General features: G+C 41.0%; 1 protein-coding gene and 1 non-coding gene across 3 annotated transcripts; both read right to left on the reverse strand.

The window, feature by feature from the left end:
* Nucleotides 1-28,758: 28,758 nt before the first annotated feature.
* On the reverse strand, nt 28,759-93,855 carry acsf3 (acyl-CoA synthetase family member 3). Of its 2 annotated transcripts, none has more exons than XM_058382099.1 (10): nt 93,748-93,855; nt 92,462-93,231; nt 87,937-88,092; nt 77,571-77,725; nt 74,849-74,994; nt 67,332-67,429; nt 67,125-67,251; nt 37,424-37,558; nt 37,144-37,255; nt 28,759-30,199 (listed from the first exon to the last, which is right to left on the reverse strand). In XM_058382099.1, exons 2-10 carry the CDS (start codon nt 93,164-93,166, stop codon nt 30,082-30,084), a joined length of 1,752 nt encoding a protein of 583 aa, XP_058238082.1. In that variant the 5' UTR covers nt 93,167-93,231; nt 93,748-93,855; the 3' UTR covers nt 28,759-30,081. The 2 variants fall into 2 exon arrangements, with proteins under 2 accessions (XP_058238082.1, XP_058238081.1); XM_058382098.1 differs by lacking the exon at nt 93,748-93,855 and adding an exon at nt 93,325-93,715.
* A 21,215-nt stretch (nt 93,856-115,070) lies between these two features.
* Nucleotides 115,071-115,153, reverse strand: trnal-cag (transfer RNA leucine (anticodon CAG)). The gene has a single exon. It is a non-coding gene; the product is annotated as a tRNA-Leu (tRNA).
* Nucleotides 115,154-144,179: the final 29,026 nt, after the last annotated feature.

Genomic DNA, 144,179 nt, shown 5'->3' on the forward strand with positions numbered 1-144,179 from the left:
ACTTGCTCACTCTCTCACCCACTCTCTAACTTACTCTCTTACTCACTCACTCACTCACTCACCCACTCTCTTACTTGCTCACTCTCTCACCCACTCTCTAACTTACTCTCTTACTCACTCACTCACTCACTCACCCACTCTCTAACTTACTCTCTTACTCACTCACTCACTCACTCACTCACTCACTCTCTAACTTACTCTCTTACTCACTCACTCACTCACTCACTCACCCACTCTCTAACTTACTCTCTTACTCACTCACTCACTCACTCACTCACTCACTCACTCACTCACTCACCCACTCTCTTACTCACTCACTCACTCACTCACCCACTCTCTAACTTACTCTCTTACTCACTCACTCACTCACTCACCCACTCTCTAACTTACTCTCTTACTCACTCACTCACTCACCCACTCTCTAACTTACTCTCTTACTCACTCACTCACTCACTCACTCACTCACCCACTCTCTTACTTGCTCACTCTCTCACCCACTCTCTAACTTACTCTCTTACTCACTCACTCACTCACTCACTCACTCACTCACCCACTCTCTAACTTACTCTCTTACTCACTCACTCACTCACTCACTCACTCACTCACCCACTCTCTTACTCACTCACTCACTCACTCACTCACCCACTCTCTTACTCACTCACTCACTCACTCACTCACTCACCCACTCTCTTACTTGCTCACTCACTCACTCACTCACTCACTCACTCTCTTACTTACTCTCTTACTCACTCACTCTCTTACTTGCTCACTCTCTCACCCACTCTCTAACTTACTCTCTTACTCACTCACTCACTCAATCACTCACCCACTCTCTTACTTGCTCACTCTCTTACTCACTCACCCACTCTCTTACTTGCTCACTCTCTTACTCACTCTCTAACTTACTCTCTTACTCACTCACTCACTCACTCACCCACTCTCTTACTTGCTCACTGTCTTACTCACTCACCCACTCTCTTACTTGCTCACTCTCTCACCCACTCTCTAACTTACTCTCTTACTCACTCACTCACTCACTCACCCACTCTCTTACTTGCTCACTCTCTTACTCACTCTGTAACTTACTCTCTTACTCACTCACTCACTCACTCACTCACTCACTCACTCACTCACTCACTCACTCACCCACTCTCTTACTTGCTCACTCTCTCACCCACTCTCTAACTCACTCTCTTACTCACTCACTCACTCACTCACTAACTCACCCACTCTCTAACTCACTCACTCACTCACTCACTCACCCTTACTCTCACTCACTCACCCTTACTCTCACTCACTCACTCACTCACTCACTCACTAACTCACCCACTCTCTAACTCACCCACTCACTCACCCTTACTCTCACTCACTCACTCACTAACTCACTCTCTCACTCACTCACCTACTCTCTAACTCACACTCTAACTTACTCACTCACTCACTCACTCACTCATGCCTGCATGAGAACAAGCAGAACAGACCCTGAGAGACATGTGCACCGGCTCTGCTGCCATTCCACAGCAGATGAAATAAATGAGTGGTCTATTACGCTGTCACATCGACAATATCAGGTACACATTAATGTAAATTAAATTGCAATCAAATATCACATGAGTGGAAAAACTGAAAGGGGCACATGCTCACTGGGTCTGTGTACGCATGACGCCCCAGACATCCTGCCTGCTCCAAAAACCCACATCTGTGGAGAATTGGTTCAGAAATAGATGAAAATGAGAGCTCAATAAAAATCTAGCCTTTAGTGTCAGTCATGCACAGTTCCAGTGTGATGAGCACACCAGGACTCTGATCAACGTCTGCCTTTTTCAAAAGCTCCCCATCCACACTTCTCTTCTCTCCTCCTTTTCTTCTGCTTTTACTTTTGTTCTTTTTGTTTTCCTCCATGTCTCTACTGCTCTTTACTGCTGCTGGATGCATCCTTATTACCTTTTCCCCCCTTCATCCTTTCCTTATCTTCCTTTATCTTTTTCCGATTTCACTTACTTCAGTATCTGTTTTCCTTCCATCTCCATCACTCCTCATTCCCTCCACTTTCACTCCCACTTTTCTTTCTTTTATCACTTTCTCCTTTACCTTTTTACTCACACACTGACACACTGACACACACACACACACACACACACACTCCTCATAGACACCACAAACAAAAAAAAGCAGTAAAAGTAAAGTCATACATATCTGTGTCTGTTTCTCTCAGTGAGCTGTTTTAGGAGTATTTCTCCTCAGGCTCTGCATCTTTACTGCATAAAATGTGTGTGTGTGTGTGTGTGTGTAAAAACAGGTTGAGAGAACTTTCTGGAAGAATGTGTTTTTCCTCGTGTAGGCGTGTGCTGCAGAGTCCATGGATATGTTTATGTGCGTTTAAAAAAGGGATAAAAACCCTGACAAAGGTATTATATCTTGCTCTTTGGGTGTGTGTGTGTGTGTGTGTGTGAGAGAGAGAGAGAGAGAGAGAGAGAGAGGGAGGACAGTGGAGGTGGAGTGACCACACTTTGCCAATTAAAGTGAACATGATGACACAATGGTGAGTGTTTCGCCTGAATGCTACAGTGACACATGTGTGGAGCGAGATAATGGTGTGTATGTATGTGTGTGTGCGTGTTTATGTGTGTGTGTGAGACTCAATCGATGGCACTCGGTCCCCTAGTGCACAGCACAGACATACAACCGCAAGAGTCACTAAAATGTCAGAGCGCACACACACACACACACACACACACACACATACATAAAACAGCTCACTAAACAACACTCATTAAGAATCACAGAGACATGCAGACACAAAGCAGGCACTCTCTCAACCACACACACACACACGCATTAAATTTATACACAGACATGAAATTACACGATATATACATCAGTGACACTTTGATCCTCTTGCTGAATGATTTGTTTGTGCTTAAATATTTCACTGTGTCTCCAACACACAGCCTATTAGTCATAAATATTCATAAATGCAGTCCCCTACGTTCATTAATATTCATAAGTTGACATGCAAGTTACAAAATATGTCTAGCTTGTTTGACAGAATATGAAGAGGTGTCAAATTTATCTTACTTTCATTTAGTTTTTTATTTTCTCAGCATTTATTTTCTTAACACCTCACCTGAATTAGATTTTCATACTAAAGGGCCTTCAAGTTCAAATAACATACAGTGATACACACTATGCTGTGACACACACTATGCTGTGATACACACTATGCTGTGACACACACTATGCTTTGATACACACTATGCTGTGACACACACTATATGCTGTGACACATACTTTGCTGTGACACACACTATATGCTGTGACACACACTATATGCTGTGACACACACTATGCTGTGACACACACTATATGCTGTGACACACACTATGCTGTGACACACACTATATGCTGTGACACATACTTTGCTGTGACACACACTATATGCTGTGACACATACTATGCTGTGACACACACTATATGCTGTGACACACACTATATGCTGTGACACATACTTTGCTGTGACACACACTATATGCTGTGACACATACTATGCTGTGACACACACTATATGCTGTGACACACACTATGCTGTGATACACACTATATGCTGTGACACTATGCTGTGACACACACTATGCTGTGACACATACTATGCTGTGATACACACTATATGCTGTGACACATACTATGCTGTGACACACACTATGCTGTGACACATACTATGCTGTGACACACACTATATGCTGTGACACACACTATGCTGTGATACACACTATATGCTGTGACACACACTATATGCTGTGACACACACTATGCTGTGACACATACTATGCTGTGACACATACTATGCTGTGACACACACTATATGCTGTGACACACACTATGCTGTGACACATACTATGCTGTGACACACACTATGCTGTGATACACACTATATGCTGTGACACATACTATGCTGTGACACACACTATGCTGTGACACACACTATGCTGTGATACACACTATGCTGTGACACACACTATGCTGTGACACACTATATGCTGTGACACACACTATGCTGTGACACACACTATGCTGTGACACACACTATGCTGTGATACACACTATGCTGTGACACACACTATGCTGTAACACACACTATGCTGTGACACATACTATGCTGTGACACACACTATGCTGTGACACACACTATGCTTTGATACACACTATGCTGTGACACACACTATGCTGTGATACACACTATGCTGTGACACACACTATATGCTGTTACACATACTATGCTGTGACACACACTATATGCTGTTACACATACTATGCTGTGACACACACTATATGCTGTGATACACACTATGCTGTGACACACACTATGCTTTGATACACACTATGCTGTGACACACACTATGCTGTGATACACACTATGCTGTGACACACACTATGCTTTGATACACACTATGCTGTGACACACACTATATGCTGTGACACACACTATATGCTGTGACACATACTTTGCTGTGACACACACTATATGCTGTGACACATACTATGCTGTGACACACACTATATGCTGTGACACACACTATGCTGTGATACACACTATATGCTGTGACACATACTATGCTGTGACACACACTATGCTGTGACACACACTATGCTGTGACACACACTATGCTGTGATACACACTATGCTGTGACACACACTATGCTTTGATACACACTATGCTGTGACACACACTATATGCTGTGACACACACTATATGCTGTGACACATACTTTGCTGTGACACATACTATATGCTGTGACACACACTATGCTGTGATACACACTATATGCTGTGACACATACTATGCTGTGACACACACTATGCTGTGACACATACTATGCTGTGACACACACTATATGCTGTGACACACACTATGCTGTGATACACACTATATGCTGTGACACACACTATATGCTGTGACACACACTATGCTGTGACACATACTATGCTGTGACACACACTATATGCTGTGACACACACTATGCTGTGACACATACTATGCTGTGACACACACTATGCTGTGATACACACTATATGCTGTGACACATACTATGCTGTGACACACACTATGCTGTGACACACACTATGCTGTGATACACACTATGCTGTGACACACACTATATGCTGTGACACACACTATGCTGTGACACATACTATGCTGTGACACACACTATGCTGTGACACACACTATATGCTGTGATACACACTATGCTGTGACACACACTATGCTGTAACACACACTATGCTGTGACACATACTATGCTGTGACACACACTATGCTGTGATACACAATATATGCTGTGACACACACTATGCTGTGACACACACTATGCTGTGACACACACTGCTGTGACACACACTATATGCTGTGACACACACTATATGCTGTGACACATACTATGCTGTGACACACACTATATGCTGTGACACACACTATGCTGTGACACACACTATATGCTGTGACACACACTATATGCTGTGATACACACTATGCTGTGACACACACTATATGCTGTTACACATACTATGCTGTGACACACACTATATGCTGTGACACACACTATGCTGTGACACACACTATGCTGTGACACACACTATATGCTGTGACACACACTATATGCTGTGACACATACTATGCTGTGACACATACTATATGCTGTAACACACTATGCTGTGATACACACTATGCTGTGATACACACTATGCTGTGACACACACTATATGCTGAGACACATACTATGCTGTGATACACACTATGCTGTGACACACACTATATGCTGTGACACATACTATGCTGTGATACACACTATGCTGTGACACACTATGCTGTGACACACTATGCTGTGACACACTATGCTGTGACACACACTATGCTGTGACACATACTATATGCTGTGACACACTATGCTGTGACACACACTATGCTGTGACACATACTATGCTGTGATACACACTATGCTGTGACACACTATGCTGTGACACACTATGCTGTGACACATACTATGCTGTGATACACACTATGCTGTGATACACACTATGCTGTGACACACTATGCTGTGACACACTATGCTGTGACACATACTATGCTGTGATACACACTATGCTGTGATACACACTATGCTGTGACACACACTATGCTGTGATACACACTATATGCTGTGACACACTATGCTGTGACACACTATGCTGTGACACATACTATGCTGTGATACACACTATATGCTGTGACACATACTATGCTGTGATACACACTATGCTGTGATACACACTATGCTGTGACACACACTATGCTGTGATACACACTATGCTGTGACACACACTATGCTGTGATACACACTATATGCTGTGACACATACTATGCTGTGATACACACTATGCTGTGACACACTATGCTGTGACACATACTATGCTGTGATACACACTATGCTGTGATACACACTATGCTGTGACACACACTATGCTGTGATACACACTATATGCTGTGACACATACTATGCTGTGATACACACTATGCTGTGACACATACTATGCTGTGATACACACTATGCTGTGACACACACTATGCTGTGATACACACTATGCTGTGACACATACTATGCTGTGATACACACTATGCTGTGACACACTATGCTGTGACACATACTATGCTGTGATACACACTATGCTGTGATACACACTATGCTGTGACACACACTATGCTGTGATACACACTATATGCTGTGACACATACTATGCTGTGATACACACTATGCTGTGACACATACTATGCTGTGACACACTATGCTGTGACACATACTATATGCTGTGACACACTATGCTGTGACACACACTATGCTGTGATACACACTATGCTGTGACACACACTATGCTGTGATACACACTATGCTGTGATACACACTATGCTGTGATACACACTATGCTGTGACACACACTATGCTGTGATACACACTATATGCTGTGACACACACTATGCTGTGATACACACTATGCTGTGACACACACTATGCTGTGATACACACTATATGCTGTGACACACACTATGCTGTGATACACACTATATGCTGTGACACACACTATGCTGTGATACACACTATGCTGTGATACACACTATGCTGTGATACACACTATGCTGTGACACACACTATGCTGTGATACACACTATATGCTGTGACACACACTATGCTGTGACACACACTATATGCTGTGACACACACTATGCTGTGACACATACTATATGCTGTGACACACACTATGCTGTGACACACACTATGCTGTGACACATACTATATGCTGTGACACACACTATGCTGTGACACATACTATATGCTGTGACACACACTATGCTGTGACACACACTATGAGGTGACACATACTATATGCTGTGACACACACTATGCTGTGACACACACTATGCTGTGACACATACTATATGCTGTGACACATACTATATGCTGTGACACACACTATGCTGTGACACACACTATGCTGTGACACATACTATATGCTGTGACACACACTATGCTGTGACACACACTATGCTGTGACACACTATGCTGTGACACATACTATATGCTGTGACACATACTATATGCTGTGACACACACTATGCTGTGACACACACTATATGCTGTGACACACACTATGCTGTGACACATACTATATGCTGTGACACATACTATATGCTGTGACACACACTATGCTGTGACACACACTATGCTGTGACACATACTATATGCTGTGACACACACTATGCTGTGACACACACTATGCTGTGACACACTATGCTGTGACACATACTATATGCTGTGACACATACTATATGCTGTGACACATACTATATGCTGTGACACACACTATGCTGTGACACACACTATATGCTGTGACACACACTATGCTGTGACACATACTATATGCTGTGACACACACTATGCTGTGACACACACTATGCTGTGACACATACTATATGCTGTGACACACACTATGCTGTGACACACACTATATGCTGTGACACATACTATATGCTGTGACACACACTATGCTGTGACACACACTATGCTGTGACACATACTATATGCTGTGACACATACTATATGCTGTGACACACACTATATGCTGTGACACACACTATGCTGTGACACATACTATATGCTGTGACACACACTATATGCTGTGACACACACTATGCTGTGATACACACTATGCTGTGACACACACTATGCTGTGACACACACTATGCTGTGATACACACTATGCTGTGACACACACTATGCTGTGACACACACTATGCTGTGACACACTATATGCTGTGACACACTATGCTGTGACACACTATGCTGTGACACACACTATATGCTGACACACACTATATGCTGTGACACACACTATGCTGTGACACACACTATGCTGTGACACACACTATGCTGTGACACACTATGCTGTGACACACACTATATGCTGTGACACACACTATGCTGTGACACACACTATGCTGTGACACACACTATGCTGTGACACACACTATGCTGTGACACACTATGCTGTGACACACACTATATGCTGTGACACATACTATGCTGTGATACACACTATGCTGTGATACACACTATGCTGTGATACACACTATGCTGTGACACACTATGCTGTGACACACACTATATGCTGTGACACATACTATGCTGTGATACACACTATGCTGTGATACACACTATGCTGTGACACACACTATATGCTGTGACACACACTATATGCTGTGACACACACTATATGCTGTGACACACACTATGCTGTGACACACTATATGCTGTGACACACACTATATGCTGTGACACACACTATGCTGTGACACACACTATGCTGTGACACACACTATGCTGTGACACACTATGCTGTGACACACACTATATGCTGTGACACATACTATGCTGTGATACACACTATGCTGTGATACACACTATGCTGTGACACACACTATGCTGTGACACACACTATGCTGTGACACACACTATATGCTGTGACACACACTATGCTGTGACACACACTATGCTGTGACACACACTATGCTGGAGGATTAGCTGCCTGGTGTAGAGCAGATCTGGTGTCGTGCGCTCAGCACAACGTCTCCATAGTGTCTCCATGGAGGTGTGTGTTACTCAGAGACTCTCCACAAACACACCTGCTGCCTGCGGTCAGTGGTGTGTTGCGCACGGCTGGCACATGGTGCGGATTAGCTGTGTCCTGATGAGACAGGAAGAGGAAGATTCCAGGCCATTATATTATCTTCCTACTTGTACACACACACACACACACACACACACACATGGATCTACACACATAGATAGATAGATAGATAGATAGATAGATAGATAGATAGATAGATAGATAGATAGATAGATAGATAGATAGATAGATAGATAGATAGATAGATAGATAGATAGATAGATAGGCAGATACTTTATTCATCCCAATTTACTATGATGCTGAAACTGAAATAGAGTAGAGGTGTGTGATATACAGTCACACTTGCACATGAAAAAAGCCTTGTTTAGGCTGTCACAACCAATTACATACGAGTCTTGTTTATAAAAGTGTGTGTGTGTGTGTGTGTGTGAGAGAGAGAGAGTGTGTAAAGAACAGAGGACAGTGAGGGGGCACTTGGTTGTGCTGTGCTGGAGGAGTGATGATGGGGTGCTGGGGGACTGACAGTTGTCAGCCAGGGTGAAGCTAATCTTCTCCATCGGCTGTCAGTGCAGCGGACATCAAGAAACACACACACACACGCACACGCACACACACACACACACACAGCTCTGCTCACTCCACCGGCAATGTCAGCTTGTCAGGCCACATATGTTCGTCGGCTTCAGAGGAGAAGCGAGGACACGGGCAGACTCCGTCTTTTTCCTGTCTCTCTTCTCACACGTATCTTCACCCGCCCACCCCAACATCCTCCCTCCCTCTCCCCCTCCCTCCCTCTCTCGTTCCATCCATCCTCCCCTCTCTCCCTCCCCATTACTATTTCTTTCTCTCTCATTTTTCTCCTTTACTCAATACCTCAGCTTTCTTGAAAATCTATAACTGTGTATTTTGTCCTCTGTGCATCCTGCAAGACATCTTTGTGTGTGTGTGTGTCAGAGGAGGGCCTTTTGTCCTCATTCTATTGTGGATCAATACATCTTTCTTTGTCTTTTTCCAGATACGAGCACTTCATGAGAAAGCAGCGTCTTCCTGCTTTGCTGTTATTCACAGAGCCACTCATAACACTTTCCCTCACAAAACCACTGTAGAGTGCTTCGCTGTTAACATAGCTGCCATTACAATGTCCTGTTATATCAGTGCTGTGATTCTCTCTTGAGTGTGACAGTGAGCAAAATGTGGTATAAAGTAGACACCAGTTTTGGTGCTTCAAACAGGTGATTTCTGCTCTGGCTAAAGGGACTGAATCACCACTAAACTTTACACTTGGCACAGTGAGGTCAGGCAAGTACCGTTCTCCTGGCAATCACTAAACCCAGACTCGTCCGTTGGATTGCAAGACAGAGAATCGTGATTGGTCACCCCATTCTCACGTCTTTTAAATATCTATGGGCTCACTGAATTATATATTAGAATTGAAGTATAAATGTTGACCATGTTTAAAACCAGTGTCTGGTTTCATTTAAATGTTTAATTAAACCAGATAATTTAGATTTCAGATAATTTATCAATTTTATCATGTTCAAGATTTAGTAATGTAATCCTGGATAACAGTTGACCCTGTAATGGGTTAGCAGCCTGGGATTGGCTCCAGGTTCCCAGTGACCCTGCATACAGAAATTAGATAAATGGATGTATGGTTGGATGGACGGACAGCTGGATGGATGGACGGATGGATGGATGGATGGTCACTCCGGAGAACACGTCTCTGTTGCTCTAGAGTCCAGTGTCAGCGTGCTTTACACCACTACGTCCGACACAAAGTTTGGAGGTTTGAAGCTATTGACTTTGCAGAAGTTCTGCCCACTGGGTGCCTCAGCATGCACTGATCCCGCTCTGTGATTTTAATGGCCTACCACTTCATCTCTGTTGACCGTGGAATATTTAGTAGTGAGGAAATTTCACAAATGGACTTATTGCACAGATGGCAACCTATCACAGCTTGAATTCACTGAGAATTCATCTCCTGAGGGTGACCCATTCTTTCACAAATGTTTGTAGACACAGTTTGCATGCCTAGGTGCTCGATTTTATACATCAGTGGGGTGTCCCAAAACCTTTGGCTATATAGTATATAAATAATTATAAAATACTGTATGTACCTGTTTGGTCTATATTAAGTTTGTCATCTTCTATACAACCACAATAGTTTTTTTTAAAACCTCTTGGAAGAAACCTATCTGAATATCTCACTCTGACGGAAATCTTTCCATTCCATTAACATAGGCCGAAGATGTCTTTAACCCTTTTCAGACTGGATTCTTTTTAAATGGGGATGTGGAATAATGCAGTTAATAACCCTGTATCTCTGGGAATTTAGTCCCGGCCGAGTCCTTCATGTCAGTCATTTTTATAGAGTGTGCATTTCCATGCCTGACATCACTCCATCTTTTAGCTAGTTTCTATTATATTTTATTAGGAAAGACATTTTGTGCTCCAGGAAGCGCTCTTTATTGTCTGAAAAGAAACAATTCTAGGGAATTAGGTACGTTGTTGTATTTCCAGCATAGATATAGCCTACATGCGGTATAAGTTATGGGACTATAACTTGCATAGCCACAAGCTCTAGTTGCAAGCAGTTAGAATAAAGGTCAACATAATCAGTACACTTTAAAGACTTGAAGCGTATGCAGTACACATAGAACTTTTGGTGTAAAGACCACGCATACATCATAAACCCACTCCCAAGATCGTTTTATCCCAGGCCACGTGCCAGAAATAAGTATTACAGAGGTTTTCTGACAAGCATCCTGGAATCTTATCTCATCTCTCATGTCTTTTAAATATCTTTGTGCTCACTGAATAATGTCTTAGAATTGAAGTATAAATGTTGACCAGTGTCTGGTTTTATTTAAAAGGATAATTAAATTCAGATTTCAGATAATTTGTCAATTTGATCATGTTTTTAATTTTATTATACACTATATTGCCAAAAGTATTCGCTCACCCATCCAAATAATCAGAATCAGGTGTTCCAATCACTTCCATGGCCACAGGTGTATAAATTCAAGCACCTAGGCATGCAGACTGTTTTTACAAACATTTGTGAAAGAATGGGTCGCTCTCAGGAGCTCAGTGAATTCCAGCGTGGAACTGTGATAGGATGCCACCTGTGCAACAAATCCAGTCGTGAAATTTACTCGCTCCTAAATATTCCACATTCAACTGTCAGCTGTATTATAAGAACGTGGAAGTGTTTGGGAACGACAGCAACTCAGCCACGAAGTGGTAGGCCACGTAAACTGACGGAGCGGGGTCAGCGGATGCTGAGGCGCATAGTGCGAAGAGGTCGCCAACTTTCTGCAGAGTCAATCGCTACAGACCTCCAAACTTCATGTGGCCTTCAGATTAGCTCAAGAACAGTGCGCAGAGAGCTTCATGGAATGGGTTTCCATGTCATCCAAGCCATACATCACCAAGTGCAATGCAAAGCGTCGGATGCAGTGCTGTAAAGCACGCCGCCACTGGACTCTAGAGCAGTGGAGACGCGTTCTCTGGAGTGACGAATCGTGCTTCTCCATCTGGCAATCTGATGGACGAGTCTGGGTTTGGCGGTTGCCAGGAGAACGGTACTTGTCTGACTGCATTGTGCCAAGTGTAAAGTTTGGTGGAGGGGGGATTATGGTGTGGGGTTGTTTTTCAGGAGCTGGGCTTGGCCCCTTAGCTCCAGTGAAAGGAACTCTGAATGCTTCAGCATACCAAGACATTTTGGACAATTCCATGCTCCCAACTTTGTGGGAACAGTTTGGAGCTGGCCCCTTCCTCTTCCAACATGACTGTGCACCAGTGCACAAAGCAAGGTCCATAAAGACATGGATGACAGAGTCTGGTGTGGATGAACTTGACTGGCCTGCACAGAGTCCTGACCTCAACCCGATAGAACACCTTTGGGATGAATTAGAGCGGAGACTGAGAGCCAGGCCTTCTCATCCAACATCAGTGTGTGACCTCACAAATGCGCTTCTGGAAGAATGGTCAAAAATTCCCATAAACACACTCCTAAACCTTGTGGACAGCCTTCCCAGAAGAGTTGAAGCTGTTATAGCTGCAAAGGGTGGACCGACGTCATATTGAACCCTATGGATTATGAATGGGATGTCACTTAAGTTCATATGCGAGTCAAGGCAGGTGAGTGAATACTTTTGGCAATATAGCGTATATATTTAAATTTTAATATACTGTTTTGATGTAATCCTGTATAACCATTGGCACTGTGATGGGTTGGCAGCCAGTCCAAGGTGTACCCCATGTCCCCTGGGATAGGCTCCAGGTTCCCATGTGTATGGAAATTAGATGGATGGATGGCTGGATGGGTGGATGGATGAGTGGATGGATGGATGGATGGAAATTCTACCCATCAGTATACTGACCAGCAGTGCAGTGTTCCCATCTTTCTGCTTTGACTTCATGTCCAGTTATTCTGGGTTGGCAGTCCACTTTCTATACTGAATATAGACAACACATCAAGTCAACAGTCATTTTCTTACTGGAGGAAAACCTGCCCTTTCAGTCAATGGTGTCCAGATTGAGTGGAGGGCTTCACACAGTATGATCACAAAGTTTATGCATGACACTGTACTGAGAGCTAAAGCAGTGACTCACTTCAGCACATCTGATCTTTCTCTCTTTCTCTGTATACATGGATTTTGGTCCACAAGTGAGAATTCTGCCTCTATATAAGCATGATATTCCTCTTCTCTTTTCCGCTCTGATTGGCCCGGCTCGGTTTTATCTCCCTCTGTGCAGTTTGGAAACAACAAAAAGAAAAGCGATGTGTCTTGTTCAGGCACTAAATAGCTGTCTCGTTTGGCCCCCCTGAGGTGGCTGCACATCACTGGCCACCTCATTCATCAGCCTTGGCACTGCCGCCTGGCCCACTGAGCTCGCACTCCACGAATGGAATGATAAAATACTTCACCAGGCCACAGACCACAGAGAGAGAGAGACTGAGAGAGAGAGAGAGAGAGAGAGAGAGAGAGAGAGACAGAGAGACAGAGAGAGTGTGTTCTATTCCTTATTCTGTATGGAGGAAAGGAAAACCAAAACATTTTTAAAATCACACAATCACACCTGCCGCTTTCCATAACCCCCCAAATCCCTTCTCTCCAGGGTTTGATTACAAACCCACATGTACACACACACACACACACACACATACACATACATGCACACACACACACAAACACACACGCACACACACATTCCCACTGCAGTGACTGAGCCAATAGGCTGCTCTGACCGCTATAGACAAACAGCAATCTTACGTGAACTGAAACGATTTAAACAGCCTAAACACAGGAGATTGAACTGTCCAAATAGCAGCTGCTTGCGGTCACGGCACACTGAAGCCAAACAAACACAAAAACACACATGATTGTAATGACCAAGTCTTGACCAGAGGGCTTCACATCATGGCTTCTTGGATACCCTGGTGGTACATTCCATCAGGCCTCCATCCTGTGGGCTTTTGTGTAGATAAAGTCTTTGTTTTTTAGTTCTTTCCTCAATCTCATCAAGTTAACCCGAGCTATAGATCAAATATATCTGAGGTGCACCCAGAAAACATACGTATCATGGATGTAAGTGTTAACGTTACTACTAACGTTATAGCAGTCATGCTACAGGAGCTGGGATGCTAGTTTGTGAGCCGTTAGCACTAACATCACCTTGAATCACTAACTAAATCTAATAATTTTGTAGAGGAAAATATTATCACAAGCTGAGTGAGTCTAGTCTTAGATTGATGTCAAGCCTGATTTCTAGCTATCACTCTAAAGCGTTGTCCATTTTAGCAGTAAACATATCCAAGAATCATTTACTTACACAGAACATCCAGTTAACTCATTTTATTGCAACAGTTGGCAACAAAATGTGTCCTTTGTTTATGTGAACCAACCTGGAATACAATAATACGATGGTTGGGAAATGCTGGGTAGGTAAAATCTAAACTTTTAAATGCTGGATGCTGTGAATCTTACAGAAGTAGCAGAAATTATTTTTCCTTACTGGGGTTTAATTGCACTACAATATTAAATGGGGGTGCTAACTTTACAGTAGACCACAGGGGTACAGCCAGGGGAATAGAGGGGTTCATTTGTCAAACTGTGAGTTTAATGTTGGTCTCAGCCTCTGAGACTCCATGGGCTGTAACATTTTACTGGCCACAAGCGTTCATAATGTGCACTGGTTTCCGAATGGTAAACACACTTTTGAAGCTTTTCAGGATTGATAGTTAGAAAACATGATACTCTTGTGAGCTTGCTTAGCTAATAAATCATATTCTATATGCTATGCTCAAGGCACTAAAACCTACTAAAGTTAATGTGAGGAACTGAAACCAGATACTTTCCTAAGCACTTCAATTTCAACTTTTTTTTTGCTTTCCAGAAACCACTAGAACCAGTCGAACTAGCTTGTGCTTTTGTGATGTTAAGTTCAAGCCTTGTTTCCTGTGCTACTGTGTATTTGCTGGTTTTGAACCTACACCCGGCTCACAGTCTCCGCTCTAATTCATCCAAAAGGTGTTCTATCAGGTTGAGGTCAGGACTCTGTGCAGGCCAGTCAAGTTCCTCCACACCAAACTCTCTCATCCATGTCTTTATGGACCTTGCTTTGTGCACTGGTTTGCAGTCATGTTGGAAAAGGAAGGGGTCATCCCCAAACTGTTCCCACAAAGTTGGGAGAATGAAATTGTCCAAAATGTCTTGGTATGCTGAAGCATTAAGAGTTCCTTTCACTGGAACTAAGTGGTCAAGTCCAACTCCTGAAACACAACACCTGAATTCAATGATTTGGAGGGGTGTCCCAAAACTTTTGGCAATATAGTGTATCTCTTATTACTTGTCTCTGATTATGAAATACTCCACATTAAGTCTGAGCTCTGATTTTGATTCTTGGATTCACCCAAATAACAGCATTATGCACGTTTCCTACCACACTTTCTAATCTCCACATATAACTTTAATATGATTAACATGATCAATATTTTAGGTGTGTTATGGGTTAGTTCTGACTAAAGACAAAAGACAGCTCTTGTCCCTGTTCATGAACCTTACACGCACTGGTGTAATCCTGTGCCTATTTCTTTCTCTCAGAAGCTTGTTGTTATCAGTGACAGAACTTGAACAATTATGATTGGTGTGACAAGCTAATGGTCCTATATATATATATACACTATATTGCCAAAAGTATTCGCTCACCTGCCTTGACTCGCATATGAACTTAAGTGACATCCCATTCCTAATCCATAGGGTTCAATATGACGTCGGTCCACCCTTTGCAGCTACAACAGCTTCAACTCTTCTGGGAAGGCTGTCCACAAGGTTTAGGAGTGTGTTTATGGGAATTTTTGACCATTCTTCCAGAAGCGCATTTGTGAGGTCACACACTGATGTTGGACGAGAAGGCCTGGCTCTCAGTCTCCGCTCTAATTCATCCCAAAGGTGTTCTATCGGGTTGAGGTCAGGACTCTGTGCAGGCCAGTCAAGTTCATCCACACCAGACTCTGTCATCCATGTCTTTATGGACCTTGCTTTGTGCACTGGTGCACAGTCATGTTGGAAGAGGAAGGGGCCAGCTCCAAACTGTTCCCACAAAGTTGGGAGCATGGAATTGTCCAAAATGTCTTGGTATGCTGAAGCATTCAGAGTTCCTTTCACTGGAACTAAGGGGCCAAGCCCAGCTCCTGAAAAACAACCCCACACCATAAACCCCCCTCCACCAAACTTTACACTTGGCACAATGCAGTCAGACAAGTACTGTTCTCCTGGCAACCGCCAAACCCAGACTCGTCCATCAGATTGCCAGATGGAGAAGCGTGATTCGTCACTCCAGAGAACGCGTCTCCACTGCTCTAGAGTCCAGTGGTGGCGTGCTTTACACCACTGCATCCGACGCTTTGCATTGCACTTGTTGTATGGCTTGGATGCAGCTGCTCGGCCATGGAAACCCATTCCATGAAGCTCTCTGCGCACTGTTCTTGAGCTAATCTGAAGGCCACATGAAGTTTGGAGGTCTGTAGCGATTGACTGCAGAAAGTTGGCGACCTCTTCGCACTATGCGCCTCAGCATCCGCTGACCCCGCTCCGTCAGTTTACGTGGCCTACCACTTCGTGGCTGAGTTGCTGTCGTTCCCAAACACTTCCACGTTCTTATAATACAGCTGACAGTTGAATGTGGAATATTTAGGAGCGAGTAAATTTCACGACTGGATTTGTTGCACAGGTGGCATCCTATCACAGTTCCACGCTGGAATTCACTGAGCTCCTGAGAGCGACCCATTCTTTCACAAATGTTTGTAAAAACAGTCTGCATGCCTAGGTGCTTGATTTTATACACCTGTGGCCATGGAAGTGATTGGAACACCTGATTCTGATTTGGATGGGTGAGCGAATACTTTTGGCAATATAGTGTATATATATATATATATATATATATATATATATATATATATATATATATATATATATATATATATATATATATATACACTACTGCTCAAAAGTTTGGGATCACTTGCATATTTCAGCTTGATTTTAGCTATGGAGGAAGACTCCATCAGCCAATCCGTCTTGTGGGAGATGCTCCAGGAAGCATGGGGTGAATGAATGCCCAGGCTGTAATTGTTGCAAAAGGTGTTTTTTTTTGATGAAGACAAAGATTGAAGAAAACATTCATCATTTCCATCAAAATAATTATTTCTATTATTATTATTATTATTATTATTATTATTATTATTTTCTATTCAGACTAATTTCGTGAAAACAATACAATTTTTGAGTGAGCCCAAACTTTTGAGCGGTAGTGTACATCAAACAAACAAAAGTAAAAGGGTTAGGATATATAACACTATTTTATTTCATCTCAAGAAACAATACAGTGACAACAAGAACAAGATAAACACTAAACTAGCATACTTTTGTGTCATTAGGGGTGCAGCAGTACAGCAATGCCAGGTACATTAATGGATCTTATAACAACAAAGTAATGTATGTATGTGAGAGAAAACATATCCAGGGCTTGTTTCTGCTCGGCCACACTGATCCTTCAAGTCCTGTGCGACTATAACACTGCATGGCAGGGGCTTCCTCCAACAGATGTTCCCTGCCACTGGCATCCTACTGCAGAATGTGTGTATGTGTGTGTGTGTGTGTATAGAGGGAGAAATAAATCAAGTCGTAGCCATTTAGTAGGCCAGGCTGCTGGGATGTCATTAGGAATCCTGTCACAAGGGGAAGAGGTTTACATGGAAACACCACGGCCATGCAGGGGAATTTTAATTCTCCCGCATTAAACATGAGTCAGGGGTTGATGGATGGGGTGAGAGGAACATGGTGATGGGCTGATATGCATTCAGAGAGCCAGAATCTCATACACACACACACACACACACACACACATATACAGAGTAAAAGAGGTTGCAGATAAAAATGATACTGCGTAGGTGTGTGTGTGTGTTAGTGTGTGAGTGTGTGTGGAGACGGCAGGGTCGGTAATGACCTTGGACATGTCGTACATCGGCGTATATTTCTCCACCCAGCTGCCACTTTAATGAGCAGCTAAAATGGCCTTCGCTGAATAATTAATACTCCAGCCCATTAAGGAGGCATTAGAATGCATGCTACCTCTTATCGATCCTCTCCACCCCACATCTCTTCCTTTTTTTTTTCTCAGCATTAACTCTGGTGTTGGAAATGTGTGTGTTACTGGGCTGAAGTGAAACATGGACAGTCTGGCTGAAATGTCAGTTGTGTAATTACATGTGCTGGAAGTCGCTGGCTGAGTTATGAGACACACTGACACATTACGCAGGGTGTAGAAATGATAAAGCAGACCTCAATAGACCTACTACATTTTTACATGCTTTATATCGGCTTTGGTTACTTTCCTGGATCTGTAGTTTTAATACTGTACATACAGACTATTATATTGTTGGTCTGAACATAATGGCCTGAACATTATAATGTTACGGGCATTCTAATCATTTGGGACTGGTTTACTAACAAGATTTCCATGGCGCGCCTGCAGGAATGGTACCACAACAAGGTAAAATAAAAAAACTCAGGCATTTCCTATTATCTGTGATGCAAAACAGTTACCGTTACTGTGAAATTGATTATTTTCCAATAAAAGCATGCCCTACAAGCATGTTGTACTTTTCATCTAATTTGTTGTTGTTTTCACTTTTATAAAAGCAGCTTTGTCTTAAATTTAATAAAACAAAAAAGGCAGCTTGTCATGTTACTAAGAAATAACTCTAAGCTTCAGCGTTACGTCTGATTCTTACAGCATCCACTGGAGACTAGAAGAATGGCAAATATACGTTTCCTCACAGGTTAAATCTGTTTATGTGAAAATCATGTATAAGTTGTAGTTTACTATAGAAACAATAATGTTTTAGAACATTAATAAAGACCTTGGATTTGCCTTGGGACTACAATCAGTCAGCATCCAGAATATAACCATATTCAATTAAACAGCAATTAAAGAAAATAGAAAAACATATGTCCAGAAAAAAAAACCTAACTCTTTATGTTTAAGGAATTATTAATTGGTCACATTTAGATCCTAATAAACCTCTAAGTGTTGTTTTATTAAGGCACAGTGCACCTGGAGGGTAAACCATATGTTAGATGCTTGAGGTGATCAAAATCAAAGCCTTTTCTCATTAGATCTAAATGGTTTCTAATAAAATAAAGACACAAACCCTTCTCAGGACACCTATTCCTGTTCCCTGTTTAGTGTACATGTTTGAATCTTTTAGTTGAGAGTGGAGTATGATGCGATGATACTAAAATACTAATCTAAGAGCATTGGACAGGAAGAATATACGGGTGAGAATTCTCCAAACAAGGAGCAAAGTTAGTGAGAGGAAAGAACAAAGAATCTCTCTCTCTCTCTCTCTCTCTCTCTCTCTCTCTCACACACACACACACATTAAGCGAGATGTCAGTTAGAATGATTTTGATTAGTTGCAGCATTAGTTGCGATAGTTATGATTAGTTGCAGTTGAAAACAAGTGAACTCAAATAGGTGTGTCCTAAATGCTTGTGTTCTTTTAGACATTAAAAAGATCTTGTGTTTTTGGATTTTTTTTACATACATACGTATATATATATATATATATATATATATACGTATGTATGTAAAAAAAAATCCAAAAACACAAGCTCTTTTTAATGTATATATATATATACACATACACATATACACATATATATATACATATATATATATATATATATATATATATATATATATATATATATATATATATATATATATACTTACATACATATCTTGCAGAAATGCCAATAGAAATGAGAAAAGCATGAAAGCTATCAGTCATACTGTAGAAATAGCAGTCATGTAGGAGGAGTCATGTGGTAGGAGACATATAGGAGGAGTCATGTGGGAGGAGACATATAGGAGGAGTCATGTGGGAGGAGTCATATAGGCGGAGCCATGTTGGAAAAAGTTATGTAGGAGGAGTCATGTTAGAGGAGTCATGTGTTGGGGTCATATAGGAGGAGTCATGTGGGAGGAGTCATATAGGTGGAGCCATGTTGGAAAAAGTTATGTAGGAGGAGTCATGTTAGAGTAGTCATGTGGGAGGAGTCATGTTAGATGAGTTGTGTTGGAGAAGTCATGTGGTGGGAGACATAAAGTAGGAGTCATGTGGGCAGAGTCATGTTGAAGAAGTCATGTTGGACAAAGTTATGTAGGAAGAGTCATGTTGGATGAGTCATGTGGTAGGAGGCATACAGAAAGAGTCAAGTAGTAGGAGTCATGTGGGAGGAGTCACATGGAAGGAGTCATATGGTGGGAGACATAGGAGGAGTCATGTAGAAGGAGTCATGTTGGAGGAGTCATGTGACGGAAAGACATAGGAGGAGTCATGTGGGAGAAGTCATATGAAAGGAGTCATATGGTGGGAGACATGGGAGGAGTCATGTAGAAGGAGTCGTGTTGGAGGAGTCAAATGAAAGGAGTCATATGGTGGGAGACACAGGAGTCATGTAAAAGGAGTCATGTTGGAGGAGTCATGTTGGAGGCATGGCTTTCAGATTTTCAATATTTAATGGAAAAATTATGTGGTTCTGAATTCACTATTTTATATGAACCATTTGTAATAAACACTGATCCAAAAGGCACCTTTTGAAGCGTGAGTGTAAGATTTTCAACACAGCCATGAAACTTCATGCTTCACTTGCTGCATTCATTTTAAAGCAAATATGACTTGCCTGGATTTAAAACCCATCATACACGTTAAGATACACTCTAACTCACACAAGTGGGCTTAACGTGACTGTGAGGAAGGAGATTTTTGATCAATAGATAGATTAGAGCTAACAACACAAGAGCCTCATGAATGAGAATCATGAATAAAATCAGAGATGTTATGATACACTGGTTTGTCTTTTGCTGTGTGTAACTGCAAGCTAAATGTACTTTTACACCATGACATTTTCCATTTGATTCTAAAATTTATTTAAAAGTAACCAAAGATGTCATGTACACTCAAAAGTGTTCAATCTTTAATAGACTAGATTTTTAACTAGATTTCAATAGTGGTATATCTACCAGAAGTAGATAATCAGAATAAACCTGTCTCATGCCAGTTTTGCTGTAATAATAGCTGCCCAGCTTTGGCTAAAATACACACAGGATTGTATGTATGGAGCATCTGCATACATATTGTCCAGTGGTATATTGACCCATTCAGTCTCCCTGCATAGTAACACATTGATCAGAGACTGCAACACACTGTAACACACATTTGTGATTTTTTTGTGTATTAAAAAGCAAAATATTGAACTTTTTTTTTGTTTGCAAAACTCAAAAATCTCATTTTCCACTTATATTGTGATGCAGATGGTGCAGTGTACAGAAACAGAACAGTGCTATTTGTTCTCACTGCAGGGGTGTGTGTATATGTGTGTGTATGTATCTCTGCAATAGAGTCATGTAGGAGCAGGTTGCTGCGATCCGTCGCACACACGCTGAGTGTCTCGATCAATCCCTGTTTAGATGGATGAGGATGTGTATAGCGATCGATGCACAGATATTGACACACATATGCGTGAAGAGAGGCGACAACACACTCCACGGTGAGCTGAGACGAGTGTGAGTGTGAGGATCCAGTGCTGAGTAAGAGAGCAGAAAGTGCGTGTGAGAGATGAGGCAGATAGATAGAAGCAGCTTCTGTTGTCCAGAGGGTCAATAATCAATAGGAGTTATTACAGGATGAAGCAGATGCCTACTGATTCTCACGCTCACCTGCATGTCTTACTGTTCATCACACTCCATTTCCACTCCATATTGCCGAACACACTCCACACACACCTAAAAGTACGCACAATATATTTCTAAATTGTAAATATGATACAGAGACACACCAGTGAGTGAGGTTTCATGCCAGAACCTAGCTAAGTGTCCAGCTGTTTCACAGCAGGATTAAAGATATGGTTGAGAAACAGCAGATGATCCGCTAGAAATTACTCCTCATACCTTCATCCCCCACATGTTGGTGTATACGTATGCTCACAGCATGGGCGTTTACAGGTGAGAGCTTTAGGGCTCATTTATAGGGTGATTTCTCCAGCCGGGAGCCATTTGTGTCTGATTCCACACTTAAAAATATGCAACAAAGGGGAAAATACATGTTAAATTTAGATAAATATCCTTCACAACAGCCTGTGCCTGTCCCAAGCCACTACAGCTACACTTTAACTTAAAATATAATCATTAAACACTTTAAAAAGTCTCGGAATTTCATTAACAGTTATATATTCCATTATATGTGGCATATTCCACATGTCCATATGTTCAACAAGAAGTCACATCACCAGGTCTTTGGAAAATTATGGCAAGAGAAGGTACGTTTCTCTTCATTTGTCTATTTTTAAAGGTTTTGTACTATAGTCTGACAAACTACAATCCAGTTACCCGAATTATAGCTAGAAAGATTTATTAAATATTTATAAATGAATGGTAAACATAAGAAGGTTATTAATGTCCTGGTGACATCTGCTGACAAGCATTGTTTCCTGAAATGAAGAAGCACATTTTGCTGCTTAACCAAAAAAGAAGAAAAAAGAAAGTTGCAAAGACAAAAAGGAACTCCAAGCACCCAGAAATGTGACACTTTTACTACATAAACTAGATCCAAATCATTCTAACAAACACTATTGCTTGTTACTGATTAGCTTTGGGTGACTGATCAAGTCAATTATCAAGTCAATTTAGTAGTGTTGGTAGTGATGGTAGTTTTGGAAGTGATGGTAGTGTTGGTAGTGATGGCTGTGACAGTAATGTTGGTAGTGTTGGTAGTGATGGCAGTGTTGGTAGTGTCGGTAGGGAGGGTAGGGATAGTAGTGTTGGTAGTGATGGTTGTGACAGTAATGTTGGTAGTGATGGCAGTGTTGGTGGTAGTGTCGGTAGGGATGGTAGGGATGGTTGTGACGGTAATGTTGGTAGTGTTGGTAGTGTTACCACATCACAGCTCCAGGTTTCACAGTTTGATCTTTTGTTTCATGCCCAAGACAAGCCTAAGACCAGGACTAGCTAAGATTGTATAAAGAACAAGTCTTACGATGGTTTGATTACATTAAAAAGTTCAACTAGTTGGCTCCATTCATGCATTGTGTTAATGATTAGGCTATAATTTTTAGAAGTTGGATTTTTTTTTGCAAACTTTCTTTCAAAGTCAATATTTAGTGAGACCAATGTCCAAGACTGAGGAAAGTCCAGGTACATTTGCCAATAATATCCAAGACAAGACCAAATCAATACAGAAAATATCTTGATTCCAAGACTGGAGTCAAGTCCAATAGCTCTGCCTTTCCCCAGCCAAAAACATGCCAGTAGTTGGACTGACTAAGATAAATTGCTCCTGGGTATGAATAAGTGTTTATGTGTGTGTGTGTACGTGTGTGTGTGTGTGTGTGTGTGCATGGTGGTCTGGCACTTCCTGTCCAGCGTGTATTCCCACCGTGTGCACAGTGTTCCTGGGACCGGCTCTGTATCCACTCTGACCCTGACTAGAATAAAGCGCTTACTGAAGATGAATGAATGAGTGAATGCATGTCTTTCAGTTAAATGATGCTCATTTAACCAGGTTTAATGGACTTGGACAGACACAAATGGCTTCTAGATTAGATCAACATGTTTAGCATTACCACAATGCAATGCTATCTATCAACTGAGTGACACTGATTAAACCCCCACTTTCTTATGCAGAGATCATCCAATACATTTGTAAATGATAATTGTGTACATTTTAGGCTTTATTACTCCATCTTACCTATAGGATGTGGTGCGTAGGGTACACTGGGGTGTGTATGTGCCATGGATGGGCCGCCCTCTCTGGATTGATGGCCAGGTGTTTTATAGTATTTGTGGCTGTGATCATCCATCAGAGCGATCGATCGCGCTCCGAGCCGCATTTATTAATGGCGCTGTCAGCGGGTGAAGCTCCAGGGTGTCGGAGCTCGTCTGGGATGATGGATCATTAGCCACTCTGCCTGCTATTTATTCTCCCATGACCCTGTCTCTGTCTATTGTCTAGCGCACCGAGTTATGAGTGCTGGGACATGATAATTTAATATTGATCATCGTGGCAGTGAGGAGTTTAGTGCAATAGCCTTGGCCCATCAATAAAAATAGATCACAGCAATCACGACAACAGAGATGAGAGGTGACATGCAAATGAGTGCATAAGGATCATACTAATAAAAGTGCAATAAATAATGCTGCTCGCTGGATTCAGCTTTCAAATATGTTTCCTTTCCAACTGTTTTAAATGATAGTTTAGAGTCTAGACTCAATATTACATAATAGCAAGAAACTGAGAGGGTTTATAAGCGTTGATAAACGTCTAATAAACGTTTCTGAGAGCATCACAAGGATCATTAACACTTTAAAAAGCACACTAATCATCTAATAACTATATATTATTACTCATCCAATCACCAAGTAGCTACTATATGTAGTTTATACCAACTGTTTCTTTTTTCTGATATTTTAATTAAAACCAATATCAGAGTGTTTTGAATAAGGTTCATCTATTTTGCTAGGATTTTGTAAGAAAACCTAAATACTGTGATCCACATTGAGAAAATCCTACAGTTTGAGAATAAACAGTGAATAAACGTTTGAATTAAAAATGCAGTACTATTAAGCAGCTGCTAGGTCATTTCAGCAAAATGTACAGTAGCTAATACGTGCTTGAAAAGTTTTGGCAAACTCTTTACACAAAATATCCCAAAATATAGCCAATCAGCTTCATCAGCATGTGCAAAATTTGCAAAGCTATAGTAGGTAACAAGTAATGGAAGCTTGTGCTTATGCTTCAGATTAGCGCTGTGCATCTTGTCTGGCTAATTTATCACAGTTACTTCAAAAGACAGCCGATTCTTGCTTAAAGATGTCTGCTATAGTTTAAGCTCTGTGATGCCTTTAATGCTAATTCCAGTGTGTCATAACAGAAACCACACAAATGAATCCATTTCAAATGACTTTACAGAGGTTTAGGCAAAGGTTAGACAAACATGCAGTATTATCACTTGCCAATATTGTGTACCGCATTACAGAGACACTATATGGTCAGAAGTATGTAGACACCTGACCAATCACACCCATATGTGTTTTTAGATAGATAGATAGATAGATAGATAGATAGATAGATAGATAGATAGATAGATAGATAGATAGATAGATAGATAGATAGATACTTTTTGATCCCGAAGGAAATTCCAGATATCCAGCAGCAATAGTAACACAAAGACAGGTTGTAGACTGAACTCTGTATATCAGTATAATAAGCTCCACTTTTCTGGGAAGAAGAGGTTTTAGAGCTTGGCTATAGAAATTCAGCAACAAGAGCATTACTGAGGTCATGTGCAGGTCTGGCACACAGTGCTACAGTTTATCCCAAAGGTGTTCAGTGGGGTTGAGGTCAGGACTCTGTGCAGGTCACACAAGTTCTTCATAAACTATGCCATAACAGGTTTGGGGCTCTTGGATCCAGTGATGGGAAATTATAACACTGCAATGTTGTGTCTGAATACATCCTTTACAATTGTAGGCTTCTAACTTTGTGTGTATGTTGAGAAAGCGAGACAAATGAGAGAACAAAAAGAAAAAATGGGGCATATAAAGACGTAAAAAAAGGGAAAGTGGCTTTTAGCCGGAAAGCACTGAGGCCCCTGAAAAGGCAAGTTGTTGCCTCTGAGGCAGTGTACTTTCTGAGCGCTGTCACATCACACACCTCTCTCAGAGTCCCTCAAGCTACAGCAGTATACTTTTACACTTTTTGTGTTCTGTAATTGCACGTGTGTGTTCACTGTGTGTTCCGAGGCGATTTCTTCTTCTCTCTGTTCGTCCTTAACTGCTCTTACATTCTGTTCCTTTGCTCCAGCCTTGTCTTCATGTCACACATTCACTTCAAAAGTTCAAAGACACTCTGATATACACCGCTCTCTGGATCACTCAGAGCAAGTCGCTTTCATGTGACATGGAACTGAGACGGAGGAAGTCTACAAGAGACTGCGGGGAAGGGGGGGGTAGTTTGCTGAGGGGGATGAGGGCACCTTGAACAGAAGTGTGGAGTTAAAACACTGATCACTCAGCCAACACACTGCTGAATTAATAGCACACGGCCACTTTCCACTCAACCGCATGTCAGCACTCACAGCCAATCAGCTTCAGAGCGTGCTGGCATTTGCCTGAGTTTTTGAATTGTGTGTGTGTTGGACAAGTCCGGTATAACATTTGCCCTTCTCTCCACAGGACCCTGGGGCCCAATAAGCGTCCATCTGCAGACAGATTCACACACGCTTCAATGGGCAGGCAGGCGAGGCAGTGTGTGTGTGTTTGTGTGGGTGGGTGTGTTTGTGCCAGGAGTGTCTGTCTGACGCTGCACACACTCCATCATCTCAGAACCCTGGGGAGTAAAGCCCCAAACCACACACACACATGCAAGCACATGCACACACTCACACAAACACACACATCCTCATTACCACCGAACCTGCCGGAAGATGTGGGAGCAGGAGTGGGTGGAGTGTTGGAGGCAGGTTTTGCAGAAGATGAAGGTTTGGGAATAAGAGGAAGTTGGGCAGGTGGAGGCTTGGGGGAAGTCAGAAGTTTTCAGTTTGGAGGCAAGTTTAGGGAGAAATGATTCATGGTTCATGGTTGCATGTGGAGGCTTGGGGGCTGGACGTGGATGGTCAAAGGTAGGTTCAGGACAGGTGTGGGAAATGTTAGGGGCAGGTTTGGTATGCAGGGGCAGGTAGGAGAAGGGTTTGGGGGAAAATGGAGGGTCAAGTGTGGGCACAGGAGGACACACAGAGGTTTGAGGCAAGTTGAGGCAGAAGGTTGGCTGCAGTAGAGGTTTAGACAAGCAAGTACAAGTTTGAGGAGGGTATCAGAGCAAGTGGTTTGGGGAATAGTGGCTTTTTGGTTTTGAGCATGTCCGGGCAGATAATAGACATGTTTTTGGACAGGTTTGAGGGCAGATGGAGGGCAGTGGGTGGGTTCGGAAAATCACTTGGAATTTCAAAGAGAGATTTAGGTATTGGAAGTTTGTGGGCAAGTGGAGGGTTGAGGGACTTCTACCTGCCTGCCCAAACCTGTCCACAAACCTCCACGCCTCAGCACACCTCAGCCTTTCACACCATACTGAAATCGATAGCCCTTCTCTCTTAATCAGCTCTCTTGTGACTGCAGCCAGGGGAAAGAGACACAGAGAGGCCGGGAGAAAAACAGATAACCACTGTCTTCTGCATGACTGGGTCTGTTCACTCACTCCCTGTTGTAGTTCACCAGCGTAATGTCCCTGGTGCCACTCTGTGCTGCCAATCGTACCATCACTTACAACATAACAACTCATTACAACATAAACTATACACTGTACAGTGCAGCAGCGTGGAACCGTAAAGCTGTTAGAACTAAAACGGAATGCTGATGATACACCGACCTATGATTTTATGGTGATATTGACTTATTTTACTCTAGCTAAATAGCTGAAATGACACATGAACTCCCGGCTTCATTTCCCAGAGGAACTATTTTTTTTTTTTAAGTGAGAACTCTATTTTGTGTTAAAAAAAAGAATGTCAGAGTGGTCACATTGGCAAAATAGGGATAAAAGACAGTAAAATGTGCCACACACACACACATACACACACACACACAGATCTGACCTGAGGAACTAACATTCAGGCTGCTTGAACGTCTCCAGAGAAAGACTGAACACTGAACTGAAGTTTCTCTGAAAAGGCCCTGGAGATGTCCTTTATTCGTCTTTTAGGAATAGAGAACAGCACCGTCCCTCAATAGACAGAGCAGAAGTGAAGCTATTATCCTTTTACTGTTATGTAACTTCATAAAAATGAGGAAGGTTCACATTAACTGCTTTGCGGATATTTTCCATTATTATAATTTTTGCTCATTGGCTTGGTTGGTTAGTTTTGGGGGAGACGTGTGTGACATGACACTGAAATATTTTTTTTTTGCCAAAATAATTTTTATTAAACAATTTATTTCACATAAAATGAAAAAAAACAAAAACACCTGTAATTACTAATAATTGCCATTTTGATCACATCACCAAACATGAGCTATAGTCAGTGGGAAACTTTCCAAAGTGAAATATTCAGTACCTGATAAATTGGTAAATTAATAAAAGTTTATAAAACTTATTCAAGTTTTCAAATCTATCATTTCTCTCCCTTATTTATTTATATTTATATAATGGAATTTAAACATTATTGAACAATTCATTACAACCTTTTCTTTTTATTTGACATACAGTACATGTGTATATAAATACATATTCCCATTTCTTATACACTGCTTCTTTCATTTTTTTCACCCAGATTCCCAAATTTGTACGTCTTCCCTTAGAGCAAAGCATTCTGGGTAGGCGTAGTTCACCTTAGATGTGCATGAAGCCTAACAGGACATCACTGGTCCACATTATGACCGGTATTACAAAGGACAGCTGGTGTGTGTCACTGCCACAATACATCAGTACTAGTAGAAACAATATCACAATAACAATTAAAGAGTAAATAATGCCTTTTTTCAGAGCCACAGCTGCAACAGTATCTTCTCTCTCTCTCTCTCTCTCTCTCTCTCTCTCTCACACACACACCTTAATGAGTTGCCTTATGATCTACTCACCTGGTTGGCTAATGCCGCTAGGCAACAAACAATATTACGCAATTCATTTAATGTTTAAAAGATGCAATATTAAAAATTCAAAAGAAATGATGACTTAATAATTACTAAAACAAACTGAGAGAAATTAGAGACGCTGGAAAATACTCTTTAAACCCGTCACTCATGTTAATACAGAAAAATCCGTCCTTCCAGGAGCTGAGAGCCGAGAGCGCTGCTGTAAAGCAGTGAGAGACAGAATCACACAGACGTACAGGTGATAAGAGTGTGTGAGCAGGTGAGACAGACAGACGAACAGGCAGACAGCAAGACAGGCAGGCAGGCAGACAGACAGACAAGCAGAAAGAGAGACAGATGGACAGACAGGCAGGCAGGCAGACGGATGGAGAGACAGACACAGAGACAGGCAGGCAAGCAGATAGAAAGACAGATGGACAGAGAGACAGCCAGGCAGACGAATGGAGAGAAAGACAGACAGATGGGCAGGCAGAATTACAAAGATGTACAGGTGATGAGAGTGTGTGAGCAGGTTTCCTTCTGATCTTTAGGGTGAACTGGGAGTGTCACAGTGTCTGCTGATGTTCCTGTTCATGAGCTGATCCTGGCCTTTACACACACCGGCGCACTGAAGCCAGGTCAGCGGGCAGAGTGAAGAGCCGAGGAGACGGTCAGTGGGGGAAGAACTGGTGCAGCAGATCTTTCTTATTCACTTTCCCCATCTGATTCCTAGGCATGTCCTCCACCACTATCAGCCCAGTGGGGATGGTGTATGGAGCCATGTGCTCTCTGAAAGATTATACAAAAAAAACACAAACTCATTATACATAATTTTTGTCCGTTCAATAAAATCTATTACATGTGATCTACATGTGATAGCTTTCCTTTAGTTACTGAGGCTAATGTTTGGGTGAAAGCACAGCTATAATGATCTGCATTAATAATTAGGTCAGGGTAAGATCCTCACAACATGAGAGGGTGGGGGGTGGAGGGGGCAGGGGTTTGGGATTGGAGTGTATTTATAATGTCTAATGGATGCATAGACAGACAGACAGGCTGGCAGGCAGGCAAACAGACAGGCAGACAGACAGAGAACTAGACAGGCAGGCAGACAGACAGACAAGCAGGCAGACAGAAAGACAGACTGACAGGCAAGCAAATAGAGTTACAGATGGGCAGACAGACAGGCAGACGGATGGAGAGACAGACAGACATACAGGCGAGCAGATAGAGAGAGAGATGGACAGACAGACAGGCAGGCAGACATACAGGCAAGCAGATGTATGGAAAGACAGACAGACAGGCAAGCGGGCAGACAAAGACAGACTGACAGGCAGGCAGACAGACAGGCAAGCAGATAGAGACAGATGGACAGACAGACAGACAGGCAAGTGGATGGACAGACAGACAGGCAGACAGATAAGCAGACAGGCAGGCAGAGAGACAGGCAGACAGAGAGAGAGACAGACAGACAGGCAGGCAGGCAGACGAACAAACAGGGAGGCAGACAGAGAGACAGGCAGAAACACAGAGAGAAAGACAGGCAAGAAGGCAGACAGAAAGACAGACTGACAGAGAGGCAGGCAGACAGACAAGACAGGCAAGGAGATAGAGAGACAGATGGACAGACAGGCAGGCAGGCAGGCCGGCAGACGAACAAACAGGGAGGCAGACAGGTAGACAGACAGACAGGCAGATAGACAGACGTCGATGCTGGAGAACAGTAGCTTATCTGCCCAAAACTAATATGAAGTAAGAGTGTATTCTCTGCACATCCCCATATCTTTACAGCCAGCTTTAACATGCTGTGTTTCAGATTGCTTCGAGACATGTACAATTCAATTAATTCCATAAACAGTAAAATTAGCATGAAAAGAAAATAAGAAAAAATAAAACCCTGAGCCGAGCGCCGAGTTAATTAAATGTGTAGACTTTGTGAAGGCATGGTTGTTATGGTAAGTCCTGGGGCCTGGAGTTTTTATTTTTTTTTTTAAACATCTCACAGTTTTTGTAGAGATTTTGTTGTGTTTTGTTTCTTCAGCACACGTCCCTTCCAGCGTAGCGTCTGTCTGCTTTTCTGTTTAGTCTCTTCTGTTCTCTACGCACACAATCAATTTACCTTTCACACACGTTACACTCACTGTCTGTTCTCTTGTTGTACTTCATGTGTGTGTCTCAGGGTGTTTCTCTGTGTGTGTGTGTGTGTATTGGGACTCATATCATATCTTGTCTCTCTGTTGGCAAATACCATATAAAGACTGACAAATATGGAGAATGACAGCTGAAGCCGGGGCACTGAGGAATGAGCATTCTGTGTGCATGTGCAAAGAATAAAAAAAAAGAGAAATAAATAAGATATCTTCAGGACTTTTCATGTGGAGAACACTCACGTGGACTACATGTAGGCATAAGTATGTAGGCATAAGAGCATATGCACAGCAGTTTTGTTACAGTAATGAAGACATTGTAAGCAGATGTTGGAAAGCAGAACTCTGATTCAAAGCAACGCAACACCAAAAAAAAGGTACAGTGTTTCATGTGTTGTGTTGTGTTGTGTGTGTGTGTGGGTTGGGATAGGGTGGTGGTGGTGTGGTGTTATGGAAATTTACCAGATGTACTGGGTGCTATGGTAAAAAAAAAAAAAAGAAAGAAAAGAGAAAAGAAAAGAAAAGAAACTCTTACAACCAGTCATTTACTCACACAATAAAAAAAAAAAAAAAATCAATTTTTGGTTCTTTATTGTGGGAGGTTTTCTGATTCAGAATATAAAACCTCAGAATCAATCTTTCCGTTCTTCTTTCCTTTTTCTTTCCTTTCCCTTCCCTCCTTCCTTCCCTTTCCTCCCTCCCTCCCTTCCTTCCTTCCTTCCTTCCTTCCTTCCCTTTCCTCCCTCCCTTCCTTCCTTACTTCCTTCCTTCTACCCCTTCACTTCCCTTTCTTCCCCTTCCTCCCTTTCCTTTCATTTCCTTCCCACCTTCCTTTCCTTTCCATTCATTTCCTTCCCACCTTCCTTTCCTTTCCATTCATTTCTCCCCTTCCCTTCCCTTCCCTTCCCTTCCCTTCCCTTCCCTTTCCTTTCCTTTCCTTTCCTTTCTTTCCACCCCTTTCTTCCCTTTCTTTCCTCCCCTTTCTTCCCTTTCCCTTCCCTACACCATCCCACTGCTGCTCCTCCACTGGCTTCTAGTAGCTGCATGCATCAGATTCAAAACACTGATGCTTGCCTACAAAGCCAAGAATGGACCAGCATCCTCTTTCCACTCCTCGCACTGCACCTCACTCCCTCAGATCCACTAGCACTGCTCGACTGGTCCCACCATCTCCACTGAAGTGGAGGAATGAACTTTCCCTAGATATCCGTACAGCTGAGTCACTGACTGTCTTCAAATGACGGATAAAGACCTGAAACACTTAAACTAGCTCTTATTTTATGTATTGTTGTATGTTGACACAGGATTTAGGCTGATGGTATCTAAAGTCTGTGACCTCTTGAACCAGTGTTAATGAAGCTTAGTGAAGCTTCACCTCAGTCCTTTCTATCCCCTGTCTGTGACTCCACCCACTCTCACTCCACTCAGATATCTACAGTTAATACACTTTATTACTAATTCATGCATTCCATTCTTATAATGTTAAATAATTTCAGCTACATGTTAAGGATTCACGAGCACCCTGCATACAGCTGCAGTAACACACAAAGCAGGAATAGTAACGCACTGAAGGGTGTGTGTGTGTGTGTGTGTAATGCACTACTGCAGGCTGTGCTGGCAGGAGCAAGGACAGGTCAACACCACAGCTTCTCAAGCATGTACACTCAAGCAAACAAATAAGTACACAACATACACACACACGCACACACACACACACACACCACATATAACCAACAAAAAACACACTAACACCCCACACCATATGGAGCTTTTTTAGCATTCAGAGGCACTGAAATGTGTAAGAAAAAAATAAAATGAAGAGAGAGAGAGAAAGACTGAGAGACAGAGAGAAAGACAGTGGAAGAAAGACAACATGAGTGAGTAAGGAAATGGAGAGAGAGAGAGAGAGAGAGAGAGAGAGAAAGGGGGAGAAAGACAGTGAAAGAAAGATGAAGTGAGTGAGTGAGGAAATGGAGAAAGGAAGAGAGAGGAAGAGAGAGAGAGAGAGAGAGTGAAAGAGAGAGCAGGGAGAAGGTGAGTGACAGAGGGCAGAGAAAGAAAGAGAGAGAGAGAAAGGGGGAGAGAGTTCTAGAGTTCTCCTAATAGTTCTGTATTGAGGTCACAAACAAAAAAAACAGAGACTCAAAATGTAATTAAAAAATCAGAAGGACCCTGTCCAGTGTTTCCAGACCTCACTACATGAAGTGTGCACTATGTAGGGTATAAATATCACCTCGTGCTCTATGTAGTGTTTGTGAACACAGAGCATCTCTTCATTCATCGCTGGACGACGCTCTCAGCTCACAGCTGCTTAGACTCATACCCGTAGCTGTGGATGTGTGAGTGGAAAAAAGTGTTCTCACTCAAAAAGCTGTGTTCTTCTACATCCACATCGATTTGGCAGTGGCCCGGAGGGACCGTCAGCCTGCTGCGTGATTCAACACACTCCACGCTCTGACGCAAGCCCGCGTGCCTCAGCACACACACTCACTACATAACACACTCCACACGCTGCTTTAACTCAGTGCTGCGTGTGTCGGAATAAACACGTTTCATCATGGCTGTGTTTCATCAGCTGACAGATTGAAATTGAGGATTTGGAGCATGAGAAAGAAAGTTAACTAATGTGTACAGCTCAGAGAACTTCCCAGAGAGAAGACGCTTCAGGAGGAGTGTGGACCTACAACTGGCTCCAACACTGAAGATCAAAGCTGAATCTGTCGCAGATGAACCATGAAACAATGACTAGATCTCTCTCTCACACACACACACACACACACACACACACTCTCTCTCTCTCACACACACACACTCTCACACACACACTCTTTCTCTTACACAAACACAAACACTCACACACACACTCTTTCTCTTACACAAACACAAACACTCACACACACACACTCTTACACACACACACACACACACACACTCTCTCTTACACAAACACTCACACACACACTTTTACACACACACACACACATGCTCACTTGCTCTAGCGCTCTCTCTCTCGTACACACACACTTGCTTACCCTCTCTCTTACACAAACACACACTCTCTCTCTGTCTCTCTCTCTCACCCACAACCACTTGCTCACTCTTACTCACACACAAACACACACGCTCATACACTCACTCACTCGCGCACACACAAACCCAGACAGACACACACGCACTCGCTCGTGCTCTCTGTCTCACTCAAACACATACTCGCTCTTACTCACACACACACACACACGTTATCTCACACACACACATGCACACACACACGCACACGCACACAAGCTCACACAAACAGGCTCACTGCTAGTACCTGCACCAAGTCACGTCCTTTGCATCAAGTCTCAACTCACATCACTGGACACAAACACGTCTAGTCACCAACTTTCAATGTCCAACTGAAAAGAAATGATCTCTGGTCACTGTGTCACTGTGTGTCGTTGCATGTGTGTGAACACAGAATTAAACTGCTTTATGACCCAACTCGAGAAGCAACTAAAAAAAAAAAAGGGCTAGTTTCACATGACTGGGTGGAGCCATGTTAGCCATCTCATCTTCACCCTCACAACTTATTATAATCATAATATATACATTAATATCACAAGAAATAAAATGGAGAGAGAGAGAGAGAGAAGAGGGAGGGAGGGAGAGAGAGAGAGATGGAGGGAGGAAGGGAGGGAGAGAGGGAGGGGGGGAGACAAAGTGAATGATTGAGGAAATGGAAAGAGAGAGAGAGAGAGAGAAAGAGAGAGAGGGAGCAGGGGAGATAGGCAGTTGAAGTGAGAGAAAGCAAGAGAAAAACAATGTGACTGATGGAATGGAGAGAGAGAGAGAGAGAGAGAGAGAGAGAGAGAGAAACTACACAAACAAACAGAGGGTTAAACAAAAGAACCCTGACCAGTGTTTCACTTTGTTTGATATAGAGGACTGTCAGCTCCTGGCTGACAAATGACCACAATTTCAGAGGGAAATAAAGCGGAATTTATTACAGGATGATGTTTTCAATCAATCTATAGTCATAAAACTTGCATAAGAATTAATAATAAACTGTTATAGAAAGTGATTTTTTCCCCCTTTGCTTCTACGAATAATTCTATTTCTACTTTTACTGTAACTTTTTCTTCTTCTATTTATTCCCATGATATTTCCTACACATGGTCCAGCGTGTATGTGAAAAATTAAATCTGAACCTGATACGACTCTGAGCTCTTAGTGTAGTCCTGCCTCGAACCCCAGAAATGCTGTAACTCCTACACAACACATCCGTACCTTCATTCCTATCTATAATCAGATATTCCACAGAGCATTCACTACATCCGCATGGAAATCTAAATAATTCTCTGTGTTTAAACAAAAGCCAGAGAGAAAAGAGGCGCACTTCATTTTGAATGCTATAGAAAGTAATATTTTTTGCATCTTGCTCAAGATACATTAATGCTTGCTTGTTTTTCTCTTCACTCACTCTATTTTTTCCACTATTAATGAACTGTAGCTAGACTGAGAGCAGCAACATCCCCTGGATAAACTTGGCTTAAAATACAGTGTGAAAAGTATATTTAATTCATATAGTTAATTATTTAGACAATACAGTTGAGGTTATGAACTCATATCAAAGTCTAGATAGAAAGCTATCTAGTGTTTGATCGTATACACAATCATACTGGATTGCCAAAAGACTATATTGCCAAAAGTTTTGGGACACCCCTCCAAATCATTCAATTCAGGTGTTGTATTTCAGGGGTTGGACTCGGCCCCTTAGTTCCAGTGAAAGGAACTCTTAATGCTTCAGCATACCAAGACATTTTGGACAATTTCATGCTTTGTGGGAGTTTGGGGATGACCCCTTCCTGTTCCAACATGACTGCACACCAGTACACACAGAAAGCTCCATAAAGACATGGATGAGTGAGTTTGGTGTGGAGGAACTTGACTGGCCTGCACAGAGTCCTGACCTCAACCTGATAGAACACCTTTGGGATGAATTAGAGCGGAGACTGTGAGCCAGGCCTTCTCATCCAACATCAGTGCCTTACCTCACAAATGCTCTTCTAGAGGAATGGTCAAAAATTCCCATAAACACACTCCTAAACCTTGTGGAAATCCTTCCCAGAAGAGTTGAAGTTGTTATAGCTGCAAAGGGCGGACCAACTCCATATTACATTCATGTGCATGTAAAGGCAGACGTCCCAGTTTTGCTCAGGCCTCTGTGCAGCCAAGTCAAGCTCCAAAATGTCTTGGTATGCTGAAGCATTAAGAATTCCTTTCACTGGAACTAAGGGGCCAAGCCCAACCCCTGAATTCAATGATTTGAAGGGGTGTCCCAAAACGTTTGGAAATATAGTGTATCTTAAGTAATTCTTTGAAATTAATTTGAAGTAATCTCAAAGAATGGAAAAAGTAGATGCTACTTTTACAACTGAGATGATATTTGTGTTTTATTTTAACTCAAGAAATGGCATCCAGTAGCATTTCCCATGTCCTTATATTACCAAAGATATAACAACATTAATGATGCATCTGATACTACCATGAAGCCGAACAGGGTGTGGTCAGTAAGGAGAAGGTGACGTTTCAGTAAGGAGTTACCTGGCCCAGGCCTTCAGCTCAGGAAGAGTGATAGTTTTCCCCTTCTTCATCTGGACAACCGCGACAACCTTCTGCCCCCAGGTGGAGTCCCGCGCCCCGATTACAGCCACATCTTACAAACAGATAAAGAAAACCCATATGATTTAATGTGCACTTGTGATTTCGGTTACTGGCTGCTTTAAATGATCCAGGTTATGTGATAGTTTCACTCCCTTGAGCCCAGAACCGACCCAATCTCACGTTACATCTCACCTCCTGGAAATGCATTACAGTCATGTACCTGTGATGTCAGGGTGGGCCAGCAGGTGGCGCTCCACATCCAGAGCGCTGATCTTGTAGCCGCCGCTCTTTATGATGTCGACAGAAGTTCGTCCCATGATCCAGTAGACTCCGTCTTTGTAGACCGCAGTGTCTCCTGAAAAAAAAAGAAGACAAAAATCCAACTTTAATTGCCACATATTATGATTAACAGCGTCCATTGTACACTCACTGTCCACTTCATGCAGATATCTAATCAGCCAATCATGTGGCAGCAACACAATGCAAAAAAATAAAAAATAAAGGCATGTTGGTGGTGTCAGGTGGATTTCAGAAACTGCTGCTCTCCTGGGATTCTCACACACAACAGTCTCTGGAGTTTACACAGAGTGGAGGAAAAGACAAAAGATCACTGAGTGACTGACAGTTCTGTTGGTCTTTTTGATACGATACACTGTCACACATACATTACAGCACAGTGGAATTCTTTTCTTCGCGTATCCCAGCTGAGGAAGGTGGGGTCAGAGCACAGGGGCAGCTATGCATACAGCACTCTTAGAGCAGAGAGGGTTAAGGACTTTGTTCAATTGCCCAACAGTGAAGCTGGGTGGTGCTGGGGCTTGAACCCAGATCCTCTGATCAGCAACCCAGAGCCTTAACCACTTGAGCCACCACTGCCCATCACATATAATTCATATAATCACTCTTTACAACTGTGGTGAGCAGAAAAGCATCTCATCATCCACAACACATCACACCTTGAGGTAGACAGACTACAAGAACAACAACAAGACCACATCAGGTTCCACTCATTTCAGTCAAGAACAGACAACTCAGGCTTCTCATCATGTCTAAACTCTAGAGAAAATCATAGCAGATCAACAGTTTCTAAAAAAATCTCAAACCAACCAATCCGGTACCAACAACCATGCCATAGTTAAAGTCAGAGATATCACACTGGTTCTTCATTCAGATGTTTGGTGTGATCATTAACTTAAGCTCATAATCTGTATCTAGATCATTTCATTTGCACTGCTGCCACATGACTGGCTGATTGGAAAACTTCATGAGTGTGTAAGTATAGGTGTTCCTAATAAAGTGTACATTTACTATATGTACCTATCCAAGGTCTGTAGTAAGAGCAATCACTCTAATCCAGTTTACACCATTTTATTATACACTCTTTTACTATTACTACCACCATAACTAATAGTAATAAATATATCAGGCATAACTTTTTGACCCCCTGCCTAATATTGTGTCGGTCCCCCTTTTGCTGCCAAAACAGCCCTGATCCATCGAGGCATGGACTCCACTAGATTCCTGAAGGTGCATCTGGTATCTGGCACCAAGATGTGAGCAGCAGATCCTTTAAGTCGCGTGGTGGGGCTTCCATAAGGACTACGGGACTTAAAGGATACTTTTGATAGATACTGACCACTGCAGACCGGGAACACCCCACAAGAGCTGCAGTTTTGGAGATGCTCTGATTTTTTTGTCCATTTTTCCTGCTTCTAACACATCAACTTTGAGGACAAAATATTCACTTGCTGTCTAATATATCCCACCCACTAACAGGTGCCATGATGAGGAGATCATCAGTGTCATTCTCTTCACCTGTCAGTGGTCATAATGTTATGCCTGATCAGTGTATACAGAATTTAAAATAAAAGTGTACAAAGTGTGGCTGTGGGACTGCAATGGAATTAATGCAAACAAAAAAGAAAGATGATAGTTAAAACAAATGTGGTGCTTATTTAATGTAAAAATATCTTTTCTATTAAGCTTTTATTTATTTCCTAAGAATAAATTCACCTGAGTTTAGAATTAAGCTAATCAACAAAGCTGTTTTTTTTCCCCCATTTGCTTCAACTTTCCAAAGGGTGCCAATAATTCTGGCTCTGACTCCAGGTCGATAAACGTACACGTACAAAATGACCTCTATAAAAATCAATATGAAGGAAATCCTTTGGGGTGCCGTTAATAAGATTTGTAGAAAATCCTGAACCAGTTTGGATCATACAGAGCTGGTCAACTGGAAACTCCTTAATTATTCTCTTTTACACACACACACACACACTATTGTAAGGCTGGCAAAAAGAGGCACTCAGCCAGCAGAAAACTCATCACACACTAATGAAAGAAAGTGTAACACCTATTTCCTCTCCTTTCACTGTGCACAGGACTGCAGTAAGAGAGAGAGAGAGAGAGAGAGACAGGTGAGAAGAGCACTCACTGAATGATGAGGGGGCTCAGGTGGGACAGAGCAATGATGAGAAAAGAAAATGGGTCACTGTGGAGAGAAAAGAGAGAGAGAGAGAGAAGAAGAGAGAAGAGGAGAGGAGAGGAGAGGAGAGGAGAGGAGAGGAAAGGAAAGTGAGAACAGTGGAGGAAGAGCGAATAAACAAGAGAGAGGAAAAAACAGAAAGCTATGTGGAAGTAGAGGGTGTGAGGGAAAGAGAAAAATGAGGGCTATATCAAGAGAGGGAAAGTGGAAAAAGGGAGACAGATAGAAAGAAAGAAAACAATGGAGGAAAAGAGAAAAAAGGAAGAGAGATGAAAGAAAGGAAGTGAGAGAGAGGTGCTGAGAGTAGAGGAGATCATTACAAGCTGCAGGCACCAGCTGTGGTGAAGTGAGTGAGTGAGTGAGAGTCTCCCTCTCTCTCACTTTCTGTGTGTGTGTGTGTGTGTGTGTGTGTGTGACTGGCAGGTGGTGACTGGTTAGAGATGCTCAGTAGGCGATGAGTCACAGCGCTCATAAAGCATCACCAAACAGCCTGAAGCATCTACACACACACACACACACATACACACACACACACACAGGAAAAGTCACTTCAGCCAATCAGCTCACACCTGCTGCAGCTCAGAGCTGCCTGCAGTTAAGAGATCAGCTGTGTGAGGGACAAAAGTGTCCACACAAACCCGAGCTTGTTAACTAAGACTCCAGTCCCAGTCTTAGAGCTGTGTCGCTGCCTGTCAGAACAAATATTAACAAAGAAAAAGAAAAGCACCACACCCCAATATTACTTAAGATATTTAAAGTGCCGAGGTTTCCACTTGAGCCTCAAATAATTGTTGAATTACATTTTATAAAAGTTTTTCTAGCCTTCTGACCCATAAAGTAGGAAAATCTATGTGAAACAAATTTTTATTATTTTGCTCATTACGAACAAAGCATGTGTGATATCAGCATGTGGTCTATAATTTCTGTGGCTCACTATCAAACTCTGCTGATATAGCACACAGTCCTGGGTTTAGAATAATATTATGCATGTGGATGTAGTGAACTGACAGGCTAAGAGGTCACACGTCCTGTATCATGACTGACAGGCTAAGAGGTCACATGTCCTGTATCATGACTGACAGGCTCAGAGGTCACATGTCCTGTATCATGACTGACAAGCTCAAAGGCCACGCCTCCTGTATCATGACTGACAGACTAAGAGGTAATACCTCCTGTATCATGACTGACAGGCTCAGAGGTCACATGTCCTGTATCATGACTGACAAGCTCAAAGGCCACGCCTCCTGTATCATGACTGACAGACTAAGAGGTAATACCTCCTGTATCATGACTGACAGGCTCAGAGGTCACACCTCCTGTATCGTGACTGACAGGCTCAGAGGTCACACGTCCTGTATCATGACTGACAGGCTCAGAGGTCACACCTCCTGTATCGTGACTGACAGGCTCAGAGGTCACATGTCCTGTATCATGACTGACAAGCTCAAAGGCCACGCCTTCTCTATCATGACTGACAGGCTAAGAGGTCATACCTCCTGTATCATGACTAACAGGGTCAGAGGTCATACCTCCTGTATCATGACTGACAGGCTAAGAGGTCATACCTCCTGTATCATGACTAACAGGGTCAGAGGTCATACCTCCTGTATCATGACTGACAGGCTAAGAGGTCACACGTCCTGTATCATGACTGACAGGCTAAGAGGTCATACCTCCTGTATCATGACTGACAGGCTAAGAGGTCATACCTCCTGTATCATGACTGACAGGCTAAGAGGTCATACCTCCTGTATCATGACTGACAGGCTAAGAGGTCACACCTCCTGTATCATGACTGACAGGCTCAGAGGTCACACGTCCTATATCATGACTGACAGGCTCAGAGGTCACGCCTCCTGTATCATGACTGACAGGCTCAGAGGTCACACGTCCTGTATCATGACTGACAGGCTCAGAGGTCACACGTCCTGTATCATGACTGACAGGCTCAGAGGTCACACGTCCTGTATCATGACTGACAGGCTCAGAGGTCACACGTCCTGTATCATGACTGACAGGCTAAGAGGTCACACGTCCTGTATCATGACTGACAGGCTCAGAGGTCACACGTCCTGTATCATGACTGACAGGCTCAGAGGTCACACGTCCTGTATCATGACTGACAGGCTCAGAGGTCACACGTCCTGTATCATGACTGACAGGCTCAGAGGTCACACGTCCTGTATCATGACTGACAGGCTCAGAGGTCACACGTCCTGTATCATGACTGACAGGCTCAGAGGTCACACGTCCTGTATCATGACTGACAGGCTCAGAGGTCACACGTCCTGTATCATGACTGACAGGCTCAGAGGTCACACGTCCTGTATCATGACTGACAGGCTCAGAGGTCACACGTCCTGTATCATGACTGACAGGCTCAAAGGCCACGCCTCCTGTATCATGACTGACAGGCTCAAAGGCCACGCCTCCTGTATCATGACTGACAGGCTCAAAGGCCACGCCTCCTGTATCATGATTGATAGGCTTAGAAGCCACACCTCCTGTATCATGGCTGACAGGATAAGAAGCCACGCTTCTGTATCATGACTGACAGGCCCAGAGGCCACACCTCTTGTACTGGGATTGACAGGCTCAAAGGCCACACCTCCTGTACTAGGACTGACAGGCTCAGAGGCCACACCTCCTGTACTGGGACTGACAGGCCACGCCTCCTCAGCTCAGGTGAATGAAACAGAAAGGTAGCTGTCTCAGGTCATGCAGTGAAATATGTATACTTTTCCTGTTTTTTCTCATCAGTGAGGGCTGACATACTGTACTAACACTTCAGAAAGACCTCCACTGCATCAATCACACTGAACGGCCCGTGTCTCTACAGCATGATCACTTCAGCCCCTCCTACTACATCCATCTTCCCACTGTCTACTACTGCTCACCTTTTCTATCCTTTTTTCCCCTCCACATTCATATTTCTCCTGCTCTTTTTTTTCTTTTCCTCCTCTAGCTCATATTCGATAAACTGTCCCTCTCTCCTTCCTCCCTCCTTCCCCCGTGCTCTCTTCCTCTCTGCTGAGAAGCCTGGCGTCAATAGAGGGCCCATCTGTTCCCATACATCATGCTCTTCATTTCAGTTTATTAGCCGGGATAAATCATAAATATTTCATTATACATCACGGGCGGCTGTCGCCGCGCCGACACAATTTATCACGGCCGGCCCTCTCGCCGCTCTACGCGCAGCAATAAGCTTTCCAGTCTATTAAACAAGATTGATACAGTGTGTAAATTTAGATATTGGGAATTTCTTCACACACCGCTGCTCCTCTCTGATAGGCTTGCAGGGGGCGGGGGTGGAGGTGGGGGCGTGTGGATGATTGTGTGTGTGTGTATGTGTGTGTGTGTAAAAATAGAGATCAAGCAAAAAGGAGTGAGAGAGCAACAGAATCAAGACAGACACAGGCAGAGGCAGATGAATGAAAAAAAAAATACAGAGAACGAAAGACACATAAAATAGAAAAGGCGAAGCTAAGAAGAAAAGAAAACAGAGTCAGAGGGGAAAATGGGAGACAAGAAAGAGAGACAGAGGGTGACAGGAAGACAGAGGAAAGTATAAGCGGAAGAGAGACAGGTACAAAGTCAAGAAGAAGACAGAAAGAGATTCAAGAAAGATTAAGTGAAGGAGGAAAAAAAAAAGATACAGGGAAAGAGGGAGAAATGAAGCCTGGAAAAGAAAGACAGAAAAGTGAAAGAAACAAATACAGAGAGAGAGAGATAGAGGGAGAGACACAGGAGAAAGATGGACATTGCTAATTGAGAGAAAATGAGATGGAACAGAGAGAGAGAGAGAGAGAAAGAGAGAGATAGGGAGCATCTTGAAAAACAAGAGGAAGGGAGCATCTTGAGACAAATAGAGAGTGCTCTAGACAGAGACAGGATGGAAAGCGAGGAGGGAGTAAGTGAGGGAATGGGCTAGACCCCCCTCTTTGTCTTGTTTAAAAACCACACCCAAACGAAGCATGGCATCATTCAGTCACACTCTCATAATTCCCTGCTGATGGAAATGAAATGGAGGAATGAGAGCCTGTTTTACATGGGGAAAGATAAGCTGCCTAAATGTGTGCATCTTCGTGTGTGTGTGTTTAGTATGTGTGAAGTGTGCCCATGCATTTATGAGCTTTTCAGCGTATTAAGAGATCCATAATGGATCTGTGGAGGAAGCAAAGGTCATAGGAAGTCTTAAACATGCAGGTCATGCCTCTTTTGCAACATTCTGACACTCTGTGTGTGTGTGTCCATGCGTGCGTGTGTGTCCATGCGCGTGTGTGCTTGTGTGTTTCTCAGAAGTCAGAAACACGGGTGCATGATAAAGACCAGGAGGTGAGACGTAGACTCGGCTCTGATTAGTGGAGAGGAGGTTGATGGGAGTTGTGTTACAGGCAGGCGGTGGTTGTGCGTCTCTCCGTCGCTGCTGTTGTCATGGTGGAAGACGATACGCTCCAGCAACTTTCCTAATTAAAATGATAAGAAGCCTTATTGCACAAGCGGCCCTGTTTTCCCCCTCCTGCCAGTCTGTCGTGTTTAAGGGAAACATGTCAGAGGCTGAAAGCGAAGGAACACAGAACAAACCCAAAAGTTCAACACATATGACTGAAAGTTCTTAAAGCTACGTCTCGAATCACGCACTGTGACTAATACACACTGTGTTTATGTAGAACACAGCACTAAATATAAAAGATATTGTAATTGTAATAAACCTAAATGTCCCTGCCTTGCAAACATTATTATAACTGAACATAAAAAATAATCAAATGCAAACAAATGTGTCTAATATTTGTAATTATTTTATCATATACTGTATAATATATACTCATATTTTACTATAAAACTTTAAAGCAAAAAGGTTGCTTAAAGCCTGAAACAGTGTAGTGCTACTGGAACCAATTTGCATTGAAATAATCAATCAATCAATCAATCAATCAATCAATCAATCAATCAAATACACAACCAACCAATCACTCAATCAACCAACCAACCAACCAAATTAATCCATCAATCAACCAATCAACCAATCAATCAACCAATCAATCAATCAATCAATCAATCAATAACATATACAAACAACCAACCAGTGAATGAATTAATTAATGAATCAATCAACCAACCAACCAACCAACCAAATCAATCCATCAACCAACCAATAAATCAACAAATCAACCAACCAACCAATCCATCCATCCATCCATCCATCCATCCATCCAATTAACCAATCAATCAATCAATCAATCAATCAATCAATCAATCAATCAATCAATCATCTTATCTCCTCACTATGCGTCAGTCACATGCTTTCAGGTAAGTAACAGTACAATCTATATGGACTATACAACTTGGACTTGGCTAACAAACTGTGTTGGAATTTCAGTCCATTTTTTAAAAATGGTGTAATTGGGAGTACAGATGTCTTTCCCATCATCCTGCAGAATGCTTTTTGCTTGGGTTAGCACCATCACTATGCTTATTAGAGATGGCAGACAAAATCCTGCTAAATCTCGTCCTGAGAGTATGTATTCAAACACTTTTAAGAAGGCCTAGACTCCTGACTCCAATCCCATTGATAATTTATGGAAGATTCTGAAATTGCGAGTCCATCAGAGGGATCCATGCAAGTTAAGTAGGGAACTGAATATGTTTCGCTAACTGGAAGAGGATCAAACTGGTTCAACAAGTGGAATTACTTCTTGAAGCTGAGTGAGAAATACGTCTTGACGCTGTAATCAACAAGATATTGTGCAAGATCACCTGTAGAGTTCTATCAGTTTCATTTTTATACATATATCTGTATAATTCATAGCTTATGAATTATCTGTTCATAGACTATATGGCTAAGAGTCTGTGGACAACTGGTAAGTGTACAGAATACTAATGTATAAGGAATAATAAAGTCTACAGAATAATAGTGTTTGGAAAACTGAAGTGTAAGGAACATTAAAATGTAAAGATGAAAGAAAGTGTATGGAATATTAAGATCGAAAGAGTATTAAAGGTTATAGAATACTGTGTAAGAGAAAGAAATACTCAAGTGTATGGAACACTAAATTGTAGGGAATACCAAAGTGTTACGGAATACAAAAGTGTTTGGAATACTGAAGTGTAGAGAATGCTAAGGTGTATGGAATACTCAAGTGTAGGGAATAGTGAAGTGTACCGAATGATTAGGTGTATGGAATGCTAAAGTGTACAGAATACTGAAGTATAGGGAATACTGAAGTGTATGGAATATTGAAGTGGAGGGAATACTGAAGTGTAAGGAATATTGAAGTGTAGGGAATACTGAAGTGTAGGGAATACTGAAGTGTGGGGAATACTGAAGTGTAGGGAATACTGAAGTGTAGGGAATATTGAAGTGTGGGGAATACTGAAGTTTATGGAATACTGAAGTGTAGGGAATACTGAAGTGTAGGGAATACTGAAGTGTGGGGAATACTGAAGTGTAGGGAATACTGAAGTGTAGGGAATATTGAAGTGTGGGGAATACTGAAGTTTATGGAATACTGAAGTGTAGGGAATATTGAAGTGTAGGGAATATTGAAGTGTAGGGAATATTGAAGTGTAGGGAATATTGAAGTGAAGGGAATACTGAAGTGTACGGAATATTGAAGTGTAGGGAATATTGAAGTGTAAGGTACACTATATTGCCAAAAGTATTCGCTCACCTGCCTTGACTCGCATATGAACTTAAGTGACATCCCATTCCTAATCCATAGGGTTCAATATGACGTCGGTCCACCCTTTGCAGCTATAACAGCTTCAACTCTTCTGGGAAGGCTGTCCACAAGGTTTAGGAGTGTGTTTATGGGAATTTTTGACCATTCTTCCAGAAGCGCATTTGTGAGGTCACACACTGATGTTGGACGAGAAGGCCTGGCTCTCAGTCTCCGCTCTAATTCATCCCAAAGGTGTTCTATTGGGTTGAGGTCAGGACTCTGTGCAGGCCAGTCAAGTTCATCCACACCAGACTCTGTTATCCATGTCTTTATGGACCTTGCTTTGTGCACTGGTGCACAGTCATGTTGGAAGAGGAAGGGGCCAGCTCCAAACTGTTCCCACAAAGTTGGGAGCATGGAATTGTCCAAAATGTCTTGGTATGCTGAAGCATTCAGAGTTCCTTTCACTGGAACTAAGGGGCCAAGCCCAGCTCCTGAAAAACAACCCCACACCATAATCCCCCCTCCACCAAACTTTACACTTGGCACAATGCAGTCAGACAAGTACCGTTCTCCTGGCAACCGCCAAACCCAGACTCGTCCATCAGATTGCCAGATAGAGCAGCGCGATTTGTCACTCCAGAGAACGCGTCTCCACTGCTCTAGAGTCCAGTGGCGGCGTGCTTTACAGCACTGCATCCGACGCTTTGCATTGCACTTGGTGATGTATGGCTTGGATGACATGGAAACCCATTCCATGAAGCTCTCTGCGCACTGTTCTTGAGCTAATCTGAAGGCCACATGAAGTTTGGAGGTCTGTAGCGATTGACTCTGCAGAAAGTTGGCGACCTCTTCGCACTATGCGCCTCAGCATCCGCTGACCCCGCTCCGTCAGTTTACGTGGCCTACCACTTCGTGGCTGAGTTGCTGTCGTTCCCAAACACTTCCACGTTCTTATAATACAGCTGACAGTTGAATGTGGAATATTTAGGAGCGAGGAAATTTCACGACTGGATTTGTTGCACAGGTGGCATCCTATCACAGTTCCACGCTGGAATTCACTGAGCTCCTGAGAGCGACCCATTCTTTCACAAATGTTTGTAAAAACAGTCTGCATGCCTAGGTGCTTGATTTTATACACCTGTGGCCATGGAAGTGATTGGAACACCTGATTCTGATTATTTGGATGGGTGAGCGAATACTTTTGGCAATATAGTGTATATTGAAGTGTAGGGAATACTGAAGTGTAGGGAATACTGAAGTTTATGGAATACTGAAGTGTACGGAATAGTGAGGTGTACGGAATGCTGAAGTGTACGGAATATTGAAGTGTAGGGAATACTGAAGTGTACGGAATATTAAGGTATAAGGAATACTGAAGTGTAAGGAATGCTGAAGTGTATGGAATGCTGAAGTGTATGGAATACTGAATTGTGCAGAATGATAAAGTGTATGGAATATTAAAGCGTAGGGAATACTGAAGTGTATGGAATAGTGCGGTGTACGGAATGCTGTAGTGTACAGAACATTAAAGTGTAGGGAATACTGAAGTGTAGTGAATATTAATGTGTACGGGATACCGAAGTGTACGGAATACTGAAGTGTAGGGAATATTAATGTGTACAGAATACTGAAGTGTATGGAATACTAAAATGTATGGAATACTAAAATGTATGGAATACCTAGTGAAGTTTTACAGTGAAGTTTTAAAGGAATAATGCAATTTAACACATTTCCTTCTGCTTCACATATACACACAAACTCAGACATGTGAATGCTCAGGGTACTGACTGCTCAGGGCACACGCTGACATGCATACAAACAAAACCAGGCTATTTTGCTGTAAGCTCAGAACGTGGACGAGTTGACAGCTCTGGAAAAGGGCAGTGTGACAGAGGCCATGTTCTGCGTCCAGCACTCTTACACCTCAGTGCACACACACATCGCTCTGACAAGCTGCTACGCTGTTCTTCTAGGTGTTACAATCCCACTGGAGAGTGTGTGTGTGTGTGTGTGAATGACAGCATTCTCTCTATAAGAAAAAACCTCTTCTAGAATTCAAGGTATGTACTAATGTGTCCTAAAATACACACCATCACTAAATAAGCCACAGACGTATAAAAGCACACTCAGACTGTACATTCTGTCTATTACTGATAATATCTACTTGAATTTTAATGGCAACAATAATAAAAATAAATGGTTGAAAGTTCAGGAATAAAAATAAATATTGCTCTAAAAACAGCCAAAAGATATTTACATAAAGAAGCAGCCAAACATTTGAATACTTTATGAAAGAAGTAGGTTCAGAAAATAAATCCGTAATGAAGGAGTGTATGTGTTTTTTTCCACAGTTAAATGGGTCCCTGGATGCACAAAGTTTAAAAACCCCTGGTCTAGACGATGCTCGCTATTTCATGAATGCGGTGTGTATTATGCATCTGGACATGAATGCAAATAACAGAGTGCATCTGTGTAGCAAATGCAACCCTACTCACCATTCCCTACATTCGAGTGCACTATGTAGCATACTAATACAGGCAAAAGAATTTATGATTCAAGTAAACAACTTAGTTTTCCATCTCAATACACACAGACTGTCTGGTTTTTCTGTAGCCTCTGCACACACACCGCCACAAAAGTCTCACCGCCATGCGTCACAAACCATACGCTCTATTCACTACACAGGCCATAAGAACTTCTGTCCATCATCAGCCTATTGTGGATGCGTTCTAAACCGCATGCCTTCGCCTTGTATAGGCAACATTTCTCACAAAAACTGTACACTATGGATGTGTCCCAAACCACAAACCTTATTTACTACCACATATAGGCTACCTGAAAAACATCCCAAAATGTCTCACCATCATCAGTTAAATGTAGTTGTGTCCCAAACCATCTACTTATTCGTAATGTAGGCAACTTGAACATAATCACATACAATCCAATATGGATGTGTCCCAATCCCAAACCCAGTCACCCTAACCCTATCCCCTATATACGAATACTCTCTCATACGTGTCCCAAACCATCTGACTTATTCGATATGCAGGCAACATAATCACATACAGCTCATTATACTATAGTCCAATGTGGATGTGTCCCAATCCGTTCACCCTAACCATAGCAACTATATAGCAATACTGTTTTATTCGTTTCTCAAACCATCTGCCGTATTCACAGTATAGGCCACATGAGCACCTTCATCATCATCAGTCCAGACTGGATGTGTTTCAAACCCCACACTTAAGGTTAATTATATAAGCCAGCATCATTATACTGCACTGGGTGTGTCCCAAACCATAACCATATTGACTAGATGGGTCACACGTTCCACCTTTAAACAGAATTATAGGAAATTTCTACCAACAAGGTACATTTTTGGACATTTCCCAATACATTATATTTACTGTGACGTTTCTTTTGCTGACATTTTATTCAATTCAGATCTTCTGAGAAATGTGGAATCAGTATAAAACAAAGAAATGTAGCATAATATTTTAAAAGCAACCTTTATAACTAGAAAATTTATACTTAAAAAAAAAATAAACCCAAGTATGGGGTATAAGGCAACCTTTGCTTATATGAAGGGCCATTTATCCAAAAGAGAAACAAAACCTACGTAGAAAATAGCTTTAAAATGAAATTAATAAAAATATATTTTTTAAAAATAACATTTTGAATAAATATAAAAATTAATAAAAAATAACTAGCATTGATTTTTTTTTTCAATTAGTTGGACTATATTCTGAAGCACACTGACTATGTACCTTCTTGTGACAGAAAAATAGAAAATAGTAGCTTTGTTTGTATTACAGTTTTACAGACCCCCTTATACCAGCATCATTTTTTATGGTAGATTTGTCAAAAAAAAATAAAGGTTTTCCTGTGTCCATCTCGCAATACAGGTCATTCAAGTCTTTCCTGATAAAAAAAATTGTTGTCTCCCGATATCAAAATATTTTTTTGGCAGACCATGGCTCAGTTTGGTGTGGCCTCTATGGCACCTTGTGTACAACACTTTTAAGATGACTTGACTTTGTCAAGATTTAAAAGGGTAGATGCATATTTTTCCTACTAAAGGGTTATTTTAAATGACATTTATGTGAAATATAATGCTTGATTAAGGGCTTAGGTGTTAAGGGAAGGTGTTAGAAGAGCGTTACAACCACGGCAATGCTTTAAAGCATAGGAACACTTTACATTACACTCCAGTGTTGGATTTATGATACAGCTTGTGTTTGTTGTGAGGAATAATTCAACCTGTAAGCATTTGATTACGGCTTGTGTGGGAAATCGTGGCAGTGTGGGAGCTCAGGTCTGGAGAGAACAGAATAAGTCTGGAGCAGTGGTAGCTCAAGTGGTTAAGGCTCTGATCAGAAGGTTAAGGGTCAAGCCCTAGCACTGCCAAGCTGCCACCATAGGGCCCCTGAGCACAGCCCTTAATCCTCTCTGCTCCACTGCATCACAGCTGACTCTGCACTCCAAAGTAGGGATAGAATTTCACTGTAATGTATATGTGACAATAATAAAGGATTTTTCTTCTTCTTGTCTGAAATGCAGCAAAGACGGTCCTGTGGTCAGGTACTATTGCAAAAAAAAAGTGTCAGAAAACAAATTACAAAAAAAAAAATAAAAGTAGTACTGCAAGCTGGTTTGTTTGGCTGAATCGAACCAAAAAAATATATATAAAACACTTATCATGCCATTCCAAGCAAATATAAGTAATATTGTACATCAGTTATTATATAATTAAGCCTACTTAGGAGGTCTATATTAATAAAATATAAATCATGTATCAATATCACATCATGTGCGATATATTCTAGTTCCCTAGCACCTTTCTTTGTAGATTTTGTATATGTAGAATATTTCATTTAATTTATTTTTCATCTATAATAGGGGCAGTGGTGGCTCAAGTGGTTAAGGCTCTGGGTCGTTGACCGGAAGATCAGGGGTTCAAGCCCCAGCACCGCCAAGTTGCCACTGTTGGGCCCTTGAGCAAAGGCCCTTAACCCTCTCTGCTCCAGGGGTGCCGTATCATGGCTGACCCTGCGCTCTGACCCCAACCTCCAAGGATGGGATATGCAAAGAAAGAATTTCACTGTGCTGTAATGTATATGTGACAAATAAAGGCTGTTTCATTTTCATTTATATCTCATTTATATTTTGGAATATAAAACCATATTTAACTTACTTTTCTTTTATATTTATTTTTCTTGTTATCTGAAGCTTTCCTTTGGGATTAATAAAGTTCTATCTTATCTCATCTCAGCTCATCTTAATATATTCAGATATAATTTAAACGTGAATAATTAAGGAATTTATATGTGTACAAATGTTTAATAATAATCCAACTAATTGCTTAATCAAAATAACAGAGCAGTGAATAAAGTGTGGTTTTACGTGCAGGTTGTGGGGCTATACCACTCAGAGACCTCAGTGTCCGGGAGAGTAACACCACGAAAGAACTTCTGATTTGTGTGACAGTTAAAACCCAACATCACATTAAAGAGGTATGAAGTAATAATACTCGGATGAAACATGAGCAGAGCTTAAAATGAGCTTATCTTGTCTAGATGAATGAAGATGCCGCTGATTGATCCCTCTGAAGAAGCAGTAAAGCGTGTGAAGCACGTACACACACACATGAATATTAATGTCGGCGCTCAGACGCAGGCAACTCACTAGAGGAGCTAATGAGGATGAATACGTGACGAGCGCTGACTAAAATGGCAGCTCTGATCGTATTTATCTTTCTTAACTTTTGCTCTCTTTCGGAGTTTGTATTTAATGCACTACATGAAAGAGCTCTGAAAAAGATCTAATTAGTCTAATACAATGCAGTGTAACGGCGTTATGTTAATAACTGTGTTCGACTGTAACACGCATGCTGAGAAACATCAAGACTGGGTTTCACTGAGAACGAAAGTCTCTCTGTGGCAAAAAGCATAAAGGAAAAAGCCCTGACACTGGAGACTCCTTCCATAAATATTAAATAAGCATCTCCTTATACACTGCTTCACTGCATTTCCTCTGTTAAATAACATTCTTAATCTGTTTATTATTAGTCTTAGGTTGTGTGCTATCCATGGAAGTTTCTGTGAATTTGCATTATTATTGAAATGATAACATATTAGACTGGGCAATGCTGTCTAGGAAAGCAGCATTTTTAGTAAAAAATTACAAGAATGTAAGTACATAAAAAATGCACATATATGTGGTCTTAGAGACATCACCATCATCATCATCATCATCATCTACACAAGTAGAGCACAAGTGGAACAACTAGTTTTTAAAACTCAGTCTATTCTTGCGAAAGATTTCTGGCCCAATTTATCAGAGTTAAATTCCTAACCCCCAGCAAGGCCTCTCAGCCCAAAAACAGCTAACAATCTGGGAAGGTGTAGAACTTTTCACACAGGAGCCAGCAATCTTTCATTCACTGGTTTCTAACGAGCAGGTGTAGGCAGACAAAGTGACACAGGCGAAGCAGCGAGCGGTTCGATCCTGCAAAACCATCACGTGCGCACTCAACACAAGCGAAGACCTGTCCACCTCCGAGTGGAAACAAATGTGCAGAAAACAGGAAAAGTAAACTCTAAGTAGAGGAGGTCACGTAGTTGGAGTTTTTTCAGGTGTGCGTGTGTATGTGTGTGTGTGTGTGTGTGTATGTGAGTGTGTGGGCTGTAAGGGAGGCACTGCTTCCGTCTGTCTTAATGTATGAGTGGCACTGAGCCCCACACTGGTGTCACACAAAGCCTGGATCCAGTTCTGACCCCGACTGCCCACCGCTGTCAGCATACACCTCGGTCAGCTCACACCTCTGTCAGCTCTGACATCCTCAGCGGTGCATGCGTGATGTGGCATTTTGTCCCTTATATCCAAAACAGAGTGCTTTTAATGGTTTTCCATTCATTAAATTCCATAAGCAGACACAAAGGAGATCCAGAACAGCACTTTTTCCAGGTTATCCTCGTTCTAGTCCCTGCTTTTACACCCTGGGTAGAGGAACGTTTAAGACTGGTAGTTTAGAAGCAGAGTGAAGCTCTGAAGCTCTGGTTAGCAGCACTTTGGCAGAGTTTATCCCGCATTGCTGTGCTAAATATGTACAGTGTGAAATGATGTGTTACGGCTAGATGCTTAGAAACAGACACCTGATCAGAAACTGAACAGTGCGTGCAGTGAAAGTCAAATTTCATTACTCTACATGTGTACACAATTATACAACACAGCTGCATTCAACACACACAAATCCTCCGTATGTTTGTGGTGTAGCTGTTCCACAGCCAGGATTCAGCAATCCAAACACAAGCTCTAGCCAGAGTAAAGTGCTCCTGCCCCAAAACAATGGCTGGACCAACCGAATCTCACTTTCCTTCATCACGTTCTGGAGCAGAGGAAGCAGGATGGAGAGGAGGAGGCCTGTGGAGTTCAAGTATACCCTAGGGGAAGTGTGATTTGATTCAAGTCAATAAAAACCACTACAGTCCATCCTGAAGTGCTTCCTTGTCCCTGGCTGAGTGCGCTCTTCTCTTAATCACGCTTCAAGGATACCCAAATAAGACTCAAGAAGACCCATCCAATACATGGATTTCTGCTATAGACCGAATAAACTACATGACATCATAGCTGAACTAGTCGATCGTGGAAGACCGGTGATGGTTTTCGATCTCAAAACCGGTGAGAATTTGCATGAGCAGATGGCAGCGGATAGGTGGAGTAGCAACCATCCGGGAAAAGAGGGTGAATGGAGATGTTGCCTTGATTAAAGGTGCCCCATGGGGGTGTAATGCTCAGGAGGGGAAGAGGGTGGGGGTGGTAGTTGAGGTGGAAAGAATGAATGGTCAGAGGGAGAGAAATCTCTGAAGGGTTTCTAATAATCTTTATAAAAAAAAGAAAAGAAAAAAAAAGAACAGGTCATTAACTGGATTTTCAATGTAAACTAAATGTAGTCGAATCATTTTGGTGTCTGAAGCAATGCTTTAGTTTTGTACAAGGAAAAGCGACATTTAAGGCAAGCATCATAAATAATAAACTCATTCATTCATGGTCAGGGTCACAGAGCCTGTCCTGATCCTGGGAATACTGGGTGTGAGGAGGAAACACATTCTGGATGGAATGGCAGAGATAAATCAACAAAGCAGCAGCCATGTTGAAGTTCAATCATCCTCTTCATCAGTTCTACAGAAGTGAAGGTGGTACTGTATACAGGAACTGCATTATAAATCATAATGTCAGTAATGCTGACCTCGGGGACTGGACTCCCTCCAAATGCACCTTCTTCATATTAACCTCTGAGTCTTCACAGGGAAAATTTACGGTAAGACAAAATAAAAGCCTAAAGAGCTGCAGAATGAACCCTTGAAGTGTCGCTGCTGGGGGAAATGGGCACCAGTGGCAACTTGGGGCACCTTGATGTCTCAAAGGAACTTTACTACAATGTACTACAAAATATAAAGTGACTAGATGCCAAAACAGGAAACAAAGAGCATGAAATTAGTTCCTCGGGAGCTCTTGGTTGAACAATTGTACCATGAATATAAACTGTTGAAGAAAGGACATTATATTTTACATTTACATTATTAACTGTCCAAATGAGGATGAGGTTCCCTTCTGAGCCTGGTTCTTCTGAAGGTTTCTTACGTATATCATCACAGGGAGTTTTTCCTCCCTCCGTCACCGTCGCCTCAGGCTTGCTCATTAAGGATAAAGGTTAGAGATAATTTAAAGTTTATCATTTTTATTCTGTTATTATACTTTTGTAAAACTACTTCGAGACAATGTCCGTTATACAAATAAATTAAATTGAAGTGAAATGGTTGAAGAGAAAAAGCTCAGGACTTCTGACATCAGACCAGCAGTGCAGGAGAACTTTCCTGAGGCTGGATGTTCTTTAGAGCAGGAAAGTGAATTTAATTAGAATTATTCAGAATAAGTTTGGCCTCCTGGTGGCTGTAATAAGCTGAGTGTAAGCTGAAGTAGATGACTGTGGTGAACTCGTTTATTATCTTTAATTAGAGGCAATTCCACACAGTGAGACATTGTGAGAGTGGCACTCGGTGTTAGATGATATGAGCAGAACAACTATAGTGTAATTTCACTAAAACTGAAACTGTACAGTATACCATGCATAAATACTATGTATAATTTATATAGTGGTAAAACCACTTCATTTGCCATTTTAAAGTTTAACTGATGATGTAATTATTATATTAGCATGATGCTAAGAGGTGGGACTTTATAGGATATATTTAAGGCTCGGTACAGATCGATGTAGAGAAATCTGAGGATCTCAAATATATACACAAAACTATAAATTCTTCTAAAAATTCATGTTCACTTTTTATTTTATTTTACTTCTCAGCATTGTTCATCTCTTCATTGTTTGATGATGCCACAGCCTCCTGATTTTCCATTTCTAAACTCATCTGGAAACTATTTGGAAGCTAGTATTAGTTATATATTTGGGAACTAGTATTAATAGTTAATGTTAGTGATGCTAATATCTAAAAAGGCTATTGCTGATGTAATTATTATAAGCATCTCTGACAATTGTAATGTTAGCTAGCCCAGCACCTACAACAAAACAGCACATGGACTTGGAAAAAAGCTAACAAAAGCTAGATAACTTCGTCAGTTAAACTTATTTTAGTCAAAAGTTTTTTTAGTCCATAATGCAACCCAGAATTTAATTCAATTTTCTTTTGTAAGGTGCTTTTAATAATAGACTATTTATTTCAAAGCAGCTTTGCAAGAATATTAAAATTCAGAATAAAAATGATAAAGTTTAAGAGTTTAATTTATGTTTATCCCTAATGAGGTGATGGTGGTGAGGTAAAACAACCTGAGACGATGTGAGGAAGAAACCTTGAGAGGAACCAGACTCAGAAAGGGAGTTCATCTTCATCTGGGTGACACCAGAGAGTGGGATTATAAATCATTTCCCTTCTATAACTGAACACTATATACTTAAGTGCAGTTGTGTAACCAGCTACTAATGATTATGAGCACCAGAGTAATTTGTGTCATGAGAGAGCATGGTTTTTTGGGCTGTATGTGACTCAGGCTTTTGATAAAAGTTTCTGATTCTGTTTATTATAAGAGTCTATTATTATAGTATAGGTAGAGTATAAGGGTGTGGTTGCCAGGTTTGGTGGATTTACAATAAAAAAGTTCTCTGTACAATAAGTCTTAACTTGCAGAGACAAAAATATTCATTCAGTTTATAATGCAGCATGACCGATTTCAATCTGGCAACCCTGTGTAAGAGTAGCAATATGCTGTGACCCTCAGGACCTGCAAGTTTGCTTTACACTTGTTTTCAGTAAAGCACAGGACAGTCTTTTTTATTACAAGCGGACACAATGCACACAATTTCAAGTTTACTTTGATCAAACAAATAATTAAAAGTTCACTAGTCGATATTTTACTCCTTATTTGCGCAAACAAAAGATATGTAGAATATGGTTATTTGATAAATAAAAAAATAAATAAATAAATAAATAAATAAATAAATAGATTGAGCCTTGGCTTTAGCAATTGTTTAGATTTGCTGTTTTTCCTGTTGGAAAACTGATCCTGGGGTAAAAGGGTTGTTTGTGTTTGTGCTTCCTGTCAGTCATTTTTATAGACACTCTATGAGTCACCTAAGATGCTGAGGGAAAAGCTTCAGAAACACAGAGCTCAGGAAGTACAAAAAATATATATATAACCCAGACAGTTATGTGGGTTTGAAATTTATATATATATATATATATATATATATATATATATATATATATATATATATATATATATATATATATATATATAATTAACTTACTTAATGCACCTTTAAAACATTTTCAGACAGATGATTTTTGCATGATTTCACATGATATTTGGAAACTAGTGAAGTTTCTAGCTTGACTGCACACTGCGATAGTAACTAGAGCTGAAATACGGCTAGGATTATTTCTCTTACATGAAAACAGAATAAACAGAGAATATAAGCACATTCCCTCTGGACTGCTGATTCTCCTTAAACCGGCTAAAAGCTATAACTTGTGTAATAAGTTATAGACTGGTTATATACTGAGACTGGTTATATACTGAGACTGGTTATATACTGAGACTGGTCATATACTGAGACTGGTCATATACTGAGACTGGTCATATACTGAGACTGGTTATACACTGAGACCGGTTATACAGTGAGACTAGTAATATACCGAGACAGCTTATACACTGAGACTGGTCATACACTGAGACTGGTCATACACTGAGACTGGTCATACACTGAGACTGGTCATACACTGAGACTGGTCATATACTGAGACTGGTCATACACTGAGACTGGTCATACACTGAGACTGGTCATACACTGAGACTGGTCATATACTGAGACTGGTCATACACTGAGACTGGTCATACACTGAGACTGGTTATACACTGAGACTGGTTATACACTGAGACTGGTTATATACTGAGACTGGTTATATACTGAGACTGGTTATACACTGAGACTGGTTATACACTGAGACTGGTTATATACTGAGACTGGTTATATACTGAGACTGGTTATACACTGAGACTGGTTATATACTGAGACTGGTTATATACTGAGACTGGTGCGCTGAATGACACTGCTTTGTATTGTTCGTTTTAACGTGATCTTTTTTTAGCTTTATTGCTGTTAATCTTCTTATCTGGTATCTGTGGTTTGTGGTCTTTTGTTCAACACCACACAAGCACAATCCACGTGAAACCTGTGTTTCCCCATGGGGACAATATTGTTACTACTACTGCTAAAAACCAGAGTGAGCAGAAGAACAGGACACACACTACGGTCGATAATCTGAGCCCATCTGTCTCCGGCGCTCCCCCAATCCCACCGTCTGACCTCCGCTCAGAGACGAGAGAGGAGTGCTGGAGCAGCTAGTTAACATCCTTCCCTCCCCTCCTCGCTCCTCCGCTCTTCATCCACAGCGGTTATTTATGAGCCCTCGGTCTAATGCGCACTCCCCAGGCAGTGCTTGGTCGAGCACGGCCAACTTTTAGCATGCCTCCATTATTCATAAGTATGCGCGAGCAGCATTTGGAAAATTGCTAATGCTTTTCCTCCACGTCCTCCCTCCCCTTACTTGTATATTTATTTATTTATTGTTTCCCGGTGCGTTATTCATTCTGGGAAAGGGGCTCTTCCTCTTTCTCTGCATATGATCGCTCAGTTTCTGAAGCTTACACTTTCTTCTTTATTCTTTATATATATATATATATATATATATATATATATATATATATATATATATATATATATTATATATCCAGACAATCAATGATAAATAATGCATTTTCCACTTGAATCTCAGAAGCTACAGTGTACAAAACTCTAACAAAAACTAATCTATACTCAGAATTTCTGCTCAGCAAATGGAATCACTTGTTATTTTTCCCCCACAAATGTTGTTTTATTGGTCAGATAGCACATGATATAGGGCTCCACATCATCAGCACAAGATTTTCGATAGTGAATCAGAAGGGATTTGGGATTCAATTTTTATATTTATCTTGAAAGTACATAATCTACTAAATACTAAATTATAGGATTTAATTATTATAGGATGATGATAATTATTATTATTGTCATTATTTATTAATTAATTAATTTATTTTTTTATTATTCCTATATTCTTTAAACATACTTATGGCAGAATAAAATAAAACAATGAAAGTGAAATGTCATGTGCATTAGCATGCACTAACTTCTGGTGTCTGACTTAAAAAATTAATTCATTCATTAATAATAAAATAAAAATTAATAATTAATAAATTAAATTAAATAAAACAGTGCAGGATGTGCTGGATCAAGTGGTATTTTATAGATTTCTGAAAATTTTATTTAATTTATTAAATTATTATAATTATATATATATATATATATATATATATATATATATATATATACAGCTCTGGAAAAAAATAAGAGACCACTGCCCAATCTCCAGATTTGAACCCTATTAAAAACCTCTGGAATGTCATCAAGAGGAAGATGGATGGTCACAAACTATCAAGCAAAGCTGAGCTGTTTACTTTTTTGCAAAAAGAGAGGTATAAAGTTCCCCAACAGCAATGTGAAAAACTGGTGGAGAGCATGAAGCCAAAACGCATGCAAATCGGGGTTATTCCACCAAATACTGATTTCTTAATGTTATTTAGCCAAAGCATTAACACAATTTGTTTACAAATTATTTGCATTTAGTTTTAATTGAGTTATTAAAGCTCTGCAAATACTGCATGATCTTGGGTTATTTTGATGTGTTGTCATTTCCTTTAAATATACACTCGAAATAACAATAGTTATATTTTGAATTTAGGAGAAATATCACAAAAAATGAAACAAAACTGTTCATCTCACCAATACATGAACCTGGAAGAAAAAAACATAAGAAACTCATTATTTTGCAGTGGTCTCTTATTTTTTCCAGAGCTGTATATTACAAATATCTAATTAATAATATATTAATAATAAAAAATCATTTTTGAAGCCCTAAATGCTCGATGCAGAATTTTGGTGCTTTGACTCCTTGAATTGGCCAAATTGCAAGCACAGGATTCTTCTAAAACTCCTACCAGCGAAGTCACATGTAATTATTCTCTGTGATAGCTGTACTCTTGTACGAACATAAAAGGACGAGGACTTTCCTGACAGCAGGCCACAATGATGTCACACAACACGCATCGACCCAAATCTATAGTAACCCTGAAAAACTGAAAGCTCCTCTATTTTGAAACCTTCTCCAATTTTGCGTTCATTTCTGCGATCTCAGAAGTCGTGAAATCCAGGAGAGACCGTAATGTGATGATAGCACCTACTATTCATGCAGCAGAATACTGGCGATATACTCGACTCTTTGGTTTATTTAGAATCTTCTCTCTCTATGTTCATTAAATTCGACAGCAAAGAATTTAGAAACCATTTCCTTCTTCAGTCTCAGTGATTTTCTATCACGGATATTTTTCAGGCTTAAAGGTGAGTGCTTGCGTTTAAATGTTGTTGTCTAGAAGCTGCTGAGAAAACCCGTCTTAGAAAGAAACGTCTACTCAAAACAAATCTGGCAACCTTGGAGCCATGAACTACACACGGGTCATTTGCATAATCTAAATGACACACTCGGAAAATCGACTTAAGCAGGTGCTCAGCTAGGTCTAAATACATGGAACGTTCTGCACATAAATACTGACATCACTTTACACTCAGTTCTCTGAATCCGGTCCATTAGGTTGCTTTATTATTACCCAGAAGTCATTTGTCCTGTTGAACACTTACACATTACATAAAAAACAGGAATTAAAATAATAAACAATGATATGAATTTAAAAAACAGAAAATTTTCAGTAATATATCGCGGTGCTAGATTATCTTAAATGACGCTGTTGTAAGCTCCGCCCCCTCCTTGTTTTTACTGGTCACTGCTCATCACCCATTCGACCCTCAGGTTTTTAACTGGACCGTCAAACAGAGCTGAAATTTAACATGAAGCTATTGCCAGTTGATTATTTCTATTATTGCTCAGCTCGCTCATTTGAAATGTTCATAGTAACCAAAGTCAGCTACCGACTTTCATTTCACTAGGATCAGCAACATTCTGAGCTCAGAGACCTTCTGCTGAGCAATATTTATTTTAGTCTTTGCAAGCAAACAGTTCAGGAGGGTGAGAGAAAGTGCTAGAACTTTTCATGCCGATCCTCATTTCCTGTCGGACAACAGCAACATGTCACCGGTCCTGATTGGTCAGCACTACTTGGCTGTTGCTTGTAATTTGCATAAAATCGACACCTCGCAACCTCACCATGCTTTGCTCATTTAATCTGTGTGTGTGTGTGTATGTGTGTGGAGAGACTCACAAATCAGTACTGGAAGACAAGAAGAGTAAAAGAAAGAGACACCGAGAGAGAAAATGAGAGGCAGGATGACGCTAAAGACACATGGAAAATCGATGATAACGAACGAGTGTGGCAAAAAGTGAGCGCTCAAGAGAGTGACAGATCATCTATGGAGGTGCCAGTCAGAGCCAGCGGCCGCACGCCATTAAAGACAGAGGCGGGCACACACACACACGTCTTATCGACCGCATTCCTGTCCCTCTTCTCTCTTTCATCTGTATATCTCTCTCCTTTCCTCTACACCTCTCTTGCTCTCTATCTCTCTCCATCAGATATGCTGAATTTTACACTATAAAGAATCCCAATCTCTTCTGTACATAAGCAATATAAAGAATGCATTAATAACCTACATAAAGTACATTTTCACTCATATTACTGTTTCGAACATCGATAAATAAAAATAGCAAGGCTTTTGGATTTCAGACATTTTGCTTTGTTCCTCTTCAGAAGCCAGATCAGAAGAAGACTACAGGAAATCAGTCCTGATGAAACTCTATATGCAAATATTACCAGAAAAATGGAAATGGAGCAAAATACTGATTTTTCCCCCCAAAATGATTACAAGAAAATAATAATCAAATGATAATCAAGAGGAGGATTTTGATTAACTGTGCAACACACACACACACTCTCACACACACAAAAGCACACACAGACTCTCACACACACACACACACTCATACAAGCACAAACACAAGCACACACATACATACATACATACGGGCACACACACACACAAGCACACACATAAAACCACACAAGCATGCACACACAAAAAAGCACACACACAGACATAGGCACACACACTCTCATACATGCACAAGCGCACACACATACATACACACACACACACACACTCATGCACACAAATGCACGCACACACGCATGGACACACACACACACTCATGCACACACATGCACGCAAACACACATGGACACACACACACACTCATGCACACAAACACATGCACGCACACACGTGCGGACACACACACACACACACACTGTCACCAGGGTGAAAGGAAGAAATAAAAAAAAAAAAAGGGTGAGAATGGGAGCAGATTTGCAGAGGAGGGTGTTATATTTCAGACTGCAGAGACAGGTGACAGGTGAGGAGAAGTGGGGGGAGGTGGCAGTAGTGGGGGGGGGGTGAGAATTGTAATAGCTACAGATATTCACTGCAATCAAACCCAATTAACCCTTTGAGACCGTCTGTTATCAGAGCATTACTACTCATCTATTGAGGGAAAGAAATTGCTTTTCTTTCCACGCTTTTAGACTGACATTAGAATGACAAAGAATTATTTGAGGAGGAATAAATATAAGGTGTACATCTGGTGTCTGCGTTCCTAATTCTGCCCCAGAGATACGAGAAATTTGTATATAAATGTTTATCTCTGTAACTCAGGAGGCTTTCCCACTGAAACAGAGCGGGTTTAGATGAAAAATCTCCCTGTAGGATCTGCAGTGAGTTCAGTTACACTAGATTACCATGACTGTGAAGACGACTTGTACTCGGGTCTGCACTCCTTCAGGATGTAAAGTAACCTGTGGAAGCGTGTGTTTCAGCTGATGACATCATCAGTAGTTTCCACAACACATGTGTAGAAGGAAAAGCAGAGGAAGGTTGTGTTACTGAGCGCAAATAACAACAAACACAAAAACACTGATATGGTTTTGTGATGATGCAAGCTGAAAGCAAGTAGTTGTAACATTCAATGCTTTTCAGAGGCGAGTGGACAGGTTGCCAAGCTTCTGGAGGCAAGTGGTCAGATAGGGTGCCAATACTTTTGAAGGCACGTGGGCAGATAGGGTGGCAAGTTTTTGGATTCAAGTGGACAAAAGGGTGCTAATACTTTTGGAGCCAAGTGGACAGATAGGGTGGCAATACTTTTGGAGAAAAGTGGACAGATAGGGTGCCAATACTTTTGTAGGTGAGTGGACAGACAGGGTTGCAATACATCTGGAGGCGCGTGGAGAGATAGGGTGGCAACTCTTTTGGAGGCAAGTGGACATATAGGGTGCCAAAACTTCTGGAGGCGAGTGGACAAATAGGGTGCCAATACTTATGGAGGCGAGTGAACAAAAGGGGTGCCAAAACTTTTGGAGGCACATGGACAGACAGGGTGCCAATACTTCTGGAGGCGAATGGTCAGACAGGGCGCCAATACTTTTGGAGGCGAGTGGACAGACAGGGCGCCAATATTTTTGGAAGCGAGTGGACAGACAGGGCGCCAATACTTTTGGAAGCGAGTGGACAGACAGGGCGCCAATACTTTTGGAAGCGAATGGACAGACAGGGTGCCAATACTTTTGGAGGCACGTGGAAAGACAGGGTGCCAATACTTTTGGAGGCACATGGACAGACAGGGTGCCAATAGTTTTGGGGGTGGGTGAACAGACAGGGTGCCAATACTTTTGGAGGCGGGTGAACAGACAGGGTGCCAATACTTTTGGAGGCGGGTGAACAGACAGGGTGCCAATACTTTTGGAGGCAAGTTGACAGACAGGGTGCCAATACTTTTGGGGGCACGTGGACAGACAGGGTGCCAATACTTCTGGAGGCGAGCGGACAGACAGGGTGCCAATACTTTTTGGAAGCAAGTTGACAGACAGGGTGCCAATACTTTTGGGGGCACGTGGACAGACAGGGTGCCAATACTTCTGGAGGCGAGCGGACAGACAGGGTGCCAATACTTTTTGGAAGCATAACACTTCAGGATGAACAACTTCCTTGAGTTTGGAGCATATTTCTCGAAAGCTTGGAATTCTATGGGGAAAAAAGGCCAATTTGAGCTTCTGCACTGGGAATACCGTAATTCCGATCGCTTAGAAAACTAATAGCATAAAACTTCAGGATGAACAACTTTGCCGAGTTTGTTGCATGTAGCTTGAAAGCTCCAGGAGGAGTAGCGTTAAATAAAGCAATACAGAATGTTTGCTTGTAAATGCTGTTGGTCCGGATGAAGCTGTAAGTTGTTGAACAGATCGGACCTTCGGTTTTCCTGTAGAGGAAGATCGAAAATCCTAAAATTTCCCATACACTTACACTGATGGAACCATACACATGTGACATCTCAAAACACTCTGCACGATGAGGAGAATTTGGTTATGTGTATCCTGGTGATGTATCCACTCACCTCCAAAAGTATTGGCACCCAATCTGTAATAAAGCAAGCTCATAGTACTAGTACGAAGTAACTGAGTAACACTATTACACAGTACACCGTGCCCATGTTTATGTTTATGTTTAATACATAGCAGTGGGATGCTTTCACCACATATACAGTAAACAAAAATGTTTGAACAGAACCCCGGTGTGTTTTCTCATCCGATGCGGTTTGCTCGAGGTGAATTAACTTACTCAGACACTTGAATCTCTTCCAAATAAACTCCACTGCAACGAGGAAGTGTTTCGACGCTGGATCGACCCAAACGCAGGAACGAGCATGGTGTGTATTTGCCAAATGCTACGTTGCAGAAATGTGATGCTTTCTGGATTTTAGCACTAATGAACCAAAAGAGAAAACATCAGATGCGATACATAAAAAAGTTGTTATTTATATGAATATATGATAATTAATCCAGCACTGGCACTGTGTTCTCAGTGTTAGAGTGATGCTTGTGATTTCTGTGTATGGCACTGTGTTCACTGATTTCTGTGTAGTCGTCAATGCTTTGTTCACTCGGTCATGTTGCTGTGGAATAAACTAAAGAATTTTCCAACCTATAATTGATTTATTTAATTAACTGCTAAACAAAGCAAACAGCAAATGAAACAAAAGGTACCAATTTCTGACTCGGAGAACAGGTGTGAAATCACCCACAGCGAGAAGAGAGGAGAGTTCAACACATCCAGCTGAACCTGACACGGTCTGAGGTGACAGTCAGAGACGTTATCACAGAAGATTTGGATTCACTCTAACAAGACGACATGCATTCCTGAATAAGACGCTCTGATTGGCTCGGATAGGTCGCACCACAACCAGAAGATTAAAAGAAGGTATCTGGTCTCCCGGGACAGACAGATGGCATTCTCTGTGCTGTGGAGAGAGAGACACTAATGCACCACTATGTGCGTGTGTGTGTGTGTGTAAACAAGCATGTCTGCCCTGTGAGGTTCAATAGTTCAACAAAGGATACAGTAACAGAGGTACAATAACACAAAGGTGAGGTGAAGTCATGATGGGAAATCGTATTTACGAGTTTAACGCACCACAAAGTTGTAATTACGAGTAGAGGAACTCTTTAAGCTCTGAATTTCCGAGTCACGGTGGAATCAATAGGTGAATTTATTAAAAATTTAAACTCAGAAGCTGATTTCAGACTTCATATTTACATTGACTGCACTGTACAATTATGACATAATATATTTACAGCATAAAATCGATTAAAAATATTTGAAAACAAATCAAACACACCTGATGCGCACTCTTCGTTACCTAGAAATAGAGTTAAAAAACATAGCTGTATTTTTTTTTTTTAATTAGCATTACTATTAGTTAATTAAGAAAAATTACACCATGTTGCTCCAACTGAAATGATTTGAACAAAGTCGTAATTTACCACAAAGCAGTGTGTTGTGTCTTTCTTGCTTAAACATCTTAATTCTTTTAAATAGATTATCATCCTTATTTATTTATTTATTTATTTCAAAAATGCCATTTGATTTCATTTATATTATTGAAGGATTCTGGAAAATATTTGCAATTCTGACTTAGTTGTTAATGTCTGATAAAATAAAAACCAGGTACTGGTTTTAGACAGACTCTGATATTTGAAGCCTACTGTATCCGTGTATTACAAACACAGGCAGCCTGTAATACTCTATTAGTCATTTCTCTGCCACACTTTAGTCGACTTAATCATCACTCTGAGCCTGTAATCATCAGCTTTGACAGAAATGCGCTCTGAAACACGGAATATTGTGCTCCATTAAACACTCTGAGCTTGACCTGCATGGAGTCAGAGCAGACAGAGCAGAGAGAGGCAGACAGACAGAGCCTCAGCCTTCACTCGCTCTTACTTTCCCCACAGTCTTAACACCAACACGCATAAGCCTGAGTTTTGACTGGAGGATGGGACCTGCATAAAGGATGCATGCGCAGAACACACAAACCTGTACGCACACACGCACACACACGGTCTGGAGGGAGCTGATTGCACTGTGACTCATTACAGCGTGGCTGTGTGTAATGGAGTGTGACAGCAGCGCATACACACTGCGGCTCTGTCCTCACAGCCCCTCAGCCAATTACTTTATACACACACACACACACACACACACACACACACACCCCTCTCCACTGTCTCTCCACTTCCCTCTCTCCTCTAGATCATGTTACAGTCAAATGCAAAAGTATTGGCACCCTCACTAAAAGAATGGCTACAGCTCATTTTATCTTTTAACCTTTTTTTTTCTCCTCACACGCTAGCAGAAACCCTTCCCTTTTGTACCAGTAAATAATTCTCACAAGCACTTTTTCTTCATATAACACTAAATTCCTGAAGTGTTTTTTGATTATATCTCGCAGTAACGTGATTGCTGCCTTTGTTCATATATGATGTGAAAAAATTCTGACAGCATCATCACAGAAAATAAACCCAAGAGCTTTCAACACAAGAGACAGATAGGGGATAACCTACAAAACAGAGGCAATGGATATATAATAATAATAATAATAATAATAATAATAATAATAATAATAATAATAATAATAATAATAATAATAATAATAATAATAATAACACTTAAGTGCTTACAACTGTCAAACAGAGAGAGAGAGAGAGAGAGAGAGAGAGAGAGAGAGTGAGAGTGAGTGTGTGTATATGTGTTGAACAGGTACCGGTTTTGAACCAGCCGTCTTCTGTAAAACCGTCCTTCGTCTCCTGTGGTTTATTCCAGTATTCCTGAAACACAGAGGAGCCTCGAACCTGCAGCTCCCCCTCACGCCCCTCCAGCCCAGGCTTTACCTGTACACACATACACATAGGCAGGCAGGGTCAGTGTAGACTGTCAAGTGCATTATGGGAAAAGGGAGTTAATGAAGTACCCGTGTGTGCTTGCTGTTGCCCTCGGCGATGGTGGTGTTGCTTGTGTTTGTCATGACGATTCGCACTTCAACACCCGGGAGTGGAGCTCCGACTGCACCTGAACACACACACACACACACACACACACACTTACTACACTGTAGGAACAACATAAAATGAATACATTATTTAGAATGAACAGATAAAGTGTTCTATAATGCACAACTTTTTTTTTTTTTTTCAAGAAAGCTTGCCAGAAAGGTTCAGGGGGCATGTGGTTGAGACTAGAGGTGTGCATTAAGACTGCGTTCCTGCACGGTGCAGCAAAAAAAGATGCGTGAGCAGACAATTTTGTCTTTTTTTCTGGTCAGATACGAAGCTCACAGGACAAACGGAGAGCAGGAAAGTGTGCAATGATGCAGTGACATCGTCCCTTCATTCATTCTTAATTTCATTCATTCTTAACTGCATGGTCACAGGTTATAATGCTTAAGAAATAAAGAATATACGTTTGTTTTAAACTTAGGGGGAAATATGGCTGGCAAATCCAAACAAGAATAATGAGTGAAAGAGTGGAATTAAAAAGCACACATCTGTAGTGCAGGTTGATTATAATATAGGTTGACAGTAATAAAGATGTTAGTTAAAACGCAGTTCACAAGAGCACTGGTTTTCATTGGTCTCTGTTGAGGTCAGGACTCTGTGCAGGTCAGTCAAGTTCCTCCACACCAAACTCACTCATCCATGTCTTTATGGACCTTTGTGCACTGTTGCACAGTCATGTTGGAACAGGAAGGGGTCATCCCCAAACTGTTCCCACAAATTTAGGAGCATGGAATTGTCCAAAATGTCTTGGTAAGCTGAAGCATTAAGAGTTCCTTTCACTGGAACTAAGGGGCCGAGTCCAACCCCTGAAAAACAACACCTGAATTCAATGATTTGGAGGGGTGTCCCAAAACTTTTGGCAATGTAGTGTCTATTGATGGACCCAGTGTAGATTACTAATTACCTGAAGAAATGAAAACTAGAACTTGTGATTAGTCATTTCTGGATTGTGTAAGATTGATATAAAAGATCCACAAGATGTTGATCTCAAGGTCACTGGGGCAGTGTTAGCTCAAATGGTCAAAGGCTCCGAGTTGTTGATCAGAGGATCAGGGATCAAGCCCCAGCACTGCCAAGCTGCCACTGTTAGGCCCTGAGCAAGGCCCTTAACCCTCACTGCTCCAGGGACACTGCTCTATCACGGCTGTCCCTGTGCTCTGACCCTAACCTCCAAAGTTGGGATATGTATATGTGACAAATAAAGGCTTCTATTCACTGATAGAGCGCTGTGTATGAACAAGGAGAGCAGCTGGTATTTAACAGATACTGTGGAACCTCGAGATACGAATGTAATTTCTTCTGGAGATGAGTTCTAAAGGCAAAAATCTGTATTGTGAAACGAATTTTCCCATAAGAAATAATGTAAATGCAGATAATCCATTCCAGCCACTCAGAAATTGATGAATATGAAGCGTATGTAAACTGTATGGCTGCTTACAAAGAACTGACCCAAGCCAAGCATTCCATGTCTTTTGAACGCATGCCGAAGGAAACGTTGGAATCGTGGTTTGACTCTTTCCAAAACAGCTTTCACTGACTGAAAAAAAAAATTCGGAAAATTTGTAAACTCTCTTCACCTGGCTTTCTGCTGACGCTAACAAGTTTTGAACGGCTCCCGGTCATACGCGCAACTTCGGTTCGTTCGTATCCCGATGCAAATTTCTTGCAAAATATCAATCCTTAAGGGGAAAATTCATAAGGGAGGGCATTCGTATGCTGAGGCTCAACTGTAATTATTTGGGAGTGTGGTGGACAATGTAAAATCTCACACAACAGGAACAAGGGCTCAGTAGTTCACTTCTGTTATTAAGTACACAATCGTTTTACCTTTGCTCAGTCTGTCTATTGTTCTAGAAGGTCGCAATTCATCACACAGCTGGTTCTTTTGGTTGGAAAACCAAAGCTCAGAAATTTTCTTAACATCTGTGTAGGGACTTAATAAGAGAGCTACTTCTAAACAGAGGCACGTGAAAAGGTTAGTGGTCACTAGGTGTTCTATAGTCCCTCACAATGTTTGCATATTTGCACCCAGATGTGCCGTGTGACATCATCAAACACATGTAACATGATGTAACAGCTGTTCCACACACAAGCGTCGAACATGAGTAGATATCATAGACTGTAATGACATATATGTCACTGAGAGGAGTTTAAATAAAGAAGCCTGTGCTTGCAATTTTGCCAGTTCAAGTATTTTCCCCCCAAAATATAAAATAAAATAAAAATAGATAGATAGATAGATAGATAGATAGATAGATAGATAGATAGATAGATAGATAGATAGATAGATAGATAGATAGATCTCTCTCTCGTTCTCTCTGACTGGCTCTCGCTCTCTCTCTCTCTCTCCCTCCCTCCCTCGCTTGCTGTCTCACTCTCTTTCTCTCTCTTCCTTCCTCCCTCGCTGTCTCTCTCTTTTTCTCTCTGTCTGTCTCTCTCCCCTTTTCTCTCTCCCTCCCTAACTTGCTGTCTCTCTCTTTCTCTGTCTATCTCTCTGTCTCACTCACTTGCTGTCTCTCTCCCTCCCTCCCTCCCTCCCTCCTTCTGGTAGGGATTGATGTGTTGCTTCTGGGATCATGGCTGACGTATCCTCCTCCTCAGAGTCCCGGCTGTGGCGAGGGAATAAAAAGCCGATCGCTCTTCTCAATCATCGAGTTTTACAGAATCCCTTTAGAGCTGCGCTAAAGCAATCTCACACCCTCGGCTTTTCTTCTTCGGTCTGTGTTGCATTTAATGCACTCTGTTTTTAGTGCAAAGAGAGAGGAAGTTAAGATCTGCATCCAACACTGACACACTGAAACACTGCAATGCGGATTATTTTTTTTATTCTATTAAGTGATTTTTTTCCCCCACAGCTTTCCATTACTGTCTTTACTCAGCTATGATGCAATAAAAAAGACCTGAAACGATACATCACCAGGCTAATGATCTTTCCAGCAAACACACAGAAATAATGTGAGCAAAAGGTGAAGGTTAGAAAGGTTTTATAAGGAAAAGTTTATGCATGAATGTCGGGTAAGAAATAAAATATAAAAGTGAATGCTGCAATATAAATATAATCAACATCAGTAGTCGTGTCTCTCTGTCCTCTCTCAAAGTTTACTAAGACAAAGACACAACTTATGTTACTGATGAACCACAAAGAGCAAAGTCCAAACAGCAACAGAGAGAGAGAGAGAGAGAGAGAGTGTGTGTGTGTCTGAGAGACAGAGAGAGAGAGAGAGAGAGAGAGAGAGAGAGAGTATGTGTCTGAGAGACAGAGAGAGAGAGAGAGAGAGTGTGTCTGTTTGAGAGACAGAGAGAGAGAGAGAGTGTGTCTGTTTGAGAGACAGAGAGAGAGAGAGAGAGAGAGAGAGAGAAAGTGAGTGAGTGAGTGAATGAATGAATGAATGAATGAATGAGTGAGTGAAAGAATGTGAGTGAGTGAGAAGGAGAGGGTCAAAGTAAGTCAGTGTGAGAGAGAGAGAGAGAGAGAGAGAGAGAGAGAGAGAAAGAGTGAGTGAGTGAGTGAGTGAGTTACAGAATGTGTGTGTCTGTGTGTGTGTGTGTGTGTGTGTGTGTGTGTGTGTGTGTGTGTGAGAGAGAGAGAGAGAGAGAGAGAGAGAGAGAGAGAAAGTGAGTGAGTGAGTGAATGAGAGAATATGAGTGAAGGAATGTGAGTGAGTGAGAACGGGTCAGAGTAAGTCAGTGTGTGTGTGTGTGTGTGTGAGAGAGAGAGTGTGTGTGTGTGTGTGTGTATGTGTGTGTGTGTGAGTGTGAGTGTGAGTGTGTGTGGGTGTGTGTGAGAGAGTTAGTGTTTATTTGGTTTATTTGGAAGGTGGATGGTAAAAATAGCATTTTATATAATAATAACATTTCTAATCCGGAGATAACAGAATAATACTTCAGCCATAAGATGAAAACCACTGAGAGGTGAGGTGAATAACATCCATTTCATTACAGTAACTGTCAGAGGTGGGATATATTACACAGCAATGAAAGAGTCACTTCTCAAAGCTGATGTGTTGGAAGCAGTGAAATGGGTAAGTGTAAGGAGTGACTCTGACATGGACCAGATTGTGATGATTAGATGATTGGGTCAGATCTTCTCTAAAACTGCAACGTCTTCTGGGGATCCTGTGAGGCTCCAGTATGTAGTGGTCAGTATACCAAAAGTGGTCCAAAGAAAACCAGCCGGTGAAGCAGAGTCAGGGTTATGAGGAGTGAACTCGAACCCGTCTGATCCGCTCCCACATTAGAGCTGCTGTAACACACACTGCTGAAAACATTGATTCTGGCTCTGAGAGAGCAGTCACACTGTCAGAGCTGCTGGAGTTTAGCAGCACAGGGGGATCTACAGCTGGCTTTAATGGTATGGCTGATCAGTGGATAACTCAATAGATAGATAGATGGATGGACGGACAGACAGACAGACAGACAGACAGACAGACAGACAGACAGACAGACAGATAGATAGATAGATAGATAGATAGATAGATAGATAGATAGATAGATAGACAGAGACAGACAGATAGCTCAATAGATAGATAGATAGACAGACAGACAGCTCGATAGATAGATAGATAGATAGATAGATAGATAGATAGATAGATAGACAGACAGACAGACAGACAGACAGACAGACAGACAGACAGACAGACAGATAGATAGATAGATAGATAGATAGATAGATAGACAGACAGACAGCTCGATAGATAGATAGACAGACAGACAGACAGACAGACAGACAGACAGACAGATAGATAGATAGATAGATAGATAGATAGATAGATAGATAGATAGATAGATAGATAGACAGACAGACAGACAGTTCGATAGATAGACAGTTCGATAGATAGATAGATAGATAGATAGATAGATAGATAGATAGATAGATAGATAGATAGATAGATAGATAGATAGATAGATAGATAGATCCATAATGTAAATATACAGAGAGTAAGTCAGTGTTGGAGTCAGTGAACTGCACTGGAGAAAATTACAATAGTAAAATAAAATAAAGTGCGACTAATTTATAACAGTATGAGTATCACATTGTCATATCACTCACATGTGTGAGTATCGGCATGTGTGTGTGTGTGTGTGTGTGTGTGTGTATATCAGTGTGAATGAAGCATGTCATGTTTTATTCAAAGCCCCTCATACACTCCTGCAGTCAGAGACACCCATGGGGTATAAAGGGGAGGGCAGGAGAGAGAGGGGGGAGAGAAAGAGAAAGAGAGAGAGAGAGAGAGAGAGAGAGAGAGAGAGAGAGAGAGAGAGAGAGACAATGACACACAAAGAGAGAGAGAGAGAGACAGAGACACAAAGAGAGACAGAGACACAGAGAGAAAGAGTGAGAGAGAGAATGAGAGAGAGACAGAGACAGAGACACAGAGAGAGACAGAGACACAGAGAGAGAGAGAGTGAGAGAGAGAAAGAGAGAGAGACAGAGAGAGCAGTGAAAGCGATTAAACAAGAGAGTTATTAAAACAAAGAAAAATGTACACCTATGGTTATGCTTATAAGCGATGATAACCAATAAATAAATAAATAAACAAACAAACAAACAAACAAACAAACAAGTTGTGGCTGAGGTCAATTTGTTGTTCCTGCTACAAACCATGTAGGAAATGTGGTGACTGCAGGACAGGATAAAAATTATGACCGATTATTGGTGAATTTTAAATATATATAAAAAAAGACGAAATTAAATTAAATTAAAACTTTATAAAAAAAAAAACCCACAATCAACTAACAGACTGTACTAAAGCCATTATTATTATTATTATTTATTTTTTTTAAATCATGATTAAAGTCACCTATACAGCTGATATTACAGTTTAATCACTACTGTAGAATCAGGCAGCAATAAAAGAAAAGTCTCTTTCTCTTTTTTGTTATCTGCCACATCTAAATTCATTTCTACCAAAAATCTACAGGCAGGAGAATCTACTTTTTGTGAGAAAAATTAACAAACCAATTTGGTTCGTCATCCAAGGGTCTGGAAATGAAGGAGCTGAAATTATTAGAAATGCTGCACTCATGGCCAACAATAGGGAAAAAGATCAACAGCTCATTGAGCACTTTAGCTAGTGCTGATTAGCATCATGCTAGTTATTATTCTTACTTAACAATAAGAGTTGATAAATGTTCATCATCGGGAAGAAACAAGAAATTATGGCCCTAAAGTCAATGATAATTCTCTCTCTCTCTCTCTCTCTCTATCTGAAGTTACTTCTTGGGGCTGGTTTAGATGACAGAATCAATATTTATTTATTCATTTATTTAAAAAAAAATCTATTTAAAAAAATCATTAAATCAATTATTATTTTTTTTAAAAATAGATATAAATTCACGTATTCACGTGAATATGTTTTTTTTTTATCAGCAAGAGAGACAAAACTATTGTGTAGTTGTTTATTAATGGTGTAATTGACATTTGTTTAATTTTAATATTTAATACTGAGACATCATCAGCAGCAGCGGTGACTGAACGAATCGTTTCTAATTACCACTGTGGAGAATTAGCACCGGCGTTTTAGCAACACGCACGGCTATGCTTTAGCATCACCTACGACAGCAGCCACTTCAAACGTTAAAACAACAACAAAATAAATAAATAAATAAATAAAAATCAAACAATTCAGCTAGCTAGACGCCACGCGACACACTTAACCGCTTTGATAGCGGCGAGCGCAGGATGAGCCGACGCAGCCGATCCTGATCTACATCGCTGAGGAAAAGGAGACCTCTAGTATCCCAGAAGCCTTTGGGAAGCATTCTGTTCGTTTGGCTGTCATGCCTTTGTCAGAGTCAAGCGTTGTTCAAAAGAACAGCGTGTCTCATTTGTTTGGTACCAAAAGACCCAAGAAAGTCAGACAAAGAAGTTGGGAAGCTTGACGCACGACAGTGCAGCGCAGCATACAATCAACCCGTGAGGAATTACTGTTATTTGTAGACTTCGCTTGTCAAAAAAGAAAAAAAAAAAAACCCAGAAGAGGCGGTTTGTGTTCGAGGAACAAAGAAAGCCTCAAAGTAACAAAATACAGTGGCAGCTATAACAATGAGAGTTAATAAAGGCGGTAAAGGAGTTCTCATTATAATAAATAGACTAGCAGAGAGTCGATCAATTAGAGGAACAAGAGAAAAATGAGAGAAATTTACGGTTTAGCGTGATTCTTTAGCTTGACGCTGGAGTTACTAAAGACTAATGTAACTAACAAATAATCATCCCTACGGTTATTCTGTGCGTCTAATTCATCCAAACAGCATAAATAAACGGCAGTGTGTACAATAGCAGTGCGTCGCAGGCTGAAAGAAACCACATACTGTAGATGCTTCCAGACTTTACGTGTTCTAGCCTTATAGCTTTATTTCAAAATGATTCAAAGATTTTGCCTAATACTCCATCTAAATTGAATTCACACACGTTTCAACCTGTTCTGATTACCAGGGATTCGTGGTCCGTTCAGCGGGTTGGACAGCGCCATGCCGATCTCAGTCATGCCGTAGCGCTCCAGCAGGACGTGACCCGTGATCAACTTCCAACGCTCCAGGACCGTCTGTGGGAGCGAAGCCGAACCCGACACCATCAACCTGCAGTGAGGCACAAATGAAACATTTTTTTTTTTTTTTTTTACAAAAACAGCATGTTTTTTGTTCCTCTCGTACCATTGCAGTTTCTCAGTTCTCACACCTGACACTTTTACTCATTCAGTTACATTTAACGTTGCGGAACTTCCTGGAGACAAGTCACTTCCTGTTATCACCTGTCCCTGTTCTTATTATTGAAGCTGTAACAGCTCAAAAATTTACAACAGTCGTTCCCGCACCAGTATCTCATTCTTTTCTCTTTATTATTCTATTCAATTCAATTTTATTTGTATAGCGCTTTTAACAAAGAGCATTGTCTCAAAGCAGCTTTACATGAGAAACGACATAAGAAAAAAACAAACATATAAACAGACAAACAGACAGAGAGTCCTAGATGTTATCCCAAGTGAGCAAGCCTGAGGTGACTGAGGCGAACTAACTAACTATTATAGTTAATAAGCCAGAAAATCTCATGCTATTCCGAAAACCAGACTGTCCTGTGGCTTGAAAACTCCCTTCTTATGTACTGACTCTGACTCGGACACAAGAGACTCCTTCTATAAATGTTATAAAAGATGTCTCTTCACAAAATGATTAATCATATTGATGATTATACATAATATCCTGCTTTTATTATCATGTTGGAGCGTCGAGCATATAAGACTCAGTAGTGGATGTTAGTACTATTTAGTGTCAGCAGTTTTAGTAGTTAATTAGTAGTCAGTTATGGGGGGAAAAAACATATTCGAAGAACAGCATTAAAATAAACTCATTCATTTTAACTTATTCATGCCAGCAACTGACTAATCATATAATCTGCACAGGACGCAACTAATGACAACTAACTTTTTTTTTGGAGTTTATACAAATGAGTTAAAGCCACAAATCCAGATAATCTCTTCAGTAAATCTGATCCTGCACCAAGAAAATAACAACTGTCATTTTATCGTTTGATTAGTTCTCATTAAATTAATCAAAACACATTAAAAATGAACAGCAGAGAGTGAGTGAGAGAGAGAGAGAGAGAGAGAGAGAGAGAGTGAGGGGGAGAGGGGTGTGTGTGTTTGAGGTGAAGAGGCAGGGAGAAAGAGAGAGAGAGGGAGAGGGAGAGAGAGAAAGCAAGAGAGAGAGAGAAAGGGAGAGAGGGAGAGAGGGAGAGAGAGAGAGAGAGAGAGAGAGAGAGAGGAAGAGAGGGAGAGAAAGAGGGGGAAAGAATTTACCAATGTGGTTTGATGATAGTTTGGAGTTGCTCTTTAAAGCCAGCTTATAACAGCTTATAGCGTATTTAATCATGACTGGGTGTGAATCATGATCATTTACATCTCCCTGTCTTAGGGTTAATTCTGAAAAGAACGGAATGCACAGCGAAATAAAACAGAACACACTGGACACTGTATTTCTGGTTATCACATATATGGACGCATGCAGTTCCAAAAAAGGAAATGGGCCAAAGCAGTCATTTCCCCCCAGGGGCCAGGGTTTTACAGTAGTTATTATATTCCATCACTGTAGGGATTACTCTTATCACATTATCTTATATCAGTGTTTCCTGCACACAGGTTATAGTGTGGTGGTGCAGCTCGGGGGTTTAGGGGCAGAGCAGAAATACCATAAACTAAATGACACAAGGAGCGGATGGACCTGGTAAAGATAAGTGTAACACAAATCAATATCAATTTCCTGAGCGCTTTCATCCGGATCAGACTGTTTATAACTGACCTGTTCTCAGTCCATACTGACATACAGTAATTACTGAGAAACATGCTGTGTGCATGAGCGGCAGGATTTTTTTTAAAGGCAATTTTGAATTTTGTTTTGGAAACATATATGATTTTGATATGATGTCCCTTGTGGTGTCACTGCTGTGGCCCGGGTTCGACTGACCCATCCAATGAGGGGTCAACTCTCAGTGCCAAACCTAAACATGGATAAAATAGGAGGATTATGACAGGAATGGCATCCCGAGTAAAACCTGTGCCAAATCAAAATAGATGATCCGCTGAGGCGACAATGAACAGGGAGCAGCCAAGGGGCAACAGTAGCAACATATGATTTTGATCTGAGCTCCAATAATAATAATAATAATAATAATAATAATATTATTATTATTATTATTATTATTATTATTATTATTAATTGTTGTTGTTGTTGTTAATAATAATAATAATAATAATAATAATAATAATAATAATAATAATAATAATAAGCAGTATTTATTTTGCGAAAACTATAGTTCCAGTCATACGCCATGCTTCCTTACAACTCTATAGAGAAAAGGGAAGTGATAACTGTTGCTGTATTCTATCTATAATTTATATTTTCCTTTATAAATTAAACTATATCCCTTTTAAAAACTCTAAATGCTATGAGAAAGTTGGGAGACATTAATTACTCTTGGTGGAAACTGACCAAAAGGTTTGAACCTGGTTTAAGCTGCAGAAGTGATTCAACTGCACCAACACTAACAGGCCATAAAGTAAACCAGGATACACGAGTACACATGCTGTGGTGCCAATTTAACTCCACTTATAAACCAGTTCAACCTGCATACTGTGTTTCTGTCAGGAGGCGGAGTTTACCGGATCCGCTCTTTACATGCAGCTCTGATGAAGTCCTGTACATGTGGCTGTGTGAAGTGCTGGTCATAGTGCTGGATGAGTTTAGAGTAGATGGTGGGAACAGCCATGAACACTGTCACCACTGGAGATCGGAAACTTAGCAATTCCTCCCATACCTGAGAGAGAGAAAGAGAAAGAGAAACAGAAAGAGAAAGAGAAAGCTCAGCTAACATGTGGAGACCATATAACTCAAAGCATTACATTTGGCCTAAACTCAAAGGAAGACCATCCCCACGGTGAAGCACGGTGGTGGTAGCATCATGTCATAGAGATGACCAGGGACACTGGTGAGAAGAACAGAGCCAAATATAGCTTAATCCTTAAAGAAAACCCAGAAGAGCTCAATCTGAAAAACTCAGAAAATTGCTGTTCAGCACTCAGTCTCCATCCAAGCTGACAGAGCTTCAAGAAGAACAGGGAAAACCTCTCAGGATTATTCTAGGTGATAGAGACGTTTCCCAGGAGACTTTTGTAATGGAGAAGCAACAGCAGTCAGTGATTATAGCCAGCACTGAGACAGGAGACTGAACACTTACACGAGTAACAAATGTCTGCTTCTTTATTTAACATGCTGAGGAACAATGAAACACATGTAGAGTAAATCTAAACAAAAAACAATTCCATTTAAATCCATTTCAATCCAATCCAACTCACTCACCCTATTACCCCATCACCCCCTCACTCTCACTCACCCTATCACCCCCTCACTCTCACTCACCCTATCACCCCCTCAATCCATCTCACTCACCCTATCACCCCATCACCCCCGCACTCTCACTCACCCTATTACCCCACCACCCCCTCACTCTCACTCACCCTATCACCCCATCACCCCCTCACTCTCACTCACCCTATCACCCCATCACCCCCTCACTCTCACTCACCCTATCACCCCATCACCGCCTCACTCTCACTCACCCTATCACCCCATCACCCCCTCACTCTCACTCACCCTATCACCCCCTCACTCTCACTCACCCTATCACCCCCTCACTCTCACTCACCCTATCACCCCCTCACTCTCATTCACCCTATCACCCCATCACTCCCTCACTCTCACTCACCCTATCACCCCATCACCCCCTCACCCCCACTCCCCCCATCACCCCATCACTCTCACTCACCCTATCACCCCCTCACTCTCACTCACACTATCACCCCCTCACTCTCATTCACCCTATCACCCCCTCACTCTCACTCACCCTATCACCCCATCACCCCCTCACTCTCACTCACCCTATCACCCTATCACCCCATCACTCTCACTCACCCCATCACCCCCTCACTCTCACTCACCCTATCACCCCATCACCCCCTCACTCTCACTCACCCTAGCACCGCATCACCCTCTCACTCTCATTCACCCTATCACCCACTCACTCTCACTCACCTTATCACCCCATCACCCCCTCACTCTCACTCACCCTATCACCCCATCACTCTCACTCACCCTATCACCCCCTCACTCTCACTCACCCTATCACCCCCTCACTCTCTCTCACCCTATCACCCCATCACCCCCTCACTCTCACTCACCCTATCACCCCATCACTCTCACTCACCCTATCACCCCCTCACTCTCATTCACCCTATCACCCCATCACCCCCTCACTCTCACTCACCCTATCACCCCATCACCCCATCACTCTCACTCACCCCATCACCCCCTCACTCTCATTCACCCTATCACCCCCTCACTCTCACTCACCCTATTACCCCATCACCCCCTCACTCTCACTCACCCTATCACCCCATCACCCCCTCACTCTCACTCACCCTATCACCCCCTCAATCCATCTCACTCACCCTATCACCCCATCACCCCCTCACTCTCACTCACCCTATCACCCCATCACCCCCTCACTCTCACTCACCCTATCACCCCATCACCCCCTCACTCTCACTCACCCTATCACCCCCTCACTCTCACTCACCCTATCACCCCCTCAATCCATCTCACTCACCCTATCACCCCATCACCCCCTCACTCTCACTCACCCTATCACCCCATCACCCCCTCACTCTCACTCACCCTATCACCCCCTCAATCCATCTCACTCACCCTATCACCCCATCACCCCCTCACTCTCACTCACCCTATCACCCCCTCACTCTCATTCACCCTATTACCCCATCACTCCCTCACTCTCACTCACCCTATCACCCCATCACCCCCTCACTCTCACTCACCCTATCACCCCATCACTCTCACTCACCCTATCACCCCATCACCCCCTCACTCTCACTCACCCTATCACCCCATCACTCTCACTCACCCTATCACCCCCTCACTCTCATTCACCCTATCACCCCATCACCCCCTCACTCTCACTCACCCTATCACCCCACCACCCCCTCACTCTCACTCACCCTATCACCCGCTCACTCTCACTCACCCCATCACCCCCTCACTCTCACTCACCCTATCACCCGCTCACTCTCACTCACCCCATCACCCGCTCACTCTCACTCACCCCATCACCCGCTCACTCTCACTCACCCCATCACCCCCTCACTCTCACTCACTCTATCACCCCCTCACTCTCACTCACCCTATCACCCCATCACTCTCACTCACGCTATCACCCCTTCAATCTCTCTCACTCACCCTATCACCCTATCTCTCTCACTCACCCTATCACCCCCTCAATCTCTCTCACTCACCATATCACCCCCTCACTCTCACACACCCCATCACCCCCAATCCATCTCACTCACCCTATCACCCCACCCCCTCAATCTCTCTCACTCACCCTATCACCCCCTCACTCTCACTCACTCACCCTATCACCCCCTCAATCTCTCTCACTCACCCTATCACCCCCTCACACTCACTCACCCTATCACCCTTCACTCTTACTCACCCTTTCACCCCCTCACTCTCACTCACTCACCCTATCACCTCACTCACTCACCCCATCACCCCTTTACTCTCACTCACCCTATCACCCCATCTCTCTCACTCACCCTATCACCCCATCACTCTCACTCACCCTATCACCCTCTCAATCTCTCTCACTCACCCTATCACCCCACTCACTATCACCCCTTCACTCTCACTCACCCCATCACCCCCTCACTCACTCAACCTATCAGCCCTTCACTCTCACTCAACCTATCACCCCTTCACTCTCACTCACCCCATCACCCCCTCTCTCACTCACCCTCCTCACCCTTACTCACCCTCCTCACACTCAATCACCCTCCTCACACTCACTCACCCTATCACCCAACCCACATTCGCTCCCCCCATCACCCCCTCACTCACACTCACCCCATCACCCCCTCACTCACACTCACTCACCCCATCACCCCCTCACTCACACTCACTCACCCCCTCACTCACACTCACTCACCCCATCACCCCCTCACTCACACTCACTCACCCCATCACCCCCTCACTCACACTCACTCACCCTATCACCCCCTCACTCACACTCACTCACCCTATCACCCCCTCATTCTCACTCACCATCTCACACTCACTCACCCTATCACCCCCTCACTCTCACTCGCTCACCCACTCTCTCTCACTAACTCATTACCTGGCACTCACTCACCATCTCTCACCTTATTGCACTCACTCGTCCCCTTGCACATTCACTCACCCTTTCCCTCCCTTACTCCCACCCTCACCATCTCTCTCTCTCTCACACACAAACACACACACACAGTTAGTCAGTCGCAGAGCGAGGCTGCACGGCTGGCTGCACCTCCACGCCGCTGTGGGAGAAAAGTGTGAATTAATTGAAGGTGAACGACAGATTCTCCTCCTCCATCCCCCCCAACCCCCCCAAGGAGGCTGCCTTCTTCCAGCCTTCCCTCCTCCTCACTCTCTCCATTTCATTATTTCCTGCTTCAGTGCCTCCGCTCTCTTATCAGTCTCTCTCTGTCTCGCCCCCCACACCCCCCCTGCACACGCATACACACACACACACACTCTCTCTCTCTGTAAAAGACTGCACACACACACACGCACTTTTATTAGCTGAAACTGATTCCCGACTTCTTCTCTCCTCTCATCTCACCTCGCCTTTGTCTCTCTCCAATCATTTCTCAGGGTTAATAGATTTCCTGATTGTCAACATTATTCATTAACATCACCCTCTCCATGAAAAATCTCCAGAAACCCTAGAAACTGCTACCAAAAAGAGACCGGTCTATAATTATTTTTGATATACAGCAATGTTTAACACAGCCATTATCTGAGGACACATTTGAAGGTTTATCCTTTAATTCTGCTCACTCCATGAATACTCCATTAAAGTTATAACGACATAGTAATACCATAATACGGCTACAAAAAGCCAAGAAATGACTGTGGGTGTAATACTGACGCATCTGTAGCAGAGGCACAGCACCACTGATTCACCTTCAAAACAATAAAAAGCAGTTTCAACATCACACTACATATATGAGTTTTAGCCTTTAAAGCAATACTCCAGTGTTCTTCCCACAGATCTGTCTCTGTCTCAGCAATCTCAGCGCCTCTGCTCGGCTTTAACGTGGAATCTGAAGTGCTCTCAAACAGTTGGAAAGTTATTCAAACACAAATGTGTTAGGTCTTAAAGGAATACTCCAATGTTTGTTTTTATCTACCTTTTCTGGAGCGCATGTCTGATTACCAACATGAAGCAGAATTTCAATATGCATGCCTGTTCTGGGGAGAAAGAGAGAGAGAGAGAGAGGGAGAGAGAGGGAGAGAGGGAGAGAGAGGGCGGAGAGTGAGAGAGAGAGAGAGAGAGAAGCTTGTTCATGTGAAACTTACGCATAATTAAAGTGTAAGTGTAGTCGCTGAATTCCGTCAATGAACAATCAACTTGTACAAAGCAATCTCGTGGTTGATACAGTTGTATAAAATAAAGAAATTGAACAAAATGACAGACAGACAGATAGATAGACAGATAGATAGATAGATAGATAGATAGATAGATAGATAGATAGATAGATAGATAGATAGATAGATAGATAGATAGACACAAACATAAATAAATAAAGACAGACAGACAAGACAGTCAGATGAACAGAGGTAGGCAGATTGATAGCTAAACAGACAGATAGACACAGTCAGACAGACAGAGACAGACAGACTAGAAAGACTGTCAGGCGAACAGACAGAGATAGACAGATAGACACAGACAGAAAGACAGGCAGACAGACAGGCAGAGATATACAGATAGACAGACAGACAGACAGGCAGACACAGTCAGACAGACAGACAGAGATAGACACAGACAATCAGACAGACAGGCAGGCTGGCACAGTCAGACAGATAGACAGAGATAGACAAATAGACACAGTCAGACAGACAGACAGAGATAGACAGAGACAGGCAAGCAGGCAGGCAGACAGTCACAGTCAGACAGACATAGACAGACAGACAGATAGCCAGAGACAGACAGACAGGCAGGCAGGCAGACAGATACAGTCAGACAGACAAATAGACAGAGATAGACAAATAAAGTCAGACAGACAGACAGACAGACAGACAGACAAACAGATAGACAGATCGACCTGCAGGAAACCAGCAGAACAAACAATTCACTGGAATTCACCCCCCGCCCTTACACTATTATTATAATCATTTTACTACAAAGAAATTTAGATTGTTGAATTAGTTTGCAGTGATTTCATACACACTGTGCTTCAAGAATCATCCAGTGTGACACTTTAACACTTCAAACTCCACATTAAACCTGATTTAAAGCAGAGTTTTCCGAATACACAACAGATATATTCAGCATTACTCTCCATATGACCCTCATGAACACTGCAGAGTTTCACCAGCGGAGGTGAATACAGGCATCACAGCTGAACTGGATTTATTTCAGCATTTGCAAGCTTTGCACTTTTTCCTCAACCTGTGACACACTGCTCTTAGCACCTTATTTTCCACAGAGCCACAGGATCCACTCTCTTCATTTACGCACCAATCTTTTCATTTTTCACATGCAGATTATCTTTATTATTAAAGTAATATTTTAACACCAGATCATAATAAGAGTCAATTCAATCCAAGTCATGTGACATGCATATGTAATATCTGTACATGTTTAATATAGAGAGCTGCGTCCAATAACACTTTCTTTCTTTTCTTTCTTCTCTCCCTTTCTTCCCATCTTCTCTCCCTTTCTTCCCATCTTCCCTTCCTTCCTTCCTTCTCTCCCTTCCTTCCTTCCTTCTCTCCCTTCCTCCTTTCCTTCCTTCCTCTTTCCTTCCTTCCTTCTTTATCTCCCTTTCATTCTTTCTCTCCTTTTCCTTCCTTCATTCTTTCTCTCCCTTTTCTTTCTTTCTTCCTTCCTTCTCTCTCTTTTTTCCCCTTCTTTCTCCCCCTTTCTTTCTTCCTTTCATTCTCTCCCATTCTTTTTCTCCATTCCTTCCTTCCTACACACTCCTTTACTGAGGGGGAAAAAAAAACCAAACTCATTCATCCCTAAATCTCTGTGTATTTTCCACTTGAGCAGGAAGCAAAATTGCATCCTAATCAGTCAAACAGCTCAGAAAAACAAAAGCGCTGCACGTATCGATTTTTCTGCTTCATTAAAAATTTCTGAAGCCTCGTGTTGTAAATAATAAAGCCAGAGAACAAAAAAACAAAAAACAAAAAAAGCATGATTGTCTTTGGAACATCACAAGGTCATATCAGTGGAGAATGGAGACTTTTTGGCATGAAGGTGCTGCTGTTGTTTTGACAGAGTCCTCTCCACCCTTTGCTGTCATGCAGCACCTTGACTCCCATTAAAATCTGCAGGACCTTTAAACCTCCTCCTCTTCCAGAGCTGCCGAATCATCCTTCAACGTCAGAGCATCGATTGATCCGCTAGCGAGTCTGCCGCACTCGGATACAAAGGCGCGCGAGGCAATCCATCACACGCACTCCAACGCTTTGGTGTGACAGTCTGGTCTCGTTCTCTTACAAACACACACACACACACACACAGTCAGCTCCTGGCCGCTGTCACTGACGCCTACAGCGGTGGCAGAGTGGCGACGTGGCTACAATTAGCGCGGCCCTGTGACAACTACCCGATAAGGCTGAACACACACCACACACACACACACCCACACACACCATCTCTACCACAAGCTACACACCACACACTGGCTCAGGAACACAGCCCTTAGAGATCCCACACCTGAGGTGCTTAATCATCGCACATAACGAACAATAAATGCAAGGGATGAATGAAATAAAATACAGGGATTATATATAGAAAGATTACAACTGCTGAAACTACAAAAAAAAGATTTTCTTTTTTGCTAACACACCAGAATGAGGGGGAAATAAAAGGTACGGGAGCAAGTAAAAAAAAATGACTATTGATTTATTTTTGCCAAAAACAACGCATTTATTAAGATTTCATTTAATCCAGGACTTCATTCTAGAATGTTCCACTGGTAAGTAAAACTTACCTGAGGTTATTCTCTTATAGACAGATATCCAAGGTGCCTTATTCCTCTTATACCAGAGCAATTTGACTTGTTTGTCCAGCACATCCCACAGATACTCGACTGGATTGAGAACTGGGGAATTTGGAGGCCAAGTCAACATCTCAAACACTATGTTGAACTCATTAAACCATTCCTGAACAGTTTTTGCTTTGTGGCACGGAGCATTATCCTGCTGAAAGAGACCACAGCCATCAGGGAATACTGTTTCCTTGAAAGGGTGTACATGGTCTGTAACAAAGCTTAGGTAGGTGGTACGTATCTAAATAACATCCACATGGATGGCAGGACCCAAGGATTTCTAGCAGAACATTGCCCAAAGCATGACACTGCCTCTGCCGTCTTGCCCTCTTCCCATAGTGCATCCTAGTGCCACATGTTCCCCAGGTAAGCGACGCACATGAACCCGGCCATCCATGTGATGTAAAAGAAAATGTGATTCATCAGAACAGGCCAAATTCTTCCATTGCACCGTGGTCCAGTTCTGATGCTCACATTACCATTGTTGGCACTTTCGGTGGTGCACAGGGGTCATCTTGGGTACCCTGACTGGTCTGCAGCTATGCAGCCCCATACTGTGATGCACTGTGTATTCTGACACCTTTCTATCAGAACCAGCATTAACTTCTTCAGCAATTTGAGCAACAGTAGTTCGTCTGTTGGATCGGATCACACGGGCCAGCCTTCACTCCCCACGTACATCAATGAGCCTTGGCCGCCCATGACCCTGTCACCGGTTCACCACTGTTCCTTCCTTGGACCACTTTTGATAGATACTGACCACTGCAGACCGGGAACACCCCACAAGAGCTGCAGTTTTGGAGATGCTCTGATCCAGTCGTCTAGCCATCACAATTTGGCCCTTGTCAAACTCGCTCAAATCCTTAGGCTTGCCCATTTTTCCTGCTTCTAACACATCAACTTTGAGGACAAAATGTTCACTTGCTGCCTAATATATCCCACCCACTAACAGGTGCCATGATGAGGAGATCATCAGTGTTATTCACTTCACCTGTCAGTGCTCAGAATGTTATACCTGATCAGTGTATTTTCTGCAACAGTAGAACAAGAGCCCAGGAGTAGAAGGTTGGCACTGACTGGCTTTGAGCTCATAACCTTTTGATCAGCTGGACCATTGCGCTACTAATCCCCCTTTAACCACTAAAAAACATGTATATGGCTTACATGGTTTTCATGTGATGGAGTTGAGGATCATACCTACATCACTGAGGATCATACCTACGGAGTTGAGGATCATACCAATCTGGTTTTTGTAAATCCAACATGATTTGAGCATGCATTTTCAAATCCCTGAACAAAATCAAACCCACAACGATGCTGACCACTGCACTGGTCTACCATACATGATTTACTCGATTAAATTGAATCCTATATTTATACTGTAGATCCCATCAGCACGAACATCCTCGTGAGGTTTCACAGTGTAACATGTTTACATTAACATTACCTGAATTGATCACGCTCACGCAACACAATTCAATTCATCCATCCTGTATAAATGAAGTTAATATAAACAGTAAAATCACGTTTTGTGTATATTTTCCTGCAGAATATTTTTTCTTAAGTCTGTTTCACCACATATTCCTTTTTTTCCCTGTAACTATAAACAGACGTTCGCTCATCAGCCACTTTTTCCTGCCTTGAACGTTAGAAGTCAAAACAATGCAGCTTGCCATGTTACTGTGAAAGCATAAAGCCCTTTAGAGCTAAAAGCAGCAGCTTTAGACTCTTCCACAAACGTTAAATAAAAGTCAGCTCACGGAAGACTTCATGTTCAGCATGTCCATGTGTAAACTGTTACTATAGAAACCATGTGAGTGGCCTTGCAGCTGGAAATACTATCCTATATCTAGTTTCAAGTATATGGTCATGTGCATAAAGAGGGTACACTAGAGCCGTACACTATTATGCAGACACAGAGTGTAAATAATAAGAGGCTCTTAGGTGGTACAAAAAGTAGTAAAATAATGTAAACAACATAAGTCGTGACTATAAGCGGCATAAATACTTTGCTCTTAGAAAGCTACTGAAGTGCATCATGGATTTTCATGAATGTAAAGATCCGTGTAGAGACGCTCTGCCTCTCTATTCACGCCTATCAGTGAAGGGGGCATGGCTTTGTTCCTTATCAAGCCCAGTAAAAGGCATAAACTTTGTGCTAGTGAAGGAGGGGAAGCCTTTGTACCTGTTGGAGCTAACAAGCTAGGCATTTATAAAGAAATTTATTCCTGACAGGTCTAGTGAAGGACACGTTACCTTTGGCCCACTGGAAAAGGGAATAGCCTTGATGACTTTTAGGGTGTGTGTGAAGAAGGTGTGGTGGTTGTTTTTGTCAGTCACACTGACTAAGGATTCAGGAAAGTAGTGCAGTCCATAGCAGCACAATAAATGGCTTACGCCCAATCTTGTCTGATCTCAGAAGCTAAGCAGAGTCAGGCCTGGTTATTATTTGGATGGGAGATTCCAGGTGCTGTAAGCTTTTTTGGGCAGTGGTAGCTTAAGTGGTTAAAGCTCTAGGTTGTTAAATATTAAGGTTCACACCCCAGCACCAACAAGCTGCCACCCTTGAGCAAGGCCCCCAACCCACCCCAGCTCCAGGGGCACTGCATCATGGCTGACCCTGCGTTCTGACCCCGACCCTCCAAGGATCGGATATGTGAAGAAAGAATTTCACTGTGCAGTAATGTATATGTGACAAATAAAGGCAACTTAACTTAAATGTTGTAGTCCATGTCACTACACTGACTTGTAACAGAAAGCTACATATTCTGACTAATCAGAGCAACACAAGCCAGAGCTTTTGATACATCACAATCACACTGTAGAGCTGTATACACAATAATATACTGTACACTACCTTCTGAGGGCTGAAGTCGGGCAGCATGATACAGGTGGCCCCCACCCACAGGGGGCACATGAGCTTATTTACAATGCCATGCACATGATGGAGGGGGAGAGTGTGCAGAATCACGTCATCTCTGCTCCAAGCCCATTCACTCACGAGGGCCTGGACCTGAGAGAGAGAGAGAGAGAGAGAGAGAGAGAGAGCGAGAGAAATTTCATGTCTTGTTAAGGCTTTCAGCTTGGTCACATGATGTCTTTGTTGAAATGTCTGGTGTGAAACCGGTGTACTTAAACAAAACTCAATAAATATGTATTATGCTTTTCAAAAAGTGAGAAGGAATTAAAGGAATGGCAGGCGAATGTGAGATTAAATACCTTGATTGAAGTTTCTTTATATTACACTTTTCACGGCCGTGCAGCTTACCTCAAGATGCGTGTCAAATGTGATTAATAATGGCCGTGCACACCGCATGACCAGCCACTGGCTTTCTTTCAGCACTAAAATAAAATTCCACACAGAGAAGTGGGTCAGCAGGTCTAACCAGTGTGAATAAATAGTGACCTGCGTGTCCAGCACATGCCTGAGGGCTGAGATGCGAGTGGTACAGACTCTGATGAACATCAGGCAGCTAGAGCATGATGCAGGTCATGCTGGCTGGAGCTGATCTGAGAAACCAGTTACACTCACATTTCACAGGTCTGCGTCTCTATACACGACTGCAGCTTTTTCTAACCTCACATGTGAATATAAAACCATGTACAGTAATGTGTAACTCACTCACTCAGGTTAAAGAAAGAAAAATGATTTGAGAAAATATTTTGCTAATTTATTAGTTGGTGCTGTATTTCCAACATTTTTTTTTTTACTGTGGCATCCTCCATCTCAAGCATAACAATCAACACTTAAATTCTTAAAACAATACAAGAGCTTTGCTTCTCCATCTCCATTTTCAAGAGACGTTCACTGTCATATTAATGTGAAATCCCATGAAGAGGTACAAACACACACTGGAATTAGTTCCTGAACACAAGACAGCTTACAAGGTGACCCTCGCTCAAGCAAATCTGTGTGCAGAAGTGGAATGAGCTGAGAGAACTGGACAGACTAAAAGCCTAAAGCGCTGCCGCATCAGCATCGGTTTAGGAAGAAACGAAGAGAGTGCTAAATGCCACTGGCACCACTATCAGCATTGTGGGTAGTGTAGGAATCTGTTCACCAAAGAAAAAATAAACACAGATATAACTTCACAAAACACTACTAAAGGCACGTAAAGAGACAATTCAGATAAAACAGGAAATGCACTTCATTACAGCTAGATTACAACAAGTCACACAGTGTCCTAAATCTGGTTCTGGACTGAACGTGTAAATGTTATTTTATTCCATTCATTACTTTGAGGCTTTGTAGTAATGATCAGAAGTGAGTTTAAATCCTGGGAAGTTCAGTGAGTCCTTTGAGACGCTTGTAATCACAGCTGCTTCTGACATAGTGAGAGTTCAGCACCAAGGACAGCAACCTGAACACAAAACTATGTGCACCCGTGTGGACATGGGGAAGTCCATCAACATTGCATGGACACCTCGATTGACCACAAAATTGCCCAGTCTAGTGGATAAGAAAGAAAGGAATGAGAGAGAAGAGAGGAAGGGGGGGGACCCTTTTTCTCTGAAGAAACTTCCAGTCGGCAGAGAGAACAATACTATTACTTCCCTTTCTCACACTGACTTTCCTGAGTGTTTGTTTTCTTTTCTCTACTGCTGTCTTGATCACACACAACAAGGCCCTTAGTGCCGTCGCTGCTCAGCTCTGTGCTCGCGCTTGAAATCTACGCCACTTAAAAGAGAGGAAACTTTTACTGAGTAAACTGTTCAGTGAAGCATAAACTATCACCACACTTCATTTTTGAAGAAGAATAGCCATTTAAATGTTGCAATAACATCCCAAGCAATCAAAGATTTTTATCAATAAATGTATTTCCATCTTAAAAAACTATAAAAGAGTATAGTAAGATATTACACAGTGCTCCTTCTGAATGGTCAAGGAGGAGTTTTTCTAAGTGCAGCAATACTGAAATGCTGGAAATTCTGACAATACAGAAATGCTGGAAATCAAATCACAGGTTTTTACATATTAACCCTTATTACCAGTACACTGGCATTCAGCTGAAAATCGGCTTATTGGGCAGTTTCAAGTAGATATAAAAGTAGATAAAAAATATATTTTTAGAATTATTTTATGGCTAAAAGTCTGATATAAAACAAGTCTGTTGGTTTTCAGTGCGAGACATGTGTTTTTACATCTGTCGGGAAAACCTTACACAGGATTTTAGTGGTTGAAGATAACAGCCTCAAATTTTGAGGCACTTGGGGCATTTCCGAGAGCAGAAATGGGTACGAGAGGTGGGGTAGTTCTAAAAAATTGTTAACCTTAGTAGGCTAGTTTCAAACAGAAGTACTTAAAACTACAATGTCTTAAAGCCCAGAGTATCTATTTACACATGAGCCATTAACCATCACTGTGCAGTGACATGACAGACATTCAATGATGAATATGTGCACCAAAAAACATGTGCAAATTCCATCATTTGGCCTCTGATACAAACAGATGCTGACTTCTGTAGCAACTAATTCACAGGCCAACTCTGCAAATATTAAATTAAAGAAAAAACTATAATCATAGCTATAATCATGTTATTTCTCCTTTATTGGAGGAGTCTCAGAGGGTCGGTGCTTTGTGCCGGTCAGCAAATTGCAGTCATTAGAGTTTTCAGGACAAAAGACTCTGAACTTTGAACATTTCTGTCTTATCAACTTCATGAGAAAGAGAAAACAAAAGACAGGCTGGTGTAATAGAGACAGCTTATAGGAGCTGGAACTGATCTGATAGCTTATCTAGAGAAGTGTCACATCAGTAACTATATGTACACTAGAGAGTGTTAAAGGGATGATGGGGCAAATTTCAGCAATCGAACAAAATGAACATCACAAAGTGTTGTCTAAGTTGTAGCACCAAAGATAAGATAAAACTCTGTACCGGTGCCTAACGGTTAGGAGCTTTAATGCAGGACTGCCTGAGAGCCGTGGCTGGGTCATCAGGTCAGAAACAAACAGCTACTTGGAGCTACATTGCAAAAACCTCAAGCTAAACATCAGACTCTGGCTTCAAACTCTAGCCACATAGACATTTCTTATAAATCTCTTAAACCCTAGATCCATAATGTCATGTTTTCTTTACACTAGCATGCGTTAAAAGTAGGTACTGAGGTGGGTGTGGCTTTCTTCATCTTTAAAGTGATGTGTAGGATGACGTTTTGAAGCACAAGCTGCATCTTAAATGATGTACAACACACTAAGCACTCACACTGTGCACTATGTACTCTAGTGTATAAATATTAGAAAGGTGATATCGTCTCAAATGGAACACCAAGGGGAAGTGTAAATGACATCAAATGGACATAATGCAAGGCCGCTGGCTTTAGAAGAATTTTTAAAATGCAGAAAGATTAATCACACACCGTGGGCTAGTTTTAAAAGTAGTGTGAGGGCTTTGTAGCGCCGCCCCTCTTATACTATGTAAGCAAAGCTGCGAGTGTTGAGCGAATGAAGAATCTAACAATTGTACACAGTTTGGGACGCACCTATGGACTCATTCTGCTCTTATAAAAGGAATTATGGGTAAAACCGAGCCTGGAGTTGTCTAAAGCGGTAGGTATCATCTTCCCTCTGTAAAGTGGATAAGGTTGTATACCAAATGTCAGTCATCACAGCGTCAAATACAGCACCTCAACCTCTCTTTACACATTTACACTTCAGCCAGGAGGCTGTGTAACCGACTGAGTGAGGAAGCGAGTTGAACCCATCAATCAAAAACAGTCAACAACAACAACAACAACAAAAAAGATTTATTTTGTACTGAAATTCAGAAATTCTGTCTTTCTTTGACGTTAGTCCATTTTCATGCTTTCCTAAATTACCCACAATGCCATTTTGGTGGTTGTGATGCAGTGAGATTTAGCCCTTGTTTCTATACGCTCTACAGAGAGTGATGCAGCAGAGCTTTAGTCTTTAACTCGCCTAGATTGCTTTCTAGCTGAGTTGAGTTTCTGATATAAACAAAACACAATCGATTAAAAGCATGATTTAAAGCAACTAGATCTACATTCGAATTCTCATTAATATGAGAATGATCATAATTGAAAAACTGTGAGTGAGAAATTGAGTCCTCGTGCTTTTTTGAGGAGCAGCACAGCCTGAATGTTTTGCTCAGAATCCCTGAGAACATCCCAAATATTTTAATATAAACACACTTGTCTCAGGAAAGGTTTTGGATGCTCAGAGGTTGCTCAATTCAAGTTGCCTTTCATGTGTGCTTTGTTATAATGAGAATTTTTTACTTTTAACCCTGATCTTCTCATCTAGGTGCTCGTATCTAAAATAACGTAATGTCACAGCACTTAAGATTTTCTCAGCTTTTCTCTGCTTAGATTGGACTCATTTGTAAGTGCATATAAATGGATATAACAACCCCAATCCCTTACCATCACCTGCAGACTGCTGTGTGTGTGCAGAACTCCTTTTGGCCTTCCCGTCGTCCCACTGGTGTAAATAATCATGGCTGGTCTCTCTGCCCAATCAGAAATCTCCTCATTTGACTGGCAGCGTGGCTCTGCTCTGTGCAGTGCATCCAGACTGGCACTGGGAGGAAGATGCAGACATGGCAGCCCCAGTTTGTGAGCTAGAGGCCCCAGCGTGGCAGTGTAAGGCTCACCAGCCAGCAGCAGAGAGCTCTGAGAGTTTGAGATGACGTACTCGAGCTCAGACACTGGGTGCTTTCTGCAGAGCGGCACAGCCGTGCCACCGCACATCCACGTGGCCCACTGAGCCACCGTGTAGGAGGCGTCGTTGGCACACAGAAAGGAAATGCACTTGCCCTGTAGATCTCCTGAATGGCAGGCTAATGCTTGGTGTATTTGTGCTGCTAAGCCTTTGCTGCTGTGGTAAAGGCAGCTGTAGCTGTGCCCCCTGCTCTCATCTATAATGGCCACTTTGTCCTTATAAGCCAAAGCTTTGGTGAAAACAGGAGCGACTCTTTCTTGTGATCTGGTGGTTCGGGGACCAGAGGACACCCAGGCTCTGTGGACTATGTTTCCCAGCAGCCATTTAAGTGAACTGGGTCTACTGAGTTTGGAGTGTAAACCGTTCTGAAAGGATCTCCACACAGTCGCCGTGGAAACACACAGCATGATGAAACGTCCTTAATTTAGTCTGAATTTGAGGACAACCCCTAATCAGTGTTCATTCAAGGAAGCTAAAGAGGGGAAAAAAATCAAAAGACTGTATTAACATTAAGCAAAATTTCAGCAATCATTTTATTTTATATTCAAACAAATAGCTGACATACAGTATGAAGGGAATCGGTAATGACACCTGACGATCTGCTGTAGGTTATCTGCCTAGATTGTAACTAATTAAGTGCAATTTGTAACATGTAAAGCTCGTTTTTTGCTACTAACAGGATCTTTTTCCTCCAAAAAACGTATTTTATTCATTTTATTTATAATCTGTGTTGCACATGCTGCCTTATTTCCAAAATTTTGCACGTGGAACGAAGCAGAGGATCTACATTACACACGAACCTTATAGAAGTAACACAGGAGAAATAAACACCGTATAAAATATTGAATTCGTTCACCCTTCTTTAAAAATAAACAAACAAATAAATAAGGCTTAAGCTTTAGCATTTAACGTTCGCATTGCATTCGCAAATAGACAGAATCAACCATGACTCGAGTACTCTGAAAATCTAACATTAACCTGCTCTTACCTAAAACACAGTGACAGCCGTGCACGGCACTTTAACGTTCCGGGTAGAAACCAAGACCAGGAGGAACCTTCAGATACGGAATCACATAAATCGCTGTTTACACGTGTTTTTGTGTTGGAATTCATCTATACTGATTGAACTTTGATTGTTTGCATGTACGGTAAACCTTTTAATTATACGTTTTTAAAAATATATATAATCGCTTTGTAATGCATACATTTAATCAAAAACCTATGCGCATGCGCAAATCTACTTTGCTTCAGCCGTCATGAACAGCTCCTGAGCGCTCTGTCAGAGATTATTAGACTACTGATGTACCAGTAATTATGCTAGACTAGACTGTTGTATACTCTTATTTACATTTTATTTATTTATTTACTTTCAGAAGACTAATTTTTCATATTTAATTGGTTAGCTACATGGAATGCGCATGTGCAGAAACCTCATAAAAGACCTATAAGCCTAATAGCTCTGTCATGGCCACAGTATAGGTCATTTATGTAGCTGTATTTGGACACAAATGGCTCGTCCCTCAGTGTTTTTGTGTTTTGTGTGTGTGTGTGAGATTATGTTTCTTTTTGACTAAATTTGCCAAGTGTTAAAAAAAGAAGTCTCACTGAATGTCCAGTTTTTATATTTGTTTTTTTTTCTGAAACTACAAGGATGAAGGGACAAAGCGACTGTTCTCACAAAAATATAATTATCATTTAAATCTGTTTATTATGGTGGTGAGAGATAGCAATGTGTTATTTTAAAAAGACGTTATCATTTATTTCATGATCCATTTTACCAGTGAAGCCTGTCTCTCAGGCAATAGCTCACTATATAAACAGACACGAGTGGAAAAAGATGGTGTAGCCAGGAACATAAACCCAAACCAAAGTTTAATGAAAACACATCTTTATACTAACACGTTTCATCTTTGTTTTATTCAAAATACAAATAAAGCAAGAGTAGACATATGTAGGTGGCCAGACGGCACAGTTAAATTGGTGGACTGGCACCTAAACATGTGTTGTGCCAACAGGCTGTTGTTCGCCAGCCTCGGTGCGAGCCTCCTGCTTTTGGCAGCGGCTCACAGCACGGGCACATTCAGCCACCAGCTGGCAGTCGCGGGCCTCTGATAAGGACTGCGCAGAGATGGCACTCGTTCAAAAAGTTTTCCCTTCCCTAAACCCCTCCGTCGCAAACGAGGATGGCATGTTCCTGCAAACTGGAAGCTTTGTCTCAGTATCTCCGCTCCAGTTTGAGGAGTCGCATCGTCACTGAGCGGTCCATTCTCACACAAAGAAGAGAGAATGCCCACCAGAAAACGCTTTTGCTGTGCCGTTAATTGCGAGTATGATGCTAATGGCGTGCCATCCGGCCGAACCTCAACGCGTAATATGTGATTCTTGTTTTTCCTGAGGACTATTTGGAAGGTGACCAAGTCCCTGTGACATGGTTAGCACTTGCACTCATGGGCTTCAGCCATATTCTTGGCACAAGCTTCACGGAAAAAGGGAATACAATAAGCGAAAAGGATCGCCGCGGCGGCTGCGTGATGGGAAACGGTCCAGCCGAGCTATAGTACCGCCGACCGGGTATCTGCTGTGTTGAAGTTCTAAACCTGGATGTTCTTTCAAGAGGTAAAACAACGGATCCCAACTTTCCGGTAGTTTGGCACAGGATTTTAGGAACAACGTGGAGACAAAGAGAGTGATCGGAGGCACCTCTTTTTATATACCATCGTGCTAGCATGGCTCGGAAATCGAGCAGCGTGCCAGAACGCGTTGGGTTGGCACCAGATCAGAATTTCTTGGCACGCTCCTCCTCGCCGCCTTGTACCCCCCACCAACCCCCCCACTCTTCTATGCCCTGCTCAGAACACATGGCACGGTGGTGGTGGTGGCATCTGGCCGAGCTGACTCCCGCCAGCTGCGCATTGTCTTCGCCAGTTGGGATGCTTGGCACTGCCACTTCATCAACTACCTGTAGCTCCTCCCAGGTGCAGAGGGGGGCTATGAATTATTTGGCGCTGCAGCTGCAAACTTGACTTCTTTCCAAGAAATGCAGCAGCGCAGGAAGCGCACGTCAGGCGCGTGCCATGCATGCTGATGCACACGGCGAATGAAAGGGAGGCGGCGACAAATCCGGACCGAATTGAGTTCGCTGAAGGATGTTTATCTGTAGAGAAGCTGTAGCCTTTCAGATCCAGGGTAGATTCAGGGCTGAAATGTGGATGGAGCTGACAGACAGCAGAGGATTCAGGAAATGACCTCACACAGAAGACAGAAGGCCATTACAATGTGGAGATATCCTCAGCAGGGATCACATCTTCATTGGCCTTCTTTACTCTTTACACCTCCAAGCTGCCCTTGGCTCTTTCTAAAGCACTTGAATGTTTGTTTTTTGACCACAGTGGTAATGCTGCTAGTTACACTGTTTACCATGAGGAATACAGGTGTTTCCCTGTACCAGGAAAATCCCAAAGGCTTCCTCTCTTTGCAAACAGCGTTTCTTCTGAGATAATCACTCTATAAGCTCTCACTACTCGGAAAGGATACGTGTCTTTTCCTATGGATAATCCTGTCATGTTCTCTAAATGTCGCCAAAGTGCTAAAACCACAGGAGGGACCGAGATGGAGGAGAACTTTTGAATAAAGCATAGCCCACAAGTGAATTACATGGTTTGTTTATCTGGAGCAGCTACATCAGTACCGGGAATAGCATCTGACAAAGGCACATCATGGGCATTATTTAAGAGACGCAGACATCCGTTTCTTTTGGGAGCCTTGTGATGCTTTGCTTTGAGCTCTATGACCCAGATTGGATTTTTTTTATTATGTTGTACTTATCATTTTTTTTGTGAAGAAGAGCAGATGCTTTTCTGGGAAGTTTCAAAAAAGGCAGCAGATTGGTGGTGTTATTTTCGTGTTCAGCTGATGATGACCCACTGGGGTTTGGCGCCATCTGTGGTGGGCTGACCCACTTTAGCCCACGGCCATGTCCAACTGCTCTGTGTCCCAAGCATATGTGTGGTGGCAGGGGGATAAGCGATCATCAAGGCACGGCGTGAGGAAACACATTGCTGCTAGGAAACCAGAGCAGGCTCCAGACGCTAGCTATTCAGTAGCATATGCTAGCGATGCTGGACCTGCGAACCTTGCAAGATGGAGGAAACCTTGCCTTTGCCCTCTGTTCTAGGGCTTTCCTTTAGATGGCATGGAGAGAGAATAATTTATGCTCATTATGAATGTACAGGAATGTAAGAGCAATGTGTAAATGATTTTGTGTCATGCTATCATGAGAAAAAAAAACTAGCTTTTCTTCATTTCAGGTATTTAATCATATAATGGATTTCAGTGTATCAGAGTTTGTGTTTAAGTGACACTGGGTTAGTAAAGCGGTAGAGATGAGTGTGGGTTTGTGTCCTGCATTTGAGACAGGGAGATTTAAATTTGAGTGTCCTCTTACTTCTGAAGAACAAATAATGGTATTTCTACGGTCTATAGTTTCAGTGATATCTGAACAGTCATGTTTCTTTATTGGTGACCAGACAGTTGTAAGTTCAGACCAAAGGAAGTAGCTTTGGCTTATATTTGCATTGGTAAAAGCCCTGTCACTTAAACTGCCATAAATTCATATTAGAGATGTAACTGAAAATAAATAAGTTATTCTGAATGAACAGATCATGAGTTCCTGACACAAATACAACAGGATAGGACATGCATTACTTTTATTTTATCTATGTATTTATTTATTTTCAGAAAGATCCGCATGTCATTTTTTAACTTAGGTGATGTAGCTGAGGTTGAGGAATTGTTTAGGATTTCAATAAAGCTAAGTTATTGTGGGGTTTTTTTCCCCAGCAGGCCTGTTTTAGATCACTCCCACATCTAGATATGAATATTTGGAGAGCTAAACAGTAACAAATACAGAAACAGATACTGTAGCACTAGTCCCTAGTTCATATTTGTAAGTTTAAACATGAAAGTTTTCTCCTGAAACCATGATTTCCTGTTTTCAGCCAAGGTTAGCTAACGCTGCCAGCAAATCCCTGGCAGGGTCAGAAATTAGCCTTCTAACCAGGGCAGTTAAGCAGGAAATTGCCCAGACGGTGGTGCCACAGACGGGCAGCCATGTGGAGGGTATCAATGCACAGACCCCGTGCCCGCTGGGACCACAGTGTGTGAGCCACATATGCAACTCCATTCTGGCGATCAGCTGATGCAGTCTGGTCTCGAATCAGTGATGAATCCTGCTTAGCAGGTGTGATTGGAAATTCTCACAGGATTTCCAAACAGAGCCAAGCAGGATTTGTTCAATCAGGGAATGCGAACATGATGTGTTAATCATGGCCAGAGATTGGCTGAGGAGTGCTGATTGAGTAAAGTTTTTTGAAGTCTTTTCACACTCCGCTTCATCCCTGACTTGACCGTGGCTTTTTAAGTGGGTTTTTTTCTTGGGTGTTTTTAGTCTGTGTGTTTATTCTCATACTTTTGCCACATCTTTTAAGAGTTACTGCACTATAGTGATAGTTTTCACTGTATTTTCACTCTACAACACCAGCAATCTTAAGGCCAGTACGGTGGCTTAGTGGTTAGCACTGATGCCTTTCAGCAAGACCCTGGGTTCGAAAAGGCAGGGGCCTTTCTGTGTGGAGTTTGCATGTTCTGTCTGTGTGGGGGTACTCTGGTTTACTCCCCAAGCCCAAAAACATGTATATTAGGTTGATTGGTAATATATATATATATATAGGTCTATATGTGGCCCTGTGATGTGACTGTCCAGGGTGTACCCCAGCCTTTTGCCCAGTGTGCACTGGGATAGGCTCCAGGATATCCCCGTGACCCTAATTAGGAATAAAGCGGGTATAGAACATGGATGGATGTATGTATATATATATATATATATATATATATATATATATATATATATATATATATATATATATACAGTATACACACACACAATTACAATTACAATATGACTAAAAAGAAGACTCACAATCTTCCCCAAAGCCATGAGTTCAGTTCGGTTTAAGACTCAGACATGACACGTGGTCATGTGTTTATCACCTAAAAACACCAGATGGTGGAAATGTTAAGAGTCAAATATTTAGAAACACGAGTCTAAACAACATGTGGGAGAATAAAAAAACATGACAGAGAGCAAGATTTGTTGTGCTTTTGCTTGTCTGAGTGTGTAGACTTTCTGTTGCTGTTGCACATTAGTTCAAGAAAGAAAAAGATCAACTATTAGATCACAGACAACGCTGGCTGTGTGTTTGAGTCTCTAGGAAACGTGTCTGCATTTGTATACTCACATTAATAGCTACATTTGCGGCTTGTTACTGCACTGCTATGAAGCAAATGTCATGATTTCAAGTACTTATTATACTGTATATACTATTAACACTACCTAGCGAGCTATGACAAGCTATTCTGAAGTGATTTCTGAGAGAATATTTAAGTAATATTTACACATTTTCACTATTACTAGTAGCTAGCTGGCTAAGATCCTTTTGCTGGCATGATACAATTCTCAGGATTTATAAGATTACTCATAAATATGATCATCTATACCGCTAATACTAGTTATACTAATACTAGTTATAGCTAGCTAACTCAGCTATTCTGACAAGAGAATTCACAGCCAATTGTAGTGCCAATAATAGCAATCTTCACTTCTAAAGGTAGCTAGCAAGCAAGCCAACAGGAGCTAACTTTTAAGGTTTGCAAGATGTCTTAAAAAATAGATTTTTGTATACTGATAATGTTTTTCAAGCTATTTCTGACAGGAGAATCTGTCATGTTTTATGATCCTCTTTACTATTGATTTCTAGCTAGCTAACAGAGATTTCGTGACAGGATTTCATATGAAGTCATATTCATAAATGTTTACTTTCTAAGTTGACTTTCTGACAGGATTTCTGTGGTAACTTTATCTTGTGTACAGTCAGAGAACTGCTTGGTGCTAGATACCTACTCATTAACATCCACCTCATTCATGTATGAGTGTCCTGTCTCACTGACCCTCTTTTAATCGTCTACCATTAACGATGATAATGGTACTTAGAGAAAAAGAATGACTGTATATTTATGTCCAACTTTAAGAATATGAAGAGTCAGGACTAGGGGTCAGATTAGAGCTCTTATATCGTGTCTTTTCTATTAAATTCAACAAACTTGCTGTAGCTCATTCCGATTCCTCTCAGATCCTGTTTTGAGATCAGGACTTTCTGAACATGAGGGTAACTTTCTCTATCTTCCAGTGCTGCTCTAGTCCACGTCTTCTGCCTCAGCAGACTGAGTTCTCGGCACACGTCGGCTCTGCTGATGGTCTCTCTCTAATGAGTTATCGATCCGCCCCGTTCCCTTTCAGCGCTCTCCGAAGGCTGCGGAAATGAGCGAGCAGAGAGACAATCAAGACCTTCCCTTCCTAATCAGACCCACTGCTAGCAGGTCGCTGCATAAAAGCTGAGCCTCATTCTCTTTTGTTTATTTGGTTATTTGTTCTTTTATTTTGGAGACCGGCTCAGCCATTTACACTTCACCACACGACAGAGAGGCTTCCAGATGGTGCGCTTAGATTCTTTTATTCGATCCAGTTGTCCTGTTATACAGCAGTTCTGATTTCATTTCGAGGGAGCGAGCGCGTTATTCGGGTTTCTCCGTGCTCACAGGATGACGTTGCAAGTGATGATGCATTTTAGGAGCTGGTTATGTGACATGGTTATGAGTAAATCTCCTAAGTCATAATACTTCCTGTCTGAAAGCAGCTCTCTTTCTTCCCTGCTCCCTGCAGCCCTTCATTCTGCCCGTTTATGCTCCCTTCCTTTCTATTCTCAGCTTGGCATCTGTCTGTCATGCTTTTCCCATACTCTCTCATCTCCTACTTTTGCTTATCACATATGCTCTCTCTCGCTCTCTCTCTGTCTCTCTCTCTCTCTCTCTCTCTCTCTCTGTGAGACTGTCACGCTGTTCTGGTGGTGTATTCACAGATAGACAGCACCATATGCTGTCTCGGTGCTCAGGGAGAGTGGCTCAGCCATGATGCAGAAAAGACACTGAGCCACCATGAAGGGACAGACACTGAAATAGAGAGAGAGAGAGAGAGAGAGAGAGAGATCTTTATTTTCTGAGTGTTACTTGTAAACCTATCTGTAATACCCTTTCTTTGGTCCTAGGTGGACCAAAAATAAACCTGATACATGTCTAGATTTTTCTCCATATTCAAGATTTTTCTTGAAGATGAAAAAGTCAACCCAAAAATTGGCTAAAAGTTTCTAATAAAACTATGTGTCTGAATTAAAAAGGACACTGAAACGGGCTACTAATGAAAGCCCCATTTCGAAAAAGTCTGAAAGGCGTTCTCTTCAGCCGATGTTTCAGAAATGTGATTAAAGGAAAGGTAGGTGTGAGTCCTTGAATTATAAACTTGTTGTGGATGCTGCATAGCTAAAAGGGGTGCAGGGCTTTGTGTTCAGAATTCGTCTCATGTACATGTTCATTACTACTTCGCATTTCAAGTAGAGTGGCCCAGCGCCCTACTAAATCGCAGGAAGGATTGTTAGGCACGCGTTATTAATTTTTTTCTCCCGCTCTGGTCCCGTGGTGTCTGTGCAAGCCTTAATGTTGCTGACTGGGCTCCTGCGCTATTGACTTTCTTCAAAACACCAAGCCGCTTTGCTGGAAGAGGCTGGGGTCTTTATCCTTAGGGTGGACGTGGAGGACGCTCCCTCTCTCTCTCTCTCTCGCTCGCTCTCTCTCTGAAGCACTGCATCTCCTCTGCATTAAATGTGCTTCTAAAATATTCATAATCATACTCGATGCACCAGGGAGGCAGAGGAATCAATATTGAAATGTATTCCTGTTTTGGCGTGTGGTTAATTAGCTGTGCTCTTTAAGCCGTGAAGTTTGGGAGCAGATTAAGAGAAGCTCTCTCGGTGACAAGCTGATAGATATTCCATCAGAGTGCTTTCATTAGCATGGGAGGGCTGAAGTAAGAGCATTCAGTATTGGCTTTTTTTGTCTCTTGTGCTGTTTGCATACACTTGTTACACTTGGTGTTGCTTTTTCGCTCGGAGTTAAAGCCACAGTTCTGGTTTTATTTCAAGACGACAACAACAGGTCAGGATTTAAGTGCCATTAGGATGTTTACATGAAAATTGCCTAAGCTTTTAGTGTATTTTATAATATTGAAAATATTACAGAATACACATATATAATACATATAATGTAGAAAAATGCCTACATTATTAAAATCATGTTTGCTTAATGTCTTGTCCTCTAACATTATTCTTACCTGAGAAGGACAATGTTCCTCATAATAATAATGCACCATTAAAAACAGCTGTGCTCTATCTATCTATCTATCTATCTATCTATCTATCTATCTATCTATCTATCTATCTAGGTATGAATGGTATGTGCATTATGGCTATGCAATAGAGCTGATTATTTACTTTGTTTTCGGTTTTTTATTGCAGTTTATTTTCCAGCCCGGAAACACTCAGGTCCTTACTGAATGAGAGGCTCTCAGCTTTTCATTGTTTATGAAAGACAACTCAAAAGGCAGATGTAGTTAACTCAATGGGGGTTGGGTCTTGGGGGTCTTGGAGGTTTTAATTGCGATTGTGATTTGCCTTGAAGGCAGCTAAAAGCTCTAATAATTACAAACTGCTCCTTTATATAGCGCCTTTCTTAGAAAACAAAAACGGTGGATGTGAATAGAGAAAGAGTGAAAATCTTCAGAGAACAAGAATATTTCCAGCAAATAGATGATGATGATGATGATGATGATGATAGGGTTTTCCCAGGTTTAGATGCTAATACACTAAACTCATTAGCATTGTGGCTTATCTAAATTTAAAGTGTATGTAATGAGCTGTACCTGAACGGAGGCATGCTGAAAGGTGGAAGGCGTATGTAAGGCTTAAAACATCCCGAGCAGGAATTTATATCCGATGTGGGAGATTATAGTAGCTTACAGATACAAAAATCTTTAAAGTGCATAAACAAAAATCTGTGAGAAGAAGATTTCGAAGGTTTTCCCACTGGCAGTTTAGTCTGAAACGGAGCAGATTCACATGAAACATTTGGTCAATTGGTCTAAGTGGTCATGTGGAGCAGGAAGTGCAGAGCGGTACTGAACCCGGGGCTACCTGTAGGATCTGGTGTGAGTTCAGTTACCTGGGATTACCGTGAATGTGAACACGACTCATACTCGGGTCTGCAGTCATTCAGGAAGTAGAGTAACCTGTCAAATCCAACACACGTGTAGAATAAGTAGCAGGGGAACGCTGTGGGACACAAAAGAGAGGCAATTGCCTTACTGTGCATAATAATAATAATCATAAACAAAAATATGGTGAGTCAATATGGTTGTGTTGTTCATGCTCGTCTGTGATGATTTAAGAACACAGATGCACATAGAATCAAATAATTTAGACCAGTGTGTCTAAAACCACCTTAGTGAAACCTTTACAAGTCTGATTTTGTGTTTTTTTATCGCCTTAGCCTAGCATGTGGACTGGTATGACAGGAATTCTGTAGAAATTTGCCTTTTCTTAAGCTCTTTGTTCTTCTGCTTCTTAACTACTGCTTGGGCAATATCCTTCAACGTGCCAGCAGATAGTTTACAGCAATCCTTTGATCACTAAACCAATTTCAAATCTTTTCGGTCATTTCTTATCACTGGTGGAGTCACTTCCTGTCATACATTTGCACATCTCATTCTCTCTCTCTCTCTCTCTCTCTCTCTCTCTCTCTCTCTCTCTCTCTCCGTCTCTGCTTGTGTTGTTTAAGAGCAAGGCCTAAACAGGACTTTGATGGGGCTTTTAATGAGGTCAGTGGTTTCATTGAGGTAGTGAGTGGCCCATTAACAAGATTGTTCAGAGCAGCATGACACGTGGCAGCAGCTTGGGGTCGAAGGGTAACGCCGGAGGTTTCCTCGCCTGCAGCTCCAGACTTCAAGAATCTGAGCTTTGAGCACAGATCTGTCCTGACAGGTCTGTCATGATTAGACAAATGAACTGGGTGCAAGTTTATGCAAATGTGCATACTCATACTTGCTTTCTCTTGCTGTCTCTTTTTATATCGCTCTATCGTTCTGAATAATTCAGCTAATGATTTATGGATATAAATATTTCTAACTTTTGGATTGACAGATCTGCCACAAAATAAATTTGAGAATATGGATGTAAGATGTAAGAAAATAATAATAATAATAATAATAATAATAATACATGTTGTTATTATTATTATTGTTGTTGTTGTTGTTATCATGCTATTTATGTAAATGTCTATAAATCAGGAAGTGTGTGCATGTGTGTGCGTGTGATTTCAGATTTTTATTGTGGTTTCAGTATTAATATGATTTTTTGTGTACTATTGCGTGTGACTGCCGGGGGGAAAGGATGTCCTGTAGAAGAATCAGCCTGTCTGATTCGGCTTTTTTTTATGTGTGTGTGTGTGTGTGTGTGAGAGAGAGAGAGAGAGAGAGAAAGAGAGAGAGAGAGAGAGACAGCGGGGGGCAAATGGCTCAGTGCTGGCAGATGTCACATGTCCCCCAGAACAATACAATTACCAGCACAAAGGGATTGGCTGTTACTATATGTATGTCTATGTGTGTGTGTGTGTGTGTGTGTGCTTCTGGATCCTAGGTGGTTTTTCTGAGACTCTGACCCCTGCTCAACGTGCTGTAATGGTTGTCAGTGTTGTAATGGTGATGCTTAGTTGACCTGTGAAGGTCGTGTGACCTGAGGATTCGGGGGCATTGTGCTGGCATGATTTATATCTATGTGTCCCTTTAGAAGGAAACGTTACTGCAAATCAATACATTCTGACTAATTACCTTTATCCTGTGATGAAAACTGGGCACGGGTGCACAGTGAACAATTTAAAGAGGACAAAAATAATGGAAATCAGATGACATGACCAGATTTAAACCTATGGGAGATTTAAGAGAGATGTGTGGGAATATCCTCTGAAAGATTGGTGGTCATCTCTATAGGAGATGGGTCTAGAGAGTTTACAGTCATCAAGATGTTCTGGTTGTACGTCATGGTCTGACATCTTACTAAGACACACTCGGTTGATTTTCCTTTAATTTCTCAGCTCTTTTAATTAGTTTTAGGTATTGCCGTGTTACAGTGTCACCTTACAGCTCCATGGTCCCTGGTGTCATCCCATGTGTGGAGACATGTTTGAATGTTCTTGCCATGTTCTTTAGGGTTTCCTCTTTTTTTTTTATCTGTGCATGATGCTCTGGGATGAACCAGCATCCCATCCAGAGTGTATTCCCCTGCCTTGTGCCCAGTGTTCCTGATATAGGGTGACTCTTTCCAGAGTAAACCTTAATGAAGAAAAATACATGAATGAATCCAAGCTAATGTCTGAACTAACAAGCACACTGGAGAACACTGTTAAAAAATATCTTGTAAAAATAAAAAAAGTCAATAGACTGGCAGCAGCAGTGGTAGAAATCTGATAAATTACAGTAATTTACCAGATGCTAAATTGACATAGCTGTAAAGTATTAGAGTAATTAACCTTTCAGGACAACTACTGTTATTTTACAGTCATTTATATTTTAATAATTGTCATTATATTAATTATTATTGTAATATAACGGCATAAATGTTTGATTTCAGTCATTCGATTTTTCATCAAAACGACTTTCTTAAATTTTACTGCAATTATTTATTATTATCTATTTTGTATTACATATTATTTTATCATACAAAAAAATCATGATAATTTTATAATAAAGCTTTACTGTGTAATCCAGTGGGTTTGCCTTAAATTAACAGTATTCCTTGAAGGATACTAGCATTAGGTGCTTTGACCAAACTTGTATTGTTTCAGCAAATAAATATAAAAATAAATATAATTATTTGGATATAAAATAGAACACAAAAATTTGTTAAAAATAAAGAAATAGAGGTGTATTATATTAATCATATGGGAAAAAAAATCCCCAAAATGCTATTAGAACTGAGAGCACAAACCTTTATTATCACCACACATATATTACAGCACAGTGGAATTCTTTTCTTCACATATCCCAGCTGAGAAAGTTGGGGTCAGAGCGCAGGGGCAGCTATGATACAGCGCCCCTGGAGCAAGGGAGGGTAAAGGGCCTTGCTCAATTGCCCAACAGTGAAGCTTGGTGGTGCTGGAGCTCGAACCCTGATCAGCAACCCAGAGCCTTAACCACTTGAGCCACCACTGCCCCATAAAATTATTTCAAGATTTAACTTATTAAATGGACACAAATTTGTCACAAACAAACAAGCTTGCCGCAAAGTTGAAATACTGTACGCTTGAGCAGTAACTCGAAATGGATGATAAACAAGAAAGAAGCTGAAAATCAAAGAATGTAAAGGGGAAGAGTAAATGAAGTGGATTGAAATGAGATGTGGATGTGGGCATTATAGATTCCACTGTATATATAAAGTGTGTGGTCACCTGACCCTCAAACCCATATTTGGTCCTTCCCCAAACACATAGTTGTGTATGATGTTTTTGTATGATGTAGTGTTACAAATTTCCTTCCATTGGATCCTGAGGCCCAAACCTGTTCCAGTATGACAATGCACCAATGCACACCAAGCCAGCTCAGTGAAGACATGGTTTTCCAAAAACAATGGAGTAGAGGACACCTTTGGGATGAACTGGAGCACTGACCAAACCCCTGACCTCCTCACCTGACACCAGGGTCTGATCTCATTAATGCTCTTGTAAGCTGAATGAACTAAAATCTCCACTACACTCCAAATTCTAGTGGAAAGTCTTCAGAATAGTGGAGTCCCAGAATAGTGGAGGTTATTCTAACAGTAAAGGAGCAGTAAATGGGTGTGGGAATGGGATGAAACAGCACAATGGGTGTGATTGTCAGCGATCCACACACTTTTGGCCATATAGTGTATATTGACTTTACACTGCTAAAGTTATTCTCTTGGTCTCTCTGCCAAGTTTGTAATGGCCAATGCTTCTGGCTTCAGAGCAGACTGCTTGTTGTACGTATTTTTCTTGACTACGGCTCCCTTGTTATGGTTAATGTGGAAAAAACATCTGTTGTATCATAAAAAAAATCCATATTAGCAAAGCAAGCAAAATGACTTTTTATTTAGCATAAGCAAATTGTTAAGTATAGAAACTTACACAAGCACCAATAGATGGAAAAAAAAGCCCTTGTGGTTAATGAGCTTTTTGTTGAGTTGTATTCATGTGCTATTATATCCATACTTTTAGAACAACATTTCCCGTTTTTTTTACCCATCAACCAGGTGGATGGAAACCCAGCTCCATCTCCAGCTACAGGTGCGAGTGTAGGAGGAAGCAGGCCAAGACTTCAACCGCAGCAGTGTGTCCATACAGGAGGTTAAGCCCTTGCAGCATGTTCTCATCCATTAGTGCGCTGTTAAAGCTGTGGTCACTAAAACTTAATAGCTGCACTTGGCCACAGACTGAAATGTATTTTAATTGAGTGTGTGGTCAGCTTGTGGTGGACAGTGAGGTGTGTGAGGGAGATGAATGACTTCCCCTGCCTGTAATCTTCTATTATAGTGGAGCAAGGAAGATAGTGGTCACGTTGGCTTTCGTTCTGTTGAGTGTCTCATGTAGTTTCTGACGCCCAGAGGTCTGACGCCCTACCGCTATCGGCTTTACCGAAAAGTCATAGAACCTTCACCTGTTATTTACTCATATGATTTTTTTCACATTTATTTCTACAAGATTTACTCATTTTCATGTGATATTGTCACAAGATTATTATCATTATTATCATTATCATTATCATTATTATTATTATTATTATTATTAGTAGTAGTAGTAGTATTAATAATAATAATAATAATAATAATAGTAATAATAATCAATTTATTTATTTGTTTATTTTTTTTAATTAATATTTTTTATGGTATTTTTTCCGCCTTATAATTCATTGCACAAATGCGATTATATTGAACACATGATTCATTTATTTTCATGTGATTTTTTACTCATTTATTTTTTTCGGTTGTTTTTACCACACTTTTCCCGACTGAATTTTCACATTATTTGTTTTCACTTGAGATTTTCTTGTTTCTTTTTTCATGCTTTTAACCATTTCACCTGAACTATGAAATGTATGTAAATTTCCATAAAGGAATGGACAAAAGGATGCTTAAAAGAAATCTGGTGTAGTGACTATCTTGTCTCATTCATGTCTAGGTCGTCAAGTCACATTAGCCACAAATAGCATTAAAGTAGGATTTGTGGAAAAGTTTTAAGTCACAGCAATACATTATAAGTGATTCAGTTGAAAATATAGTTCCAGTTAGATTTGTATATATATGTAATATGTACATATTCTGCTGTTTACTGAAACTGGTGACATCAATATAACAATAAAATTGATACCTCTCTCTATATAATATATATAAGAGTGTGTGTATGTGTGTGAGAGACATGGGTGCTGGGAAAGCGAGCGCCTGTTCAGCTCGGCCTGCTCTCGTCTCCTCCAGCAGAGTGTGAAATCAGAAATTAAACGCTCTGCCGTCACAAAGTGGTTTAGTCTGATGTGTCTTTCTTTCTTGTAATTGTTTGTTTATTGGAGTCTGTTCAAAAGGAAGCCTACAAAAGGTTGTGCTGGGCCTGGGAGCTGGAGGTCATGCTGATTTACAGAGAGAGAGAGAGAGAGAGAGAGAGAGAGTGTGTGTGTTTGTGTGTAAGAGAGAGGAGAGAGCCAGTATGTGTGTGTGTGTGTAAGAGAGAGAGAGAGAGAGAGAGAGAGAGAGAATAAGTAAAACAGAAAAATATGTAAAGACAGGATAAGACGTGAGGATATTTCATTACAATGGCTATATGGCATGAAAATATATGAATGGCATGAAAATATGTTGCAAAAATGAAAACAAAGCCAAAATTGCCAGTGGATGACAAATAAATAAATAAATAAATAAATAAATAAATAAATAAATAAATATTAAGCCGGATGTGAGCCACACACCCTCCTTAAAACCAATTCTACTGTATAATCTTGAAGCCACACCCCCTACCTGAGTCTGATGTTTGTGTGAATGCTATGAATCTAAATGCTGGTGCTGCTCTGAGACGTCCCTCAGCCCAATTCCTCCTACATATCTGTGTGTTTGTGGAAGTGTGTGACTTTACAGATGCGCAGTGCTAATCTGCGTACTTGTTATGTGCATTAGCCTCACCCAACATGACATGGCTTGATCGATCATTTCATCTCTCGTTAAAATTTTGCTTTAAACACTCGTGTGATTATATCACTCTATGAAAACTACACTTTACACTTTACTTTTTGCATTTAATATAAACTGTGACGCCAAAGAAAGGACACGTTTCAGGTTGCACGTGACAATGAAGACTGAAAAAGTTGCAGCTTGTTAATCAGATAAACATTTTATTTTCTTATTGGCTTTACTGACAAAACTGTGAGTAGATTTGTAATAATCTCACTAAAAAACAACAACATGGCATTAATTCACAAACTAATGAACAAACTTGGATTAAATGCAGTTATTTATGCAACTGAATTTAAAATCTAGGGCTGTAGTATTTTATAATGTATTGGTAATCAGTGGGGTTCATAGCTACTGGTACTGATGTTTCTTCTAGTGATGTTTAGCTATATTTTGTATGAGTAACATAGAACTTGATGAGCTTACTGGAGTTTACCTGAGGTACTTAGGTGTATCTTAGCTTAGAATAACTAGGGATGAAAACAAGACTATTACTATAACATTTTTAACAAGGTTTACAAGTACACCATATTGCCAAAAGTTTTGGGACACCCCTCCAAATCTTTAAATTCAGGTGTTGTTTTTCAGGTGTTGGACTTGGCCTCTTAGTTCCAGTGAAAGGAACTCTTAATGCTTCAGCATACCAAGACATTTTGGAAAATTTCATGCTCCCAACCTTGTGGGAACATTTTGGGGATGTCCCCTTCCTGTTTCAACATGACTGCACACCAGTGCACAAAGCAAGGTCCATAAAGACATGGATGAGCGAGTTTGGTGTGGAGGAACTTGACTGGCCTGATAGAATACCTTTGGGATGAATTGTGGTGGAGACTGCGAGCCAGACCTTCTCATCCAACATCAGTGCCAGACCTCTCAAATGCTCTTCTAGAGAAATGGTCAAAAAACTTGTGGAAAGCCTTCCCAGAAGAGTTAAATCTGTTATAGCTATAAAGGGCGTGCCAACTCCATATTACATTCATGTGCATGTAAAGGCAGATGTCCCAAAACTTTTGGCAATATAGTGTACAAACAATTCACACAATAAATGAAAGACATTTGTTTGTAATTTATGCAAAGCACAAGCGAGAATACTGTAGACATCCAAAAGGACACATCAATTTAAGGACATACATAAGGCAACGAACCAATGAATGATCTTACTCGACAGAGTAGGACAGCTGAACTCAATTTACTGAACTCAAGGTACAATTTAGCACTGACCAATATGATATAACAAACAGGGATGACACACTGCAGCAAAAATACAAATGTAATACAGCTATTTAATGTAATGTTCTTTGAGTTATCCGATGCCACTGAGGCTAGCTAGCCAGATTCCTGGAAAAAAAATCTGAATCTGAACACAGAATAGAGGAGTGTATTCTCTCTGTATCTGTTGTTTTTTTTTTACCCGGTTGTTGTTTTAAAGTTCAGGTTAACTACGGTGACAAAGCAGCTTCAATGTATTTAGCCGCTCTTTCTTATTAGCATGTAGTTTAGCTAGCTAGCTTTAGCAGTTTGGTTGTAGCTTTGTTTAAATAACAAACAGCTTGCAAAGTAGCTTCTGGTGGTAATATCAATATTGTAGTGAGGCTGGTGGGAGCTTTGCATGGTTGGGGTCGAGAGGTCAGGATTAAATGGTCAGTCTGACCCCCTGACCTGATGCTTACACCCAATTCAACCCTAAAATTTATGGCCTCACATAGACGCCACCCATCAGTCTGCTCTCTGTGTTCTCTCTCAATTTGTGTCTCTCTCTTCAGTTTTAAGACTTCCTTATTTAGCTGATGGGTTTCTGTGCAGCTCTACAATGGAACCATGAAGTGACATACAGCAAATAAACAACCAAACAAATACTAAGTGTGACTAGGGGTATGATTATGTGACTCTATTATCATTGTGTTATGTCATAATATACACCCATAGGTTTGTTCAGTAAAGATAACATTAAATGACATAACACATATGTAGTGTGTGTGTGTGTGTGTGTGTGTGTGTGTGTGTGTGAGCTGCAGAGGGCAGTAGGAACCTTGCACACCAGCTTCCTTGCTTTCCCACGGCCAGAGTTATTGATCTGGTTAAATGGATCGCTGTCTGCATGGCCGGTGTGTCGCATGGCCTCTTCAAAAGCAGCCGTTATCCCTCTGCCCCATGCGTAAACGCCATATGCCATCTGTCAACCTTCCCCCACTGCAGCACACACACACACCACTGTGAGATATGACAACGTGTGCATGTGTGCATGAGAGAAAGCAAGGTAACAGACAAAAGTTGCTCTTGCTCAATATCTCAATGTCTAGTATCAGTAAGGTGGAGCTTCAACTAGAAAATGATGAATTACTGAAAGCCCAAACAAGAAAAAGCCACAGGGTGATGGATCCATACAAGGTCAGCTCTTTCTGTTCATGTCGGTTATCCCCTAGCGGGAGTGTGTGATGTGCTGAGTGACAGCTGTGTGGCGGAGAGCATGAACACACACTCCCCAATTTAACCAAACGCTTATAGTGTTAAGAAGTGCACAGCATGGCACGCGTCATCTGCCTAATAACTCCTTCCAATCACACATACACACACACTTGCGCGTGCACAATAAGCTAGTAACACACCAGGGGACTCAGTAATGAAGCACCAATGGAGATGCTTATAATAATCCCCACATTAGGTGTTAAACCATTATACAGCCTTGTTATTGTGGACAATAAAAATGATATATTGCTTTTTTTATTTTACTGTATCATGAAATAAGGGCTATTACATTACAGCGTGCAAATAACTCCACTGATATACACCATATTTAAAGCAGCCATGTGTCCTGTACTAATATTACCCCTGTCCTGTTCATTACTGTATGACAAATAGGCAGGATGTAAATGGTTCCACAGGAGAAGAAAAAAAAAACCCTGCACGTTATAGCCGGGTAGCACTTCACTTAGCATGACAAAGCAGAGCCGAAAAGCAAGAGCTCTGCCGAGTAATTACCAATAAGTTGGAGAAGGAGCTGGAGACGAATCAGAGGAGACTCACTTTCCTGTGTGACAGTGGCTATATCAGTGGAGTGTGTCTTCTAAATAGCTCTCTTGAATAAGCAATTAAACAATCTAAGCCCAGGCTGGAGAACAGAATGCATAATAACGGGAGATAATTTGGGAAGAAACAAAGGGGCCCTGATTAGAGGGAGTATGGAGATGTGGGAGCGTGTGTGTGTGTGTGTCTGTGGCATGGAGGAAATTGTGTTTCACTTTGCAGTTTGATTGTATTTAACCGGAGTGAGATGGTATAGCGACCTCCTCTCTGAACATTATATACTAAACCCAAGAGGTTAATGGATCTGGTCCAGGATCTGGTTGTGTTCAGGTTGTTTTGGTTTTTGTCCATGGGCTCAGAGAAATTAAGCAAAAATCATTCAGGATTTTAATTAGTAACTCTCTTCTACTGCAGTTGTTCTGTATGGATTGATGAATTTGTGACCATGTCTTTCTGTTTGGTTAAAGGCTTCATCTTAATCTTAAACTGCTGAAACCATTACACTATATACTAAACAACATGCAAAATGGTAGCTCACCTTTAGTGCTCTGGTACGATACTGTATGTTGTTGATGTTGTTGGTGTCTTTTGGCTGCTCCCTGTTCACTGTCTCCAAAGCTGAATCATCCTGCTTTGCATATTTGATTATGGCAAAGGTTTTACGTCATATAACGTTCCTTCCAGGCTTGGGACTGGCACTAAGAATGAACCCCTCAGTGACTGGTTTGGTTCCCTGCGCGGGAATTCGAACCCGGGTCACGGCTATGAGAGTGTGGGATGCTGCCTCTGGACCACCAGAGACTTATTACTACATTATTACTATATACTTAATACTATATTAGCATAAGTATATTATTGTATACTTACAATGAATTAATATATTACTATATAATACTATGTTACTATATTACTAATGATTTATCTAATACATTCATATTTTTATTTAAGCACTAACATACTCTTTATTCCAGCATGAAGTTTTACTAAAGTTGCTGAGATATCACCTCACTTCCTGTTTTAAGTACATGAATTCAGAGCTTTGTTTTAGCCTGTTGCTAAACATACACTATATTGCCAAAAGTTTTGGGACACCCCTCCAAATCATTGAATTCAGATGTTGTTTTTCAGGGGTTGGGCTTGACCCCTTAGTTCCAGTGAAAGGAACTCTTAATGCTTCAGCATACCAAGACATTTTGGACAATTTCAAGCTCCCAACTTTGTGGGAACAGTTTGGGGATGACCCCTTCCTGTTCCAACATGACTGCACACTAGTGCACAAAGCGAGGTCCATAAAGACATGGATGAGTGAGTTTAGTGTGGAGGAACTTCACAGAATCCTGACCTCAACCTGATAGAACACCTTTGGGATGAATTAGAGTGGAGACTGTGAGCCAGGCCTTCTCCTCCAACATCAGTGTCTGACCTCACAAATTCATGTGCATGTAAAGGCAGATGTCCCAAAACTTTTGGCAATATAGTGTATGTGCCATGTTTGGTGACAATACATAATGACATTGATTACAATTGGCGGCATCGCCTCTTTGGCAGTCAGATTCATTCATTCATATGATTCTATGGATTGACTGTATTAGCATCACTAATAATAATAATAATAATAATAATAATAATAGTGAGAGAACATACAATTACAGTAAACGAAGAGGAAGAAGGAGAAAGAAGGTTTAATAATGTTATACATGGTTATAAGTGGAAAATACTAGAGAAACGTATTATGTCTAAGTCATTTTCACTTGCGGAGACATCATTTTTGCCGTGAATAATGCTGTAATGTTTCTCACTGCAAATATATTCATTTTAAAATTGACATTTTAAAAAAACCCATTCCGTCTGTCAAAGCACCTGTTAACTGCTGTGTACATACATTTCATAATGAATGGAAAATGTGCTAATTAAGGGCTTTACTGTATCATGTATCTCACCAGAAGGAATATATTTAGATATCAATTTGATATAATATAATGAGCAACATAACAACATAAGAGCTACCCACCTCGGTGTAATGATTTAAATGAAGCCCTTAATTTAACCAAAAGAAACAGATTGTCTAAACCACATTTCCATGATATCAATATTGAGGTCTTTATACAGAAAAAGTACTGTTTCTGTGTCCCTTACACCCACACAACTCTGAACCAGGACATTCCCATTTCCTCAATCCCAGTTTAACCACTGCTATGTATTAATAGTGTTTCCCAGAGCACTAACAAAAACATCTGGTGGAATACACATGCATGAGACTTCTGATACTTGCTACCCTAAACAATATAAAAACAAGCTGAAAGAATGTACAGTCTTATTTTAAGTTTATTAGAAAATCTTCCCTATCCAGACAAAAGTACTGTATGTGCAGCACTACAACACTAACAGCACAAATGTGTGTGTGTGTATGTCTGTGTGTGTAGATGCAGCTTGGAGCTTTCAGTGTACCTGTAGGGAGGATGGAGGGGTGTGTAAACACACTGCAGGCCATAACAGCCCTCAGGCTTTGCCAACACACAGTAGTACACAGTGTGTGTGTGTATCTGATGGTGTGTGTGTGTATCTGATGTATGATGGAGGCATTCGCATTATGGATGGTTGTTTGTGTGTGATAGTAATGACAGTCATGTGTGTTGGCATGGTTGTCGTTAACTGGAGTTTCTCGATAAGTGTCCATGTGCAAATTTCTAGCTAGTGGCAGGCATTTATATGATGTTGTAGGATGCGTGGGCATGTATGATGTATGGAAATCATGTTAAATAAAACCAGACAGATTAAAGTCAGGATTTTCCTTGTCCTAATGTGAACCTGGTGTTCAGTAGCAAGTATATTGGACATGTATGTGTGTTAAGGCTAGGGCTACATAGTAAAACATCCATAAAAATCCACAATAGAAGAATGAGTCATGTAGTATATATACAAATATGTATCCGTCTCCGAATCTTGATGTAGAAGTTGTTGAGGTGACAAAAGTAGTAAAAGCACCTAGCTAACATGAACACAAGTATGTAGGATCACACAGCTGTACACTTCATTAGTTGTTCTTTTGATAAGAATTCATTGTCAGAAGTGGGATTCAAACCCTCGCCTCCAGGGGAGGCTGCGACCTGAACGCAGTGCCTTAGACCGCTCGGCCATCCTGACATATACACATGTACCCTGACCAGGCAAAAGGAGGACCAACACAATATTAGGCAGGTGGTCATAATATTATGCCTGATCAGTGTAATTTATTTACATTTATTTACTCATTCCCTTTTTTTTCTGGAATTCATGTACACCACTCTAAAATGTGCCTAAAGCAAACTGTCACAAAACTCCTCCACCCTCAATATTAGCTGAAAAAGCATGTACGGATCCACGCTTTGAAAACATTACACCATTCAGGAATCTTTATACTTATTTTAACATATTACAATTTGATATTCATTCTAATACTATTAAGTACTGATAAATGTAGGGTCAGGGTTTGGCTCATTCAAAGTCACCATCATCCTGAACACACACACACACCTGGACTTAATCATGAACACTGCTATACACAGCTCTCAGTTCACTGTGCAGTAGACGCTCTGTGTCATTGTTAAGTCTTGTATTTTGTTGTTGTGACGCTCAACACTTGTTTGGCTCCGTCAATGCTGCTTGCCAATTGCCTGACCGTTGCTTGTGTTTTGTTCCTGAGATTGCCTCACAATTTGGATTCGTCTGCAAGCTTTTTAAATAGAGCTTTTGTTTACCTGTGCTCGCGTCTGTCCCCGCTGCCTGACAGCATGATGTGGAGCAGGTCTGAAAAGTTGCTGCCAGATTTCAGCATCGTGTTACAATCAGGCCCTGCAGTGGTATAGCCAGGGGTTCATGTCAGAAGGGAGGATATATGTATAAAAACTCAGCACATGATCTGTACAATTACTGTATAATGAGAAGTGTGATTTGCTCAGGGATTATAGCTAGAGGTCAGAGAGCGGGAGAAGCAGTGATGGCAAGGAATGATATGAAATGTAGTTTTACAGCATGAGCAAGGAATCTTGCAACATTAAAAACATTGATATGCAATAATTAATTACAGTTTCACTGAAAATGGTGGACACAAGTTGCTAGTAAGACACAAAATGACTTTTTTATCCTATAGTATAATGTAGTACTTCATCAGCTTGTACCTCAATATCCCTGAGTGTAGAGATCTTGCTTTCCAACAGAAATGTTAAAATGCATGATTCTGATTGGTTAATCCTATTCATGATAAATCCAATAATAGCTCATAGTCATTCTGAGGCAGTAACTGCACTATTATTATGCTCATTATATATACTTTATAAATATAATGAGCTGTGTGTGTGTGTGTGTGTGTGCTATATGTTAATCATCCCTGATGTTACAGTAGCTCTCTCTTGTTCCAACCTGAGATCCACCTCCTTAGCTCGGTCTCTGATGCACTGCCCAGATCTGGCAGGAAGAGGGTGTGGTGCAAACTTACAAATGGACACAAACTATATAGCGTCTTTTCTCGTGATGTAGCTGCACGTGATTCACAAAGTTTGCTACAAGTACAATAAAGTATGCTAAAAAGGATACTACAGTTTTATACCTTTATACAGCTACCAGGTGTGTGGGAGGAAATTTGTATAATATGGAGTTTTATAATGAGATTTAGAAGTGTGTTGTGTGTGTGTGTGTGTGAGAGAGAGAGAGAGAGAGAGAGAGAGAGGACAGCAAGTGTGTAAAGTGTGTGGGCAGCAGATGTCAGACCTCTCACCCTCCCCCTATCTTCACAGCACCTGTTGGAAGATGGCCATCTGGAGGCTGGGGGGCAGTGCTATCCGGACAGGACTTATCACACACACACACACACACCATAACTTACACACTTTTGCACCATCACAAAATGGCTGTTCCCCTGAGCTAGCATTTCTCTCTCTCTCTCTCTCTCTCTCTCTCCGTTAATTATCATAGTGACAAAGACTGTCTCTGTGCAGCTCTTGTCGAGGGAACGGTGCCACCATGACACCTAAATCAGTGCAGCTGGAGCTGCTACCCATCCATCACACCCTCTCCTCTCACCTCCACCTGCAGAATAGAATAGAGAAAGTGAGGATCTCTCTCTCTCTCTCTCTCTCTCTCTCTCTGTGTGTGTGCGTGTGTGTGTGAGTGTGTGTAATGCTTGCAGCTCCAGATGTGCTTCCCTGTGGAGATGCAGGAGAAACATTAGAAAGCACTACAGATGGATGAATAATATATGCCAGAGAGGAATATGCACTGTGTGTGTGTGTGTGTGTATGCGCGTGTGTGTATGTGTGTGAGCCCACAAGAGAAACAGAAACAGTGTGAGCCTGTTTTTTTCCTTTTGCACTGTTATATCAAATCATGGTGTTTTGTCTCCTGATAGATAGTGTGTTATTTTGGGGTTTTGAAGTTAAAGTGCAGTGCCACGTAATGCTCTTAGCTAACGCTAACGCTTGTTTCCTGTCAGAAATTAAAGTGTAAATTAAAATAATTACAAATGACAAAGCTAACTCACCAATACGACTGTAAAAAGGTAAAAATAGCCACAAGCTAGCTAGCTTGCTAATTATTTTCTGTGACTAGTGAGTTCTGAAATAATATTCAAAACCTTTAAAAAATGACAAATTCTTTCGGACTAAAGATGTCTTTGTGTGGCAACATTCTTAAACACTTTCTTAATAACTATTACTGAGGAAATGTTAAGAAATATAGTACACTGGTAGACACGGGGGAACGGTAAAAAGATACAGGACCCAATGCTATATGTAAACAATAAGCATGCTAATGAATCTCTGTGACTAGCGAGTTCTGAAATAAAATTTGAAACCTTTCAGATATTATAAACTCTTTCTGACTGAAGATGTCATAATCTCGTAAACTAGATTTTTTAAAATACAGAACACATTCTTAAGTACACTTTAAATATAGTAGAGTTTTGATAAATGATATACTCTAAATGAAAATGTTCCACCCAATTAATGCAGTGAGTGTTTGTGATGCTATAATGAATGACGCTGGTGTCTCTCCAGCTTTTCTGCTTGTTTAGCGAGTCACGTTTTCCGCTCTAGCCAATCAGAACACGCGGGATTGTGTCCGCAGGCTACACACAATGAGCTATAGGCTGAACGAGCATGACATGCTTGAATGGGAAATACATTTAGCTTCAAGCAATAAGTCATTTTGCTACACATGTACATATATTATGTGTGTGTAAATACAGGCAGCTGTATCCCAGCAACCACCTTCCTCTCTCGCTCCCTCTCTCTCTCTCTCTCTCTCTCTCTCTCTCTCTTTCTGCTTCTCTTTCACACTTCCTCTCTCTCTCCTTCCTGCTTCTCTCTCTTTCTCTCCTTCTCCTTCATACTGTCTCTTTCTCTGTGTCTCTCCATCTTGCTCTGTCTCTCTCTCCCTCTCTGTTTCACTCTCTCTGTCTCTCTCTCTCTCGCTCCCTTTCTCTCTCCTTCCTCTTTCTTTCTCTCTCCCTCTTTCTCCCTCTCTCTTACCTTTCTCCCTATCTCTCTCTCTCTTTCTCCCCCCCTCGCTTTCTCTGTCACTCACTCTCGCTCTTTTTCACTCTCTCTATTTCTGTCTCCATCTTGCTCTTATTCTCTCCATCCTCCTTCTCTCTCTCTCTCTCTCTCTCTCTCTCTCTGTCTCACATTCTTTCCTCTGTACATGATCATGAGATCCAGCAGTGAGGTGACACTGCCCTAACTGTCATCATGTCCACATGCACTGACCGGACGCCTACATGTCTGGCAGTGTGTGAGGTGGCGGATGGACAGATTTCTGGTCTATTTCAGGGTCAGGCTTTGATAAGCCCTTCAGGGATTTGATGACAGTCTGTCAGAAGCAGGTCGAGGGAGCGTCCCTCCACAGCCATCGCGGGGCATAATTAGTCATTCATTATCATATCGTTCATTACATCTCTGGATGCGTTCTCTTCGGAAAAGGTCCTTCTGGGTGCCCATTTAGGACAGCTCATTTCTCTCTCTCTCTTTCTGTCCATTATTATATCTGCCACCTTATTAAGGGTGAGATGGAAAAACAAAAGGCACAGTGGCATTGTGGCCGCTCTGGACGCCATCTGTGCCAAAGACAGGACAAAACTCCTCCATATGGTCAGGGATTCAAGACTCAGAGCCCTGCTGCCTGCTAAACTGTAAAACTTCCCTTCTGGTTAAAGCAGAGATGAATCCCGACAAGGCGAGGAATGGTCTCTTCACTATTCAGCACTATTCTGTCTCACTGACCAAGGCTTTTAATTTTACAATAATATCTTCATCCTAATATATAGGCATTACTGATGGAAATGGAAATTCCTCAAATGCCAGTCACGGTTAATCTGACCTGGCGATTGTCATTATAAAACCTTTTCTAGAAATAAATTTTTGACTAAACAAAAGTTAGTTAGCGTGATTTAAGATGTGACTAGTGTGACTGATTGTAATCTATAATCATGAAAAAAAACCTCATCTTAGTTTCAGTATGAAGGCTGTTATGGACAAGCTCAAGCACTTTTTGTGTAGTGCAGTTTAGTGCCAAGATTTAGGAGCAAATTGTTCTTTAAAGTCTTTAAATTAGATGTCGCTTACAAGGTGTGAGCTGGTGTAATCCGTCCAAAAGCAACTTGCCAGTGCTAACATTTTTTTAATAATAATATAAAAAATATAAATAAATAAAGAATAATAATAATTTTAGTTTAATAGTTAATTATTATTATTATTATTAATAATAATAATAATAATAATAATAATAATAATAAACAAGGATATTTAATACATTTTATTTGTTTAATGTTGTGGAAGTCTGCAAAACAGGTTTATTCCATCATTTAGTATCACTGCTGATTGAGCCAGGCATGTATGTATACTCTCCTCAAATTTGGGTCATTTATCAGATTAGCAATTAAAAAGATTAAATGAGAAGACTAAACGTGACTCAAGCCTCTATCTATATGCCCATACTGAGAATTGATATACAAGCATCTTTAAATAAACAGTGCAAAGGAGTAGAAATAAGGTAAAGAGGCTCATATGCTCTGTGTGTGTGTGTGAGTCTGTCGTGTAAAGGCGACGACCTTTTTACTTGCTCATTACTGACATGTTAAAAGACACTAGGTTGGGATTAAGCTTTATGGATGCTTATTAATATTTCTGCCTCATCTTGAAATATTTTGCCCCCTAATCCCCCACCATACACACTCACACTGCAGCCCAAACCACTCTGCGCTTTTTTAGACATAACCATCTGCTGTCTCGCACCTTCTAATCTTTGCCCCCTACCCTTTCTACACACACACACACACACACATCCCCCAAATTTACACCAACGGCGGATGTGCTACTACCCATGATGCGCTTGAGTTTTGAGATAAAGGGAAGCGTCTGCGTGCGTTTCATACGTTAGATTAAGTCGTCCATATGGTGCTTATTGTTTAGTGCGGGGCGTTTTAAGGCTTTCACAATTTCTGCATCCTACGTGCTCTAAAAATAAACATGACAACAAATACAGCTGCACTACGCTAAACCCACAGCACACGCCAACATGGACATTGTACATTCTGGTTGCCGTACATTCAGTTCATTTATAAAACATCCAATCACGTTGATTTCGGTCAGTAATGTAATGAGTTTTTGCGGGATTACATAGTTGTAACTGTATTTGAGGCATTGTATTGAATATACATATGTGCAAAAGTTTGTACGCCCTTGTGACATAATCTACAACAACTACACATTTAGTGTGTTGGGATAAACTGATATTGCTTATCACAAGTCACAAAACAGGCCTCTGTTTTTTATCTCAGGCAAGCACATTTGTTAATGGATAGAACGGTGGATGGTGATGGTTATGGTAGACTGAATGAAATCCTATGATATTATATGTGTGGTAAATTCCATACAGTTTATGGAGATCAGATCAATTTTCATCTATATTAAAAGTGTCAGTTCTTCTGTCTTTATATTACCACTGAAAAACTGGCAACTTAGTGCTTTTAAGTGATATCTTGCCTGATTGTTGTCCTCATTGTGGATATAAACAATATTTTTTTTGGTCTTTGTGTGACGACATTTATGAACACTTTCTTAATAACTGCTACTGTGGAAAATTTAAGAAAAATAGCAGAAGATGAAAAGATAATACAAGAAAAAAGATACAGGACCCAATACTCTCCACGCAAATGGACAGGAAGGGCCTTGATTATTTGTTACATTGAGTATTTATAATCAGGATTGAAACACAAAACAGGATTAAGGAAAGGAAAACACTGGCTATCATTACCTACATTACATAGCCTGATCATCGCCTGATCCAGACAGCCCTGAGCCCTTAGCCTTGAGTCCTGCCATCTAGTCTCCATTGCAGTTCTGTCCTCTATAATATTTTACGCAAACAATTTCTAGTCACAAAACAACTCCTAGTCGAGCATACAGGAGGTCAGAACATCACAAACAACTTCTCAAATTTATGGATAGTTTAGAAGAATGTCTTTATCATTCATTTGGTGTGGCTCATAATAATTCAGCTTCATATCGAGTTCACTGGGAAGGAAAGAAGGTTTATAAAATAAATAAATATTGAGATGGACATCAGTTAGTGAGAATGAGACTGTCCAATTCCTGATCACTAATTATACCAGAGATGGGAGATTCTGGAGGAGAAAGCTCTGCCTCTCACTGCAGTCTTTATTATTCTAGGCACTGAGAAAACATCTTGTGAAGGGGATATGACGGATCATATGGTCAGAACTCACTCTTAAAACAACAACTGTCTGATCTTGAGTCTTCCATCCTGGAAATGTACAAAACATTTGTAATCTACGATAGTTTGACAAGGTTATAGCACTTATTAGTGCCTTTTGTGCCTGGCTTCTGAACACTACATGGACCTTGTACTCCGTCTTGAACCCTGTGCATCCTTTGATGAGGTAAATCATGAAATAATCATTACACGTCTCTTAGCTGCTGGAGTTATGGACTTAAATCGTGCCTGGTTAAAAGCATATCGTTTAGTCACAAACACAAATCCTTCACTGCTTCTGTAGCTCAGCATGTTCTCCAGGGATCAGGGCTCATCTCTTTGATTTTTTTTATCTGTGTTCTTGTGTTGTAATATAAAGCATTACAATCTCCATTTGCACAGTACTAATAATTCAAACTATATGTAAGCACAGAAGCCAGGACTAGGATAGAAAATTATGGATGAACTCCCCCAGTGATGAAAGGGAAGTTTTGTTTTATTATTGGCCCTAAATTGTGTCCAGACGTTGCCAATAACATTAAAAATGTCATTATTATGTATTTTCCAGTCCTACACTCACTTAGAATGCTACATTCTCGTCTTTCTAATCTTGCTCACATCTTTTTCTTCCACTTGGTGAACATAAAAGATGGTGAAAGTTTCTGCCACAGTTTCATCAACATTCATCTCGACTGCTGCAATTCCCTTTTCATCGATCTCTAGGCTGATCGCGTATAGCGGCTTCAGTAGATACAAATCTCAGACACCAGAACCCTCACACACTGCAGATCTGTTCACATCATTCCAATATACTTCAGAAAATACAGTACAAACCCCTGCTTATTGTATATACAGAATAATGCTCTGTATGAGCTCCTCCATCCCTAAACTCATGGATGTGCTGTCAGGTCTTCTGATATTGAGCTTTTAGCTGTCCCTGAGTTTAGACTGTCCACTTTAGTGTTTTAGTGCCTGAATATTGAAATGCAAAACCTCAACCACAGGTCTTCTATTTTATTTAATTTTAAACTTAATTAAAAATATTTTTATTTTGGCATTATATTGTAAGTAGTATTCTATATCTATTGTAAATAAATAAATAACACCATTATTATTAATATTATTATTATTATTATTATTATTATTATTATTATTATTATTATTATTATTATTAACAAATAAATACATGTAACTGTTCATTTAAACAGTAGCTTTACAAGATTAAGCTGAAATTTTGAATGTAGATTTGTATATTCTCCTTCTTCTTTAATTATTATTATTATTATTATTATTATTATTATTATTATTATTATTATTATAAACAAACTGATAAATAAATAAATAAATGTAAATGTTCAATTAACCAGCAGCTTAACACCATTAAGCTGAAATCCAAAGTTTGAATGTAAATTATTATTATTATTATTATTATTATTATTATTATTATTATTAATTTTTCTACCTATTTATTTATTTGTTTGTTTAAAAATGCATTATAATTAGAAAACTATAAAATCTTAAAATCTTAAAAGTGTAATAAAATCAACGATTCTGAAAATATCTTACATATTGATATGTTCAAAGGTTATTTGGCAAAAATGTTATTAATATTTCACTGCATAGTGTATCAGCTATGACCATGCCGAGGGTCAAAACTCTGTGCTCGATATCTTAAGATCACTGAAATATCTCAGAAATCACAGAAATGCCTCAGTGCTCCAGCACAAAAGTAAAGAAGCAAACCAAACATGTTGTGCCTGATTGGCTCTGCTTGGGGGTAAAGTGAAGATTTAATTCTTGACCTAACTGCTTCTTTAATGGCCCACCTGAGCAATTGCTCAGTAATGGTTTGGTTATTGCAGTTTAATACCTACATGGGAAGCATAGCTACTGTGACACAGAGTGCATTAATCTCCATCACTGCTCACCCTGGGTTTGATTTATTGACTGCCTGCTCGTGTTGTCCAGCCGGTGTCAAAGGGCAGAGACGCAGAGAGAAAATGAGGGAGAAAGAGGAGAGGGAAAGTCTGTGTATATGTGTGAGAAACCCAGAAAGACAGAGAGAGAGAGAGAGAGAGAGAGAGAGAGAGAGAAAGAGAGAGAGAGAGAGACGAAAGAGCAAGGACGAAAGAGCAGGGTCGTGTTATTGTTGTTCTGCAGGCAAGCTGTGTAAAGCAGCCAGGGGCCGAGGCCGCTCCCTGTGTGTGCGTATGTGTGCCGTCTGGGGAGAAGGCCCTAATCCTTGTAATTCCACTGAGCAGGAGGCAGGGGGTATGAGCTGTTCAACAAGATAACAGACTGAAAAAGAAGAAGAGAGGCATAAGAGGGAGAGAGGGGAGGGGAAGAGAAAGGGTCGAAGATGACAGAAGGAGAACATAGCAGACATACGGGAGGGTGTGAAGACTGAGAGATGTGGAGCATCGAGAAGAGAGAGAGAGAGAGAGAGAGAGACAGAGAGAGAGAGAAACAAAGCACTATAGGATGAAGCTTTAGGCTGTTTGGTGTTTGATATTTACCCTCTCTCTCTCTCTCCCTCTCTCTCTCTCTCTCGGACTCTCCATTTCTCCATCGCACTGTCATATCGCTGCATCTCTCCATCTCGCCAAATCAGAGCGGAAAACAGAGAGCACCGTGGCACCGGATTAATTGGCTTTCAGCATTTGTAATTAAGACTGTGTCTGTGCGTGCTGCCTGTGTATTGTCGTCCATTAATTTCTGATTGCTCTTGTCATTTTCACATTACGCCTTTGCAACAGAAAATTACAGCGTGACAGATCCCCCTCCCGTTCATTTCTCACATCTAGAGCAAATCTCGGTCTCTCTGTCTGATTAAAGAGCTACGCACCAAAGACTAATGCAGCACAATGCCAAAGCAAATTAACTGCATCTAAACTCGGCAGAGAGAGAGAGAGAGAGAGAGAGAGAGATAGAGAGAGAGAGAGAGACTTGATGATGAAAAGCTATAAGTTGGTAATTAACTGAAGAATAATAAACCACATTTCATACAAAATTTGATGCAGAATTTCACTTTGATCTCATATGAATACAATTATGACAAAAGCTCTAAGCTTTGACTCTGCACCTTAACCTTAACCATTTACAGCTTCACATCCAAAGACGGGTCACATTATAGACTAATTATTCCAGAGACACAACATAATTGCCTTTATCTGTCTTCCATCGAACAATATTCGCTAATCAAAAATATAACACATACACAGGTCTTTCCCTGCCATTATTAAAGAACAGATTAACCAAAAAAAGAGAGAAATGAACAGGCTTTTCTTTTACACCGAATGTAGTTGAGCAGCAAAGATAAATGGTGTCTGATGTTTGATTCTTTTATTTGCATTAAAGCTATAAGGCTATGGAAGCTTACAGCTAGCAGTTTAGCATCATCCAAACTACACTTGCTTCAAAAGACATCATTTGGCTTAGTGATGTGATTTTTCCATATTAGCCCTGAAATCTATTTTAATGAATAAAAATCTGAGATGGTTGTTAGCAACATTTTAAGCTATACGGTATGCGGTAGCTTTAATGTTTCATTACTTATTAGCATTAGCCTGAGTACAAGTGCTTCAGATAGTAAGCATGACTTTGATGTTTATGGTAAGATGAATATGGCAGTTATGTTTTTGATGAAAGTACGGTGTATAGCGTCCGTACCAAATGATTTAAACAAGCACCTATCACACGGTTTTTCTTTGTGCAGGTTTTTGCAGTGTGTTCCATTTTCCTTTGCGAAGGGCGAATGGCCTATTAGGACATATTAGTGTGTTTACTCAAGCAGCATTTTTCTATGAGCTTGCTGAGACGACTGCTTGTTTTATAGCATGAGCCGAACAATAGACAGACAATCAAGCCTGTCCTCCCCGAGGCTCTGAGGAGAAAGTAGGCCTTGTCTTTTCCCGTTTCCCTTCATCAAAAGCCTGGCATGTCTTCAAGGCAAGTCTGCGTCCCCCACTTGCCCCTCAGTTTTATCCCTGAGGTCTGATCTCGCACTGCCCATGGAGACAGCTGGAGTCTCTCACCTCTTCACATCTCCCAGCCTGAGCTTAGCCAGGTCACTTGGATCACTCCCCAGAATGCTTTGCACTAAGGACACTCAGGACATTAGCGTTTTTGTCCTCTTTCTTCTTTTTGCTCCAGTTGAGTACAAGAGAGCCATGCATTTCTCCAATCTCATGCATTTTTTTTTTTTTATAAACCATCCTTAGGCTGAAAGGTGTAATTATTCGACTCCTAAAATATCCCACCGGCTGCTCTTGCCCTGCTGCTGCACACTGCACGGCACGTATAATTTAATTTGAATTCATTACCCCGCTCCGTTAATGTATTCATGACTTTCAGTCCCCCATGCTCTCGTACCACCTGGAGTGTCCTGCCTTATCTGTGTCAGCTCTGGGGCCCCTGGGGGGCGGTGAAGGGGACGAGGGGCTGAGACGAGAGACGCCCCGTGTCCCCAGTGTCCCAACGGTCATTAGGCTGCACTGGAATGCGTCATTTGGAGCAGCTGGGACGGGGGACGGAGGAGACACCTGGAGCCCAGAGTGATGAGATGGAGAGGGGGATGGAGGGGGGGGTTGAGAAATGGGGGAGAAGTTGGTGGAGGGGAGGGGGTTGTAGTGTGAGGATGAAGAGGGGGTCCCGGGGGCCTCATCACAAGAAGGGGTAAGATGGAAGCAAACACATGCACTCATCAAAGAGAGTCTCAGGGACAATGAAAGTGTGATTTTTATCTCTACAGGGTCATGCCTGATTTGAAGAGCCGTGGAACGAAGCGAGCGACGCGAATGTTTTGATTTGGGTCGGATTGAAACTTACTGAACTGTGCAAGAAGTGGAAAAATAGCAGTCGATAGAGCAGATGGCTACAGTGTTAACACTGTAGTGGTGGAAATGTAAGCCTCTGAACTAAATATCTGGCGACTGTCATGGTGTTTAATTTAGAACATTTTTATCCTCATCAGTGAGACCTCATGGCCTGTGGATAAAGGTGGAGCCATCCTGAAAGAGACCACACCCACAATAGAATAAAGGTAATCGGGGGAAAGAGCTTGTATTCATTTGCAGTGACTCTTCACCCTATGGGGACATATGAGAACAAACTATGACAGCAAAATGCCTTCATCAGTCTTGCATACATAAAAGCAAGACTCATCAAATCTGATCACTGTATCTACAGCTGTGTGGATCAGTGCCTGGTTTCTCATATATCTCACATGATGTACTATAATATCTCTCTCTCTCTCGCCCTCTCTCTCTCTCTCTCTCTCTCTATAGACTGTCCTTTCTGATGGCTGATTACTTCCTGCATTGTATGTCAAAGTCATTAGATTTTTGAACACAACAGTTCTCGTTCTTCTCCATCCGCTGACAGAGAGATGCGGCTTGTGCTGTTATATTTCGCTGCTGGATGAGTGAGAGGAGAAGATAGAGGCTGGAAGGTGTGCAGAACATGTTTACCTCTTACTGGGTAGATGGAGGTGATGCACCTTCTCTTTGACAGATGTACACACACACACACACAGCACATAAAGCATAATTATTAATGACTACACCACAATAATAACATGCTATAACTCTCCAATAAACCAGTGATAACATTTATTTCTTACTAGTGTGTGTGTGTGTGTGTGTGTCTGTGTGTGTGTGTGTGTGTCTGACTGACAGGCTATAATTACTATTCATTTACTGTCATTAACAGACTGAGAGAGAAGCAGCTCACATCAAGGCCTCCATCTAATTAATAATGCACACACACACACACACACACACACACACACACACACACCAGAACGTCCAAATAGTGCCAGCTACTATCAGGACCACAGACAGGAGGGCGGAGATAAAACTAAGCCCCTCCCGCCACACTGCTTTAATTAAGATCTCAGCATTCAGCTTGTTAAACGTTAGAGTGTTTGTACAGTAAGGTGACAGGACACGTGTTGGTACACATGAATACAGTTCATCATCATAACCAACACATCATACCTGTATTAGAGGATTTGAGATACTGTATGTTTGTAAAAAATAGAACTAGTCTAAAAATTCCATGTTGGTGGATTGCTTCATTATTTATTTTTTTAACTTTATATATCCAGATGTTTGCTTCCTAGCTTATGGTGCTTTCACAGATTTGGAAACCAGCAGGTCATGTGGCCCGTATACTATAAGCATAAGGAACAGCTTGTGTGACTCGACTGAATGCAGCTACAGTTACAGTGGGATCATACTGCATAGTTACCTTGAAATTACCTCGGAACATAGAAATATCTCATAATTATCCTGCTAATTACTCACTAATAAGACAAATCTTTAAGGAAGACTATAAGGCTGTATTGTTACTCTATTGTATTCTGTATACTCTATTGTTTTTTTTTTCGTCCCCCAACTTTGTGCTTGAGAAAAGATTTAGTGAAAGTTTTAAAGAGCCACTAAAGTGTGATTGAAAAGACTAAAGTGTCTCCTTTCTGTAAGTTTCCATCTAAAACATGTACTGGAGGTTGAGGACAGACACCGTATGTGAGCGCAGTTACTTTTAATCCTCCACTTTACCTGGAATTCAGATTACAGACTACCAAAGTTCATCTGGTTTGCAGTGAGGCATGAAAAACCTGAAATAAATACAAATGAGTGTGACCACCAAATTACATCATGCAGGGGGAGATTTCCTTATAAAGAAATTCATGTAAACACCATGGAAATGATCAGCGAGGAGGGAGAGAGAGAGAGAGAGAGAGAGAGAGATGGACAGAGAGAGAGAAAGGGAGAGAGAGAGGGAGAGGGGGAGAAAGAGAAAGGGAGCAAGAAATGGAGAGAGAGAGAGAGAGAGATCATGTAGCAGTTTATTTGCACTAGACCACGGAATGAAAGAGTCTGAGGACAGTTTTGTTTAATGCTTTTGTCGGCTCTAACGCCCGGAAAACAGAGATTATAAAATTATAGGAATTTAATTGAGTTAGTGAAAGATTGACTGAACATTTAAAGGGGTTGGTGAGATCAATAACAGAGGGGCAGAGGCCCCTAAAATGACTCTTAATGTCTTAGTGAATCACTAATGCAGGAGGCTGGAAGCGTCTCCTGGTTATTAGCAGCATGGGCCAATTTGTATAGGTTGTTTTTTTTCTTTTCTTTTTAATTTAAGGATGAACTGTTCCTTTAAAAGATGCTGTGCTTATTTCACTTGATGGAAAAATATTGGGAACTTGGCATTTGCATTCTGTGAACCCTCCGATACACATCAATGCAACTCTCTCTCCATCTCTCTCTCTCTCTCTCTCTCTCTCTCTCTGCACTTTAGCTCATCTTTATGCGCATGTGGCTTGTCAATGCTGATGATGAATCTGTTTATGAGTGCAGAGCACTGATTTCCCCCGAGTGGGATCTCTCTCTCTCTCTCTCTCTCCCCCCCACCCTTCTTCTTCTTCCTCTCCCTCTCCCCCTCCCTCTTTCTATATTCCTTCCTCGCTCTCTTTCACCAATCACCAATCCATCATTACTGCAAATTGTATCCAATAGGATAGATGAGCAAGCCAGAGTGCCTACATTTAAAGAAACACAAAAGCTGCTCCAATTTGTTAAATACATCATGTTCCCATTAAAAAATAAAATACTGAGACGTTGTACTCACTAAACAGGTGTCAGAATGAACGCCATACACAGGAAACGGAATCAGTAGGCATCTGAACATGTGCGTTATGTTGAGATTAACTTGAAGATCCTGGTTTTAAAAACACATCAAGTGACAATTTGACCTTATCAGCAATTACAGCTCCTCTAATCCAAACCCTGATGAGGTTTTAACAAACCTTTACCTTTATCTTCACCACACCAATGATGTCTACAACCAAAACATGAAAACATGAAACATACAATTTTCTGTGATGCTTATTTAGTCTCATTATGCAGCACTAATACAGTTTCAAAAGGATGGCACTGAGAGCTCAAAAACAAAACCAGCAGCCATTTTTTCATCCTCAGTAAATAGTTTGTTATTGGTACAAGCATCAGGCTCGAGAAAATATACTTGATCTGCAGATTTATTTTCCGAAAATGAATGTTTTTTGAATGTCTTTTGTGATATGTGATGGTTTAGACATGATGCTAAACTTGTTTTTCTTACTTGCTAGCAAAGGACAGTTGCACCCTGAAGCACATTACATGTTTTTATGCTGAAATATTATGTGTTTAGTGACTCTGCTGCTAATTTGTCAAGTGATGCAAATATTTACTGTTCCAGTGAGAAGTTACAGCTAAAGAATTTCAACAGTTTTGAATATAAGGGATGATTTTGCTGTTAGCTCTAAAAAAAGCTTTCTTTCCTCAAATCCCATTTCCAACAATATTTCATTTCATATTCATATCAATTCCATTAAAAAAGCTTTAGACTACAATGCAGCTAGTTAGCAAGCTTAGCCAACTAGCAAGCAGTACTAGCATTAGGCAGAAAGCTCAGATGAGAAGGTGAGAGATCTGGTCGGATGATGTCAAGGTGAATAACATTGTAGGAAATGTAGTAAACTATTAACTAAAATAAAAAAAAAATACATTAATAATAGACATTTAAAGTAAAAAAAAAAGTGAACACTTTTATGATTACAGGTTAATTATAAAGATTAAAAAGCAAGGATGAATTTGGCTGATTGATGACTTGTTAGTCTTAACCCAAATCCTGAGCAGCTCCATTTTGTCGTAAAGCCCACCGTCGCTGTTCGCACTGCTGTGTACCAGAAGGCTGGAGGAGCTGCAGAGTTTGTAGTTTTGTGAACACATGTGAGTTAAAATTCCAGCAGCTCAGGTCTCTGTTGGAGGTGGTGAAAGAGGAGAGTGTTATCGGTTCATCTCAGCTGGCTCTGCTCTCCCAGAGACTCGGACCATATGGCTCTCTGTCAGGCCCGGCTTTTAATTTACCCGTTGTGTCTTTCCTCCATACACACGCACCAACAATTTATCCGAATTGCTGATTTAATCAGGAGTGCCAGAAGCACTGGAGAGGAGCATACACACACACTCCAGAGCATACATACACATACACAGACACACACATATATATATTTCATATATATATATGAAAACATGAAACACACACTTTTCTGTGTATCATGTGATGCTTATTTTCTGTGTATCATGTGATGCTCATTATGCAGCACTGAGGCTATTGTTTCAAAAGGATGTCACTGTGCTCAAAACAAATCCAGCACCCATTTTTCTTCCTCAGTAAATAGTTTGTTATTGGTACAAGCATTAGGCTCAAGAAGGATCCTCAAGGACACTAAATGATGTGTAGCACCACATCTGAGCAGTAAAACGTATTGTGTTGCATTTACACAAATTCTACACAATTTGCTGAGACTTGATTTGCAGAGTGAAAAAAAACCATTTTCTCCCTTTTTTATTTGATATAAAATAAATAATAATATTTTTTTAAATAATAATTTATCTAAAGAACAAATTAATTTTTAAAATTTTCACTATTGTTTATTAATGATCCATTTTTTTGTGTATTAATTCTAACAGTGAGCATAAACAACATTGACATTCACTCCTCAGGGTCAATACTTGGAAAACGCTCTGTTTTAATGCAATTGCAACTGCAGCTCTTCTGAGTTATACATTTCTATAACCTTTTGCACATCTGGATGTTGATATTTTTGCCTATTCCTCTTGGCAAAATTGTCTGTCAAATTCAATAGAGACAGCTAGTAAACAGCAATTTTTAAATCTTTCTACAGATTTTCAATTGAATTGAAGTCTGCAGTTTGACTTGGCCATTCTTGCACCTTCTAAAGTGTGAACCTCTCCAGTGTAGTCGGATGTCTCTTGCAGTCTGGAGCAGGTTTTCTTCTAGGATTGTCCTGTATTTGGTTCCATTCCTCTTGCCATCATCTCTGGTCAGTAACTGCTAATGAAAAAAAGCATCTGCATAATATAATGCTACCACTACCATGCTTCATTATAGCGAACGAGCAGTGCTGACTTTCCACCAAATCTACTGCTTTATGCCAAGGCCAGAAAGTTATTTTTTTGACTTATATATTTATAGTATTTCACATGGTTCATTTCATTAAACCCTTTCTTCTCACCACATTTGGAAATGCCACTAGTAAATAACATGCATTGTTGTTTTTTTGGGTTTTTTTTTTATAATTAAGGACTTTAGACATACAATGTAAAAACACACTTTTTTATCAGTCAGAAAGCAACAGATTATAGTGTCAGTGCCATATAGTTGCATACTATTGCTAAATTAAGAAATAAAACCCAAACACTAGTCTATGACATGTGAGTGTTGTGATGTTATAAAATACAAATCTAGCTGTATTTGTCTGCTAATAGTACAATTAGGATTAGTTCCATCCATACTTCCATTTTTTTAAAAAAAAGTAGAGCCAATGAATTATTTGTGTAGTACAGGTGAGACAAACACACACACTCACACACACACACACACAAACACACACACACTTCATTTTCACACATCAGATACAGCAGCTGCTGTTGAACACAGTCATTCAATTATAACTCCTTACATATGCATGCACAGATACACACACACACACACAGAGAAGTCAGCAGCAGTGTGTTCAGGGATACTGTGTCTGCATAAATGCATGTTTACATCTCTTATAGTGCCTGCATAAGCATTATAGGTTCACACCTATTCACAGCCGCAGAAACGGTGCTGTGTCTCTGCATGGTAATTACTGCAAGCGTTTTCAGGAGCGCTTCAGTTTACTGACAAACATCTGACTTCACAGCTGCAGGGTTTAGTCTACTAGTCCCTGATCCGAGATGGAATGTGAGCAAAAGATGAAAGCTGCCAAAACCTTATGACTTTATACACATATTTACCCTCCAGCTTCCATAATTACACTTTCTTAGCATGCTGATAACGGAATGCTACATGTTTATTTAAAAACTATTTCAACAATCTATTTATATGTGTGTAGTACTGAATAAAAAGTGTTGTTTAAATATTTTTGAAGGATCTAGGGGACCAAATTCTTCCACTTTTGACATTTTTCAACAGTCTCTTAATAATCCAGCACTGTTTCGGTTTTATCATTGTACACTGTGTACTGTAAATCAGTGGGCAGTTAGAGCGGTGTATTAGTTTACAGTATAATACCAGAGAACACAATGCATGCTGGGAGATTATATGGTAAATCAATAGCATATTTAGCAGGGGTGTAGTAAATAGTAAAAGTGAGGTGATGGAGCAGGTGTTCAGCTGAGGCACACCTTTGTTATTACAGTTTTTAAGCTGAAACAAACCCACAGGTTCACACTTGATCATTTTTTCAGCATTTCAATCTTTGGGAATTTGTATTGGTCATTCTGGGAATCTGAATCTTATCACCAGACTTTCCCACAGATTCTGGGAAGTGACATCAGAAGCAATATGGCCGCCATGTGAATATGCTCAATGGAAGATCCAAACTAAGGGTTTGTACACGATAACAATAAACCATGGCATTAAAATCTAAAATAATTATACTGAAATTCAACCAATGAAATCCTTTTCCAGGTTGCTTGCATTTGAAGGAGAACTTCACTTCCAGAATTTTTTTTTTTTTTTTTTTACAAATAATTTACTCACCCCTTTGTTATGTCTATTTCTTTCTTTCTTTCTTTCTTTCTTTCTTTCTTCAGTCATAAAGAAATTAAGTTTTTTTTTTTTTTTTTTTTTAAATTTTCTTTAAAAAATCCTGAGCATCTGGATATCAACACACTTATACATTCTCCTTCTACTTTTTTTTGTAAGTAAAGAGCGTGTGACTTTGCACATCCTTGGTCTTTGCACGTTCGCTTTGTAAACCCTGTGTCTGTAGTTGCGCCTCTGCCTTTAATTGACCTTCCGGCGTAATTACGTAGCATCTCTGACGCGCATCCCAGTGCTAGTGCTAGACGAGCTTTTGTAGTTAAAAAATTTTTATTTTTCCAAGAAAATGACCGATGGTTTTGCTAGATAAGACCCTTCTTCCTCGTCTGGGATCATTTAGAGCCCTTTTAAGCTGCTTTTAAAGTTCAAACTCATTAGCACCACAGAAGTCCACTATATGGAGAAAAATCCTGAAATGCTTTCCTCAAACAACATCATTTCTTTACGACTGAAGAAAGAAAGACATGAACATCTTGGATCATCAAGGGGACGAGTAAGTTATTTGTAAAGTTTTGTTCCGGAACATGCTGCATAGAGGATTGTGTGAACAACAGCAGGGAAAAGCAGGTGAGAATTGTGTAATAAAAGTTGAGAACTAGTCGAGTGCGTGTTAATGAGAAATGAAAATCCGATCAGTTTGTGTTGTGAGTCTCGTCATGTGTCACGCTCACGGTCAGCGCTGGGCACAATGGAACAGACGGACAGCAGCGTGTTAGTAACTCAGCATGATTTAAGTGCCACTGAAATAACTGAAAATGACTTTTTATGCTTCCACTCAAAATATAGAAACAGAAAAGTTTCAAAAAGTTTAAGAATACTGAAAACTTAAGTATGGCCTTAGGAAGATGCGCTGAGCTTAAGTTATACTCACACACTTCACTCTAGACAGCTATACGTGCTGGAGAAGAAAAAGGTTTCACTTCTCTGCAATGTGAATGCAATGAATTTTTTGTCTGCTTAAAAAAAACATTCCCGTTTCCTTCACTGAATCACGCCAACAAACCAAAATAAAAATTCATGCAGGATTTACAGCTTTCATAAATGCTGGATTTCTTGCTGAAAGCACCTGAAAAGGAGAAAATATGTGGAGAAAACACTGTATATGGAGGTGGATTCGGTGTGTGCTTCGTAAGTTTTTAAAAAAAATTCTGTTATTGGTGTTGGCCAAAACGTGAGTACAGAGTACATAAAGTTTATCTGTTTATCAGTATTTAATCTGTAGCTTATCTGTATATAAAATTAAGTGAATTATCACAAATCATAAGGTTCGAAGCTGAACAATCGAGCTTTACATTTATTGGTATTATTATGTGTAAACTTGCACACACTCAGAATCAAAAAAAATTTTTTTTGTTCGTTTGTTATTCATATTTTCCTGAATAACGTTCTTTTTGTGTGAATTCTGTAAAGTGTTTGTATCCAGCTGGAAAATTCCGGCCCATTGTCTGTCTGCTTACAGTTATTCCATTGGATAATATATATGTTATAGATATTATATAGTTCATTTGAAATGCTGGACACTTCTTATTTATTATTATTATTATTATTATTATTATTACTATTATTATTAATAGTAGTAGTAAAAACTTGCATCAGCCACCTCACATGAAATATGATGAGCTTTCATATTATTCCAAGAGAAAATTCCAAGAGAAAAGACTTGAACATTTATTCAAACCAGCTCTCCAGTGATGTAGCTGAATCAGGTCTGTTCATGAAATTCCTTTCAAAAATAGTTCTACTACTAAAAGCATCTCAGAGATTCAGTTTGATTCAATTTTATTCATATAGCACTTTTAACAATGAACATTGTCCTCTTAAAGCAGCTTTACATGGACATAAAAATTCATATTAAAAAAATTAAAGTAAAGAATTTAAAATAAAAATTTATATTCATGCATAATAAGCAATCCAGAGGCAAGAGTGACGAGGAAAAACTCCCTGAGACGATGTGAGGAAGAAACCTTGAGAGGAACCAGACTCAAAAGGGAAGCCATCCTCACCTGGGAGAGTGAGATTATAATATGATAATCATTTACTTTCTACTGTATATAGTCAAGTGGAATTGCGTAACCAGGAGCAACCTATGGGTATGAGCATGAGCATAATTTCTGAATTCATTATAGATTTAACATAAATTTCTCCCTGCTGAAGGCATGAAATCTTCAGTGATGGAGTCCTGAGCGTAAAAACCAACCGCCGCAACAGCAGTTCAAAGCCACCGCTCTCCATGGTCTCTTTATTACATGATCTCTGAGGCATCAGACTGAGACAGTCAACTCTGGTGTCTTTTCAATAGATACTTTACTTCTTTATAAATAACCTAACCAACTTGTTACCAGGGTAGGGATTTTTGGAAAATGACTTCATGTAGTGAATTTTGCATGTTTTCACCCCCTAATTTTTCCTTTGTGGAAGTTATTCAGCGTTTTCACACTGAGAGCTGATACTGGAGAGCGGTACCCAGTCCTCTAACAGAAAATAAATTGGTCATCGTTAATGGGCTCACAGCACACAGCAAACCATGACTGATGCAGGTAAACTTCAGTGCAACCGGGTGAAGGATTGGGCATTTCAGCCAATTTCAGATTTAAAAAATCTGTTGCGATGATGCTTTGTTTGTCTGCCGTTAGGTGCTCAACACTCTGAACACATCGGGAAGAGGAGGATTAAAGATTTAAAGCCCAGGCTTGATGAGTCAGAGTCAAAGCGAATGGGAAATGATACACTTTGAAGTCAAGTGGACAATTGTACCAAAAAAAAAAAAAAAAACAACCCTTACAATAGCGCATCACTGTGTATTTTAATGAGGGATTGGAAAATAAACTAGCACGGAAAATTGCAATAGAACTATAAAGCGTTCTGGATTTATCCACAGAACATTGGTTTATTTCCAATAAACATTTTGTGGAATAATTGTGCCTGGCTGTGGGCGATATGACTGCTTCAGAAAAGAAAGCAGCGCTGCAACACTTCCTGCTCTGAATGCTCTTTACACTAACACTGCTCAGAAGGTGAATAAACAACATTACCAACACAAAAGTGCCAGGAAGAAGAGAGAAAGGTTTCACACTCGCTATCACTTTCTGAACTACTCCAGCGAGCAGGCCTGCTGGCACAGTTCCAGTATTGTTTTTAATGTGCCCTTTATGACTTCTCTTTATCATTTCCCTTTGGGGGAATCTCCATCGCCATCTTAACACCCGGTACTTTATTATGTGAAGTGAAGATAACCCTGGTGAGGTCAAGGGACCGATTCCACACGAATGTAGGCTGCATATGTAAAATAAAATACCCAGAAGGCAGAGTGATCCTTCAGAAAAAAATAAATAAAATAAATAAATAAATGGACTGTCTGGAAGAAAGACCAAAATGCATCATAATGCATATATTTTATATACCTATTTATATGTAGTTTTTATAAATATATAATACTGTATGTTAATGAAACTTGATTCTGCTTATGAGTCAGCATCACAGCTTGTTAGCACACTGCCTAGTTTGCTAGTTTCTGTAGACAGAAATTGAACACACACCCTTCGAACAGATGAACATGTTCTCATGGCAGGATTTAAACTTTATTAAACCTCATGGATTTTAATGTGACGTGAATGCGGTGAATTAATTTTAATTTCAAAAGAGAGAGAGAGAGAGAGAGAGAGAGAGAGAGAGGCTTTAACTGACAGAACTGAAACATCCTGATGTCTTAAGTATACACCCCCTCAGAGTCAGTACCAGGTAGAGGAAGCTCTGGCAGCAATTACAGCCCAGTCTTTTTGCTCTTCCATGCATGCGAGACTTCTTAATGATGGATTTAACAGTGCTTCTGGGTATCTGGAAATCTTAAAATATTGTATTGGGAGGTTTTGGGAGCTTCTGTACTGTGAGCCCAGGGTGCTACCTTATTCTGGATCTGCCTTTGAAAACTGAAGCCCTGTAGTAAGCTTTCAAGTCAATTGCTAGGTAAAGAAAAAATCTTGAGGGATTATTCAGGCTTGAAATATTTAACCCTGGTTGATTGTAAAGGTTATCCTGGATTATCCTGTTTCCTAGTTTCGTACTGCTTATACTTTACTCGGGGGTCAACAAAGAATCCTGGCTCTTCATAATCTGTATGATATTTCATACTGTTCATTCCTAAACCCTGGCTTCTTTTAATGCCTTCTTCTTATTTGTATAGAACTTAACAAAAACCATGACAAATACAGGATTATCCATAGATAAATACAGTGTTCAACGGTTTTAAATAACAGCTTGACTCATGCTTTTACATCAGTGCGGTAAAAAGGACAGGTTTGATATCCAAATTCAGCTAATTTTTCAGTGTCATGTAATCCCCCCTCGCTTTAGAGCACACTTCTATGATGTTCAACTCTTAGCCATCTAACTCTACCGAGCGGTGTTTGATACGTTCCTGGTTTGCATGTGATATAAAGTATGTGCTGTTGGGTTTCTGCTGCTAAGCATCTAGCCATAACAATCTAACACCACATTTCAGACTGTACACCTTTGACACCAGAGTGTGTAGAGTTAACACAAAAGCACTGCTAATCCTACTTCAGAGCAGGCTTTCATAACCCCTGGGAAAAAGCCGTGCTAACCCTGCTTCTAAATTACCAGTGTGAATCCTGCCTTTACCCAGGGTTAAAAGCTGGGTTAAGCACAGTGTGAAAAGCCCTGTGAGTTTGATTGTTATAATAAACGAATAAAGGCTTAACCAACAAGATACTGACGATTTTTAAGTAATGTTGGAAATGTTACATGTTGCATAGTCACATGTTATATTTATGTGTGTGTATTTATATATCAAAATGAATGTAAATTATTACTAGAATTTAAATTTTTTTAAACTCATTATTACCTTTTATTTGCATTGCTGAATACTTACAATGAAATAGAAAAAAATATATAATAATTATTATTGTTTTTTAGAGAGACAGAAAGAGAGAGAGAGATAAGAGACGTGCGGATGTGGAGTCTGATTAAGAGCTGACCGGGGAGCTCATTCACACCTCTGGGACACACACACACACACACACATAAATATAAAAGAAAATTCAAGAATCATTGTACAAAGCAGAACATGAAATCAGAATTAAGATTTACATTAGAAATGTAGAATTTGAAGATTTTGAATGCTCACCCTGCATCTTCATCCAGAGCTGGAGAAACATTACATATTACACAACAAGGCAGCTGACATCACAGGAGGCAGGAAAGCTGTACATCCCTGAGGATTTGTTCATTAGCTCAAAGGAAATTAATCTGATCCTAAGCTTGTACTGGATAGTTGATTTGCATCTCAATGTCTGTGTGCATGATGGAGCCTCCATGGATCAGACTTTTTTGTCCAGCACATCCCACAGATCTGGGAAATCGACACCTTCAGCTCTTCACGTCATGTTCCTCGAACCTTTCCAACAATGTTTGCAATGTGGCACATAGCATTATCTTAAGGATACTGCCATTAGGAACACCATTACCATGAAAGAGTGAAATTGGTCTTAAACAATGTTTAGGTGGTACATGTCAAAAATTCACATGATAGGACCAACAGTTTCCCAGCAAAACATTGCCCGCTTTGATGCTCACAAACCCACTGTAGGTGCTTTCAGCAGCGTACAGGGGTCAGCATAAGTACTCTGCCCGGTCTGTAGCTATACAACCCATTATGCTGTGTATTCTGACACCTTTATAGCATAGCCAGCATCAGCTACAGTAGCTTTTCAAGGGTATCAGACCTTTGGCTTGTCTTCACTCCCCACACGCATCAATGAGCCAATTGTTCCCCCATGGACCACTTTTTCCTTGTGTCTTTTTGGAACACACCCCAAGATCTGTTGTTTTGGTGAAGATCAGATCCAGTTATCTAACCATCACAATTTAGTCCTTGTCACACACGCTCAGATTTTTACACTTGCCCATTTTTCTGCTTCTAACACATAAACTTTAAAAACTGTTCACTAGCTGACTGATATATCCTACTGCTTGACAAGTACCACTGTAACGGGAGAATCAATATTATTCACTTCACCTGTCGTTGATTTTAATGTTCATCCAAATATCTGTCTAAACCTGAACAGTGATTTAAACCTCAGGCTTTCCATGATTTTTCCAACTCCTTTTCTATCACTTTCAATTTCAGTTTATTCTGCAGACACTTTTATCCAAAGTGACCTAGTAAGTGAGGCAGAATGCAGTCCGAACATATACCTGACCAGATAACAGTGAAGGCCACTACTCAAGAGAGCCACACTGGTTCTCAGGTAGTCATGAGATTTAAACTCACAACCTCTTGGTCAGTAGTATGTAACCCTGACCCACTTACACTTCCCTCCTTACAACCCATTCTTATTTCCCTTCCCATTCCTGTAGCCCTTCTTATATCCACACCAGACAGCCAGACCTCTCGAGAGACATGTTCCCTCTGCCCAGCTCGGCTCGTTACACCCGTTACTCTGGATCTCTGCAGTGTTTCCCCAGCTGACAGAGTGTGTGCGGGCTGCAGTTCGCTCAAACCTGACCCGGGCTGCATGGAAGACTCGCACCGCCTGCTGACCTGCTGAACCATCCACTCTCAGTAGGGCCAAGGATGGAAAATCATGACCTGGACTATTCCATCAAAGCCTAGTACAGAAACAGGCCAATTTACAGCCAAGAGCTGGAAGTCCTCTGGGGAAACGGTCCAGAGAAGCAGTAAATGAAGCTGCCTACTAAATCAGAGGCAGACCGGCTGTGTCCCAATTCAACATCTCAATTTGACTAAGAATGTCACAGTCCAGTAGGTAAGGAAATGTCAACTAAATTAACTTGTGTTGCAATCACACTAAAAGCCAAGGGCATTCATGATTCTGATGCTATATATTCAATAGGAATTCATATCTCATTTATTTTCTTGCAGAATTTGTGGCAGAATGCAGTAGTTCATTGAACTGTAGTTTAAAAAAAATGGTGCATAAGAGAAAAAAGTATAAATGTGTTGAGAGAAAAAAAAAACACTTGAAAACTGTTGGTGAGCATAGCTTTTGCAGGATGACGAAATAAATAAATAAGAGCGCACCCGCCTGGCCATGAATATTGCATTAGGGACATGAACGGAGAAGTGCAGTGCCTGGAACATCTGGTGCCGTCCGCAGGGACCCTCGTGGCGAGAAAGCCACAACTTCCAGAAAAAAATGCCAATAAAACAGAAAAAGAAGACTCCATGAGCAGGCCTGCACATTATCCGCCCGATTTGTTTGGCTAATTAGATTTTTATCGCCGGTAGCCGCTGGTTTTCAGCGAACTGATGAAAGATAAACCAAGGATTCAGAGGCGGGTAATATGCAGCTACTTTCAACTCGCATCATGGGTTTCAGACATGTAGGTGTGTGAAAGCGATGCTTCGCTGGGCTTTTCATGCTCTGAAACATAGCCAGGTGCTGAATGTTTTATGGAGATCTGTGCGTTTTCTTTTCTGCCTGTAAAGTCTATACTGAATGGGTCTTGAATTGAATGACTGTTTGGGTGTAATGGGGAATCATGACTGAATGGATTATTGTGCACCTCTGTGTGTGGGAGAGGGCTATTGAGACAAAACCAGTGATAGACATGGAGAAACAAAGGGGGAGGACTGACACAAGATCTGGAAAAAAAAAACCAATATTTACTCATAGTTGTATATAAAATATGGTGTCTTACATCTCCAGGGCTTGATCCTTAGCTCCAGTTATCTGGTTCACTGTGTTTCCAGGAAAAAAAAAAAACCCTAAGCCCTCATTAAACATCATTTTATTGCACAAAGAAAACACATTTTGAATGTCCTTTATGTCATATTTGTGCATGTGACATTTCTGTTCATATTTTAACATATATATTTTTTCTGATACCAAATACAGCTGGACTTTTGCTCACTGACATATCATATCCTGGACAAAAAAAAAAGAAAACACAGTTGCTTTGGAATATATGATAAACTTTACCTTCTGTCCAAATAAATGCTGCTCCGTGCTGGGTGTCTAGCTGGAAAATAATCTCAATTTTTGGCATGTGAGTGCCCTGAAAAATATTGGCGATGGGTAAGAGGTCTTCCATCTTCCTCTGTGCCTGTGTTTCTATTTATTGTTTGACCTCCTGCAGAGTGTCTGGAGCTTTACTGACTACAGTTGTTGTTTTTCGCACACATGCAAAGCTCAGCATAGACAGTAACCTGAGGTCAGGAGTGAAACGAGGAGCCTAGAAACTGTCAGATTGCAATGCTACCCACAAAAGTTCTTAAAAAATACAGTATATCTTAGAAAGGATGGGATTTGTTACAACTTTTTGACTGGGACAAAATTCTGGCTGTTATTACAGACACATATCTGTGAAATCAAGCCCATCAGGCTAACTAACATAGCCCCAATTTCTCAATTTCCTTTCTGTTATTAAACTATAAAAGTTGGATAGAGTTAATAAAAATCTTACCTTGCTTCCATTAACTGGTGTGTGACTCTTATGCATACTGCTTCATGTAAACACTTCATGTAAATGTCAACCCTTCTCTTCGGACCCTAGCTTTCATATTAGCAGGTTTATGAGCCTGTAACAGAGAAAAGAACCATTTTGTGCCGAAACTCTTGGACTAGAACGTTCCCGTGTCTGTAAAAACAATTCTTTGTTATTCTGCACCAGCAACACAGTGGTATTTAAGGATTTCTGGGACATTGATTGCAGACCAGCAGGATTATGGAGAGTGAGATATTCATAGCTGAGAACTGAGTGATGATACACAAAATATAATCACAATGGTGTCTACAGTTTAGATCCAGAAAAATCAACATGTGTGCTTTAGGCTTTCACTTTCAATTGATTAAAACATTCAGTCTGATAGAAGTACAATAACTGAAAGTTAATAACGGTGTTTGTGTGAGGCGTTCAGACGAATCTCACAGCTCCTGCTTGCTGACTAAAGCCATCGCTGTTGATTTGAGCTAATGCTAGTATGCTAAGTATGCTAGTCTTCTGCTAAACTGTTTCGTTTTAAAAGAAATTATCAGGAGAAATGTGTTTTTGGTTTTACTTTTTAAGGATACTTTTGCCAAGGTGAGAGGGCAGGCAGTATTTTCATCCAGTTGAATATATTTGCTACGCCGTATCAGTACACTGCATACATTTTTGGCAGGAATTAGCAGTACAGTTTGAGGTTAAAAAAGAAATAAAGAATGTCAGGAATGTATTCAATGCAAAGAATTCTCCAAGACCAAAAGCACACGTGGAGGACGAGATGGACAACGTTTAACTGGATGCTGTTTGCACAGTGCAAACACTAAACTGTAAGCATTAATGATTAATAAAGGAACCCATTAACCGAACAGCGCTCAGTGGGCCAGCCATTTTTGAAATTTAGCTCTAAGGCACCGATATAAGGCATTCTAAAATATACTGCTTTGACCTCCAGCTAATTGGTGTACCATAATGGTGTGCATGGCTGTGCAACTAATGTAAACTTTAACTGGTGAAGACGTTATTCCTGCCCCGGTGTCACGGGTCCCTTGATTCCAAACCAGTAGGTTTATGGGCTGTAACTGAGCTGAGTTTTTGCCAGCTGAGATTTTTTCTGTATGATTATGTCCTGGAAAAACCCTATGTCTGGAATTCTGGGACCCCGACAACATACTTAGCATGAAGGAATAAATTTCCACACAGGGAATATCCTATGTAATGTTTTTCCCACTCCCACTCAGTTTCTCACAGAAAGACAATATGTGTGTGTCTTTCTGTGTGTGTGTGTGTGTGTGAGAGAGAGAGAGAGAGAGAGAGAGAGCAGAAATAAACTGCCATGCCATGACGATCCTCAGAGAGTGCAGCGGCGGGTTTTTGACTGCGGTCCAAGCCGACAGCTGACAGCCGCCTGTGTGACATGGTGTACAAGCAGATGTGGCGGCAGCTTTCCAAATCCTTCTTCGCTCCATTCCTCCGATCCGCGCTTCCTCCTGCTCTCATTTCACCCCTTATCGGAAGAAATCGTATCTGTTTTTCTTCCCATTACATCTCGCTCCCTACTCACTGATCCCAATTTTTTTCTCCACATATTTTTTTTTTGTATATTCCAACCCCTGAATCAACCTTTTCCTTCGTTTCTTTCTACCTGTTTTTCACCACCTGCATGGTTTATGGCACCTGAGATGCACCTGACTGCACTCAAGTCCAAACATACTCTCCCACATACGTACAGTCTCCCTCCCTCCTCCTCCTCGCTCTCCCTTCTCTGCATTAGTTCCTAATTACCAGCTAATAAGTCATTACTCTTGCCATCCATGGGGGAATAGAGGGGCCTGCTCACCCCATTTTTAATTCTGGCACCCACTCCACATGGCTGCACGTCCACAGGGTGTGGGTGGCATCCATACACACCCTCTGTGTGTCTGTATGTCTGTGTGTGTGTGTTCATGCAAGACAGGCTCCATTCCAGCTAACATCTGGAATCGTTGCAGTTCAGTTGTGGGAATTGAGAAATATAATCCCAGCTTGACCAGTATGGCTGTGCATTGACAAGCTGAGACAGTTAAACCTTAGACCTTATAACATCAAGAATGTTCTTGTTGTTTTTTTTGTTTGGTTGTTTTTTTAAATTAACAAAAAAGTACACATTTTAATTTTAATAGATTTTTTAAAGCAAAAACTCTTAATATAATAATTTTAAATTTTTTTATTAAATATTTTAATATTTAATAAAAATATTTTTAATTAATTAATAAATTAATTAATTAATAAATTTTTTTTTTTACAACTGAGATAA

Source organism: Hemibagrus wyckioides, linkage group LG27 (assembly GCF_019097595.1).
Source record: "Hemibagrus wyckioides isolate EC202008001 linkage group LG27, SWU_Hwy_1.0, whole genome shotgun sequence".
In the NCBI taxonomy this organism is placed as follows: Eukaryota; Metazoa; Chordata; class Actinopteri; order Siluriformes; family Bagridae; genus Hemibagrus; species Hemibagrus wyckioides.

Excerpts from the sequence above, each read along its gene's own strand:
- acsf3 (XM_058382099.1), bottom strand. The coding sequence starts at position 93,166 with ATGCTGTGTGTTTCCACGGCGACTGTGTGGAGATCCTTTCAGAACGGT. Across the intron at positions 88,093-92,461 it reads ACAGCAGTCTGCAGGTGATG|GTCCAGGCCCTCGTGAGTGA; the intron begins GTAAGGGATTGG and ends TCTCTCTCTCAG. Across the intron at positions 67,430-74,848 it reads GAACGGACCACGAATCCCTG|GTGCAGTCGGAGCTCCACTC; the intron begins GTAATCAGAACA and ends GTGTGTGTTCAG.